This window comes from Lagenorhynchus albirostris, unplaced genomic scaffold (assembly GCF_949774975.1).
Source record: "Lagenorhynchus albirostris unplaced genomic scaffold, mLagAlb1.1 scaffold_137, whole genome shotgun sequence".
NCBI lineage: Eukaryota > Metazoa > Chordata > Mammalia > Artiodactyla > Delphinidae > Lagenorhynchus > Lagenorhynchus albirostris.
In genome coordinates, this window is record NW_026783360.1 from 46,876 (window position 1) to 191,054 (window position 144,179).

At 42.6% G+C, this 144,179-nt stretch overlaps 1 protein-coding gene and 2 pseudogenes across 17 annotated transcripts; all 3 read left to right on the forward strand.

Annotated features, from left to right (window-relative positions):
* The first annotated feature begins 24,122 nt into the window (after positions 1 to 24,122).
* LOC132514302 (uncharacterized) lies at positions 24,123 to 77,318 on the forward strand. 17 transcript variants are annotated; one of them, XR_009538733.1, is made up of 5 exons: positions 24,146 to 24,370; positions 44,448 to 44,584; positions 50,745 to 51,202; positions 52,792 to 55,036; positions 64,495 to 65,431. XR_009538733.1 is itself a non-coding variant. In XM_060138912.1 (3 exons), exons 1-3 carry the CDS (start codon positions 24,215 to 24,217, stop codon positions 64,521 to 64,523), a joined length of 375 nt encoding a protein of 124 aa, XP_059994895.1. In that variant the 5' UTR covers positions 24,152 to 24,214; the 3' UTR covers positions 64,524 to 64,993. The 17 variants fall into 17 exon arrangements, 4 of the variants coding, with proteins under 4 accessions (XP_059994895.1, XP_059994894.1, XP_059994899.1 ...); XR_009538732.1 differs by having other exon boundaries at positions 50,745 to 51,219; positions 52,767 to 55,036; positions 64,495 to 65,430; XR_009538730.1 differs by lacking the exons at positions 44,448 to 44,584; positions 50,745 to 51,202; positions 52,792 to 55,036; positions 64,495 to 65,431 and adding exons at positions 73,631 to 73,717; positions 73,980 to 74,114; positions 74,326 to 74,573 and having other exon boundaries at positions 24,152 to 24,370.
* LOC132514299 (NOP protein chaperone 1-like) lies at positions 46,982 to 49,049 on the forward strand (annotated as a pseudogene).
* Positions 77,319 to 85,121: 7,803 nt separating the features above from the next.
* LOC132514296 (malignant T-cell-amplified sequence 1-like) lies at positions 85,122 to 86,747 on the forward strand (annotated as a pseudogene).
* Positions 86,748 to 144,179: the final 57,432 nt, after the last annotated feature.

The window sequence follows — 144,179 nt, forward strand, 5'->3', positions numbered from 1 at the left end:
TCACCTCCCTAAGAAACTCTACTACCAGGACACCTCCAACCCTCCATTAGGTGCTGAGCTGTCAATATTTCCAGCCCAGAAAGACCACAGCCTGTGCTTTGCAACAGGGAAAACGCTCCCCTCTACCTCCAGTCCATCCAAGTGCCCCCACCGTTCCTCAGCTCGCACAGCCCACAGACGGTTTCTGAGTCTGTACAGCAGGTGAAGTCCCATAGGTGTCAGGTCCTGAGTCTCTTCCAGCTACCTACCATGTTCCACCGAAACCTACATGACGAGTCCACGGTCCTCTGGGAGTGCAGGGGCCCCTCCCATGTGCCTCTTCTGGCACTGTTGCTGGATCTCCTTCCTCCTTAAACCAGGGCAAGAAGCTTGGTTTCTCTGGGCCTGTGAGTGGGGAAGGGTAGGAGGAGACGAGCGGCCTAGAGTCCAGTCTATTCTGCATCCCGTGGGCCCATGACTCTGGTGGGTGGAAGCAAAGGGGTTAATGGGACAGCGAGGTTCTTGGCCTGCTTAGTGGCTCGGGATTTAGGGCATATTCAAGTGCAGGCTGAACCTAGTGGAGAATGTTGGTCAACAAACAATTTCTGCATGTGTAGGAACTGAACCAGTTCACCAAACTCTTTCAAAACTAATAAACATTCTTACTTCTGGCAACAGGGGAAGGGCAGACGATGTTCCAGGAAACTCCTCCCTACCCTCCTGGGAACATTCTGACAGGATCTTTGAATATGCAACAAATGTCTGCTTTGGTTAAGAAGACATTGGATGATTTGAAGGTACATTCTGGTAATGTAGAAAACAAAAGTACTTCAAAATTAAAATCCTATTTTATGATTTAGAATCTACTGTACTTAGATGACTGATAAATTGTTTAATGAAGGCATTGGTAAAAATAAAAGCTGAGAGCTAGAGTTCTTTTTTTTTTTTTTGCGGTACGCGGGCCTCTCACTGTTGTGGCCTCTCCCGTTGTGGAGCACAGGCTCCGGACGCACAGGCTCAGCGACCATGGCTCAGGGGCCTAGCCGCTCCACGGCATGTGGGATCTTCCCGGACCGGGGCACGAACCCGTATCCCCTGCATCGGTAGGCGGACTCTCAACCACTGCGCCACCAGAGAACCTGAGAGCCACAGAGTTTTAACATTACTTTCTTCTTTCATAAAATTTAAATTATAGTCTACAACTGTGGCATGCTTACCTATTTGTCCATCTATCTCTCCTTCTCCCTCTCTCTATAGTTTTAAGATGTTTGTCACTATTTTGAAGGTGCCAATTCTTCTGCAACACGCACACTTCATTGTGTAGGAGAAGTGGTAATGTTTGGAAATTTCTGTTGTCATTTCTGGGAAATTATAAAAAACACATAATTAGGTATAATATTTTAACTATCAGAACGCTTACTCTAAAATGAGAAATAATCTTAAATGTTGAACAATAAGAATTTTTGTGAAGCAAATCTAGTAACTTCTATATCAGGAAAATATTTAAAATGGAAAGGAAATGGAAAAAGAGAAATCCTCTCTTACAGGTAGATTTTTTGGGTTGTGAGTTACAGGTGAATTTAAATATCTCGTTTCGTGATTCTCAATATTTTTAAAGCTTGCTACAATAAATATAAAGGGTTTTGGTAATAAGAGAAATCTGTTACTAGAATTTGAAGACTACTTCAAAAGAAACACCAGTAAAATCACTGAGCTCTGAGTAGCACAGGAGGTGAACTTCCTGTGGTTGTGAGGGCCCAGGAATCACACTTGCCTGGAGTTAAATCTTGGTCACTCACTCATTCACTCTGTGATCCTGGACAAGTTACTAAAGCACCAAATTTCAGTTCTGTGTTCTCGAATATCAGGAGAATATTTGTGTTGCCTCAATGATTTGTTACGAGGATTAAATAAGATCCTGAAATTAAGGGTTCAGGTGGGCACAGAAGAAGGGTGCTTCCTGCCCACCCTCCAACCACATACAAGGGAAAGTGGAGTTTCCGCTGGAAGTCATTATGTCCGTGTGGATCAAGGGGGATGGAGAAGTAGAAACAAGTCAGGAGCAAGGAGAAGGGTCCAAAGCAGTGCCAGAATCCAACGCTAAGACTGACCACCATGTGGCCCATTTAGACAAGTAACATATTTATCTCAAATCATTCATAGAGCTTAATGGAGATTGCTACAAACCCTGAGATATGTGCTAATACACACATTACTTCATGTAATTCTCCACACAGCTATATGACGTGATAGTATTGTCATCACTGCTTTAGAAGTAAGGACAGTAAGGCATCGTCCCTGCTTCCATCTGGACGCCCGGTGCTCAGCTGCTGGTTAGGTGCAGATGCAGAGACCTCAGGAAAGCCTCTCCGCATCTCCCTCTCCCACTCAGAGGCCCTCAGACCTCCTCAGTTAGGTGCTGGTCACACAGCTGCTCCCCTTGGTGCCCTGAGGCTACCCTGGCCATTATCCGCTCTTTCCTCGCAGGAGAGGGGCTCTGAAATGATTTTCTTGAGGACACATTATCAGTGTCACCCCTCCTCATTCAAACCGGAAATACAAGGAAATTTCACTAACCAGTGTTATAATAAACCTGCTTAAAAAAAAAAAAGATACACTTCCCTACCTGTATTTGTTTCTTATTGCTGATATAACAAATTACACAAGTACCTTCTCTTACAGTCCTGGAATCAGATGTCCAAAATGGATGTCACTGTGCGGACATCAGGTTTGAACGGCGCTGTGTTCCTTCTGGAGGCTCTGGGGGAATGTCTGTTCCTTCACCAGCTTCTAGAAGCCGCCACATTCCTTGCATGTGGCCCCAGCACCCACTTCACTCCCGCCTCGGTCACGTCCTCCCATCTCCTCCGTCTGTGACCCTCTTAACTCTCTCTTTCACTTCCGGGGACCTATGTGATCACAGTGCACCGAAACAAATAACCCAGGAGGGTCTCCACAGCTCAAGATGCTTAACTTAACCACCCTACACAAGTCCCTTTTGCCAGGTGACTTTACATCTTCATACTGGGGATTAGGGCCTGGGCAACTTGAGAGGCCATGTTTCTGTTGGTCACAATACCCTTCTTCATCACTTGAAAGGACATAATTTTACATAATTGAAAATTTTCTTCACAACACTTTAGAATACAACTAAGTACTAAAATATGAGTTACAGATAATTAAACAATGGGGGTAATCAGCGTGGGTCATAATAGATGGATACAGAATAATGCTTTGTTAGTTTATCACCAGCAAGAAGCAAGGCATGCACACTATATGGTGACAGCCTGTCAGGACATCTTCGTGGAGGACGAGGTGGTGGAGGCCAGGTGGGGTGTGCACAGCCAGGGATGAGCCAGGAGTGGACCCCGGGAAACACAGGTACAGAATCCAATGCACAGCTAGGCCTGCTGGGGAGTTTAGGCAGGAGGAACCCAAGACATTGGGGTGGCGGCTGGGTGGGCAGGGTGCAGCTGTGTGTGTGGGTGCCCCTGAGATGCTGACGCTGCTCACTTCAGTTATTTGCGCAAGTAACCCGCCCTCTTTAAAACCTAGTCTCACCCTGGTGTCCCGATGTAGAGTCCATTCAACACAAAACACAACGCAGCAGAGTGTTTGGACCACAGAGTGACTTCCCGACCATTGAGATCAAGGAGAAGTACAGGAAAAAACAAAGGCCTTGAGTGAAGGTGAACCCTACTTTGATTTGAGGGCACACAGAGTGGAACAAGGGCAGAGAGCAGGGACGCACTCCTGACAGGTGCCCATGGCCTGGAGCATGTGTCCCCAGGTGGCCTCCACTTCTCAGACCAGAACTCACCCAGACCCTCCAGAGCTCACGTCTCTGCCCCAGCGGGTGGCGGAGAGCACGGGAGGCCTCCTTCCAAAAGCATCTCAGGACCCGAGCACGGGGTCGGGTGGGGTACCTGGAACGGGAGTCCGTGCTCCCCGAGTTTGGGGAAGGAAGGAAGGACGAGAGGGAGAGCTACACGCTCTGGGGCCACGGGGCGGGCAGTTTGACTGCTTCCTGGGACGGAGAAACAGTCAGTGTCGCGCGGGGTCCCTTCAACGCCCCAGCAGCTCCGACCCAGAGGGGTCGGTGCCGGGCTGCGCTATCCCCACATGTCCAGGTGCGGGGGCGTCTGGGGACCCTGGGGCGCAGCCGCCAGTCTGGAAGCCCCGGGACCTGCCCTTCGGAGACTCCGCGGACACCTGACACCGGGAGCCTTGGAGCTGCCTCCCCGGGTCCCCTGCGCGGAGGACAGCGAGGCCAGCGAATCACATCCGAGGTCCCGAACCCACGATAGGTCGACGTCCCGGGAAGGCGCGGCCTCAGCCGTGTCAGAAGGAGCTGCTTCCCGAGCTCTTACCGCGCTCCTTCCATGACCTGCCGGCCCAGCGACAGCACGAGCCTTTGATCCTGTCCTCCCGTCTAAGTCTGGGGGCGCAGGGACGATGCCACTTCCCGCTCCACCTGCCTGCGGACCTGTCGCCCAGGGAGCAGGAGGATGGGACGCTCCGGCCCCTCCGCTGTCTGCGTGCTGCGCGCGGGGCCGTTGCTGGGACACCAAGTCCACACCGCATCCCGCATGTCCCTTCTCTGACCTTTGTCTCTGGTGTGAACGGGCCCAGGTTTCCATCCTGGTAATAACGGTTATATAAAATTATTTTGTAGAAGGCGTTCGGTCCCCTGCCAAAACAAGGCGGTTCATGAATAGAAATGCCAGTCATCCTTAAGCTTTGGCTGTGAGTCTCAAGAGCTGGTCACAGCCTCAACCACCTTTGGGTGCACAGAGCGCAAAACAGCTGCCATGCTCCGCTGGCCATTAGCCGTCAGAGAAGCAGGACTCAGTGGCCGGACTCCACGTCCAGGGATGGGGCGGGAAAGGCAGCTTTATGTCCCTCTGGGAGACACTGTACGTACTGGTGACTTGACGGATGAGGAACTGTACCCAGCAAGTAGCTGCTGCTCGGAACTATTGGGGGCTCTGCACGCAGCAGGCCATGGGGCACAGGGACAGGAGAGTTTCACTCACTGCCGGTGGCTGGGTATGCCGAGATGAGGAGGCCGTGCATGGGGGGGCTGGGGCATCTTTGGGAGGATTCGATGGGGAGCCTTTGGTAATTTGGTATTTTTTTTGTTTTAATATTTTTTGGCCTGTGTCACATGCAGTCAGTTTATTTTGGAATGCTGACCTCTAAAAAGTGTCAGTTCCACTGTGGCTCTATAGATCAGGTCATGGCATCCTGCATCCCGTTCGCCAAATTCTGCCCAAGCCTGTGCTGATAGGACCTGCAAGTTAAGAAAGGTTTTTATAACTTAAATGTTAAGATATCAAAACACAAAACTGTGAGACATGAGAATTATATGACCGTCAAATTTCAGTTTCTATAAATAAATAAAGTTTTATTGGAGCACAGTCACGCTCACTCATTTACCTTATATCTGTGACTGCTTTCCTGCTGCAATAACAGAATTGAGTAGATGCAACACAGGTCATATGACAAAGCCTAAAAGATTTACTATCTGCCCTTTAGAACATTGTGCCAGACCTGGGTTAGGAAAGTAGTATTTTTTAACACTACATGTTGGAGTTTTACCTAAAGAGCCCATAAACGTAGGAAATTTTGCCATGTGAAATAAACCTTTTTTTTTGTAAACATAAAACTGGTGACATTACTCTGAGTAATCTTGGTTAGAATAAACACTAAGACACAAAACGTACAATTTTTACTGCTCTGTGGAGGGAATCCACTTGCTTTCCCTGATCCAAGAAAAAAATCACAAACCCCTTTTACTGAAATAGAGCTTCCATCTGGATGAGCTTCAACTATAAAAACTACCAGGTATTTTCTGAGTATCAAAAACGGGGCGTCAAAACCAACAAATCTATTTAGTTTGAACTTTAGTTTGGAGACATCTCTTTGGACTGTGGCAGCGTTTGCCAGAGCTCATTGAATATGTACATATTTTAAAAGAATAAGGGGGAGGATTCAAGATGGCAGTGTGGGAAGATACAGAGTTAGCGTTTCCCCACAATTAGGGCGCCTTCCAGTCGCTGGTGGGGAACTCAGACTCCCAAGGAGACGGGAGGAAACCCAGAGTGAACTGGTAGGACATACAGGAACTTAAGGGGGAGGAGAAGTGTAAGCCAGATAAGATCGGTGCCCCTGAGGATGGGGAGATCAGGAGAGGCAGGTGGGAGGGACTCTCCAGGAAGAGCAGGAGAGGAGTGGAGAGCGATCGCCTGACCCACTTGGGCAAGAGAGCTTGCTGAGCTCCTAAGCCTGTTCCTCCCCTTCCAAAGCCCCATCCAGGCCGTATGGGTCCTGGGGGCATAGGAGGGAGGCCAGGGTTATCAGGAGAGGTAGGCCGTAGGTGCCCTCTAAGAATGGAGGAGGAGAGGCGAGGAGAGGAGGGCGTTTGCCCTACCCGATCGAGCACTGGAAGCCTGATGGACCACCAGGTGAGGTCCCCTGACCTCTGAGAGTAGGGATGGGAAGCACGTGTGGGTCCCTTCCATTCCTTCAGTGTAAGCCCCAGCCCCCAGAGTCCCCAGAGCCCTTTCCAGCCCTGTGGGTCCTGAGCATTGGCCCCACCCACCTCCAACCTCACCATTGCTTATGTCTCGCTCTCCACAGCCAAGTTCTCCCCCTCCACTCCGCCCTTTTTTTTTCTTTTTCTCACTCCTCTTTTTTACTATTGTGGTACTGTTGTGCCTTTGACTTGTTGATTCATCTATATATTTATTTTTATATTCTTTCTAACATATCTGTTATTTTCCTAGTCTAATTTTATTTTTTAATTTATTATAGTACTTTTCTCATTTTTTTTCTTTTTGGCTGCCCTATGTGGCTTGCAGGATCTTGATTCTCTAGCCTGGGGTTGTGCAGAAACTCCTGCAGTGGGAGAACCAAGTCCGAACTGCTGGACTAACAGAGAACCTCAGGGCCCAGAGAATATTCATCAGAGTGAGGTCTCATAGAGTTCCTCATCTCAGCAGCAAGACCCAGCTCTAGCCAAGAGGCTACAGACTCCAGGGTTGGAAGGCTCAGGCCAAACAACCAGTATAACAGGAACACAATCCCAATCATAAAAAAGAAAAAAAAAGACACAGCAAAAAACTATGTCACAGTTTAAGGAGGACAGTAAAAATCTACAAGACCAAATAAATGAAGAGGAAATAGGAAACGTACCTGAAAAATAATTTAGAGTAAAGACGATCCAGAATCTTGGAAACAGAATGGAAGCACGGATTGAGAAAATACAAAAAAAGTTTAAGAAAGATCTAGAAGAACTAAAGAACAAACAAACAGAGATGAGCAACACAATAACTGAAATTAAAAATACACTAGAAAGAATCAATAACAGAGGCAGAAGAAAGAATAAGTGAGGTGGAAGAAAAAATGTTAGAAATAACTGCTGAGGAGCAGAATAAAGAAAATAGTGTGAAAAGACTTGAAGACAATCTGGGAGACCTCTGGGCCATCACTAATGCACAAACATTCAATTAATAGAGGTTCCAAAACAAGAAGAGAAAAAGAAAGTGTATGAGAAAATATTTGAAGAGATTACCATGGAAAACTTCCCTAACATGGCAAAGTAAATAATCACCCAAGTGCAGGAAGCACAGACAGTTTCACATAGGATAAACCCAAGGAAAAACACACCAAGACACGTATTAATCAAACTAACAAAAATTAAATTCAAAGAAAAATATTAAAAGCAGCAAGGGAAAAACAAAAGTAACATATAAAGTAATCCCCATAAAGTTATCAGCTGATTTTTCAGTGGAAACATGGCAGGCCAGAAGGGAGTGGCAGGTTATACTTAAAGTGATGAAAGAGAAAAACCTACAACCAAGATTACTCTACCCAGCAAGGATCTCATTCAGATTCGATGGAGAAGTCAAAAACTTTTCAGACAAATAAAAGCTAATGGAATTCAGCACCACAATACCAGCTTTACAACAAATGCTAAAGAAACTTCTCTAAGCGGGGAAACACAACAGAAGAAAAAGACCCACAAAAACAAACCCAAAACACTTAAGAAAATGGTAATAGGAACATGCATATCAATAATAACCTTGAATGTAAATGGATTAAATGCCCCAACTAAAAGATATAGACTGGCTGAATGGATACAAAAACAAGACCTATATATATGCTGTTTACAAGAGATCCACTTCAGACCTAGGGACACATACAGACTGAAAGTGAAGGGATGGAATAAGGTGTTCCATGCAAATAGAAATCAAAAGAAACCTGGAGTGACAATACTTGTATCAGATAAAGTAGACTTTAAAATAAAGACTATTACAAGAGATAAGGAGGGACACCATATAATGAACAAAGGATCAATCCAAGAAGAAGATATAACAATTATAAATGTTTATGCACCCAACATAGGAGCACCTCCATACATAAAGCAAATGCTAACAACCATGAAAGGAGAAATCAACAATAACACAATAATAGTAGGGACTGTGACATCCCACTTACACCAATGGACAGATCATCCAAACAGAAGATAAATAAGGAAACACAAGCTTTAAATGACTCAATAGACCAGATAGACCTAGTTGATATTTGTAGAACATGCCACGCCAAAGTGGCAGAATACACTTTCTTCTCAAGTGCACACAGAACATTCTCCAGGATTCATCATATCTTGGGTCACAAATCAAACCTCGGAAAATTTACAAAAATTGAAATCATATCATGCATCTTTTCTGACCACAACGCTATGAGATTGGAATTCAATTATAAGAATAAAACTGTAAGAAACACACATACATAGAGGCTAAACAGTGCACTACTAAATAACCAAGGTATCACTGAAGAAATCAAACAAGAAATTAAAAAACATAGAAAAAATGACAATGAAATCACACTGACCCAAAACCTATGGGACGCAGCAAAACCAGTGCTAAGAGGGAAATTTATACCCATTCAATCTCACCTCAAGACACAAGAAAAATCTCCAATAAACAAGCTAACCCCACACATAAAACAACTAGAGAAAAAGAACTAAGAAAACCCAAAGTCAGTAGAAGGAAAGAAATCATAAATTATCCGAGCAGAAATAAATGAAATAGAAATGAAGAAAACAAAGCAAAGATCAATAAAACTAATAGCTGGTTCTTTGAGAAGATAAACAAAATTGATAAACCCTTAGGCAGACTCATCAAAAAAAAAAGGGAGAGGACACAAATCAATAAAATTAGAAAAGAAAAGTAGAAATCACAAATGACACTGCAGAAATACAAAGGATTATAAGAGATTACTACAAACAACTATATGCCAATAACATGGACAGCCATGAAGAAATGGACAAATTCCTGGAAAGGTACAATTTTCCAAGAAGAATTAGAAAATTCCAATTTTCTAATTCTTCCAATTTTCCAGGAAGAATTAGAAAATATAAAGAGATGTATAACAAGTAATGAAATTGAAACAGTAATTAAAAATCTTCCAACAAGCAGGGCTTCCCTGGTGGTGCAGTGCTTAAGGATCCGCCTGTCAATGCAGGGGACATGGGTTCGAGCCCTGGTCTGGGAGGATCCCACATACCGTGGAGCAACTATGCCCGTGCGTCACAACTACTGAGCCTGTGCTCTACAGCCCGCGAGCAACAACTACGGAAGCCCGTCTGCCACAACTGCTGAAGCCCACAGGCCTAGAGCCTGTGCTCCACAACAAGAGAAGCCACCACAATGAGGAGCCTGCGGACCACAACAAAGAGTAGCCCCCGCTCACCACAACTAGAGAAAGCCCTCGTGCAGCAGTGAAGACCCAATGCAGCCAAAAATTAAATGAATGAATGAATAAATAAATTTATATTAAAAAAATCTTCCAACAAGCAAAAGTCAAGGACCAGCTGGCTTCACAGGGGAATTCTATCAAATTCTATTCTATTCTATTGAATTCTGTCAAATACTATTTAGAGGAAAGCTAACACTGATCTTTCTCAAACTCTTCCCAAAAGTTGCAGAGAGAGAAACACTCCCAAATTCACTGTATGAAGCCACCATCACCCTGATACCAAACAAAACCAGAAAAGATATCACAAAGAAAGAAAATACAGGGCAATATCACTGATGAACATAGATGCAAAAATCCTCAACAAAATACTAACATACAGAATCCAACAGCACGTTAAAAGGATCAGACACCATGATCAAGTGGGATTTGTCCCAGGGATTCTTCAATATACGCAAATAAAACAATCTGATACACCACATTAAGAAATTAAGAAATAAAAACCATACAATCATCTCAATCGATGCAGAAAAAGCTTTTGAAAAAATTCAACACTGATTTATGATAAAAACTCTCCAGGAAATGAGCATAGAGGGAAGCTACCTCACCATAATAAAGGCCATATATGACAAACCCACCACAAGCCTCATACTCAATGGTGAAATACTGAAAGCATTTCTACCAGAATCAGGAACAAGACAAGGATGTCCACTCTCACCACTTTTATTCAACATAGTTTTGGGAGTCCTAACTACGGCAATGAGAGAAGAAAAAGAAATAAAATGAATCCAAATAGGAAAATAAGAAGTAAAATTTTCACTATTTGCCTATAACATGATACTACACATAGAAAATCCTAAAGATGTCACCAGAAAACTACTAGAACTAATCATTGTATTTGGTATGGTTGCAGGATACAAAATTAATGCACAGAAATCTCTGGCAATCCTATACACCAACAACAAAAAATCAGAAATAAAAATTCAGGAAACACTCCCATTTACCATTGCAACAAAAAGAATAAAATACCTAGGAATAAACCTGCCTAAGAAGGTGAAAGGCTTGTACTCAGAAAACTATAAAACACTGATGAAAGAAATCAAGGGTGACACAAACAGATGGAGAAATATACCATATTCTTGGATTGGAAGAATCAATACTGTGAAAATGAGTATACTACCCAAAGCAATGTACAGATTCAATGCAATCCTTATCAAAGTACCAATGGCATTCTTCACAGAATTAGAACAAAAAAAAAATTGCAATTCGTATAGAAAGAAAAAAGACCCCGAATAGCCAAAGCAATCTTGAGAAAGAAAAACGGAGCTGGAGGAATCATGCTCCCTGACTTCAAACTATACCACAAAGCTACAATAATCAAGACAGTATGGTATTTGCACAAAAACAGAAATATAGATCCATGGTACAGGATGGTACAGATACCCACAAACATATGGGCACCTAATTTATGACAAAGGAGGCAAGAACATACAATGGGGAAAAGACAGCCTCTTCAATAATTGCTGCTGGGAAAACTAGACAGGCATATGTAAAAGAATGAAATTAGAATACTCCCTAACAACATACACAAAAATAAACTCCAAATGGTTTAAAGACTTAAAAATGTAAGACCAGACACTATAAAACACTTAGAGGAAAATGTAGGAAAAACACTCTTTGACATAAACCACAGCAACATCTTTTTTGACCCACCTACTAGAGTAACATAAATAAAAACAAAAATAAACAAATCGGATTTAATTAAACTTAAAACTTTTGCACAGCAAACGAAACCATAAACAAGACAAAAAGATAATCTGCAGAATGGGAGAAAATATTTGCAAATGAAGCAACAGACAAAGGGTTAGTCTCCAAAATATACAAACAGCTCATGAAGCTCAATATCAAAAAAAGCAAACAATGCAATTAAAAAATGGGCAGAAGACCTAAATAGACATTTCACCAAGGAAGACATACAGATGGCCAAGAGGCAAATGAAAAGATGTTCAACATCACGAATTATTAGAGAAATGCAAATCAAAACTACAATGAGGTATCACCTCACGCCAATCAGAATGGCCATTATCAAAAAAGCTAGAAACAATAAATTCTGGAAAGGGTGTGGTGAAAAGGGAACCCTCCCACACTGTTGGTGGGAATGTAAATTGATACAACCACTATGGAAAACAGTATGGAGGTTCCTTGACAAAATAAAAAGAGAACTACCATATGACCCAGCAATCCCACTACTGGACATATACCCTGAGAAAACCATAATTCAAAAAGAGACATGCACCACAATGTTCATTGCAGCAATATTTACAATAGCCAGGACATGGAAGCAATCTAAATGTCCATCGACAGATGAACGGATAAGGAAGATGTGGCACATATATACAATGGAATATTACTCAGCCATAAAAAGAAACGAAATTGAGTTATTTGTAGTGAGGTGGATGGACATAATCTGTCATATAGACTGAAGTAAGTCAGAGAGAGGAAAAATACCGTATGCTAACGCATATATATGGAATCTAAAAAAACAAAAAAGGTACTGATGAACATAGTTGCAGGGCATGAATAAATAGGTAGATATAGAGAATGGACTTGATGACACAGGGTGGGGGGCAAAGTGAAAGTAGCATCGACGTATTTACACTACCGAATGTAAAACAGTTGGCTGGTGGGATGCAGCAGCATAGAACACGGAGATTGGCTAGATGTTTGTGAGGACCTAGAGCGGAGGGATAGGGAGGATGGGAGGGAGCCTCAAGAGGGAGGGGAAATGGGGATATGTGTATGCATATGGCTGACTCGCTTTGTTGTGCAACAGAAACTAGCACAGTATTGCGAAGTAAGTATACTCTAATAAAGATGTATTTTTTAAAAAAAGATATGACTTTAAGAGTGATCACAGATTTAATTTTCCAGGTATACTGAAAAAAACCAGAGTAGTGAAATTTCACTAAGGATGACAATAGCAACCAACTTCATTTTTATTTTATCTGCACATTGCACAAGAACTTTTAACCGTGTACATCACTGCTTTTTAGAAGACAAATTTCTTTCATTATAGGATCCCTTTTTTTAATAAATAAATTTATTTATTTTATTCATATTTTTAAGAAAAGAATAATTTATTGATAGAAAACTATCAGGAGTTAATGATTTCTAATTTACACTTGGGAGTAAAGCAAACTCTAAAAATGGTCACATTGATGAAATAATAAATACATAATTTAATATGCTACTGAAAACTTAAGAAAAATAACCAAAGTCTAGAACTACATAATTTTCGGTTATTAAATACAAAAGCATTTTCATGCAACTTCCAGAGATTCTTGCATGTCATATAACATTTCTTTCTTAAAAGTGCATTCTTGCATAATAATAACAGAAAAAATACATTTTGTTTTTTCATTATGTATTTATCAATACATTTCATTTCAAATTTATCAATAATGTATATAGCTTATAGCACATTTCAGGAAATGTCTATATGACAATACTGTGTTATTTGGGAGTTTTGGATTCTCTAAAATTAAGCTAAGAGAAAATTAGGAGCCCAAAATAATGATTTAAATAGAGATCCTCTTGTACAGTATTCTTGAAAATGATGCCCCATGGATGTTCAAATAAAATGGCAGATAAATGAATTTTAAGGCACATGTGCAGCAGAGTTTCTATTCTAATAAAAGCCATTATTGATTTTCAAAACTTTATTTTCGAATCCAAACAATTAATTTAAAAAAATACTTATTTCATGATCCAGTAAACAGGAAACCTGGCTCTTAGGAAAAGAAATCTAGCTTTACTCTTTCTAAATCTTGCAGTGCAACTTTACAGAAGTTCAGAATATTAGACAGTATTTTTAATAACCCAGCCTTTCTGAAAATATACAGCCTAGTCAAGGATCCAGAACTGACAATGTTTTAAATGTCAACTTTACTTTGTAAAGTGCCAACTTTTCTTTGTAAACTAGTAGCAAAATTTTGGAATTATACAATGGGTAAACCCTTATTTACATTTAATTTTTAATATCAGTAGTTTTATTTTGCAGGGTAATTTAATTTACTGTATTAAGAAGAAGTGTATGAAAGTAAGGCCATAGTATTATTTACCTTTCAATCCTCATACCAGTTCAAATTCTGAAATATTGGAGGGTCTCAGAAAATAGTTGTTAATAAATGAAAATTTGATTAAGGAATGAATAAGGTGATTTAGATGATCTTTCTCCTGAATGACACATTTATGTGGTTGATTCCAGAGTCATATTTTCCCATAGGATCAGATGGATGCTATAGTCTCTCCTGTGTGTTTGTGTGTGTATGCTTTAATTTTTATTTTTAGCACCAGTGGAAGTCCTACAACTTGCTATTTCCATTGAACAGTCCATCATCGACATCTTTCCAAGTCAACATCTTTACACCTATAGATTTACTTCATGTAAAAATATCAAAAACTAAATACAAATTAGTAATATTGCATTGTGTAGACATACTAGAATTTCCTTACCTGATCCCTCTTAATGGCTATGTTTACTGAATGTTCCGTTTTTATATTAAATAATTCTGATATCAGTAATCTTATTACACATGTATTTGCACAAATGTTGCTCACACACCGGTTTCTTATCATTGGACTTTGCTTGTGGAATATGTAAAGATGAATTTGTGGTCAAGTTTATCATTCATTTCTTGGATGATTTTTGGACTTCTAAAAAACATGCAAAAAAAATGCTTTACAAGGACTCCATTTTGAAACCACAGAATAAAAATCATTCATACATATTTTCTACGTGTACTTTCATGGTTTCAGTTTTAGAGTCCACGCAGCCCAAGTCCCCGCAAAATCCCTAAGTGCTCCCAGGAGCAGGGACCCGCCCTAGCGCTGTGGGCCACTAGTACGCCAGCCCGGCCGGGAATCGCGTGGGGAGCTCTTCTCCGCGGCAGCCTCCCGGCGACCTCTTCCCAGTCCCCCGCCCTCTTCTTCTGTGGCCGGGGTCGCTTCCCGCGGTACTGATACAGGAGCTAGCGCCGAGACGGACGCCCCGGGACGAACTCGGGCATTTGGGCGGCCTGCGCTGTACCCTCGCCGTCCGGCAATCGGGCTACATGCCTCAGACTTTCCCGCCGCTTGTCGGGCGCCAAGTGGCGGCCACTTTGAGACCGTCCCTTCCATCCGGAGCTTCAGTGCCCATTGCGAGGGCTGGGACTCAGCCGCCGTGCCCGAGGCAGAGTTCCGGGAGTCCGGCGACGCTGGCGGCGACTGTTCCGGTGGCGCCGGGACGTGGGCGGTTCATGTTGTCGCCGGAGATTGGTCTAGCAGGTCTATAGCTTCTGAGGCTGGCGCTGAGCTGTAGGGAGGTTTGGGTATACTGGATGGGTCGACCAGCACGCCGTGGTTCCCCTCGGGTAACGGGGACCACGGGGCTGTTTTGTGTGACCAGGAGAGTGTGTCTGTGCCTGGCGTCCTCCTCCGTGTGTCCCGTTGGTCGTACATTCTCATATTTTCCAACTCGCCTGGAGGTTGGGAGCAACACGGATGTACGTAGACATCACCAACACTAACCCTAACCCTAACCCTAACCCTAACCCTCACCCTCCCTTTTTGACCTTCAATGAGCCTTTCTGCATGTGTGTATTTGGGAAGGTTTCCTTGACTTCGAGAATGAGGAATATGTGCTCTTTTATCTCTTATCTGGGCAGGGCCCAGCCTCCTCTCTCCTGTTATTTTGGAGTATCTGTCCACAGGGGAGAAACTCCAACTGTTCACCCTGGGACCCATCTATCCCCTCCCTCATAGGGATGGTGCAGGGGTTTAGACCACAGACTTCAATCCTGAAATCTGTTACATTGGAAGTGGCAGTTCCAGGACTCTGGAGAGGTACTCTGCTGGACCTCCAATGGCAGACCCTGGTCACTTTCATACAGTGCTACACCACCCAGGCCCTCTCTTGGGCCATCATGCCCAGGTCTCTGAGGCAGGTGGTGATGACGCACTTGGCCACACTGTTGAACTGGGTGACAGTGGCATGGATGGTTGGTGCCATGTGCTCATTTCCAAATGTGTTTTCTGGGACCAGATGGAGCCCAGGCACTGAGCGGGAGCCACCTTCTTGAACACGTCCTGGGGAGCAGGGGGAACGTCACATGGGTCTGACACACCCCGTCTTTGCATGCCCGGCAGGGGCATCACTGACAGTGGGAGTTCAGAAGTGGAGAATGTAGCCAAGCCTTCCCATCTCCACTAACTGCCAGCTCCACAAGGCAGCTCAATTCTGCTCAACCCAAGGGATCATCTTCCACCCACCCCGGTCACCCTTCTGCTCTAATTCCTTGTTCAAATGCACATTCCTCTGTGCAGCTACAACCAGGGGCTTTGTCTGTTTCTGTCCCTTGAGGTTAAGTGCACTTCAGATGTGTAATAGGTGCTGAGGCTGCTGAGTCTCTGGGCAGATTGGGGGGTGACCCGGTTACCTGGCTGTACACAGTGATCTCTCCTCCCACAAGCAATGAACCAGGCTCTGCCTGATGTTCTCTCTGTTCTACCTCTTTTAATCTGCACAGCCACTGTGTGGGAAGTCCTCTCATTGTCCATCTCTACTGATCTCAGGTGGACAGTGAACTTGCCCAGGTTATGTGGTTGATAAGTGGTGGAGCTGGGGATCTGCACCCTGATCATAGGAGTCCAGGCCATGGAAAGGCAGGTGTGGGGCCCCAGGCCCACCATGAGGGCCCACATACTCTGCACGCCCATCGGAAACAACGGTCCTGGTGCAGCTGTCTCTAGCACTGCGTTGACCCTTCTTCTGACCCTTCAGCAAGCAAGAACATTGGAGCTCGCACTAGAGCAGGATAAAGAGAAAGGTTCACCCACATAACTGACTTTCCCTGTGCCTTCCCCCAAACAGAAACATCTACTGTCTTTAAAAGGAATACCCACCCCCTAAACCCTAATGCAGAGGATCTTCCCTGCCTGCAGTCCCGCTTACCCTCTGGCTTTGCCTCAGTGGACTCTAAAATCTCCTTCTGGACCAGGAAAATGGGGCATGGTGTTTCATGTCTGAGGCAGGCAAATTGACCTGCATGTATGCCAACTTTAGCCTAAAAAAGGGGCAGAGCAGGGGCTGCCAGGTAAGCTGCAGGTACTAACACAACCAGGTGCCTAGGATGAGAGACAGAGCGTGGGGGGAGTCACGTGTATAACAGAGCTGGATGCCTGGCCTCACTCAATGCTGTGCACCCGAAGCACCCTCCTTTGGCTCTTGGACCCAGATGATGGCCTCAGCCCACTTCCAACCCCACTGTGGTTATCCTTGTACTGGAAGGCCTGAGCCCAACAGAGATTGTGTGAGTCTGGTCTTCTTACTGACACTCTTCTCTCCAAGGTCATGGACACAGCATACTCCATCATCCATGCACATGAGCAACAGGACTGAGCTTGAGACAGCTTTGTGAACATGTTGCTCGCCTCACCTCCTCTTCTGGTCCCCAGTTATGGGTGCCAGAGGAGGTAGATGTAGGGAGGGCAGGTGGAGTGAGATGGGGCTATGGAGGGGATGAGTATCTCAGGGACTAACCCAACCCCTCTGATTCCAGGGAGGCTGGGACCCTATCCACAGCTTTCTGACTCATTTGCTTCTTCGGGGGAAACCCCCAGACATAAGCGTTCCCATGGGAACTGAAAGGTGTGTGGGCTCCAGTGTTCTGCCTGTCCTTGCCCAGCACAGCCTCCAGACTCCCACTCTGTGCTGAGGCCTAGCACAGTGGTATTTGAGTCGACAGAGGAGCCTGTGAGCCCAAGACCACTCAGAGTTTTAGTTGGTCCTGTGGTTCATATTTGTGTTGTAATATGGGAGGAGCACCCGTATCCAGAGGCAGCCATGAGGGCATCACTTCTCATGCACTCTGGACATGACTACTTAAGATGTCTAGAGAGATGATCTGAAACTCAGTTTATAATTTAGCCCCAGGGATTGTGTCTGTTTTATTCTTTAAATTTAGTGTCTAGGAAAATGCCTGCATGTACTGGGTACTTTATATTGCTGAATGAGTGAATGTCAACCATAACCATCCCAGGTATCTGGGTGGACCTTGAGCTCCTCTGCCTGCTCCCAGAAATTCCTAATCTGTCCACACCAAGGACTAGGTCCAGAACAAGCTGGATGCAAACACAAAGCTTCTTTGCAAATAGGAAATCAGAGTGATTTTCATATGCTTTTCCAAACTCACAAAGACCACAGACCGGTGCTGGATGAGGCAGAGAGTTTCTTCACTGGGGAGAGAGAAATATATATGTGAAGACACACAGCATGGCCAGCAGCCTTCTCTTCAGAGCCAGCCACCAGGCAAGCATCTACCGTGACTTGCTACAGTAACACTAGGAGGTTCATACTTTTATCCACCTACTTGTGAGAAGAGCAAAGTGAATCTCAGAGAGGTGCGGTGACATTCCAAAGACACACAGATAAATGTGGGGCACTCCCCACCATGCTGTGGCTGGGCCAGCCCTCGCCTATGAAACTGATCATGTAGGACCTGCTGGGCAGTAGTGAAGGCCTGATCGGAGCACAGGAACAGCGTGGTGTAGGTGATGTTTCTACCTGGGAAAGCTGGTACCAGGGACTCTCTCTGATTCTTCCTTGTGCCTGTTTTGAGGGGCAGCATTATTCAGGCATCATCTGGGGACAGGGTTGTCTCTTTTCACACCGTGTAGACAAGGAAGGACATATACACAATGGCAACACCATAAATCACCAGTAGGATAAGGATCTGGAGTTTAGACCAGAAACTCCTAGTATCTCAGGAACTGGTGCAAGAGGAGGAGCTGAGTGCCCACCCCGAAAAAGGTTCTATGTTTAAAAGTACAATTTAAGTGGAGGTGGGTAATAGACCGTTGACGCCTTCAAGGCATTCTATTATCTGAGGAACACCAGCACCTCCCTGTTTTAACTGCATCATCCCAGTTAGTCATCAGTAAACACCATTGTAGACTTGAGAAAATAGAGGGTTAGGAATTACAAACAAGTACTCAAGATCATGCAGGTCAAACAGGGAACTGCCCAAAGCACGGGCTGCATGACATTCCCTCTAAGGTGCCTGAGGCTTGGTCTGCTCTTGATGTGGAACTGAAGGCCCTGGAAAACCACATTCCTCAGAGGACCCCAGGCACTTGCCAGATTCATGTTTGGGTTCTAGGCCAACTCTGATCACCTGTAAGTCTTGGGATTTGAGACTCCTCTGCACCTGTTCTCACTGAAGACCAGAATTTGATGTTGTTGGCGGCCTGCCCCTTGCCTCGAAACGTGGAAGAGTTGAACCCATTGACAAGCTCCACAAAGATCTCTGGGTGGAACTCTGCAAAGAACTGTCTGGTAGGTGGGCCAGGATTGATCAGGAGCCTACCTGAACATTGCCACAGGGAGAGTCCCCATGAGAATTTCTGTTCCTCAGTTCAGGAACAGAGAGGCATCTGTCAAGTCCCCCAGCCAGGGGGGAGAGCAGATGAAAGCTCTACGGATCAGGTTTAACATGTGCGCAGATGATCTTGGTCTCGAGCTCTCACCTCTCATCCTGCCAGCCACGAACTGGGGTTTGGGCATGACAGACACCCCAGGCTTCCGACACTTGACAACACGCTCCTGCCCAGGAAGGACGTACCCCTCATCCCCTGGCCCCACCACCCCCTTCACACACAAACAATGCTGGGCTGCCCTCTGTTACCTTTTGGTGCCTCCTGCCAAATGGCCAGAGGTATCGGTGATGAGGGCTGAGCAATGTCCACAGCAACCAAAAAGTCCCTCAGCCCAGAGCCTCTGAAAAGTGGGGAACAACAGGAGAATAGATTGTTCTCTTGAGAGTGTCCAGTCGAGTGAGCTCTTGGGGGGCTCTCCCTATAATGTGGTTTCCTTGTTACCAGTGTTTAAGTTCTGTTGGGGCCACTCACCAAGGAAGTGAGGTCACTTATTCAAGATTTTATTACCTGGGATCCTCCCTTCAGTCAAATCTACCCAAATCCGCTTCTATGCTGTTAACTGCTCCACCCCCCCATGTCATCCTCTTTTTTGTACACGATGAGGTGACACAACCCTGGCCACAGCTGTCTGGAAATGTAACTAGGGTCCTAACTTTCAGGAGATAGAGCTGAAATCACTCCCTTTTCTCACCAGTTCTGTGTCCTGGAAAACACCCTGCTCCTCTCTGCTGTTCCTCAGTCTTCCAACCTGCACAGTGGAGATCAGGCTAGAATGTCCTTTCTAGGAGCATCACCATGTGCATTGAGATAATATCTATAACAGCTGTGGCTAGTGTCACGTGTGTCTAAGGCACAAAGGAGAGACTGGAAAATTACAAGAAGGGGTGGGACACAGCATAAAATAACTCAAAAGACATCTGAGTTTCAGGAAGGTGATATTGGAACTGTCACTTCCTCTCTTGGCCTCATTTTTAGGTCAGCGGCATGAGGGGGTTGAAATTAATGGAAATTCACACGTTGTCACCCTTTGGAGTAAAACTGTTCAGTTGTTTCCTGTTGTAATTTGAATGAGACCCAAGTGACTCAAATTGGCCTGTGTGGTGGACAGGCTCCACATGGCACCCAGTGACCCCACCTTTCCTATACATAGCCCTGTGTAACTACTAAGCGGTTAGCAAATACCCCAATCAGTAGATTTTAGCCGAAGTGATGGAATGTCATGTGTACGCTTTAATTTCAAAAATCGCTCACCTTCCTTTTATTCACTCTTTAATTTTCCACTTCCCTTTCTCTTATCCCTGAATTGAGGAATCAAACACAGATGTTTTGAGCTGTCATATAAAGAGCCCCACAAAGGAGAGAATCGAGGCATTGCCCAAGTCAACACACAGAAAGAAACTCAAACTCCAAATCCAACCTGCATCCTGAACCCTGTGAGTAAAGTTGGGACCAAATTCTCTGTCACTTGAGTCTCAGTTGAGGCTGCAATCCCAGCCTGTGAGACACCTTGATGCAGAGGAGTCCATTAAGCTCTGCCCGTATTTATTACCCACAAAAATTGCGAGCTATTAAATATATGTAATTTTAAATGCAAGGTTTGGAGTAAATGTTGTTAGAAAGAAACAGATACCTAACAGTCTAGCAGACCCCAGGATATGGCCCTGACTTCCTGACTCCCCCTAACCCCCACAGTTTTTTCTCCAGTTCTACTCATCACTTTCTAACATCTCTGACCCACTCATCTCTGCACACAGGTGCCTGCAACAGTGGTGACTTCTCCCTGACATGTTGCTCCCAGATGTGTGAGGGTTGGTTCGCTGTTGTCATTCTGGTCCCCGTAACTGTCACTCCAGTGAGGCCTCTGAGACCCTCCTACCCAGGCACTCCCCAAACCTCCCTCAGAGCACAGTCTTTATTTCCAGTCTCACACTTGCTCTTTTCTTTCATATGTCTTGCTCTTGTACTTTTGGCCATCTCTGCTCCAGGCTGTGAGCTCCTGGAAACTAGGGAACTCTTGGTCATTTTGTGCCCCACACAAGGGCACCTGGCAGAGAAGGAGTGCATGGTGCATAGTTGCTGAAGGAATATGTGTGACTGTCATGGCGCCCTCCTCCCTTTTAAGCAGCTGGACTGTGGAGGTGAATGCTACTGACAAGAGTTTAAAGTTGTATGTGTAACAGGGGGGACCACAAAGCCCTCTATGTGGCCCTCAGTGGGCATCAGTGATGCAAAAGCCTGTCTGCTCCTAGGTGACCAGCACTACAACTGTGGTCCTGGGCCTGCATACCCCTCAAAAACTGGTACCTTTATTTGGGTGTCCTCAACACAGAAGCTCTTCAGAGTCACAGGGGCATAGAGTAGAACATACAGGCTCCAGGGCAGCGCAGTGAAAGTGGCCCCAGAAGCTTCCTTTTCCCCACCGTTTTGTCCATCACTGTGGTGTCTCTTTGCTTGTGAGGGATGACCTCAGCCAAAACAATGATATCCCCACTTCCAAATGAGGACAACGAGGTCCCAACTAAGACTGGTCTTCTTCCTAGAACCCTGTCTCTGGGTCTGAGGCTCTGCCCGCTTGTGCTCACAAAGCCTCGTTTCCCCAGCTAATCCCTCCTCTGCGGGACCTCCGTGAAGTGGAAAGCATTTTGCCAAACTCTCAGAACACAGTGGTCAGTGGTGGAGAACCAAGCTTCTCAGCAGTCTTTCCAAGCATGCAGAACACTTGCAATCTGCCACGGCACTCACACAATTTGTAGGGAAAGAAAGCCCTTCTCCCCTGCAGCACTGTCTACACTGGGGCATGGAGTGTGTGCTCAGCCTGGGTCTAGAAGATCAGAATGGTAAGACCCGAGGCCCTGTCCGCTGGAGAACACTACGGAGATGGCCCACGCCCAGGCAGGACTATGGGAACTTGGAGAATCCCCCTCATTCTTTCGACCTCTGGACACACTGCCAGGGAGGTGGACGCCCTTGCTCCATGGCAGAGCTGTCTCCAACATTTTCTTGCTCTCCTCAACACTTACATATTGTTTTCTCTTCCTTAACCAACTTTGCATCATCCCCAGCTGTTAACCCTATTTCTATTTGTACATACATGTGTCTGCATGGAGATGCGGAGAGAGTAATGGCCCAAACTGCGCCGGTTTGGCAGGAATTCACCAGGATCTTAAGGACTCTTATTTCAAAACCAAACATGATGGGAGGAACTGAGTACTGGCTTAGGGAGCTGGATTCCTCACTTTTATTCTGACCTCTGCTCACATATGGTGTCCTAGACAAGTCCCTGCCTCTTTCTGGGCGTCAGTTTTCAAATTATATAAAGAGGGCTTCGATGCAGAGATGCATAGGCATGTGCACAGCCAGAAAGGTTCTCAGGCTCCAGCAACAGTAGATGGGTTGTTGGCGTGAGTGAGCTCAGGCAGGCACAGGTACACAGGCCTCCTAACTTGGGCAGATGCAGGCGGACATGTAGCAGGACTGACCAGGATACGTGTCGATGTCCTAGCACAAGCAAGAGACAGGGCGCCTGTACCCCACTTCCCTGCACCAACATGACCACTGGAAGAAGGGCTCTCCTCAAAGGTGAGCTCTGTCTGATGCCCCCACCTGCTTTGTCTAAAAGGTCCACATTCTCTGGAGCCGTAAGGACGAAGATCATTCACAGTGGAGTGGTTCCCAGCAAGTAAATTGGGGATGGAAGTGATATTTTCTTTGTAGAGGCTCTGGCCCTGGAAACACGCTCCCTGATTTGCCATACATTTTCCCTTTACAACTGAGTGGAATAAACCCAAGGAACATACCCGTAGTTGAAAGCACATGTTGTTGTTGAACAATCCACAAATCGAAGGTTGCTGGGTCCCTGAATCTCTTACTGGAAGAAAATCAACAAGCAGAATCATTTGCTATTTCAAAGCCTTTGTTGAGCTGTTATATGATGTGAGTGTAAGTTTATGAAAGGTTCAAACAACTGATATTTTCATGTATGTCTGCTAAGCAGCTAACTTTAAAGTCTGTAACAAAAGTATGTTCTGAAGACATTTTTTCAAGAAAAATTACATTCCAAAGTCTGAAAACAGAAAATCTCACATGAAGTTCTGAAAGGATAAGTTTTAAAATGTAATTCATGAGTTTGTTTATTTAAGAAACTGATTATGAATTTTGTAAATAATTTTGGATATTAGAAATGTGTATCTTAAATACATTATCATTTTTTTCCCTGATATTTTATATTTAACGTATTTTACATTACTTTCTTGTGCATAAAAATATAATTGAATAAAGGTGGTCATAAGTAGAATGTTTTTTCTTGTTTCCTTAATTTTTGAGAGGATTTGCTAAATGAGGGAAAACACAGTTTGATTCCCTCCCTGACAAGCTCCAAGGTATGTCAGCTGTATTCCACTGCTTCAGATAGCTAACGATTTCTTGGAATTAACTGTGGACTCCTATTCTCAAATGAGGAAAAGTCCATAGATTTTCTACTCTCATCTTCTGTTTCAGTTATTTGTGTTTGTGATCAACTCTGTATATTACTATAGAGAATTTTATTCCAAGCAGAGCAGCTGTCCTCTGTGTCTAACAGGTTGAAGATCCAGTGGAGAATCTGATGGTGGAAATTGGTGGCTCTTTTCTAGGGACCTGAAATAGATACTGTCATTGTGGCATAGAATAGAGGTTATTATCATTTTTGGGGGGATGACCTAAAAACCAGATGGCATGGCTCCAAAGAGTGGGGCACACCCCAGGCAAGAGAGCGGGCATGGCTGGATCAGAGCATCACCAGTGCCATCAGCACAGAGGCTGGGGCACTGAGATTTTGAGTAACTTAGCATCCTGGCTGGGAGGGGCCCCATGTTCTCCAGTGAGTTCGAGCATCCTACACTTCCCCCAAGGGTCTGCAGGGGGGGCACGAAGCCACTATGTCACAGGCGATAGGGCGCATGCGCAACTGCAACCGCACTTGATGGGCGGTCTTCCCTGAGGACGGAGTGGAGGCGCCATGGCGGTTGCGGGCCAGCGTGTGGGGCTGGCTGGTCTGCGGGAGGAAGACGTTTCCCGCCCGCGCCCCGGCCGGTGCAAAGGGGCTGTGCTCTCTCCTCGAGGTTCCGCGTCTTCCTTTCCGGCCGCCCCGCACGGTGTATCCCCACCTTCTCAGGTAACGTTCGATGTCGCTTGTTGTCCCTCGGATCCGGTCTCCGAGGGGCCGGCGGCGTGGAGGCTGTTCCCGGCGGGGCGTCTGTTCCGGACGCGGGGCGGTTGGCGGGAGGAGCTCCGCCCGAGTCGGAGCGCGGGAAGCGCGTGTCCTCGTGGGAGGCGCGGCTGGGCCCCAGACCCTCGGGCCGCGGGGAAGGAGCTGGGGCGCGGCCGACCGGGAGAGTTCACCGTCGCGGAGTGACTCTGCTGCGTTTCCTCAGACGCTCCCGGAAGGTTGTAAAAATGTCCCTTTTTTTTAGTGGCCAAGAGAAATGTTTCCGCCCCTTGTCCTCAACCGCACGGAATTATCCACTTATTCCTTTGTTCAAAGACCTTAACTAACAGACTATACACGGATGATGTGCAGGTAACGTGGATCTAGTTGAAAACGTATTGAAAGACTAAAAAAACAGGGCTTCTCTGGTGGCGCAGTGGTTGAGACTCTGCCTGCCGATGCAGGGGACACGTGTTCGTGCCCCGGTCCGGGAAGATCCCACGTGCCGCGGAGCGGCTGGGCCCGTGAGCCATGGCCCTGAGCCTGCGCGTCCGGAGCCTGTGCTCCGCAAATGGAGAGGCCACAAACGTGAGAGGCCCGCATAGCGCAAAAAAAAAAAAAAAAAAGTAAAAAAGAACAGTGTAGTAAAACACACTATGTTAAGTTTTATAGTTTAAACATGTCAGAATCAGAATTTATTGTACTTTTACTTTTCCGTCTTAAAGGAATAAAATTATTTGGAGCGTATTGTCAGCTATGGATCGGCACTTGCTGTCTACCTCGACAAGGATTAAATCAGGTGCTGGTGCAGCTGCTGCAGCCGCTGACCTTCAACACCCCCTGAACGGAGTTCAGGGTGGAGAGCGGAAATGACGTGCTCTGTGCTCGGGGGAATCTGGCAGGACAGCTCTTCAGAGAGTTAGATACTTTCAGGAGCTGATTTTATGAGCCCAGTTCTTGTATCTCCTCGTGTCTAGAGAAGCATTGAAATCCTTCATGGTGACGTCAGTAGCCGGAGCCTGCATGAGACGAGCAGAAACCTTCTGCAAAAATTATATATGCTCGATTGCGTGTACTCCCCCTTCACCAAAATTACATATACACTGACCTTCCCCATGCTTCTTTGGAACAGTTTCTTGGAGCTATCTGAGATTCTGTCTCCCAGGATATAGTCTTTATTTTTCCCCCAATAAAACTTAACTCACAACTTTCATGTTGTGCTATTTTCTTTACGTCACCAATATTTATTATTTATTTATTTTTACCAATAATTCTTTTTTAAATTTATTTAATTTATTTGATTTTTGACTTCATTGGGTCTTCGTTGTTGCATGGGCTTTCTCTAGTTGTGGCGAGCGGGGGCTACTCTTTGTTGTGGCGTGCGGCTTCTCATTGCGGTGGCTTCTCTTGTTGCAGAGCACGGACTCTAGGTGCGTGGGCTTCAGTAGTTGTGACTCGCAGGCTGTAGAGCGCAGGCTCAGTAGTTGTGGCTCACAGGCATAGTTGTTCCGCTGTATGTGGGATCTACCCGGACCCGGGCTCAAACCCGTGTCCTCTGCATTGGGGGGTGGGTTCTTAACCACTGCACCACCAGGGAAGCCCCACAATGAGCAATATTTAAGATGTAGTTCTTAGCTTTTTTCTCATTTTCAAGTCAAAATATTGCTGTGTTTGAAATTTTCTCATAATACAGTGACAGTCTTAAATATTTATACACATAAGCTCATTGAAAAATCTTCTGCAATATTCCAATGTGACTCATATTATTAAAAATCATAATATTCATGTCAATACCAAAGTTTTATAAGAATGTAATTTAAAAAATCGTGAATCACTTTTAGAAGTTCCAGGCACAGTGACGATTTTAAAATACCAACCATTGCATACTTCATAAGACCATTTAAGATGAAATATATTAAAACTTAAAACTTCAACAGAATACTTAAAAGGTAAGACAAGGGCTGCTTTTTGTAAATTAAATAGATTCATAGCAAAAAATTTTCTGCTAATAGAGAATATGAAGGTTTTTAGCTTAATGTATAGCTCCATTCAAAAGGTGAAATTAGGATATCTATAATCTCCTTATTACTTATTTTAAGCCTCTTTCCCATAAGAATTGATATTTCTATCTGTAGAATCTTCGTAGCTTATTCATTTTGGTTTATTTTCTACAACAGAAAGAGTATTCCTATGTCTTGTTAAAGTTTTTATTCTCCTAACCTAGTTCAAGGTTACTTTCTAACATTGGTTGTAAACAAGGAGAGAGACCTTATAATAAGCATGCGATTTTTCCTATAGTCAAGATGTTTTTCTTGGACGACTTTCTTTACAATCTCCACTTTGGTCACAATATTATCCCATTGTGACAACTGCATAAAAATTTGTAATCTATTTATACCTAGATGCTTCTTATTTCACCACAGTGCATTTGTTAATATGATTTTACATTAAATATTAATATAACATAGTTGATTTTATTCATACATGCTAACATGTTTTATATAGGTGCACACATGTATGAATATTTGCTACATGCCATTCATTTGCATAGAATGATAGCTGATTGTATCTGATCTTTCTGACTGACAATTGGATAGACTTATGTGTGTTTAAAGTACTACTTAGAACAGACATTAAAATATCACATCGCCTCATTATACAGTATTTTAAAGGTCATATTTTAAATTGTGGGAGCAGAAATTTTGTCCATTATGGTTAAGAAATGATCAGGTCACAATTTTGGCATCGTCACGCTCAGTGGAGGAACATGGCTTCTACGTCTTCGTACATGTGCCACAGTTACACCTGTATAATATCTGTGAGCATGAGCAATTTTATGTCAGCATTACCTTTTCCCAATATACTCATAATTACCTGAGGTATATCATATCTAGTTTCTCCTTTTACTTCAGTACAATCAATAAAGCTTTCTTTTGCAGTGATGGCATTTTTTCTTTTTTCACATGAAGGTACCTTGTCATCTGACATATTTGTACATGATGAGCTACTGCTCTTGTACAAAGCAAAGAACTTTCATTTCATATTTTCATCTGTATTCCAGATCTAACCTGATTTCTTAGGAGCATTATATACTTTTTTAAACTGTACTAAACACATAAGAACAGATCACTTTTTATCTTTACCTACCTCATGAGCTAAATGGATATAGACATTATAATAACATGTAAGTCTGACAAGATTGGGAAGCATTCCAGGCTTTGAGCTTCAAGTAATGTTATGGAATCTTCTAAGAGGTGATTTATTTCTGGCACATTGTATGGCAACATCTACAATCACTTGCAATTTGTGTGCCATTTGGGCTTTCTGATACTGTCACTTTCAGCTATCCCCTAGGAAGGGAGTTTCAATTTTTTTTTTTCTTTTTGCGGTACGCGGGCCTCTCACGTTTGTGGCCTCTCCCGTTGCGGAGTACAGCCTCCGGAAGAGCATGCTCAGCGGCCATGGCTCTCGGGTCCAGCCGCTCCGTGGCATGTGGGATCCTCCCGGACCGGGGCACGAACACGTGTCCCCTGCATCGGCAGGCAGACTCTCAACCACTGCGCCACCAGGGAAGCCCTGAATATTTTAAAAAACACTTCTGATTAGAAAATATCAGGATGAAACATTGAATTTTTGTGGTCACAACTCAGTTCTCATTATTCTAATGTAATATTTGAGTTGGCACATAATTTGATTTTGTTCCATTAGTAGGAAATGTAAGCATGGAAACAAAATTTTTTAAAAGCATTCTTGGAATAAATGAACCAGTCACAATGAATTATTAGTTATTTTCTTTTTATTTTATAAATGGGCTGTTTGAATATGTTCAGCCATGAAGTGACATGTAGACTCACTTCTGAGTCCTGACAGACATCTCTGGTGAGTGACTTCTTAGAAAGTGACTCAGGATAGAGCCATACCAGTAAAATGACTGCAGCCAAAAGAAAAAAAAACAAAAACTCCCAAATAACATAATATATAATAAATGATTATACACATATGCATTCTTAATTTAACATAAAATATGTAAAATTGGTGTTATTGGAAATTTTCTACTATCATGGGTAATTTACTTCTCTCTGTTATAAATTCTATTTAACAAGATGAAACAGTACAACTAGGTGACAGGGGAAATTAATAGTAATTACTGGTAGGACAATTTAAAAATAATATGTGTTAGAAAAAAATAAAAATTTGTTTAATACATTTTCATTTTAAAATTTTTTCAGATTTATAGAAAATTTGCAAGAATAGTGCAGGATTTCACAAGTAGCCCAGACTCAGTTTCCTCTCTTATTACAGTTTCATGTCATTAGGGTACATTTTTACAGTTAATGAACTAGTGTTGACACCTGATTATTAACTATAACCCACACTTTTTTCAAATTTTCTTAGACTTACCTTTTTCTCTTCTAGGATTGCATTCAGGATATCTCATCCTCATTCCATTTAGCTGCCATTTCTCTTTAGGACACTGTTAGTTGTTATAGTTTCTGAGACATTTCTTGTTTTTGATGACCTTGACAGTCTCGAATTGGGATTTACCTGCTGTTTCCCTCGTGATTAGCCTGGGGTTATGTGTTTCACTTCGTATCAAGGGCACATGCTCTGCAGATGACTTACTACTGTTGATGTTGCCCTTGATCACCTGGCTGAGGTGGAGTTTGTCAAGTTCCTCACTGTAACATCAAACTTTTCTCCCTTCCATTCAGTGTGTACCGTTTAGAAGGATGTCACTGCGTGCAGGACACATTTAGGGAGTTGGGAAGTTATGCTCCACCTTTCTGATAATTAAACATCTGTATCTATTATTTGGGATTTTGCCTGAGCGATTCCTACACTCCCATATTTATGTATCTGTTTTTTCCAGAAAAAATAACCAGTAAGTTTATGAAATGATGCTCCATCTCAGAAGGATCAGAGAGATGCTGGGTCCAAACATCTGTGCCTTGAATACTGTCCAGCACATAGTCTTGCTCAGTAAATACCTGTGAATAAGACTTAAAAGATATGAGGGAGGGCATACATAGTGTGCATAGGTGGCAAAAGCAGATTCCAGGCAGAGGGGAGAGCAAGGTAAAATGCTGTAAAGAAGGAACATGGCTGGCATGTTTGAGGAAAGTTGGGAATGCTGGGTGGTTGAAGTTAAGTGAGCAAGGGATAGAGCCCTTGGTGTTGTCAACAGATTGTCGGCCATTTAAAGGACATTGGCTTTTACTCTGTGTGAAATAAAGGACCAGTGATTGGTTGTAAGCAGAGGAGGGCTATCATCTGACTTACTCTGGCTGCTGTCCTACCAAATGACTGAAGGGGCAAAAGCAGAATTGGGGCGCCAATTAGGAGACTGCTGTAGTAACCAAGGTGGGAGCTCAGGCACGTTGTTAGCCCTGGTGATGGGGACCAGTGGTCAGATTTTCCTTGTGGTTTTGCAGGTAGAACTGGGGCCAGCTACATGGATATGACACAAGGTTCTTCACTCAGAAACGCTCATGCTTGGTTTCATGCTCTTGTGTCCATCTTGAAATTCTTATTTTTTTTTCTCCTCTAGACTTATTGAGACATAATTGATATACAGCACTGTGTAAGTTTAAGATGTACAGTGTGGTGATTTGATACAGATATATAATGTGAAATGATTACCGCAATAAGGATTCTTCCATAAACTCACATCATTAACTTTTTTGTGTGGTAAAATTTTTGAGATCTACTCCCTTAGTAACTTTCAAATATATAATACAGCGTTGTTAGCTATGGCCACCATAATGTATGTTAAAGTTCCCAGAACTTACTCATCTTAAAACTGAAAGTTTATACTCTTTGATGCAACGTATGATTTGTAGATATTGTCTCCTAATCTGTATGTAGACTATATATATATATGTATGTATATATATATATATATATATATATATATATATAAAGCTTTTTAGTTTGATATAATCCCATCTGTTGGTTTTTACTTTTCTGGCTTATGCTTTTGGGATCATATCCTCAAATTATTGCCCAAACCAGTGTTAAGTAGATTCTTCTTTATGTTTTCTTTTGGAGTTTTATAGTATCTGGTCTTATGTTTCAGTCTTCAAATTAATATTTGTGAGTGGTAGAAGATAGGTGTCCAGTTTCATTTTTCTGTATGTGGTTTTCCAGTTTTGCCAACAGAATTTGGTGAAGACACTATCCTTTCCCCATTCAAAATTGCATTAAAATGAATAAATATTTAGAAATAAACTTAACGAAGGAAATGAAAAATTTGTCCTTTGAAAACTACAAGACTTTGATCAAAACAAATTGAAGAAGACAAAACAAATGGAAAGATATACAGTACTGTGTTCTGTGATCAGAAGAATTATTGTTGTTAAAATGTCCGTACTACCCAAAGGCATCTATAGGTTCAATGCAATCTCTATCAGAATTCCAACAGCATCGTTTACAGATATAGAGAAATCAATTTTAAAATTTTGTACGTGACCACAGGAGACCGCAAATAACCAGAGCAATCCTGAGAAGAAAAAATTGGGAGTCATCACACTTCCTGATTTAAAATTATATTACAGGGTCTTCCCTGGTGGTGCAGTGGTTAGGAATCCGCCTGCCAATACAGGGGACACAATTTCAAGCCCTGGTCTGGGAGGATCCCACATACCACGGAGCAACTAAGCCAGTGCACCACAATTACTGAGACTGTGCTCTAGACACCACGAACCACAACTACTTAACCCACGTGCCACAACTACTGAAGCCCGCGTGCCTAGACCCCATGCTCTGCAACAAGAGAAGCCACCACAATGAGAAGCCCGTACACCACACTGAAGAGTAGTCCCCACTCGCTGAAACTAGAGAAAGCCTGCGCGAAACAGCAAAGGCCCAGCACAACCAAAAATAAGTGAATAAATAAATAAATTTATTTTAAACAAAAAGAAACAATATTAAAATCCTGTAGTTACACGACACTATGATATTGGCACTAAAATACACACATAGACTAAAGGAACAGAATAGAGAGCCCAGAAGTAAACCCCAGTGTATAAGTAACTAATATTTGAGATGGGAATAAATCACACTCACTGGGCAGGATAGTCTCTTCAACAAATGGTACTGGAACAACTGGATACTACTTATAATTTTGGGGGTAACCTCCATACTCTTTTTCATAGTGGCTGTATTAATTTACATCTCTAGCAACAATGCACAAGGATTTTCTTTTCTCCATGTTCTTTCAAACACTTGTAATCTCTTGTGTTTTGGCTGTAGCCATTCTAACAGGAGTGAGATGATCTCGTGATTTTGATTTTCATTTCCCTGATGATTAAAGACATTGAACACTTTTTCATATATCTGTTGGACATTTGTATGTCTTCTTTGGAAAATACATCTATTCAGATCCTTTCTACATTTTTAACCAGTTGTTTTTTGTTTTGTTTTGCTTTTGTGTGTGGTTTTATTTTTTTCTATACAGAAGGTTTTTTAGGTTTTCTTAGTCCCAGTTTATTTTTGCTTTTGCTTTGTTGCCTGTCCTTTGGGGTCATAACCAGAAAATCACTATTCCCAAGACCAAGGTCAAGGAGATTTTCCCCAGGATTTTTTTAGGTGTTTTATGGTTTCAAGTCATACATGTTTGTCTTTAATCTCTTTTGAGTTAATTTTTGTGAGTAGTGTGAGATAGGGGTCCAATTGAATTCTTTTACATTCATTAGACTGTACCAGTTTACATTTCCACCAAATATGCACACAAGTTGCGTTTTCTTCACATTCTCACAAACATTTGTTTTTTCTTCTCATTTTTAGAATAGCCATTCTAACAGGTGTGAGCTGATGTATCATTGTGGTTTTGATGATTATTGATGTTGAGCATCTGTTCATGTACCTGTTGGCCATCTGTATGTCTTTTTTGGGGAAAAATGTCTTTCAAGTCCTTTAGCCCATTTTTTATTTAATTTTTGACTGCTATTATTTTATGTTACTTCTTTATATTTTGAATATTAGCCCCTTATCAAAAAAATGGTTTGCACATATGTTCTCCAGTTCTATAGATGCTTTTTAGTTTGCTGATTGTTCATTTTGCTATGCAAAGATTTTCGTTTGTTTGCTGTTCCACTTTTTTTTCTTTTTTTTTTTTTTTTTTTTTTTTTGCTTTTGTGGCTCTCACATTTGGTATTATATCCGAAAAATATTTGCCAAAACTATATTGAGGAACTTGTTCTTTATGCTTTCTTCAAGTAGTTTTACAGCTTTAGGTCTTATATTTAAGCCTTCAGTCCACTTTGAGTTAATTTTTGTGAGTGGTACAAGAAAGGGATCCAATTGTATTCTTCTGTAGGTTGTTATCCAGTTTTTTTCCAGCACCATTTATCGAAGAGACTGTATTTCCCCTACTGCATCTCCTTGGCTCCCTTGTCAAATATTTGTTAACAGTAAATGACTAGTTTTATTTCAGTGCTCTTGATTCTGTTTCATTGGATTAAGTCTCTATTTTTTGCCAGAATCTATTGTTTTGATTACTATAGCTTTGTAATAAAGTTTGAAGTTAGGAATTGTGATGCCATTAGATTTGTTCTTCTTTGACCAGGTTGATTTGGCTATTAGTGGTGTTTTGTGGTTCCATACAAATTTTAGGGTTGTTTTCTCTTTCTGTGAAAAAATCATTGGAATATTGACAGAGATTGCACTGAATTTATAGACAGCTTTGGGTAGTATAGATATTTTTACAATATTCTTCTGTTTCATAACCATGGAAATGTTCTTCATTTATTTGTAGCTTCAGTTTTTTCATCAGTGTTTTGTCATTTTCAGTGTATGGATATTTTATCTACTTGCTTTAATTTATTCCTAAATGTTTTATTTATTTCTGATGCCATTTTAAATATGATTGCTTTTTACATTTCTTTTTCAAATTGTTGTTAGTATATAGAAGTACAATTGCTCTTCACATGTTGATTTTGTATCTTGCAACTTGACTGAATTTGTCTATAATTAGTAATACATTTGTTTGGAATCTTTGGGATTTTCTCTATATAAGATTATATTAAATGCAAACAGAAATAGCTTTACTTCATCCTTTTCAATTTGTATTTCTTTTATTTATTTTTCTTGCCTAATTGCTCTGGCTATGAATTCCAGTATTATGCCAAAAAGGAGTGGTGAGAGTGCACAAAACTTATTTTGTTTATATTTTTAGCAGAAAACCTTTCAAACTTTCACCATTGATTTTAATGTCTGCTGTGAATTTGTTCAATATGACTTTTATTGTGCTGAGGTACATTCTACGTATAGCAATTTGTTGAGTATTTTTTATCATGGAAGGTTCTTTAATTATTTCACATTCTCTTTCTGTATCTATTGAGATAACCATATGATTTTCATATTTCATTCTCTTAATGTGGTGCATCACATGTTTGAATTACATAGGTTGAATTACCCCTGCATTCTAGGGATAAATTCCACTTGATCATGGTGTATGATCCTTTCAATATACTGTTGAATTTTGTTTGCTAGTATTTCACTGAGAATTTTTGCATCTATATTAGTAATACTTGACAATTGTTTTTTTTTTTTCTTGTAATGTTCTTATCTAGCTTTGGTATCAGGATAATGCTGGACTCATCAAATGAGTTTGGGAATGTACCTCAAAGTTTTTTTAGAAAACTTTGACATGGAGTTGTTTTAATTCGATTTAAATGTTTGGTTGAATTTCCCAATGGAAATTGGAAATTTTCCATCTGGTCCTAGCTTGGTTTTTTTTTGTTTTTTGTTTTTTTTTTTTTTTGTAAATCTTTTATTACTGATACAATCTTTTCACTCATCATTGGTCTGTTTGGTTTGTCTATTTCCTCATGATTCAGTTTTGGTAGTTTTTATGTTGCTAGGAATTCATTTCTTCTAGGGTATCAAACTTGATGGTATATATGTGTTGATGGTCACCTCTCATGAGCTGTTGTATTTTTGTTGCATCAGTTGTAATGTCTCCTTTTTCATTTCTGATTTTATTTGAGTATTCTCTTTTATTCTTCATTAGTATAGCTAAAAGGTTAATTTTGTTTTCATTTCAAAAACCACCTCTTGCATTGATGTTTTCTATTGTTTGCATGGTCTCTGTTTTATTTCTGTTCTCATATCTCTTATTTCATTGCTCTGCTACTTGTGAGCTTAGTGGTTTTTCCTTTGTCTGCTAGTCCCGTGAGAAGTAAGGTTGTTTACTTGTGATCTTTCTTTTTTCTTATTGTAGGCATTTGTTTCAATAAACTCTCTTATCACTGTTTTTCTTGCAGCCCATAAGTTTTAGCAAGTTGTGTTTCAATTTCCTTTTAAGATTCTTTTTAAATTTCAAAGACATTATTGTAAAGCTGTTGTAATTTTCCCTCCAGTTTTATTGAGATATAATTGAACACAGTACTATTTAAGTTGAAAATGCACATTATAATGATATCACTTCCATATATTGTGAAATTGTTATTGCAGTAAGATTAGTTAACATACGTCGTCTCATATAGATGCAAGAAAAGAAAAATAAGGAAAATATATTTTCCTGTGATGAGAACTCTTAAGATCTACTTGCTTAACAATGTTCAAATATACCATATGGCAGTGTTAACTCTATTCATCATGTTGTATATAATATTCTCAATACTTATTTATCTTATAACTGCAAGTTGGTACTTTTGAACTTCATCAAATTCTGCCTCTTCTCACCTCCCTCCTCTGGTAACCAAAAATCTGACCTTTTTCTATGAGTTTTGTGTGTGTGTGTGTGTGTGTGTGTGTGTGTGTGTCACATATAAGCTTGGTCTGACTTCTCTCACTTAGTATAACGCCCTCAAGGTCCATCCATATTGTCACCAATGGCGGGATTTCCTTCTTTCTTATGGCTGAATATTACTCCTTTTTCTAAATATATCACAAGGTTTATATCCACTCATCTGTTGATAGACACACGTTTTTTCCATGTCTTGGCTATTGTAAACACTGCTGCTATGAACATGGAGGTGCAGATATCTCTTCAACATAGTGTTTGTAATTCTTTTAATATATTCCCATAGTTTAAAATGCTGGACCATATGGTAGCCCTATTAAATTTTGAGGGTCTTCTCTAGTGTTTTCCATAGAGGCTGAACCAATTTATAAGACAACCAAAAGCACACAAATCATCCATTTTCTCCACATCTTTGCTAGCATTTGCTAGCAGATCTCTTGTCTCTTTGATGAATTCCATTCTAACAGTCCTGAGGTGATATCTCATTGTGGTTTTGATTTAATTTCCCTGATGTGTAGTGACGTTGAACACATTTTCATGTATTTGTTGTACATTCACATATCTTCTTTGGAAAAATGTCTGTTGGGGTCTTTGGCACAGGTTTTAATTGGCTTAATTATTTTGTGCTACTGAGTTCTATGATGTATTTTGGATATCAACTCCTTATTTGTTGTAAGGTTTGCAAATATTATTTTTGATTACATAGGCTCTTTTCATCTTGTTGATTATTTATTTTGCTGTGTAGCAGACTTTTAGTTTGATATAGTTCCACTTGTTAATTTTTTAAATTGTTGCTTGTGCTTAAGGTATCATCAAAAATAATATTAAAGACCTGTGTTAAAAAGATTTTTACTGTTTTCCTCCAGGAAGAAAAGCCTCCCATCTTACAGTTGTCTTTACCTTATCTTATTTCTATTAAATTGTCATGAGTGGTGTTAGACAGGAGTCTAGATTTATTCTTTTGCATATAACTATGCAGTTTTCCAAGCACTGTTTAATGAATAGATTTTCTCTCCACCGAGTGTTCCTGACTGTCTTATCAAATATTAGTTGAACTTATATGCATGGGTTTATATCTGGATTCTCAGTTCTATTCCATTGTTGTGTATGCCTTTCTACATGACAATACCATACTATTTACATTACTATAGCTTTATAATACAGTTTGATATCATGCAATGTGATACCTCCAGGTTTGCTGTTCTTTCTCATAGTCGCATTTCATATACAAGTTCTTTTGTGATTCCTCATACATTTCTCTGTTGATTTTTTCTACTTTAAAAAATGCCATTGGGTTTTGATAGGAATTGCATTATATCCATAGATGGCTTTGGGTGGTATGGACATTTTTAAAATATTAATTCTTCCAATCATGAACAAGGGATAACTTTACGTTTATTTCTGTCTTCTCTAATTTTTTTCATCAGTGTATTGTAGCTTGTATTGTAGATACCTTTCATCTCCTTAGATAAATTTACTCATTATTTTATTAGTTTGGATGCTCTTATAAATAGAATGGTTTTCTTTTTTCAGATCATTGTTCGTATATAGAAATATGACTGATTTTTGAATTTTACGTTTTTATTCTGCAACTTTACTCATTATGTTGATTAGTTTTAACAGGATTTTGGTGAAGTTTTTCAGAGTTTCTATATATAAAATCATGTTATCTTAAAATAGACACATTTTTACCTCTTAATTTCCAGTTCTGATGCCTTTATTTCTCTTCCTTGACTGATTGCCCTGGCTAGGACTTCCATTTCTATGCTGAATGAGTGGTGAGAGTGGACTCCCTTGTTTTGTTTCTGATATTAGAGAAAAAGTTTCACACTTTCACTCTTGAGTGTGCTTTGAACTGTGACTTGTCATATTTGGCCTTTTAAAAATATTATTTACTTTTGGTTACATTGGGTCTTTGTTGCTGCATGCGGGCTTTCTCTAATTGCAGTAGGTGGGGGCTACTCTTCGTTGTGGTGCGTGGGCTTCTCATTGCAGTGGCTTCTCTTGTTGCAGAGCATGCACTCTAGGCATATGGGCTTCAGTAGTTGTGGCACACAGGCTCAGTATTTGTGGCTCATGGGCTCTAGAGCACAGGCTTAGTAGTTGTGGTGCACAGGCTTAGTTCTCCTTGGCATGTGGGATCTCCCTGGACCAGGGCTTGAACCCATGTCCCCTGCATTTCCTGGCAGATTCTTAACCACTGCGCCACCAGGGAAGTCCCAATATTTAGCCTTTATTATGTTGAGTTACATTCATTTTATACCTAAGTTATTAAATGCTTTTTCTGTGCCTATTGATATTATATTTTCCTTTTGTTCTATTAATATGATGCATCCCATTTATTTGATTTGCTAGTATTTATTCAGAATTTTTAAACCTATATTCATCAGTGTTATTGGCCTGTAATTGGCAGTGTCCATTTCAGATTATTATATCAAAGTAATGCTGGCCTTTTAAAATGAGTTTGGGAGATACTCCTCCTCATTCATTTTTTCTCTTTCTTTTTTGAAGACTTTTCGGATTGGCATTAATGCATTAAATATTTGGTAAAATTTACCAATGAAGCCATTTGATCTTAAGTTTTTCTTCATTTGAAGAGTTTTGATTACTGATTTAATTTCCATACTACTAATTGCTTCATTTAGATTTTCTCTTTCTTCCTAATTCACTTTTGGTAGGTTGTATGTTTCTAAGAATTTTTTCCATTTATCTAGGTTGCCCAGCTTGTTAGCATGTAGTTGTTCAAAGTAACATGTTATCCTTCTTATTGCTGCAGTAGAGTTGTAATGTTTTCTCTTTTATTTATAATTTTGTTGATTTGGGTCTTCTCTCCTTTTCCTTGGTTAGTCTAGCAAAAGGTTCGAAATTTTATCTTTTAATGAACCAACTCTTAGTATCACTAATCTTTTCTGTTGTTTTCCTCTTCTCTATGACATTGATTTCTGCTGTAATCTTTAAAATTTTCTTGCTTTGCTAATTTTGGGCTCAGTTTGTTCTTTTTCCAGGTCCTTGAACAGAAGAGTTAGGTGTTTTATTCGAGATATTTCTTAACTCGTAAGGTAGGCATTTGTTGCAATAAACCTTTCTCTTAACGCTCCTTTTGCTGCATCCCATAGCCTTTAGTATACTGTGTTTCCATTTCACTTTGTCTCAAAATACTGTCTTGTTTCTTCTTAAATTTATTCTTTGATAAATTAGTTGGTCAGGAGAGTGTTGATTAATTTTTTGTATTCATTAGTGTTCCAGTTTTCATCCTGTTATTGATTTCTAGTTTAATAATATGCTCAGACAATATACTTGGTATAATTTAAGTCTTCCTGAGTTTTCTAAGATTTGATATGTGGTCTATCATGTGGTCTTTTCTAGAAAATATTTTTTCTGCACTTGAGAAGACTGTGTATTCAGCATATGTTGGATAGAATGCTCTCTATATGACTCTTAGGATCATTTGGCCTTTAGTGTTGTTCACATCAACTGATTTTTTTTAATTGAAATATAGTTGAGTTACAATGTTGTATTAATTTTTGCTGTATAGCAAAGTGTCTCAGTTATACACATATATACATCTGTTTTATATTCTTGTCCATTATGGTTGATCTCAGGATATTGAATATCCTGTTCCCTGTGCTATACAGTAGGACATTGTTTTTTATCCATTCTATATGCAATAGTTTGCAGCTACTATCCCCAAACTCTCAGTCCATCCTTCCCCAACCCCCTCCCGCTTGGTAACCACAAGTCTGTTCTCCATCTCTGTGAGTCTGTTTTGTTTCGTAGATAGGTTCATTTGTGTCATATTTTAGATTTCACATATAAGTAATACCATATAGCATTTGTCTTTCTCTTTATGGCTTACTTCACTTACTATGCTAATCTCTAGTTGCATCCATGTTGCTGCAAATGGCATTATTTCATTCTGTTTTATGGCTGAGTAATATTCCATTGTATATATGTACCACATCTTCTGTATCCATTCATCTGTTGATGGACATTTATGTTGCTTCTATGTCTTAGCTATTATAAATAGTGCTACTACGAACATTGGGGTGCATGTATCTTTTCGAATTATGGTTCTCTCTGGATATAAGCCCAGGAGTGGGATTGCAGGATCATATGACAACTCTATTTTTAGCAACCTCCATACTGTTCTCCATAGTGGCTGTGTCAATTTATATTCCCACCAACAGTGTAGGAGGGTTCCCTTTTCTCCACACCCCCTCCTGCATTTGTTATTTGCCGACTTTTGATGATGGCCATTCTGACTGGTGTGAGGTGGTACCTCATTGTAGTTTTAATTTGCATTTCTCTAATAATTAATGATGATGGGCAACCTTTCGTGTGCCTATTGGCCATCTGTATGTCTTCTTGGGAGAAATGTCTGTTTCAGTCTTCTGCCCATTTTTTGATTGGTTTGTTCGGTTTTTTGTTATTGAGTTGTATGAGCTGTTTGTATATTTTGGAAATTAAGCCCTTGTTGGTTGCATCATTTGGAAATATTTTCTCCTAGTCGGTATGTTGTCTTTTCATTTTGTTTATGGTTTCTTTTGCTGTGAGAAAACTTATAAGTTTGAGTGGGTCCCGTTTATTTATTTTTGCTTTTATTTCTATTGCCTTGGGAGACTGACCTAAGAAAACACTGGTACAGTTTATATCAGAGAATGTTTTGCCTATGTTCCCTTTTAGGAGTTTTATGGTGTTATGTGTTATATTTAAGCCATTTTGAGTTTATTTTTGTGTATGGTGGGAGAGTGTTCTAACTTTATTGATTTGCATGAACCAACTTTTCCACCACCTCTTGCTGAAGAGACCATCTTTTCCCCCATTCTCTATTCTTCATCAGAGATGAATTGACCATGGGTCTGTGGATTTATTTCTGGGCTCTCTATTCTGTTCCATTGACCCATATGTCTGTTTTTGTTCCAATACCAGGCTGTTTTGATTAGCATTGTAGCATCGTCTGAAGTCTGGGAGGGTTATGCCTCCTGCTTTGTGCTTTTTCCTCAGGATTGCTTTGGCAATTCTGGGTCTTTTATGGTTCCATATACATTTTAGGGTTATCTCTTCTACTTCTGTGAAAAAATGTCGTGTGTAATTTGATAGTGATCACATTAAACCTGTAGACTGCTTTGGGTAGTACGGACACTGTCACTTTAAACAACTGCAGCCTGTTCTCACTGTCAGTGGAACCAGCTCCCCTCTGGAAGCAGGTGTCCATGCAGGGCTCTTAGAAATAAGACAGACTACACCACCCACATGGACTCTTCATACACACCTCTGACCACTGTGCCTTTGCTTTCTAGAAGTAACCTCCTTAATCAAGTGGGTGGCATCTGGGGATGCGGCAGCTATCACCCTCCAGGAATAGTCGGTGCCCCTCCTACCACTGAGGAATGAGTGGTCCTGTGCCTCATTCACACCAAGGGTTCCAGTTTCAGGAGTTTGGGGAGCTTTTGTTTTGCTGCTTTAGTGGTTGAAAAATGACACATAACCCGTTGTCTTCTTTTCACTTCTCTTCTGATGATTGAGGCTGGACTTTTGTCACTTTCAGTTATTTCCAGAATGCAGCCACTTTTCCCAGTTCTGGGGGAGACCACTGAACATGCCTTCCTGGGTGTTCCCAGCCACAGACTGTGATCCACATGCAGAGAGGAAACGCCACTCTTTGTGTAAGTACTAAGTAGCTAGTGACTTGCTGCTGACCAACAGAATATAACAAATCAGGGGAGGTCAGTGTTAAGATTCATTGACAGAACCTCTGTCACTTACATCTCACTTGCTGCATCCTGTGTTCTCTCTCTGTTTCTGTCTGTCTCTCTCTTTTATCCCTGGACCTGGGGAAGCCTGCATGGCTGTTACTATCTGCCATATGGAGAGGCCCACATAGGAGAGAACACAGGGAGGTCCCAGGCCTCCAGACAGAGGCACTAGGCTCTCGGCTCAGACTGCATTCTGCCAGTACCCATCTGAGTGAGTCTGGGAGAAAATCCTCCCCTGTGGCGCGACAGCTGAGACCTCAGCCTCAGCTTCATAGAGACCTTGAGTCGAGGGCACCCAGCTAAGTGCTGTGGGAGCTCAGGAGTAACTAGGTGTATGTATTTTGTATGTTGGGAAACCCTCCATAATGATCTGCAGTAAATCAGACAATCTTTAGCATAGAGCAGGTCTACTCAATGTTACGTAAAAACAACCACAAAGACAATGCATATTAATAAAGGTAATAAAATGGACTAAAAAGAATAATAGTGAGAATTATGATGATATTACCATTACTACTGTTAAAGAGAAAAATAAACATAGAAAGATGGCAGATTTGCGTACAGACTCCTCTAAGTAAATTTCAGGATACCTATATCAGATGTCCTCTGGGATATTTTAGAGTCAGAATGCTAGGTTTGTACAAAGAAATGTGTTCTGAGAGGAGAAAACAAGCAGGTGATCCTGAGTCAGCAGGGAGGATGATATGTTGGCACAAAGAGTGCAGGGCCTTCCTGGGGGACTTAGAAAAAGAAATGGTTACTTGAACAGGCACGTCACCATCTCTATGTCTGCCAGTGCTGCACCAGCTTTTCCTGGACCCCTGAGTGAATTTAAAACATGTCCCCACGTTCAGGCATGCCAAGGATACTCTCCTTACTTCTCACTTGTCACAATGTCAGCTCCTGGGCTGACTTTTCTCATTCGGAGGACTGGACTCCAGGAGCGACACCTTCTCCAGCCTTCCCAGGAGACATGATATTAGTTCCTGGCACAGAGTTGAGGTGGAAAATCCTGTGCTGAGTCTGGCAGGACAAGGGTGTCTTCCAGGGCTCTTGCACTGGCACCACTTTCTGGTCACTTAAGAGGACTTAAACATTGTTCTAGAGGCTCAATAATGTCGAGTGTCCTCCCTGGGGTTCACTTACCAGTAACAGCTGTCTCTTCCTCCACTGGGTAAGTCTGAATATCTCAGGAGGCTCTCTGACCCACAAGTACCCATAAGTACAGCAGGAACCAGGAAGCACCATGTGTATGTAAGTCTGTTGAAAACCCTCCACAATACTCTTCAGTAAATTGGATACATTCATGAGCAGAGAAACTTAATAAGAAATGCAATAACAGCAACAGTGATAAATAATAATATCAATAGTGATTACAATCATAAAGATATTAATTGTACTAGTACCAATCATAATACTAATAAACTTAAGGACTGAGGGATTATAGACTTTCCTAATTGAATGACAAGTTTCCTGGGGTATTTTGGAGTCAGAGTCCTAGGTTAGCAGCCAAAGTTGTAGGTTTGCATAGTGAAGGTATAAATAGAGCAAAACTAAATAGCAGCAGGTAACAGAAATCCATGGGAGGGCGTGGGCTGACTTAAGTCTCATATTCCAAGCCCAGAGGAGAGAACTATGTAGAAGAGCAAAGTTGATCCTGGGCTTTCCTGACACATGGAGCCAGCAAAGCTCATGAGTTCTGACGACTGGTGTCTGCGGCTCTAACCCGGGAAAGAAAAGCAGGACTCCAGATACACGTTCAATACGTGAAAAAAACACGTAAAATGTACATGGAGCTTCAGCTCTATCTCTACCCCCACTGCCTGACAATTGAAAAAGTGGCAGATCAGGGCTATTGATTGCCTTTTGATGCACCTACAGACTTACTTGGAATTGGGAGGAGAATATTACTTATGAATTTGCATGTAAAATTTTTATAATAACCTATCTGGAAGTTGAATTACCACTTTCTTGGGAAATTGATAGGTTATTTTACACAACACCTCATATGTTTCCTTTAGTAACATTTCTTCACAGTATATATTTTTCTGAATATGTATGAACGGCACATGCCATATCAGCCCAGAGGAGCCATTGACAGGGCTTTAGAGATCAGTGACCTTTGAGAACGTGTTTGTAGAACTCACTCATAAAGAGTAGGAACTGCTGGACATATTGCAGACAAAGATGTACACAGATGTGGTGCTGGAGGACGCCCGTTGTTTCATCTTCTGGGTGCGTCTCTCAATACTTATTTACTTCCTTATGCATGTCTTCTTGAGATAGGCTCTGCAGCTTCCACATATGCTGCTGCACTCTTGTCCCTGACTCATGATCTGTAGCACTTAGAGCAACCTGGAACGAATGTGTTCCTTTACTTATCACAGCACATTTGTCCCTGCATGGAGATAAAATCTCCATTACCACAATCTCACGTATACATTACTAGTCTGCCACCAGCACGCAGAATAATACTGGACACAGATGAGGGCTATTTTATCTAACAGACAAGTGACTTTATGTTGCTAAGTAATTCTTCTGCTCGGGGGACTACTATGAGGTTTGAACACAGCAAAAAACACATAACAGCTTGTATCGCCCTTTCTACATGAACTCCAAGTAATAATCTCATGGGTCCTATGTTTACTGGATTGTGTTAGGAAACAGTGTTAACCACATTATGAAAACGTTGCTTCCTTCCTGGCTGAGACGTCTAGGCAGCCTGCATCCTGTCTTTCCTCTTGGGCAAGAAGAGCAGCAACCAGAGATTTTACTGTCTTTGAGTGAAGTGTCGGGTGACAACCTTCAGTGTTTCCCCCCTTCAGTGTGCTCGAACTTGGGCTGCCATTGATGCCCGCACACTTGAACCTTGGCATGTTGTCCTGCACTTGCATTGCATGCACTGTTCTCAGCACAGAACTTTAAATCCATCTAGCATTTCCCACACGTACCAGGGCATCCGCCCTGCAAACCAGATGTAATTTCCCAGTTGGAGCAAGAAGAGTAGGTGTGGAGGGAAGAGGAGGGTTTCCCCAGGCTGGGGTCCAAGTCAGCTCCAGACACATGTGCTCTGTGTGGGGAGGGAGCAGGACACTTGGAATGTCAACTGGAGGTTGGCTCGACTAATGGATATTTTTAGAAATGTATGTGAAGCCATTGAGTCAAATTATCCAGATTCTGTCATTATGCATCACACATCAATTTCTCTTCACGTTTCCCCCTGTACTTTTCACCTCAGAGAAGCAAAATTCCTGTCCACGTGGGAGTTAAAATTTCATGCTTTTGTCTTTGCCACCATCTCTTTAATAATTTTTCCTCTTATATTCCCTGTAGCGTCTGAATTTATTTTATTTTTCTTTTACCTAAACACTGAACATCTTATTAACATTTTTCTAAACCATGTTTCTATTCACTGGTGTATTCCTCAAATTCATGTTCTTTCCCCTGTAATGTACTTTTCAACAATTTAATCCCCCAATGTCACATGTGTCATTTCTTATTTATTTATTTAATTTAATTATTATTTTTGTCTTATTTCAAGCAAAAACTGTGACCATTAAAAGCAAGAAATGATATCCAGGCAAGTTATTTTCCTGGTGGAACAATGTAGCTGTAAGAAAATAGTAAATTTCTTCAGGTGTGAACCCTGGTCATCCACATGTGAAACCTGGGAATGAGGTAAGTTAGGAATTCAGCAGACTCATAGAACTCAGTTACAGTGCAGTGTAAACACCACACCAGCATAAAGTGTTCACTTTATGGACTAAATTAGACTGAATTTTGATGATAGCTACTAGAAATGCTACAAAGGGGGGATGTCCATGCAGAAGATTTACATACTATGTGTATGTAACTGACATGGAGATCATTTTAACTGGAGAATATCATTCAATAGACTTACATACACATGAGTTTTCACAGCATAGAAAACACTTTTACTGTAATGAATGAAGGAGAGCCCTGAGGGATTTTTAATTCCTTAGTCAACATTGAATTCTCACACTGGATCTATCAATGCTAAAATCAACCTGAAAAGCCGGAGTTCATATCAAAATTCTCAGACATGGAAAAACTCTTATCAAGAATGTTTTACCACACATTTCAGCTATGAATTCATAATTTTGGCTAATAACCTCTTATTTTATAAATAAGTAGAATAAAAATATAGATTTGTTAAGTAATCTTAGAATGATAAATACAAAATTTTGAAACAATAAGTACTTTTGTAAATAGGTTAGCATTAAGAAATATATATAAACAAAGTTATATGTGACAATTATTATGACCCACTTAATTGTGATTGTCAGTAAGATTATCAGTTGCTTTCTCATCAGAAATTTTGCAGGCCAGAAGAGAGTGAAATGGTATGCTTAAAGCATGGCGGGAACTACCTACCAACAATTCTATATCTTACAATATTATTCTTCAAAAATGAGGAACATGAGAGACAGTCTCAGACAAAAGCTGAAGGAGTTCAGTACCATAATATCTATCCTTCAAGAAATGCTAAAGGGAGTACTTCAAGTTCAAATGAAAGGACACCAGTAACTTGAGGCCATATGAAAATATATATGTCTCTGATAAAGGAAAATAAATGGACAAATAGAGAAAACACTATAATTTTGACTTTTGGCTATACCTTTTATTATTCTAGGATATTTTTTAAACCAAAATATTAAAATAATTATAAATTTATTGCTATTGCGTGATTTTTTCCCCCAAAATTCATATGTTAAAAATACAACCTCCAAATGTGTTGGTATTAGGATGTAGGGTCTTTGGGGGGTGCTTAGGTTATGAGGACAGAGCCACCATGAATATAATGTGTGTGCTTCTATTTATTTTAAAATATGTATGTATTTACTTATCTGGCTACATTCACTCTTAGTTGCAGCACGTGGGATCTTTGTTGTGATGCACAGGCTTCATATCTAGCTGTGATATGGGGGCTTGGTAAGTGCAGCACACAGGCTCTCTAGTTGTGGCAGACAGGCTGTAGAGCCAGCATACAGGCTCAATAGTTGTGGTGCATGGGCTTAGTTGCCCTTTGGCATGTGTGATCTTAGTTCTCTGACCAAAGATCGAACTCATGTCCCCTGCATTGGAAGACGGATTCTTAACCACTGGCCTACCAGGGAAGTCTCTTGTGTGCTTTTAAAAGAGACCTCAGAGAACTCTCTAGCCCCTTCCTCCAGGTGATGATATAATGAAAAGTCTATGACTCAGAAAAAGACCTTTACCTAACCACCTTGATCTCACACTTCAGCCTCCAGAACCATGAGAAATAAACTTCTGTTTATAAGCTACCCAAGCTGTGGCATTTTGTTATAGCATCCCCAAATAACGAATTCTTACATCTACATTAACAGAAAACAATGTATACATATGTGACTTGTGACATTAATAACGTAATTAATGTGTAAATATGTGATTTGTGACATTAATAACATGTAATTAATGTGTGATGTAATTGGAGATGTAATAGAGATTTTGCGTGTGATTAAAATTATGTTGATATCAGTTTAAGCTAGTTTGATAGGATTTTATATGTAACCTCCATGGTATCCACAAATTCATTATCTATAGAATATACACAGAAGGAAATTAAAAGTAAGTCAAGTCAGGGGACTTCCCTGGTGGTCCAGTGGCGAAGACTCCACGCTCTCAATGCAGAGGGCCTGGGCTCAATCCCTGGTCAGGGAACTAGATCCCACATGCCACAACTAAGAGTTCGCATGCTGCAAAGAAGGTCAAAGGCCCCCCATGCCACAACTAAGACCTGGCACAGCCAAAGAAATTAATTTTGAAAATGAGTACAAAAAGTAAGAACAAAGGGCGTCAGTATGTGAGAAAATGTGGGACAGAAAAGCTATATGACATTACAGAAAACAAATTGGCAATTAAATATCATTCCATATCAGTAATTTATATATATATATATATATATATAATATATATATATATATATATATATGGTTTAAACTCATCAGTTAAAAAACAAAGATGTCCCCAGCCTTTTTCCGGCATCTGGGCCTGGAGGGGCTGCTCTGAAAACGGGCGAGCAGCAGGGAGGCCCATGGCAAATCCCAGCCCAATGCGAGCTGTTCGTCATTTTCCCGGGAGAGCTCCAGGGTCTTGGTGTCCAGAGAGCTGCTGATGGAGGGCAGGGGCGGCCGCGGAGGTATATGGGACAGGTTGCTCATCAACTCCAAGCGTAATTCCAGAAAGAATTCCACTCTTCAAACAGGATAGAGAGGAGTCCCCTATTGGACCAAGTACAGAGCTTTCTCCCACAGATGGCTCAGGCAGACGAAAAGCTAAGGAAAGAAATGGCAGCTGCACCACCTGGTCATTTCAATATTGAAAATATTGACACTCTCGGAAAAGTTATGCAAATGGATATGACCTTGTTTGAGATGAATCAGTCTGATTCAAAAGAAGATGACAGTTCACAAGAGAATTCACAAGACAGTTCAGAGGACAGTTCAGAATTTGAGGATGAAGATGATAGCACCTCTTTTGAAGGTGAAGTCACCATCGATACAATTAAGCTTCCTCATTCAGAAGATGGAAAAGGCAAAATAGAGGTTCTGGACCGTCCTGCCAGTGAAAAAAAAGAAAACAGGGACATAAACAATCTGAGAAACAGGTGATAGTTCCCATTAATTCTGTGAAAAAGAATGTGGCTTGCTGGTTATTTTGCATTTCAGATACCTATAGTGTTTGTTTGCAAAAATGAATGTCTTTTGCTTCTTGGAGAAACAGAAGCTAGCTTTTAAAGAGTTGGAAGAGATAGCATTTGGGGAATCTTCTAAGAGCAGACTGTTTTTGATCTCATGCTAAAGAGATTTAGTTTAGAAAGCTTAACTTTATGTACGGAGATGAGTGAATTTGTTGGCATCCTCTTTCATCAGCATAGACTTCAGAAATCTCAAACTTATTTTAAAGTAAAAATACAAGTTACCCGTTTGTTTTTGTTTTAAATTGGCCTCTTGGGGCTTCCCTGGTGGTGCAGTGGTTGAGAGTCCGCCTGCCAATGCAGGGAACAGGGGTTCATTCCCCGGTCCAGGAGGATCCCATATGCACGGAGCGGCTGGGCCCGTGAGCCATGGCCGCTGAGCCTGCGCATCCGGAGCCTGTGCTCCGCAACGGGAGAGGCCACAGCAGTGAGAGACCCGCATACTGACAAAACAAAACAAACAAAAACTTAGGTTGGCTTTTTTTTTAGGTTATTATAAAGTCATATTTATTTGTTACCATCAAAATGGGTTCATTGAGGGAGAACTTTTTTTTTAAAACACCTTTTTTGGAGTATACTTTCTTCACAATGTGTTGGTTTCTGGTCTGTAACAGAGTGAATCAGCTATATGTATACATGTGTGCCCATGTCCCCTCCCTCTTGCGTCTCCCTTCCACCCTCCCTATCCGACCCCGAGGGAGAAATTTTTTACAAAGAATTACTTATATTTAGATGTCCTCAGACATATCTACTTTAATTTAAAAACAAATCCTTTCCAGTTTGAGCTGGAAAACTGGTGCTCTGTGGTTTAATCACTGTCAGTGACTCTGTAGCCTCTCAATGCATGTAAAATTTGCTGGTTGGAAAATTTTGTGTTTTTTTGGTTTTCATTTTTCTTTTTCTCATAAAGGAATTTTTTGTTTGTTTCAGCTATTAAAATTATTCCTTCCAGTTGCCCACAGTTTTGAAACCTATTAATTGTAGAGAATAGGGACACCCCAGGAAAACAGGTCACAGTACATAAAATGGTAGTAACAGGTTTTCCCTTTCAAAAGGCAAAATGATCCTGCATTGGAGTTGCCTTTCTGCCACATTCTTGATCTTATTTAACTTGTTTGGGACCTCATCTGCCATGGGCCTGGCTTTGCTCAGGATATAGACCTGAGAATTTAAAGGACTGTCTCCAAGTGCATTGAGCTGATGGGATTTTGTTGCCTAATACTTTAGGGGTTTGTTTTAATTATTTTTTCCTACTCCTCTCATTAGCTTATAACATCTTGTAAATACTCTGAAGATAATTCTCCAAGTTCCTTCTGGTATTTTTCATTGGGAATTGGAAATCGGCTGTGCACTCAAAGTATGCAGAAGTGAACAGATCTGGAAACGAGACTTCTCAGCTGCAAAGGGTATACTTTGTAGCACCAAACACAGCTGTGATGGATTATTGGTGTGAATATTTAAGGATTGTCTTCTACCAGATAATATTCATGCCACATTGTGGGAAGAGTTGTATTTTTCTGGTTCACTCCTTAGCTTGGTGCATGGTACACAGTAGGCACCGAATGATGTCGATAAATGAATTTACAGGTATATTGAGGATGTATGGGGCATTTTAAGCCATGGTATCCATGCGGATATGAAAGTGTAACTTCACTGGAAATACAAAGCCAAGTAGAAATAGTCTGATGGTCAGTGAGAGAGACTAGTCAGTCTAGAATACATACTAGTGTGTAGAATTAGAATTATATTTCTCTCCTGCTATGGCCTTCTCATATAATATGACTAGGTATCCTATACAGTTAAAGAAGTCAACTAAATTCAGTTCCTCTGGACATTCTTATGACATAGGAGGAAAAGGAAAAACAAAAATTTAATATGTGATAGGGATGTCGTTTTAAGTAAGTGTAAAATGGTTGAATTATTTAATATACAGAGTCAGGGGTGGCTGCTTTTAAACCAATTTGGATGCTAAGATAAATTATGTAGGTCTTAAAGATTTAAATATAAAGAAATAAAATTATGTTTCATACTAAAATATAGGTGAATATTTAATAACATTAAAAAAACAAAGATGGACAAGATAGACATAAAGGGTCCAACTATATGTTGTCTACAAGAGACTCACTCAGAAGTAAGGACATTCATATGCTGAAAGTGAAAATATTGGAAGAGATATTGCATGAGAACACTAAGCAAAGAGAAGAGGAGTGGCTCTTCTGCTTCTGCAGCTGAGGCTGTGGCCCCTACTTTTCAGGGAGTAAACAGAGGCAGGGGCTGGGGCACCCCTCCCACCCTCTGCACCCTGAGCCAGGGAAGTCAGAGGGACTTGGTCCCCCTCCCGAGTTCCATTCTTCCTCCAATGAGAATGGTGCTAATCAATGAGGACCAGGCTATAGAGCTGATTCACTTTGTTATAAAGCAGAAATTAACACACCAGTGTAAAGCAATTATACTCCAATAAAGATGTTAAAAATAAAGAAAAATAAAGACCTGGGGAAAAGAGACGGTCCTCGTGGAGAATGCCTATGTCCTAAGTTTATCTGCTGTCGGGTTGGCTTGAGAGAGGGCAGGAGCTACATGATGTGTTCTCTCCCTTCAAATCCATTAACTTTTTCTTTCTTGATGTATGCACACACCCACACACACAAAACGAGTATAAAGCCCATATATATAGAAGGCTAAAGGGTTGGTCTATGAGCTTGAAAAGAGGGAAATAGAACACTTGAGGCCGACTGCAGCAATGTGTTTGTGTCTGTGCATGTGCATTACTAGGTGGAGGGTCCACAGTATCCATCAGATACTTAAGGGAGAACATATCTCGCAAGTGTTCTGGATTTTGTAAATTATCATAGGACAAGACTCTTCAAGAAAAATCAGGTAGCTCTCTCCCACACCACACATTAAAGTAACAAATATTTATTGAGAGTCTCCAGGATTCCAGCATGTGGAATTTTCTGGAGACTAAGAGGTGAAACGTATAACATAGCCACCTTCACCAAGTTTATAGCTCAGTGGAGGCAATAAGAATTAATATCTCACAGTTTTTCTATTTAAGTAGGACTCAGGGTTTAAGGTAATTTTTCTGCATCATGTCCACAGTGTCCCAGGACTGACGCCTTCCTCAAGCTCAGCACCTAGAACATAGATCTGATTGAGCTAAACTGGTGATGCACCTGCTTCCCAGCAAGGTTGTGGCCTCTAATGGCTGTCTCCTGCTCCTGTGTCCGTGGCCTGCTCAGGATATGGGAGACACTTAGGCTGATTCCTCAGTGCCTTGTGTACTTCCAAGGCCGAGAACTTGCTGAGCAAAACATAACTTCTTTACTTTTGTGAACACCTGGCCTCCAAAAGGCAGAAATATTTAGTGACAATGTACTGAGGACATAATTCCTTAGTCATTCCCTGACCTCCACTCTCTGTCACAGAGACATGCGAAACCACGGTATCAGGCTTATGGGTCATGAATTGGCTGTGTCAAGAAGTTCTAGGCCATGTGGGAAGACTCCTCTCTCCTCTGAGATTTCTGCTTCAACCAACGGGGAGCGGCTTTCCTTCAGGTCTGAACTGAAACCCTGTAAGTTCATATATTGAAGTTCAGACCCTTCTACCTCAGAATGTGACTGTATTTGGGAATAGGGCCTTAGGAGAGATGATGAAGTTAAAGTGGGTCATATTGGTGAGCCCTAATCCAGAGCTATGCCCCTATGAGAAGATTAGGACACAGCCATGCACACTCAGCTCATACAGTTATGTCCATCTGAGGATGCAGCAAGAATGCAGCCACCTCCGATCAAGGGAGAGAGGCCTCAGAAGAAAATGAACCTGTAGACACCTTGATCTTGAACTCAAAGCCTCCAGAGCTGTGAGAAAATTAAGCCTCCCAGTCTACACTATCTTGGTCTGGCAACCGTAGCAAAACCCTAATACAGCTTTATTTCTCCTCTATCCTCTTTCTTGCAAATAAAACTTATGAAAATAGCACCAAAAAACACAGTGTATAAAGTATTTGAAAGAAAAACGCAGGGGAGCCACTGCAGGGGCTGATGAACTACACAACCGTTGATTCCCCTGGTTTTCTTTGTCTGCTACCAAAGTAAGGGAAAATAGTCAAAATCACCATGGAAGGCTTGAGTAGACATTTTAGAGAAGGCATAGCTCCATGGTGAAACAAACTTGACATGTACTCGGTAGAAATAGTAAATGAATTTTAATCCTTGGAGGTTTAAAAAATTCAATTTCTTGGATTTCTAGAGAGGTTGTAATACATGTACATGGTTGAAGGTCCTGAAAATTGCATTACATTGTGCCCTGCACCGCCTCCCCCCCCTTTGCTCAGGAGCCCCTGCCCTCCACAGGTAGCCATGTATCTGGTTTCCCACGGCAAACTTCCAGAGTGTCTTTATGTGCATACAAGCAAATATGAATATACATTTCTCCTTGGCACCCTAATTAAAAACACAAATAGTAGAACACTAGGCACGGTGCTGTTATAGCTTGCTTTTATTCATTTGACAGTATCTTGCAAATTATCCTCTATCAAGACATCGTTTCCTGCAGGACACTGCACTGAATGGATGACGTACTATAATGCACTTTGCCAATCCACGTTGGGATGCATGCTGATATTCAATAATCTGTTTATATTACAAACTGCAGCAATGCATAATTCTGCTGCTAGCAAATGTGTAGGGTATGTTTCTAAAGGATTTATAAACTGCAGTGTTAACAGAGCATTTGATAAGATACTCAGTTACTGAACCCTTTGTGGAGACTAGCAATGAGCCTTTCTCTTTCTGTAAACTGCAACTTACCAGATCTGTCCCCCCACATATCTTTAAGAATGCTTTCCAGCCTCTTGTACCATTCAGAAACCCTCCATAATCTGCTCAACACCTCTCTTTATTCTCACACCCGTCACAGCCTTACCTGGCACATACCTGCTGTCTCCACCTTGCCCTCTGCCCATTTAGCAGGATTTAGAAATACTGAAAACCCCCTTTTGATCATCCCCAATTAGTCAGCTACTGTGTGACTCAACCTTACTCAGTTTTATCACTAATTACAAACAATGGTAATTACAATGCTGTTGAGTAACGACAATAGTAATTTTCAATTCTGTAGATCTCAGAATTTCTCACTTCGCCAGTGTCTACACTAGTGGATCTCAGAACAAATTCTCAAGTCACTGAAATTGTTTCTTGCCACGACAACGCTGTATGGTCATCTAGTCGTCCTTGCAGCAGCGGACGCCAGGTAACAACCAAATGGAGGAAAAACCACCGGGACAGATCTGCATGGCACGGAAGAGAAGGTGCGCCTCCACCCGTCCGAACTCATGCCCTCTGGCCCACCGCAGGTACCACTTCTCTCCACGGGTTGTCTCCTCGTCCACACGCGCGTTCAGAGGCCATTCCGGTACGAGATTCTCACGAGGAGCCTCTGACAACCGCGCCCACCCAGGACCGCGCATCGCCTCGTGCCTTCTCACGACCATCACCAGACGCCCCAGGCAGCTCCCCATTTCCACATTTGTTAGGCTTCTCCGACCACCAAGCCACAAGCGGAACCGTGGCTGCGCCTGGAGCGCCCTCCCCTCTCGCCCGCGACTGTCCTTGCTGTCACCTGTGGTGAGAGACCTGGTCCACACAAGCGCTTCGCCGACGAAGCCAGCAGAAGTGGGGACGCCGGGCGCTCCCCCTTAGACGCACTTCGGCCTGCAGGGGAATACCGTCTGCGGAGCCGCATGACCGCTTTTCGCGGATTTCGGAGAAAGTAGCCGCATGGGAGGAGCTCCACCACGGCGACGGGAGCGGGACGCACCGTTTTCCCAAGGCGGCCAAGAAGCAGCACCGGGCGTCCTATTGGACGGGGCGTGGCGGTCCCGTGGGAAGGAGGACGTGAAGGCCGGGGTCGCACTTCCAGTGCCTCCTCGTTACGCCATTCGGGCCCTACCCACTGCGGAGAAAAACAAATTTGGGAATAAGGGCGAAGGGGATCGAGAGAGAAGACCGCCGGAAACTTGGCGGCGTCCACGTCCGTAGGAGACTTAGAACCTCTCAGGCGACACTTGGCAAGCGGAAGTACGACCACCGGGCCACACGGACGACTCCGGGGATGGATACCCCCTCTTAACCACGTGCTTCAATGTGGGCGTTTCACGCGCAAGGGACACAAGGGAGTGCCGGTCGAACCGCCCAGACCCACCACTCAACGACTTTAAGGGAGCGCAGCGCCGTCCTCACAATAGGCATGTCTGCCCGTCCAAACCCCCGAAAGAAGCATGCGCCCATGCCCCGGAGACCGGGACCCAAGCGCGCCAGACAACAAGCACATCGGGCCCTCCAGCGGCCTCAACGCCCGTGCCCGGTGCGTTCCCCACGTCCGGAGTGGGACGCTCGTGGACCGAAGTGGTAGAAAATGAACGCTCCTAAAGTGACTCAGAAGGACGGACCATCGAGCCTCAGGCGCTCCGGAGGGCTCGCAAGAACCTCTCCCTACACAACGCGGCGGGCGACCCAGGTAGGGTCGAGTCCGCTTAGTTCTCGTGGCTGGAGGAGAAGAGGCGGTTGCTGGTCGACCAAGCTAGGCAGCCCTCACATCTTACTGGGGAGCGAGGCAACGATCACAACCTCGTAAACCTACACACCCAATCTCCAGCGAACGCAGGAGGAGCCCATGCCCCGGGAACACCGGGACAGTCGCCACAGGCGTAGCCGGGCTCCCGGAACGCTGCCTCGCGCCCGGCGTCCGAATGTCAGCCCTCGCGAAGATCGCCGAAGCTCCGGAGACAAGGGACGATATAAAAGCGGCCGCCAGGTGGCGCCCGACCACCGGCTCGAACGTCCCTGGGCCGGATCCCGATCGCCGAAAGGCGAGGGTGCAGTGCCGGCCGCCCAAACGTCCGAGCTCGTCTCGGGGAGTCCGCCTCGGAGCTAGCGACCGGCTCGGCACGACACGGCGCGACCCCGGCAGCAGACGGGAGACGAGGAGCTGGGAGGATGGTGCCGGGAGGCTGCCGCGAAAGAGACGTGCTCTTCACGCAATTCCTGGGCCGCCGGCCGCTGTAAACAAGGAAAATTCTGCAGGGGGATGGACTGCGTGAACTGTAAGCTGAAACCATGAACGTACCAATAGAAAACACGGACGACATTTTATTCTGTAATTGCAGAGTGGAGATGTTACTAAAACATCAAAACCAGGGCCCAGAAGCCATAAAGGAAACGATTGATAACTTGACCACCTAATTGATCTTTACATATTTCACAAGCAAAGTCAAATGACAAGAAGTGGGTAGGTGGGAACATTTGTGCAAATACATGTGTACTAAGAACATTGATATCAGTATTACTTAAGAACAGAACATTTAGAAAACAGCCAATGAGAGGGACCAGGTAAGTAAATTTCAAGTACATTCAGACAATACAGTACTATCACTTTGTGCTTTGGTTTATTGATTTTTTTAAAAAAAAATGAGCTAGATGTATAGGTATTGACTTGGAAAAAATGTTGATGACAAGCTGTTTAATGAAAATAGCGAGTTTATATATATCTTTTGAAAAGAGTAAATGGAAAAGTAGAGGATTGGAATAGGTAAAGCAACTTTGCAAAACAAGAGTAAATTCCTCCTTACAGCCTGGGGTCAAGAACCAGAACGATGAGTGTGTCAGAAACAAACATGAGCCACACTTTCTGCTTTTCTGCCCCCTCCTTCTGCAGTCCTGGGACAGGCAGCTGGCATCTCAGTCCCTCAATGTCTCTCCTCCACCCACACCCAGAGCTACCTACAGGCAAGAAGAACTTTCACTCTGCAGGCCTGGCCTCCCTATGTCCTCAGCCTCTTTCCTCATATCAGGAACCCTTAGAAATTCACTTGGTTTGCCCAGTCGTCCATGCCGAAGGTTGCTGGCCCCAACCTACACCAGTGCAGCCTTTCTCTCCAAAAGCTTTGAGCTGATTTCCCAAGGGAAGAACATTCCCCTGACATAGCAGGTATGAGCCAAGAGGACAACTGGAAGTTCGCGCCTGGATCCATCATACAAATTTTGTGTGCACTCAACTCCCAAAGACACAAGAGCGACAGAGGGTCCACTGTATTGTTAGTGCAACATGGCTGTTGCTTTCTTAAAACACGCAGGCTCAATCAGCAAGTCCAGCTGTGGCATCAAGAAAAAAGAAACACACACGCACACACACATATCGGCAGGTAATCCGTACTCCTGCCAGGTCAGAGAGTGGTGGGAGCAGAAAAGAGATCATTGTTGCCACTTCTTGGGTCCCCTGTGCTGACAAACCCTGGTGGCTGTATTGATGTTACTGGCGGGGAGTGAGGGCTTCGAACTCCCTAATGTGTCATTTCCTGTCCAGTGCCCTACATTTCATTCTGTCTATCATACACTTTCTCCTCAATACACAGTTACAATTAAGAAAAGAATAATCTGCATATGTTACATTCAATTTTCAAGTTTGAACAAAGGTGAAGAACACATAGGGAGGGACTTCCCTGGTGGCGCAGTGGTTGAGAGTCCACCTGCCAATGCAGGAAACATGGGTTTGATCTCTGGTCTGGGAGGATCCCACGTGCCACGGAACGACCAAGCCCGTGAGCCACAACTACTGAGCATGCGCGCCTGGAGCCCGTGCTCAGCAATAAGAGAAGACACGGCAATGAGGAATCCGTGCCCCTCAACGAAGAGTAGCCCCCACTCGCAGCAAGTAGAGAAAGCCTGTGCTCAGAAACAAAGACCCAACACAGCCAAAAATAAATAATAAATAAATAAATAGGAAACTCTTTAAAAAGAAAAGTACACATAGGATAATTGAGTTATTGTGAAGGAAGGAAATTTTATTTATCTTCTTTTGTAGACTTAAAAATGTTCAAATATAGTCTATAAAAAGCTTAATATTTTAAAAATTAGAAATAGTAAACAATTCCTCATTACTCTTTATTGTCCAGCATCCACCTCCACCCCAGCACCTTTAATATCTGCTCCACCCCCCCACCCCCCCACCCCCACCCTGGGTCTACAAACTTGTTTCTCTCATTACTATCACCTGTGTTCACCACACACCTAAGGCTGTTGTAGTCATTCACATGGTAATTAGGGAATTTTTCTTTACTGAGGCTAAGGGCTGTATTTATTGTTTTTAGTGAAAATCTCTCCCATGTGTTCTGTGACGTCACAGCATTAATGGAGTCTGGAACAAGTGGGTGTGAATGACGGAAGGAGATTATTTCCACATCAGTCTCCCTAACAGGGTGGTGAACATAACTGGCATTTCATGGGTGTACTTAGAAGATCCAGGCCAAAAGGAGAAACCTGACCATTTGGCAAAAGACGGACCAATTCAAGAATAAAAATAAGTCTCTTCTCACCTGTTGTTTCATTGTAAGGAACTCAGCCAACACTTGTCCGCCTCTGCATACTTATGCAGGGCCAGATGAAAAACTGAGCAGGTAAAGATGAGGAAAGGGAAAGCAACCAAGAGAATCCAGGCATTTAAAGCATTGTTAGGCATTCCAGGCATGAATCCCCAGCCACTCACCTGGGAATGAGCTCTACCACCTAACCCCCGGGCATGTGTAGATATGGTGAACCCCCTCTCTCCAGGGTCAACAATAAGGCAGTGTAGGCTACTGCACATAATCAAGAGTGTAATATTTTCATTTACACATAAAACATGAAAATCCTTGGGTGTTGTACTTTTATTAGAGCTACTTTTTCAGAGTTATTTCATTAATGTTCAGTTCCTAGGAGTTACACCAAACTGCAGGAAACCCGCACAATGATCAGTTGGGGAATGTTGACTCCACAGAAAGAACACCACTCTCAAATGTTTCATGAAATAATTCTTGATCAAACGTACCAGGATTTTTTCTCCAACACCCGCCCCAGTGCTTCAGAGGCCCCACCCTCCCTGCTGTGCCCTCTCCCCACACCCCGGATGCCCTTGCCCTCAGTCACCTTGATTCCTCCCCATGTGGGAATCAAGCAACATGAGGGCCTCAACCCTATTGCTGCCCTCCATGGCCTTGGACCATGTGGCCAGGCCACTTTGGGTCTACTTCATAGTGGGGAAAACAATCCAGGGACTCATGTCTTGTTGGAAGGTCTTGTCACACAAATCAGGGCTAAAAACCCCTTGCACAGGAAAGCAGCAGGAGTACGTACATTATAAGCCCACTGTTGGGTACCACAATCCACACAGGGCAGACATGCTCATCAAATATAGAGTGAAGTTTAATTTGGAGTGAAATTTAGTCGACACCTTCAGATACATTAGTGAAAGAATAGGTGGAGTTCTGTCCTACTAAATGTCATGGGGAGAAACATTCTTCATCTCATAATTTTTCTATAGGAAAGTATGTGTCAACTGTCAAGTGCTACCTAAGTCAATGTTAATCATTAACTACTGCATAGACAAATACTGATAATGCGTCAGGAACAGGGGTGGATCACAACCCTGAGATCCTGAAAAGAGAAAACATTCCTTTTGAGACCCTGTGATTGAGATTTACCTACGTTTGCTCATTTATCTTTAGTACAACCCTGTTACTTATAGATTAGTTACCTTTTAACAAGTAACATAAGCTAGGTTCTGAAATTTTGCTTATGTGAGAAGATCATGCAGCTAGAAAATGACAGAGCTAGAATTCAAACGTAGCTCAGGCTGTTTCTGCATCTCAAATTCCTAAATATGCTGGTGTTGAGGTATGGATCCCAGATTCAAGTTTCACCTGGATATGTCACCTATCAAATCAGTGGTTGGAATCCTCCCCGTTATCATAACACTTCCCCTCCAGTCTGTTCACACAATGACTACCGTGCTTAGGTTCTCCCAACACAGGAATCCTCCAGTGCATTGACCCAGCCTCCCGATCCTTCCCATGTCTCCTGAGTTTTATGGAACAATTCTCAGGTCCCTCTGACCTCTCAGCACAGCTGATGATCAAGACCCCAATGAGAGATGACAAAAAGACTCCGCTTCCTATGGCTGCATCTATCATACGTATCTCCCAATGAGTTTTATAAATATCTGCATCCTACCAGGACGTGATCATAAACCATTCTCCCATGTTTTGCACACACTTCGAATGTTCCCCTTGTTTTTTTGAATCCCTGAAATTCTCACCTTCTCTCATTTTCAACAGTGTGCTCACCTCCTACCATGCAGATGAAGTAGAATATTCGAAGAAATGTGTCAGCTCACTGTCATGAAGTCAACACCTATTCCTGAATTTTCACCCATTGGCGATGCCGCTCCTGTTTAAACTGAAAGTCATTTCTACGCCTGGATAAGCCCATTTTTCTCAAATGTATCCCCTTCTCTCCTGCTCTCTGGAGGATATTTTATTATTGTAAACTGAAGCTCTTCTACCAGCGAACACCCATCTCTTCCCAGTCCATTCCCTTTCATCTTTTTCAGTTTCTTCATTCTTGAAACAAAATCTCTCAACCAATTTATCTCTAGTTCCTGCCCAATGAATTTCCTCCTTCCAAAGTAAACTGAAAGAGTAGTGCAGGATTAGTGACAATCTCTGGGCACCCCTCCCACAGTTTGATTTACTAGGGGTGATCTCCCTGTTACTGTTGACTTGCGTATACATAAACCTTTATAACATTATAGTTATCTCTCCGTGATTAAATCCAATGAATGTTTCTCGTATTTTACTTGGACCCAAGCAGACTTGGACTATGACCTCCGTCAGGAAATTTATATTTCCAAGGTCCTCTGACATCACAAACTCCCCACTGCCTTTAAACTAGTCAGTTCCTGCCAGTGTACTGTGCACAGTTCTCCTCAAACAATATTATTTCAACATCTCAAAACTCCATTGTAGCCCTCTTCTCTCTTTTTACTATATACACCATCTTCGAAAACTGTTATAATTATTCAGTCTTCTCCTGTTACCACTATGATAATAATGCGTAAAAACGAATGCTAGATTTCATTTCTGAGGTCTCATCCATAATTGCATGGGAAGCAGACACCTACAATGAAATGTATATCAGACAGAAGCCAGGAACTTCCTTCCCAAATAAAAACTACTACTCCTCTAGTCTGCAGTTTCAGATAGCAGCTTCACTAATTATTTGGGGCTCAGTCATTGACATAACGTCCCAGAACCACACAAACAGAACCAAGCATCGATTTTATCTCTACAATGAGCGCTCTCGTCTCTGTTCATCTCCTCCCTGATATACACATACATAGTTCCAGCTACACTTATACTGCTTCACTTTCAGGTTAAATGGCAGTGCCTCAGAGATTCCTTCTTTAAATTACTAGCTAAGTAACTCTCCTCTCTCTGTTGTCTTGAATAGAACCTACAGGCAACACCCGTAATATTTCACGATATCTCTACTCATCATTTTTTTTTCTTTTCTTTTTTTCCTGTTTTCCTCTCTGGACAAATTGCAGAAAAGGAAACGTACAGTCATAAAGCAAGTTTCTCTTGACTATTACATAAGAATTGTAAATGCACAGAAATTCCATGTACACAGTAACCTAATCTACTCTCAGATGTCCTGTGACCAATGTTCTTTGATCAAATTAAATATTTATCTTTAAATTAATAAGTCTTTGAATAATAAATGACTTTGATTCCTCCTGGGGAAAATTTTATTTAGTAATCACCAGAAACAAAATGTGTGGGAAAACTGTGTTTGTGTCTTTACTTAAGTATGCAACTACCACAACTACCTTAGTCTCTTTCTATAGAATCAGGCATAGAATTGTCTGTGGGTTCCTGTTAATAGATCTGATAACCTCATATATTGTATAATCATAAAGAAAGAAATCCTTTAATCTGGATGCCAATCAGGATAAATCTAATCAAGGAACAACTTCCCTAACACAAACTTTTCCTTCTCAACACGTTAACCACTTAGATACATGTAAGGAAAGTATAAGAGATTCCTTTAATTGGCTAATATTCTAAAAACCTCCAAAAGCAGTCTTGATGCCTTGGCCGGAGGTCTCACTGTTTTGTGAATTGTGGCCAGTTCTGGGAAGAGAATTGCAGCTGGAGGATTAGTCTTTATATAAATATGTTTAACCTACAAACAGTCCATCAGGCTGTGGGTTTTGTGTGGCTTTATATAAGGACTGGTGTTGTTTGATGATATCAAACATTCAAGGAAGATATTTTTAGGGTTTTATAGCATTTGTATTTTAATACCAAGGTAAATAATAATTAAATTATAATCAATTACATGAAGTTTCCAGGGAGGCAGGAGAGAAAAGAATACAATTGGAGAAATTGGGCTTGGCCAAGGAAGAGATGATTCTTCAATTCTTACTATGGGCTTGGGAATAAACCGTGAGCAATATTTGTAGATTTTGTGACAGTGAGCTGAAGAATTTCCTCAAATTATCTGATTAAGCTGTCTAGTAGAAGGTGGTCCCTTTTGTGGAAAGTGGCGAAAGTACTGAGAATGATTAAAAATCAAAAGATATGGAGAAGGTCTGAAATATTTGTGAGGCATAGAATAAGACTGAATCATCTAGATATAGTACAATGTCCAGGGATATTTGAAAGATGTTGGGAGATTTGCGAACCCCACCAGATTTAATATCCTAGTTAGATTCAGTCATGGAAGAAGCAGGTACTTGGAGTCCTCCAAGATTGGAATCTTGACCAGCAAATGTGATGAATTTGGAAGGAATATGGAAAGAGGAATATGGAAATTGTTGGTCTTCATAACTATATGTTGAAATTACTTGATTTGATTAATTTGGAATAAAAATGAAGACAGGTTGACACATATGTTAGGAGAGTGGGGTCAGTGCACTGGAGGTTCTCCTAGCATTTGGGGTGAGGGAGGAAACTGACTAATAACTTGGAATATCATGGGTTAATTACCTTTAAAAACTCTTTGATTTTTATTTCCTAATAAATAAATTTGGGAAACTAATATTTCCCTTATGAGAAGCAGTAGCCAAAGCCTTCTTAGTTTGACCGTGGGAAACAAGATTACTCCTCTTTTCTCATAGGCCAGTTCACATTTGCAGGTGGGGTGGTTGTTCACTCCCAGGTAAAGGCTTATGGCTTCATGACTGTTAGGTCTAAAAACTCTAGATAGGATTCAAGTCTCATGGCTTTCTTCTCTTTTCTTGGATTTTCCCGCTTAGAGTAAACAGTGTCTCTGCGAGAGAATACTAGCAGCTGAGTTCTTGGCAATGTGTCCCCAGGTGATTGGGGACTTGCTCTTTCTCCTGAAGTGGTAACTCTCTTTCCAGTGGATAGAAAGGTGTCACCACTTGGACTGAGTTCTCTAAGTGTATCCTCGTGCGGGTCAAGGCTCTGAGCACTAGTCCTGTCGTCTGGCATCTCTGTGACGATCATGGAGTACGGCAAGGGCTAATACAGCAACCGTCTCCTTTCCAACATTTATACTGACGTGCTCCAGACTCCATGAAGTCTGTGTTGGTAAAGAGGGCACATGAGAGGTTGTATTTCTCTCCGCTCAGTCATGGGTTTGACGGGGGTGTGACTCACTCCATAAGCGAGTCTGCAATGCAGTGAGCTCTGTCATGTGATGGACGCAAGTGGAGGGATGAGCAAGAGCAGAAGTTCAAGGTCTGGAAGGGGAGGAGGTGTGTGCACAGGTGAGATGAATACGTCCAGGGTCAGAGATGCTGGCTAGACGGCTATGCAGGGCTGAAGGGACAGGAGAAAGAGAAGAAGCCCTTCAGCAGGACTGGCCCAGAGAGGACAGTGGAGCAAATTTTGCTTTTTCTTTCTTTGTTTTTCCGATTTTTAATCTATTTTCTGAGAATACAATTGACTATTTTGAGAACTCTAAAAAGTCACAACAAAATATGCCCTTTCATTCTTGTTCCAAACCAGCCATTTCCCCCCTGTTTAGGTACCTTTGTTCAGAAACTGGAAGCACTTTACAGAAAGCATTTTTTCCTTAATTGGTACATTGAGTAGGATATAGTAGGTAGAAGAACACTTAGAAAACTGTGGCGATATGTGAAGCCCTGGAGAGGCCTGAACCATCGAGAGTCTCCGATTAGTCTCTGAACAGGGAAGACAGGAGGAAGCTACAGGAGAGACAATGATAGTCAAAGTGGTGAGGTCCCAGGAAACGAGGAGAGAAAGAGGGACCTCAACCCACAGGAAAGGTCAGTTGGGGATCATCTTAGAGTTTGACAACCCCGGGACCGCTGGCTTGTAAAGTTGAGCCTGTCTGTCCTCCTATCTGGTGATGAATGCATGCTCTGTGTTGAGGTTAGGTAGGCAGCAACTGCGGACCCCAAGTTGTATATACAGTCTGTTCACTCACACAAAATGGTGGACATTGCATCAATGCTCTCTGACTTTTTAGCGACTAATTCACCTATAGCTTTTATTTATTGGGTTTTGTTATGTTCAAACATGTCATGTCAGCTCATTTAATCACTCAACTCTCTTGAGAGGTTATTAAGGTATTTCCCACATGTGAACAGTGAAGTTTGAATTGGGGAATACTTTGCCTGTCATCACTGCTGATAAGTGGTGGAACATATATATTGCCTGTCTTGTGCTAAGTCTGTAGATTTAACTGAAAGTAGTGGGGAGCAGGGATATTTATGAATTCCCAAGTACACGTTTTTTAATTGCCAGTCAGCTCACAATTAACATTCTGTTGTGGACTGTACAGGTTATTTCACACCACCCCTCATGTGATGCTCCTTTACATGAAAGTCACTCTGTATTCAGGGTGTGCCTATCTCTGTGATGCACCTGAAAGGCATACGCCAAGTCAGCCCAGAGGAACATTGGACTTGACGTCAAACAGGTTTGAGCTTTTGAGACACACAGCTGACTTTTCTCAGTACTATCACCCTCGACCATCACCTCTGGACATTTGGGGAAAGTGGGCAGCCTGAACCAGAATGTCCTGCATGTTTTTAGGAATCAGTGACTTTCAAGACATGTGACTGTGAACTTCTTCCAGAACTGGTGTAATGTCAATTGCAGGTTTCTTTGAGTGAAATGTCTCTGCAATATTGTTGAAGTCAATGTAGAGAAGTCCCTCTGATAGTGTCACAATTCTGTGAACGTATCAATCTTATTAATCTAACCTTCTGCATATTCCTTGGCCTTAGAGGAAAGGATGGCTCTGTGGCTACTGGTGCTAAACGTCAACGCAGCACCCATTGTTTCAGTCCCTCCCTTTCGGTGCTTTTCCTAATCTTTATCTCACCAACATCCCACCCATTTTATTTTTCGTTTGTTTTACCCTTCAAGATATATTCTAATTGTCAATATCCTATAATATGTTTCCAATTTTTTATATATTGCTCCATTTCATACCTTTTCTCTGTGTTAAAGATCAGCATTTTAAAAATGTTCACAGACAATAGCTTCAGGAAGAAGCCATTTACCTGAAGGTCAATAGTAAGTTTATGGGGATAAACCCCACTGTCCTCATTAGAGACATGACCTTAGGGTAAGAGGAATTCAGCCCAACCATCTGACTGAAAGTGGACTTAAACGCTGGCCCGGCAGAGGCTTTTGAATAGTTTTCATTTGGAACCATTTTTCCCCAAAAACAAACTGTACCTTAAGTTTCAAAAGGGCAGTTGCTTAAATGTAGTTCATGTATATAGTGTTTGAAAAATAAAGAAGACTGAAAAGTTAATCAGAAACCGATGGCAGTGAGAGGCTACAAGTTAGAAAAATCTATATGAATTCAGCAAAGTGAGACTCTATGTGAATATAAGTAACATGGTGGTGTTGGTAGTTATTGGAGACCATCACTGAGGGAGCAGCCTAGAATTCACGTGTAGAGAACTAAAGAAATGAATTTTATGTGAGCAAACTTTTAACAGTCTTTCCTTTCTTTATCAATAGCAGAGACTTCACACTGGAGAAGAGCCCACTGAATGTAACAAATATGAGGAGATTTCACATAGACCACAACTATCACGCCACATGAGTGACCTCTCACAGGACAGAAACCCTATGCTTGCAATCAATTTGGAAGAGCCTTCAGCCTTTATTCATCATCGAATTAACATAAGATAATTTATACTGGAGTGAAACCATGCAGGTCTCATTAATGTGGGAAGGCTTGTAGACAAAGCTGTAACCTTAGATGACATGAGAAACTCACCCTGTAGTTAACCCCTATATATGTTATAAACATGGAGGATAGTTTAGCTGCAGCCTCATATTTAAATACACCAGAAACTCACACTGAAGAGAACCGTTAATGTAATAAATGGGGGACACACTTCAGCAGAGCCTTAACTTTTATGCACACTGATGAACTCACAAGGTGAGAATGCCTCTGTCTCAAAACACTGTAAAATCTGGTGCTTCAATCATTCTATTCCATTTATATTTTCTATTAATGTGTCTCTCGTGACGTAAAATTGAATTACAAATAAATTTAATTTTTCACAAGTGTCCTAGTCCTAGAGAATTTGTGGACGCGGCCATGAAAATTCCAAGAATTCAGTCAGGCAGGGGTTTATTCCTGCAACAGAATTTTTTATCCAAAATGTTTTTTCCCCCACCTAGAACAGATAGATATGTCAGAATCAAGAAGGTGGGAGATCATTCCAGAAACACAATATTGTAAAGAAACGATACCCCCAATAAATAAAATAAGGTAAGATAAAATAAAATAAATCATTGCAGACATGGAGAGTTCCATTTTCAGATTTGGAGAGGGTAGGGGCTTTCTGATAAGGTCGGGCTCCTCTTCAGATAAATTGCTTTTACTTTGTTGGCCTAAAAACATTTATTATAACTCTAAAGTCCACGGATGTCTAATGGGTGAAAGCATGGTATTGTAGGGGTCTATAAAGCATGGGATGTTGCCTGCAACATTTGTGTGTCTGTGCTCCTGTCTGTGTACATGCACACACACACACACACACAAACATGCAAGCAAGGGAGAGAGCATATAGCATCCATCTGATCCTAAAGAGAAAATGTGAGTCTGGAATCAATGGTATAAATGTGTCATCAGGAGAGAGAGCATCCAAGATACCTTAGTCACTAATTTATCAAATTTTCAATTATTAACAAATATTTACTGAAAGCTTCCAGGATTTCAGAACTTGGCTTGTTATGAGGACTAAATTGTAACTAATACAATGTTCCTATCTTCGTAGAACTCTACATTCTAACGCAGTCAATTCAAATACACTGCAATATAAAATTTCTGATATTGAAAATCAAACATACATAAGGGTTTACAAATTGTGTAACTACAAAATGTTTGCTCCTAATGTACAAAGAGAAGTTGCCACTTTATGAAATAAAATTGAGATTTATAACAGTGTCAAGATAGAGCTTTGGAAGGCCAAAAATTGTCAAAAAACTGGGCTTTAAAAAAATATTTTACAAAATTCTGAACCTTTGAAAAGCTATTTTGCAAGATTTGGTAAGAATAAAGATAGATTTCCATTTCTAACAGCCAAGATAATTGTTCAAAATATTATGAAATAAGTATTTAAATTAACTGTTCAATTACAAAATACACTTTTGAAAATCAATAATGTTTTTTATTAGAATACAAAAACTGCTACAAATGCCCAGTAAAATTCCATTTAGCATCCATTTTAATCGAGATTCAATGGGGCACCATTTTATTTATTCATTTATCTTCTTCCAGTTTTACTGAGGTATAACTGACATAGAGCACCGTGTAACTTTACAGTGTATAATGATTTGACTTACATATGTTATGAAATGATTATCACACTAAATTTAGTGAACATTCATCATCTCATATAGATAGAAAATTAGCGAAATAGAAAAATGTGTTTTTCTTGTGATGGGAACACTTATAATTTATTCTCTTAACCAGTTTTATGTGTAGGAGACAGAAGTATTTATTATCTTTATCATGTGCTATATTGCATCCCTGGTACTTCATCTCTCTTTCGGCTGGACGCTTGCAGTTTGGACCACCTTCATCCAGTCCCACCCTTTCCCACGCCCTGCCTCTGTGGACCACTAATTGGACTGTTATTGGATGAGTTTGTTTGCTTGTTGGTTGGCTGTTGAAATATAACTGATCTACAATACTATGTTACTTCTTGTTACACAACAGAGTAATTTGGAATTACTATACATTTCAAAATGAGCACCGGGTCCTCTGGGGAGGGGCCAGGGCACTGGCGCGTCTGAGGCCCTGGGCCCCGCCGCCAAGCTCAGGGACAGGCCCCTGTCTGCGGAGGACGAGGCAGCCTCCGGGTGCCAGAGGATATGCTGGGATCGCGCCCCTTCTCTCCGTCCTCCGACCCCAAGTTCCCTCGGCGACGGGAGAGACAGCGGGCTTGGATGTGCGCCTAGGGAGGGAAGCAGGTGCGGTTCCGGCCACGGGGGCCGATCTCGGCCGGTGAGAAGCCCTCTGCCGGGCCGAGGACCCGCTCTACCGCCCGTGGTGCTCCCATGACTGCCGCTTCCCCTGAGCGCAGAGGAGCGGGACAGTCTCCTGGGCCTGCAGGCCGCCACGCTCCTCTCCTCGCCGCCTCCAGGTCTCCCGCCACGCATCCAGCACCTGCGACGTCAGCGAGGGGGGCGGGAGCTCGTGCGGGGATGGACCCAGCCGCAATCGCCGCCCCAGCCCGGAGCCCTGTCGTGTGCTCCGCCCGACCCGCGGTCGCTCCTTCCCGGACATGCCGGCCGAGCTGACACTGACGCCAGAGGCGCCGTCGGGTTTTCCTGGCCGGTCCCGGGACACCGGGCCGCTTCCACTTCTGGCTACACGTGCTTCCAGGTCTGTAGCTTAAGAGCCAAAGGACGCAGCGCCGGGCCACTTCGCTGGCTGCACGTTGCGCACAGGGTCGGCACTGAAACAACAGCGCAGGGGTCAACTACACAGTGCACCCCGCATGCTACTCTTTGATCTTTTTCTCTGGTGTGAAAGGGCCCAGATTTCCCATCCTGGGCAACAGAAATGTTCTTTATAAATGTTTTGTAGAAGATGTTCTGTCCCCTACCAAAATAAGATATTTGGTGACTTGAAGTGTCAGAGTCATCCGCTGGTGTTGGCCGTGAGGTTGAAAAGCAGGTCACTGCCGCAACCACTTTTGGGTGCACAGAACACACAACAGCTGTCAGACTCTGGCCATTAGCCCTCAGAGAAGGTGGACCCGTAGCGGCTGGACTCCAAGCCATGGGTGGGGCTGCAAAGGCGGCTTTCTGTCCCTCTGGGAGCCACAGAAGTTAGTGGTGAATTGATGGATGAGGATCTCTGCCCAGCAAATAACTATTGCTCGGAACTCTTTGCTTCCATGCATGCGGCCGGACAGAGAGCACAGGGTCGGGACAGTCTCACTCACTGCTGGTGGATGGGGACGCCAACAGGAGGGGACCATACATGAGCGGGGGGGCACCCTAGGGGAGGAATAAGTCCCCTCCCATCTTGGGCAGATTTGGGTAACTTGTTTTTTGTTTTGATTGTAGTTTTCATATTTTCTGGCAGAGGGATAGTACAATCAATTCGTTTTGAAATGCTGGTCTCCAAGGAGGGATGTTTGCACTGTAATTCGAGAGAACAGGCCATGGCATCCTACATCCCATCGGCCAAATTCCACACCCAGCTTGTGCTGGTAGGAACTGCAAGCTAAGAGTGGTTTTTATATATTTAAATGGCTGAAAATAATTCATAAAAAGATTATTTGCAACCCTCGAAAATTATATAGCATTCAAATTTCCTTGTCAATAAATAATGTTTTATTGAAACACAGTTATACTCCTTTATTTACATTTTACTATAGCTGCTTTTTGGCTACAATGACTGAGCTGAGTAGAAATAACAGACATCCTATGACGAATCTCAAATATTTACTCTCTGGTCCTTTACACAAGTTTGCCAACCCCTGCTCCAGAAAAGCGGGAAAAAAATGTGTTTTGAAACTCATATGCTGGGATTTATACTTTTAAAACAGTTAAACTTTTAGCGAATTTTCTCCCTGGAAACAAACTTTAGGTAGATGTAAATATGTTAAATTACTCTCAGTAATCTCAGTTAGAATAAACACTAATTCACAATTATTCCTGCACTGAGGAAGGGAATCCACCTGCAGATAATTTTATTTTCATCTCAGAAATAATCACAAATTAGTGTAACTAAAACCTAGCACCCACACAAATTAGCATCAACTGCATAAACTGTTAGATATTTCTGAGCCTCAAAATAGAACATTGTAAGCCATAAAAGTATTTACTTTAAATTTTGGTTTGGCGACATCTCTTGCCTGTGGCAGTGTTTACCAAAGTTAATTGATCACGGAGAATTTCATCAAGAATCATTTTCTAATAGAAAACTATCAAGAGTAAATGCACTATAATTCACACTAGAGTAAAATAAACCAGAAAACAATCACATTGATGAAACAATGAATATGTAATTTACATAAGAATATAAAAATGTATAACAACAACAAAAATCACTTCTTACCTTATTTTCTGTTATTAAATATAAAAACATATTATGCAACTTCCAGGTATTCTTGCATCTGGGAAGCATTTCTTTCTTAAAATGGCATTATTGCATAATGAAACATATAGGTAAATGCATTTTTAGATTTTTATTTTGTATTTAGGAATACATTTAAGTTCAAATTTACCAATAGTGTATATAATCGCATTGGGGCTATATACACTACAGAACACACTGGGAAATTCTAGATTTTATGATAATAATGTGTTATTTTGGAGTGCTTTGGGTTATCAAAAAAATTAGAAAGAAATTAAGAGTCCAATATAAAGAGCAAGATAGCAATCCTCTTGTCTGTTATCCTTTAAAATGGTATCCGGTTGAATTTTGAATAAAATGGATAATGAAAGGAATTTTAACAGGCACATACCGTGAATTTTTATCCTTATAAAAATCGGTACTGATTTTCAAACGTATAGTTTTGAATTGTAACAATTTAAAAAATATTTATTTTGGAATATAGAGAAGAGCAAACCTGGATCTTAAGACAGGAAATCTAGCTTTGCTCTCCCCAATTCACGTAGAGAAGGTTTTCCAAAATTGAGAATTTTGTAAAATATTTTTACGGACCAGTCTTTCTAAAAATATATAACTTTTCAAAGTTCCAGAATTGAGACTGTTTTAAATGTCAATTTTATTTTATGAAGTGCCAACTTTTTATTGTAGACCAGTAGTGATATTTCGTAACTATACAATGTATGAATATGTCTTTTTTTAACGTCAGAAATTTCATTTGGCAAATGATTCTTATTACCTGCACTAGAATATAGAGTTCTATGAAGAGAAAGGCCTTCTGCTATTTACAGTTTAATCATCATAACAATCCAGGTTCTGAAATGTTGGAAGTTCTCTTTAAATATTTAATAATTGAAAAGTTTATAAATGAACGAACAGGGTGATTTATCTTATTTTTCTCCTGCATGAATCCTTTATGCTAATAATTCCTGAATCGCATTTTCCCTTTTGATCAGATGGTTGTTACAGTGTCACTCCCTTGCATGGGTGTGTGTGTGTGCACTCAGATGCACGTACACACAGTAATGTTGCAGCTAACACCATGGGTGTTTTAAAGGAATTTTTTTTATGTTTTCTTTCAAGTGGACCATTTTTAAAGATTTTTATACAATTTGTTACAATATTGTTACTGTTTTATGTTTTCGCTTTTTGGCTGCGAGGCATGTGAGATCTTAGCTCCCCGACCAGGGATCGAACCCACACTCCCTGCATTGCAAGGTGAAGTCTTAACCTCTGGAATGCGAGGAAAGTCCCCATGATGGGCTTTATAGGCCCTAGAATACCATTTCTCAACCCAATAGACTTCAATGGACCTCAGGGCTATAACGAATGTTTTGGCCAACAAAGAAAAAGAAATTGAACTGAAAAAGGTCCAGAACTCATCATGCAGCTTGTACACTCTCCCTAGCTAGCCTTCTTGGAGGTTTAATTGAAAAAATATACATTGTCTTTATGGTGATTTTTCTCCCGGAACATTTTTAGTACCATTTTTCTACATCAAAGAGTAAAGCTTTAAATGTAGACTTACCAATGGCTCTCTGAGGGATCTCCATTGTGTTTACATGATTTAGTATATGCACCCCTCAATGTTCTAATACATTCTTAAAGTAGAACTCTTTTTATGTCTGCAAAGATCTTTCACCTTCTCAGTCCTGAAGATATCTATCTGTTCTTCTTGGACAAAACAAACAAAGAAACCCTTGGCTACAAAATGCTATGTAGGGATTAAACCACCATCTGACTCTGAATTCTTGAGTTCTTCCTGTCCATGTACCCACGATTATTCACCTTTCTTTAAATATAATTAATGTATACATTTTTTAAAGTCATACGAGAAATAGCAAATGAACGTTAAGTAATAGAATTAATTGAAGCAGCAGAGGTTAATCACAAAGTATGTGTGTATTTATTCTTGAAGCCATTCAACCGGAATGCGGATACAGATATTTGGACCCTAATGTACGAGTTAATACACATCATACTCTGTTTCACATTTTCAGTTAACATTCATCGTTGTTTCCTGACTGATCCCAGTCTTTGTAATTATGATTATAATTTTATAAAGTCAGAAAGTGTCTAACTGATCAACAGTGACAGAGTATTAACAGAAAATGGATTCATTCTTACTTATCACAATATTTCATGATTTTGAATGACACATACCCACTCAGTAGCGCTTATGTATTTGCAAATCCTGATCTACTGAAGCAGGTTTGCTTCGTTTCTTCTTACTTGATACTGAATATTGCTTTCAGCACTTCTCAAAACCCTTCACCATCTACATCTTTATACTGTATATTTAATAATAAGACAATTGCTGAAGAACTTAATTATTGGCTCAATTGCATGCTAACACATTCTTTATAGACTATTTTCCCAGTATGAGTTTTCTGATGTGAATAGCAAGTGAAAGATTTTCCACATTGTCTTTAGAATTGGCATCTCCTCAGTGTGAGCACTTTCTTGTTCAGTCAGGAATGAGGAATCACTGAATAATGTCCTTCCTTCATTACACTGAGACTATTTTTTCAGTGTGAACCCTCTCATGTCTAATGACTCCATGACTAATGGCACTCTAGCATTCATTTCATCGGATTTCTTCTACAGCAGTGATTAGATGGTTTACCCCAAGAGGGCTCTCCTCGTAGTAAACCTTGGGATATCTTCTCTACTGTGTCAGGGATTCAGCCCACTCTGAGTTCTCTGTGTATTCTGAGGCTGGAGCTCCAACTGAAGGCTCTTCCACCATGATTACAGGGTCAGGGTTTCTCTCCACATAACTTTCTTGTGGTTTAAAAGGGATAATTTCTGGCTGAAGGCTCAATATACTTGATTACAGACACAGGGTTTCTACTCGGTATGAATTCTCTGGTGTTTATAAAAGTGGGAGTTCTGGGTAAAGGCTGCACCCCATGGATTCCAGACATACGGTGGCTCTCCTGTGAGTTTTCTAGTGCGTATAAGCGTGAGAGCTGCGTTTAATGGCTTTTCCACATTCATTGCATTTGTAGGCTTTCTCAGTGTGAATTCTCCCCCATGACTAAGGTTATGGCTTTGACTAAGTGTTTTCTCACATAAATGATATTCCTTGTGGTTTCTTTTCTGTGTGAATGTGCTTATGTTATTGAAGCGTTGGAGGGTCACTGAAAGCTCTTCCACAGTCATTCCGAACATAGGGCTTCTCTCCCGTGTGAGTTTATTGGTGTGAATAAAAGTCAGCTCTCTCGCTGCATTACCTTTATAAGGTTCGTCTTCTCCAGTGTGAGCTGTTGGTGTATAAATGCGAGGCTTCAGCTGAATTACTTCCCACATTCAGGACATTTGCAAGAGTCACTCCAGGGTGCACTCTCTCATGTTGTCTAAGGTTGGAGGGTGACTAAAAACCTTCCACATTCTGAGATCTGCATGGTTTCCCTCTAGTATAATTAGCTTATGTCAATTCAGTGATGAATAACGGCTGAAGTCTCTCCCATTCGGGCTGAAAGTGTAACACAAGTGGAGTTAAGGTTGTTGTATGTGACATGTCCTCATATTCATTGCATTCAGTGGGCTCTTCTCCAGCATGAAATCCCTGCTATTGACAAGGAAAGAGAGGCGTTAAAAATTGCTCACATAAAAATCATTCAGTCATTTCTCTACATGTGACTTCTAGGCGGCTTCCTCAGTGATGGTCTTCACTGAAAATCTCCACATGTTAGTTACATTCACAGGTAATGTTACTTGTCTGAATTCACACAGATTTTCTATCTGGTAAACCCTCACTGGTCATAGCTTTCTGATTAAGGTTTAGGTCTTCTTTATGTTTCAAACACTATATCCATGAGCTATGTTTAATCAATTACCTTTTCATTGAAGCCCAGGTTAGTGTTTGACATGTAATGTCAAAAGACATGGGACCTCAGATTGTTCCATCCTCCATTAAATTGATAGAAAATCTCCTGGCCACATGGCCAAGGACATGGAGGGCAGAGCTAGGGTTGAGTCTCTGATGTTACTGATTCCCACATGGGGAGGAACCAAGTGACTAAGGGCAAGGGCATCTGGGGTGGCGGTGGGTTCAACAGGGGTGCTAAAGGCCTGTAATTGGTGTTGGAGAACAAATGATGGTGCCTTTCACCAAGAATTTTTAAATAAGAATTTTGCGAGAGGTGTCCTTGCTGTGGAGACAGGACTCTCCAGGAGACCATGATAAGGGTTACCTGGGAATTAGTGTTAATTCTAGGAACTGAATATTAATAAACTAATAACTCTGAACAGTAAGTCGAATCAAAGTATAACACCCCATAACTTGTATTGTTTTCTGCAAAATGGGGATATTATATTCTCCCTACATGCCGAGTAGCCAATGCAGCCTTGTTCTTGACCATGGGAAGGAAAAGCGTTCCTTCTGTCTGTGCATGTCTGTGGGTAAGGTGGCAGGGGTCACTCCCAGGTGAGTGGTTGGGGATTGATGCCTGATGTATCTAACAATACTCTGAAAGGCTGGGTTCTCATGGCTGTTTTCTCTTTCCTCAGATTTATCTGCTTGATTTCCGGATTGTCCCTGCATAAGGATGCAGAGGAGGTCAGGTAGTGTCAGAGTTCCTGATAATGAAACAACAGGTGAGAAAAAAAATATTTTGATTCCTGTATTGATCCATCTTTTGCCAAATGGTCAGGTTTCTACTTTGGGTCCAGATCTTCTAAGTGCACCCAGGAAATATTAACACCAGTTATGTTCACCACCCTTTTAGGGATATGGCAGGTCAGGGACCAATGTAGAAACACTCTCTTTCCCAACATTTACTTTCACTTGCTCCAGCCTCCATTAAGGCTGTGACCTCACAGAAGACGGGAGAGATTTTTACCTTCTCTTTTTTGAAAGGTCATCCCTTGGGCTCAGTGGCCTCCTTCATCATGTTACTGGCTGCAGTGGACTTAGGAATGCGGTGAACACAGGGGATAGAGAATGACTCAGAACAGAAATCTCTATGTCAGTGGGGAGCAGGCGTTTCATCAGGTGAGTCCTGTGTTATAGGTGCTGGGGTGAATGGAGGCTTGGTGAGAGATAGCAATAAAGAATCAATTATTTTTCCTAATTTTAAAATGTTTAACTTTCTACAGACTACTCATAAACATTTTGATAGTTTTATAAAGATAAATGTAAGTTCCTTAGCAAAGTTATTCACATAACTCTCTTCCTTTGTGTTGTTAACCTTCATTCAAATTAGAAAGTTGAATGCAATGTCTGCAGATTCTTATTTTCTTAATTGTGACTGTGTATGGAGGAGAAGGGGCATAGTACATAGAACAAAGTGTAGAGCACTGGACAGCAAATGATAGTCTGGGGAGCTCCAAGACCTCACTCCCACACAGATACATCAGTAAAACAACCAGGATCTGCCTGAATGAGCTGGGATTCTAGCCCAGGGAACCCCAGAGGTGGGAACAATGGGCTTTCTGCTCCCACCATTCCCAGCCCTGATAAGTGTTCCTGTTAGACCCGGGGATGTGTGTGTGTGTGTGTGTGTGTGTGTGCTTGTGTGTGTGCGTGTGTGTGTTTGTTTCTTCTTCCTGACACCCCTGGACTTGCCGAGTGTGCATCACTGTTTCATGAAAACTATGCTCATGTGGTGCTAAAGGTATAAGACCCTCTCAGTCTTGTATCTTCCTGTGTTGGATACATAAAATTTATGTAATAGGTCCAGCTGCAAATGTTCAGTTTTCTCCTTGGCTCCTACCTGCAATGGCATGGGGATGTCTTCTTTGGGAAAGCAGCTCTAGACTCATGGAGAGAAGAGCTGCACAGGTGTAGGGTGGGCAGAGATAATTGGAGCAACCAAGTGAATTGCTAAGGTCTCCTGATAAGGAGGTAAGAGGCTGGGCACTAAGGGAAACCAAGTCTTCTGAGTCAGGCTTCTGACTGCAGAATTCTCCACATTAGCGTGAGGAGCGCATCTCCTTCGCGGCAGCCTCCTGCCCAAATCTTCCCAGCCCCGCCCGCTGCTGGGGTCGCGTCGTGCAGGCCGAGCCTAACCGACAGGGAGCTCCTAGGCGGACGGCCCGAGACGATCTCGAGCGTTTGGGCGGTCGGAGCTGATCCCTCGCCGGCCAGCGATCAGAATCCATCACGCTGACGTACGAGCCCCTTGTCGGGAGCCACCTGGCGGCCGCTTTTATATTGTCCCTTCCCTCCTGAGCTTTGGCGACCTTCGCGAGGGATGTGACTCGCCCGCCAGGCGCAGGCCAGAGTTCCGGGAGGCCGGCGACGCAGGCGGCGACCATCCCGGGGGTGCGGAGTGGTGGGCGCGTCCTGTCTTACAGAGATTGAATGTGGAGAGGAGTGTGCTGTGGGGCCGACACTGAGCTCCCTCAGAACTTTGCGGGGAGGTCTGCGCCGGTCGACCAGCACTCCCTGATGCCCCTTGGCCCGCGGGGACCTCCTACTCTTCTACGCGCAACCAGGAGAGGATGTCCGTGCCCGACGTCGTACTCCGTGTGGAACGATCCGTCGCTGCGTCCTCGCCGCCTTGGGGGCCCGGGCACAGCCTTGTGCTGTCGAGGCGGTGGAGCTGCTCAACGCGTCCACTTCACTTTCTCCGGGCCCCAGGAGAGCCGGTCACGGGGGCGGTTCTTGCAACGAGGAAGGGGCACGGGATGCGTGTCAACAGACGGGAGCCACCCGCCAGATTGAACCGACGTCTACGCAGGGACCTCCCGTCCCCACTCCTTGGTCGCCTCGCCAGCGTGGCGCTTGCCTTTCCAACCTGTTCAGGTACCCTCACCGCCGACTGTCGAGGGCAAGCGTGTAGGGCGCTCATGGAGGGGCGGCAGGTCCTCCTAGGCTTCGGTGGTCGGAAGTCGTAATCACTTCTATTTGGGAAACAGGGACTGCCCGGGGCATCCGTGATGCTCGTGAGGAGACACGAGCCTGGCCGCGGTCCTCGGTGGGCATTGTTGTCGGGAGCTTCTCTGAAGAAGCTCTGCAGACAGTGAACGGCCTACAGACGCGCGGGCAGAGGGGAGGACCCCCCAGGGCAACAAATGGGACCGATGGTGTCCTGGGTCGAGAACGGGTGTCATCGGTGTGGCGGTGCGCCTTCGCCCGTGTGCGATCTGGATACTTCCTGTTGAGGTTCACACCAGTTGCACGTCACTTGGCGTCTGCAGCGGCAAGGTCGACCAGATGGCCAGATTTCGGTATTGGGGCAAGAAAAAAATTCAATGAATTGAAGCTCTTTTTGTTGTGACATTCACTACAATGTGAACATTAGTAAAATAAGAAATACTAAGATTTACAGTAAATTCACATTACTGTAATAATTACTATCGTTTGCAGTGTTTTTTCACAAAATGTTTATCTATGAACTTTAAAATATATTTAGTACAATTTTTTGTGATACAAGTCTGCTAATGAGAAAAATGGAATTCTTTGGCAAGGGGGATGCCATTTAGCTTATTACAGGTTCCTATCATCAAAATTTCAGTTGTTAATGCTGACTTATAAGGAGATTTTGCCTGGTTTACATATTTCATATTTGAAAATTCTTTTCACACAAATATGTACTACCAAATACTGAAGTTCAGGAATGTGTGATTTTAATTGAACATATTCATTTCTTGGAAGGAATTTATAAAATTTATTTGATTCTTCTATTGATATTTGCCTTTTAGTATGTCATTATATTGTACATTAGTCATTTTCAATTCTGTTTGCAGTTAATTTTAAAAACATTGATTCAAGTTTCTCTATCCACAGAGTATCTGATTGCTTGAAGATGATGAAGGAGGGTTTTGGGATGCAGAATTTTCTAAATCCACCTGGAAGCCTGGGAAACTCTCCCTCCAGCCACAAGGCCCTGCCCCACACCCTGCAGCAACCAATCTGGAAAACCAGACTCCAACCTCTGCAGCAATAGGCCCGAAGGGTCAGGACTTGGTCAGTGACTCACAGCTTCGAAATTTTCAGTCCTTTCCATGTAGAACCAAATGTGGGTAAGGCCAAATATGTTCCCCTAAGTAATCACGTAAGACGCCCCTCTTCCTATCAGCTTCTCTCAAGCCTCCCTGCATCACAAGCTCTCGGGAGGACATGGCTTCCTTTCTTTGCCTCCAGAAAGTGTCCCCACTCTTATATGTGCCCTGAGTCTCAGCCTGATGTGAGTGGTGGTGGTTGATTCCCATGCTCTATAGACAAGTTCTGAGTAAATAGTGCTTGTTCTCATTTGGGGGTGTGTGTGTGTGTGTGTGTGTCTTTTTTTATATCTACAGAGCTTAGGATGGCAGGAAGCAAATAAAACTCATGATAATGTTTCCCATGTTATTTTAAAAATCACATTTATTAATCACCATTTTTTAAGTTGAGACATAATTCACATACCATAAAATTCACCCTTTGAAAAGTGTAGAATTAAGTGATTTATAATCTATTCACAAAATTGTGCAACCATCGGCACTAATACCAGAACATTTAATCACCTCAAAAAGAAACCCCATCCCCATTAGTCTCTTCTATTCCACCTATGCTCAGGCCGTGGCCACCACAAATGTGCTTTCTGTCTCCACGGATATGCCTATTCTCAATATTTCATGTGACTGGAATCATACAATATGTGCCCTTTATGTCTGGCTTCTTATACTGAATATCATGCTTTTGAGGCTCATGCTTTAGAATGTATCAGTAATGTACTCCTTCGTTTGGCCTAAGAATTTTTCTTTTTAAGCCATAAGATTTTACGTACATTCACATGCCACCAGGGTTTTTGGAGGTTTTTATTTTTTTGTAAAATATATATTTTCAATTTTAACCATTTAAAGTCTACAGTTGACTAACATTAAGTACTGCTTCCCTGCCTGGCCCCAACATACCCCCACTACCTGGAGCTTCCAGTAGGCCCAGAGGACACAAGCCCAGCCATGCTGCCCTTCCTTGGAAACACCAACGTCATCCATCATGACCATGATCCCACTATTAGTGTCCCTCATTGTAGCAAAAAGAACCCCGGACATAGATAGACTCTAGTGAAGAGGGCAGCTGCCACCAGGCAAGTTCTTGTGCTTGGGACAAGGAAGCAGTGCCCTGGGACCTGCAGTCACCCTGGGGTCACATGAGGTACAGTGCTGGTCTCCTGAGGGCATATTCTGTTGAGGTCCCTGCCAGGCCCCTATGGAGGAGAACCAGTGAACACTTAGGGACATCTCTTGTCATTCTTTTCTTCCTTCCTTCCTTTCTTTCTCTTTTCCTCTTTCCACCCGGAAGAGGTAAATATTGACAAGAAAAAAGTAAATGACTTTCTAGACCGTCCATATTTCAGGGCTGCCTCATGGACCTGTCCTTATTTTCTCAATAAAAACCCTTTAAGGAACTAAGATGTGCTACATGTTCCATGCACGCTCACCTGTGTGCCTGCCCCGCACAGTCCTCCATCTTCCCTTCCCTCTTCCAACACTTCACTCCACTGTGGGGGTTTATTCAAGGGCAAAGATTGCTGTGAGTTCCAGCATAGTGTCTGCCTCACCCCCTTCATGACTGTCTTGCTGACACAATAGCCTGTGTTCTGGTTGCTCGGGAACCCTCGTCTGTCCTCTGCTCAGGGACACTGCTCATCGTTAGCAACACCCAACTGTATTCCCCACTGTTCAGGCCCTGGGAAATTGGCTGTTCTGACCTGGGATAGCTTTAAATATAAGAAATTGCTACCTTCCACCTCTGGTGTCAGAAGACTGGATGTGTGGCCCAAGGCTCTCGGAGGTGTTTTGCATCCTCCCAGAATCTCCTCTCACCTCCCTAAGAAACTCTACTACAAGGACACCTCCAACCAACACCCTCCATTAGGTGCTGAGCTGTCAATATTTCCAGCCCAGAAAGACCACAGCCTGTGCTTTGCAACAGGGAAAACCCTCCCCTCTACCTCCAGTCCATCCAAGTGTCCCCACCGTTCCTCAGCTTGCACAGCCCACAGACGGTTTCTGAGTCTGTACCGCAGGTAAAGTCCCATAGGTGTCAGGTCCTGAGTCTCTTCCAGCTACCATGTTCCACCGAAACCTACATGACGAGTCCACGGTCCTCTGGGAGTGCAGGGGCCCCTCCCATGTGCCTCTTCTGGCACTGTTGCTGGATCTCCTTCCTCCTTAAACCAGGGCAAGAAGCTTGGTTTCTCTGGGCCTGTGAGTGGGGAAGGGTAGGAGGAGACGAGCGGCCTAGAGTCCAGTCTATTCTGCATCCTGTGGGCCCATGACTCTGGTGGGTGGAAGCAGAGGGGTTAATGGGACAGCGAGGCTCTTGGCCTGCTTAGTGGCTCGGGATTTAGGGCACATTCAAGTGGAGGCTGAACCTAGTGGAGAATGTTGGTCAACAAACAATTTCTGCATGTGTAGGAACTGAACCAGTTCACCAAACTCTCTTAAAACTAATAAACACTCTTACTTCTGGCAACAGGGGAAGGGCAGACGATGTTCCAGGAAACTCCTCTTTAACCTCCTGGGAACATTCTGACAGGGTGTTTGAATATACAACAAATGTCTGCTTTGGCTAAGAAGACATTGGGTGATTTGAAGGTACATTCTGGTAATGTAGAAAACTACAGTACTTCAAAATTAAAATCCTATTTTATGATTTAGAATCTACTGTACTTAGATGACTGACTGATAAATTGTTTAATGAAGGCATTGGTAAAAATAAAAGCTGAGAGCTACAGAGTATTTTTTGTTTGTTTTTGGGTTTTTTTTGCATTACCTGGGCCTCTCACTTTTGGGGCCTCTCCGGTTGCGGAGCACAGGATACGGAGGCGCAGGCTTAGCGGCCATGGCTCACGGGCCCAGCCGCTCTGCGGCATGTGGGATCTTCCGGACCGGAGCACAAACCCGTATCCCCTGCATCGGCAGGCAGACTCTCAACCACTGCGTCCCCAGGGAAGCATGAGAGCTAAAGAGTTTTAACATTACTTTCTATTTTCATAAATTTTACATTATAGTCTAAAACTGTGGCATGCTTACCTATTTGTCCATCTATCTCTCCTTCTCCCTCTCTCCGTAGTGTTAAGATGTTCGTCACTATTTGGTAGGTGCCAATTCTTCTGCAACACGCACACTTCATTGTGTAGGAGAAGTGGTAACGTTTGTTCACAGGAGTGTAAGTGAGGAGGTGATGCGCGGGTGGGCTGGGCCACTGCAATGTGGTGAAAGAAGGACAGGCATTGTCCACGGGGGCTGGCCCCTGGACCCTAGGCTCCTGCTTTTATCCAGACATCTGGGGCACCCTGATTCACTCTTGACCCAGTAAACAAGGAGCCTAGAATATCTCTGTGAGCAGCCCTGGCCAGGAGCCCTTCACATACTTCTCTCCATTTACATCGTGGACATGGAGTTCTCTCAAAGATCTTCAAAGTTCTCAGTTCTTCTGATTTCTATAGTCTTTGCTTTTCTTCTTGCCAAGGATGTCACTAACTAAATTAGCCTATGTATGATTAATATGAACATATAGTGTTGATATATTAAAATAATATTAGTATATCATATTTAACATTTTATTTACATTATATGTACATTTACTTATATAGTACTATTTTATTATAATAAATTAAATTAATAAATATAAATAAGCTATTAATATGAATATATATTACACCTGTGACTCAGGATTTGCCTCCTGGGTGCTCAGCTCTACCCACTGAGCCAGACTGTTTGCCTGAAAAAATGAAGACTTCAGGGCAAAGTGAAATGTGAGGGGGAGGTGGGCAGAGAAGACCCAACCTGTAGTCACAGTGAAGAATGAGGTGTGTTCTCAAGACCAGCTTGAAGCGCACATTCTTAGTGAGGGGAGTGGATGCAAACACTGTCGCCCGCCCCCTGCGCCCCATCTGGAGTGGAGATGGGAGGAAGCCTCCTCCAGGTATTTCTTCACCGGCTCCTCCCACCGGACCCCCTCTCCTCCCCAGTCTCTGCTGTGACATTTGTTTTTTGACACCTGGAGGTGAATTTAACCCTCCCCCACTGTTCTCCTCCCTCCTGTCTCTCTTTTCTTTCCCTTCATTGAGGCTCTCAGGCCTGCTATCAGGTTGGCTGGGGGCCACAGCCAGTCGTAGGCGCCTTCCCTGCAGCCAGTGAGCTGGCCTTGCCCAATCTTCCTCCTTTTAGAGCTGTGATAACTGGGTACCTGCTGTCACTGGAGACTTTCCCTGCTGTTATTCTCCCCTCGCCAGGTGGTCGGATGTGCAGGACAACTAAAGGCGACTCTGACTTTCCCCGGGTGTGCATGGTCGCACCTATTGTAGTTTGCTAAGGCTAGCCACCTAAGCACAGGCTGTGCGTTGTTTTAAGATATAGCCCAAAAATAAAATAAGAAAAAAACTCCCCTGATAAAATTGGCGTGACTAAATATATTCAGAACTTCATTGAGCCTATTCTTATACACTCAATTTACTACAGCTTTAGAGGTTTCTAATTTCTACTCAGATTTGCAAAGATTGGTTGCTGGGAAATTTATTAGCTGTCATTGTATTCCAGATGGCAGACTAAACAGGGACTAAAGGTAGAAACACCTGCAAAATACCTAATATGTTCCAAATTGTCCGACTACTTTTAAAATGTTATTGATTAACCATCCAGACAAATGAGAAATGCCAGAGAAAAGTCAAATAGAGACATGTATTCATTCAGCCAAAAAGATGAACGAAGTGAGAGGTGAGGTGAGGAAGCTGGCCCAGTGTGGGCGGTGGGACCAGGCAGCTGTGGCGGCAGCTCTACCACGTCCTTCACGGGGCTGCTCTCTCAGCCCCCCAGACGGGCAGCTTTTCTTGGTAAACTCAGTGTAAGGATATCAGCCATTCATCAGGCACTTCTTTGGCTTCACACATGAGCAGGACCCTTGTAGCTGCAAGGTTTACAAATTAGAGCCTCTGCAGTGGCTAGTCTGTGTTCTGTGCTCTCCTCAACTGAGGCTGCTTCTGGTGTCTATCACAGAACCTATAACACGTCCTGAGTGTCCAGGCTTACAGCGGTGCTGCTTGAGACTGGGCTGTGACATTTCCGTGTCTGGCATGTAGCAGGCGTTGAATGAATATTTATTGGGGACAAGGAGGCTAAACTGCACAAGCATCTACTCCTAAGCTGCTTCACACAGCTTGTGACTGCAGCTGAGCTCCAGAGACCTCACTGCCTGTGGTGGGGCTAAAGCTCTCACAGCTTGTTTCATCTGCATGTTGCTTTCCCCCTGATAATATGATCCTTTTAGCTTCTCCTCCTAGAGTTTTGCAGAGACCGAGTGAGAAAGACCAAAGTTGTTCCAGTCTTGTGTCAGGCTTTTAAAGCTCAACTACACTGAAAGCTCATGAGAGGTACAGTATCACGTGGGGGTGACTTTCAACAAGAGTTGTCACAGTGGCACTAACCTCAACAAGTCTATTCACTTTTTGTATAGAGGTTTTAGTCCAATACTCTGCTCAAAAAGTTCAGAAGGCACATTTTGTGATATTTAAGCCCTTTGCTCTTGCTCTAGGGAAAGATTTCTCAACCTGGGGATTAACGACATTCTGAGCTGGATAACTTTTCGCTGTGGGAGCTGTCCCGTGAGCTCTGTGATGTTCAGCAGCAGCCCTGGCCTCTACCCACTAGCATCTCCTCAGGCGTGACAACCCAGAATGTCTCCGGTTACATCCACTAGTCCTCTGGGGATAGGGGATTGAGGAAAAATTCCTCCAGCTGAAAATTTTTTCTCAAGTGGCACCAGTAGATTGCAAGGAGAACCAAAACGACAACAACAAAAGACTCACCAAGACTTGCCCAGTGATGGAATTATGACAAACTAAAGAATAGGCTTTCCTTGTGTAGTATCTTCAGGCTATGTTTGGATACTTCTGTGCAGAGCTGACTCGAAGTCCTCCATCCCTTAGTGGTATTTGGCCCAAGGCCCCAATGTCTTTACCTGAAGTGTGTTTAATGTCAGTTTGTTTAATATATTCCCCCAGATGTGCCCCTCTGTGTGCCTGCATCAGCAGCGTGTATCTACTCAGATTACACAATGTGAGAAAATAGGATCCTCATTATTTCAATAGCCTCCAGGGTAACAACGCACAATGAACCTAAACTAATCTTACTGATAATAGTGAGACTTTGCTACCAGAATATGTAGTAAATATTAGGAAACAATCTATTTTACAGTAATAATTCAAAATGAAGTTAAAGAAATTTAATCATCATGACTGTTTACCACCAGAATCAGGTAGTGTAGCATGTTAGGTGGTGCAGCAGGGTGAAGATGACAAGACAAATATCTCTAACGTGTTCCCCACTTACTCATCTCTAATATATGGGGCACCAGTCAGGGTGCACACAGATGTGCCACCCACACCTCTGGCCCAGAAAACACTCACTGCCCAGCTGCTGGAGTGCCATCAACAGGCAACTTCCAGCCAAGATCCCCTCAGGCAGCCTCACCCATGCATGGGACCCTCTCAGGGCTGCCACACCCAATGGTCAAGTGCAGAGGGGCACTTACAACACCTGTGATGGCCACATATGCTTCAGAGGCCCCATGGGCTGAGCCAAGGCTTCCTCGGGGCCGGACACCTGCTCAACTATGCCATCTGGCCAATCCTGCTCCCTCTCTGCCCTGTCACAGAGGTTGACACCTAAGTTGCACTCTGCTTGCCAAAATCCATGTTAACATTCCCTTCCAGAGAAACTGACTTGTGACGGAGGGAAAGCAGTGATGAGGAGGAATTGGGAGCTAGACTGCTCCACAGTTGGAAGTAGCAAGGACCCCTCCACGGGCTAGGTGGGGCACCCATAGTGTCTGGAATAGGCGATGGTCAGGTGTGCAAACTCTCACAGGTGACAGGGTAGTAATTGCTAGTCACCATCGAAACAAGAAGAGGAGCTTCCGGGTAGAAAGAAAACAGAAAAAGCTGAACCCCCCACTCAGACCCAGGATTTTGACAAAGATATTTTCACATATTGAGGTATGGGGACGTCGTCTGGCTTATACAGGAGTTAACTTGAGTGTTATGCATACTAGAATAGCCTGCGTGTGGCCTATCAAACATACATTGTGCTTCTGCTTTAATTATTAAAGAAAAGAGTGCATTGACCAGAAGTAAAGAATGTCCATGTTAAAAATAAAGATGAAATGCCTCCCTTCCTGGGACGCCAATGCTGAAGCTCCTTCAATAATAAGCCTCATTTCCCAAGTGCCAAGGCCATGCTGACTCTCTGTGTATGAGCTGATCTGTTTTTTGTTTGTTTGTTTTGTTTTTGTTTTTTCCCTGAAACCTTAAAGGAAAGTATCCCTGACTTGTTTAATGTTCTTTGTTCTGACAATATATAAAAGTTTGCTGAAAACCATGCTTACCTGAGACAGGTCATCAGAGCTATCTTAGGGGTTGTCTTCCAGGCTATAGTCCACAGTTTGGCTCAAATCAGATGCTTTTCTATTCCTATTATAGATTGTTTATTGATTATTTTCATCAACAATTTATTAGTTAAAGTAGCCAGGCTCCAAGTCCCAGACGAGGTTAGTCAGCCACTCACCAGAGGTCTGCTAGTCCGTGGGACGTTAGCGCCGTGAGAGGGACCCTAACTTGGTAGTGGAATTCAGGAGGATGCCCCTGAGCGTTGAAGCCCACACTCTTCTGATCCCTGTGAGCCTGCAGAAATGGCCAACCGTCCCTGTGTAGACCAGGCGCCGCCCCTCCATCCTGTTCTTGCAATGAGAATGAGTGCTTCGTCCCTTCTTACTGCTCAACTTCCACCCTTTCAGCTACCAGCCCTAGGGAGAAAGTGGTAACCCCAAAGAACACCCCAAATTGCCTCAGTGCTCATATGAATAGTCGGAGGAAGTAGTTGAAGGAGCAGAAGGAGTGAGATTTCCCCAGAGCTGGAAAATTGCGTCCCGATGCGTCACCTGTGAGTAACGACCCCAGCTGCCACCATCCCTTTTGCCTTCCAGGTGTAGGGGGTCTGCGGGATCCTTGCTAAGTCTATTTTTCGTCATTCCCGGCCCTTCCCTATCATCACCCCTTCACCTTGAAACATGTTCAAGATATTTGATTAAAAAGAAAATGTGTTCAGCTACATCCAGTGGAAAACCTGCTATTACGGGTATTAAGAACAAGTAGAACCATTCCCAGGCATTGAACCATGGCTTCATCCAATCGTGCCTAAGAAGGAACCAGTTAAAAGAGTGGAATGCTATGAACAGAAAGAAATCTTTACAGTGACTGGAGAGTTATTCTATTTAGAAAAAGAGAGGGTCTTTTTATCCAACCCCAAGGTTATTCCACACAGAAAGAGATAAAGGGGGGGTGGGGGGAGCGGGGGGAAAAAAAAAGAAAGAGATAAAAAAAGACCCCTTTTCCACACCAACAGGTGGATAAAGGAGCCATCAAATTTGTACTCAAAGGAGTTGATATCACGTGTCTACGCTTAGCTTCTCGAGGAGCTAAGCTTTGCTCCGCTGCAGCAGATAGGATTGTTGCAATCGAGGCAGAAGGAAAACAGCTTGCTCTGGGTGCTGCAGTCGTGAAGATGTCTGCAGATGATGCTGAGAAAGTCAACACAGCAACTGGCATTGAAACATGTATTATATAAAAGGTGGGCTGTGGCACGTAAAAGCATATAAGTAAGTCTCAGATGGAATGCACTTGGGCTCCACATGGATGTGGTGCAATATCTGTGTTTGTGTGTGTGTGTGACAGCATGACTACAACGTCCCTGTGATTATGCTGAATAAATTCTACACATGCAGAAAAGAGAACCCAACAAATAAACAACTGTTGCCGCCTTGCTCGGAAAGAGTGCAGACCAGCTGCCCCTGTGTCCTCTCCTGGCCATCAGGCTATAACTCTCCCAAAAGAGCTTCATGACCCAGCCAGTGTGCTGGTGGGACTGCGAGAAGACAAATGGGACTGAATTCTCAGTGTGTCACCTGAGATGCCCTCATGTGAGCGTCTGGACAGGACCGAGCATGGAAGAGTCAAGTGTAGGGGCACTGAACTGGCTGGAGGGTTTTCCTCTCGACATCCCTGCAGAGTCAGAGCCGTCTCAGCCTTTCATGGTGGAGAAGGGAGACGATGAGACGCCTCAGCCCCTACACATGGACAAGCAGCTCCCGGCTCTTGCGGACTTCCAAAGCCTCATGCTTAGAACTGACTTGTAATAACTTTGTTTTTGTCATTAATGTACTAGATATTTTTAGTAGCATTAATCTGAAAACGGGTTATTACCACCGATGTCAGTAATGGAATTAGCTGCGCTAGAGATAACCTACAGTTTAACCTAAAGTTTACAATGAAGTTTTCGCCTCAAAGTTTTAAGGAATTCAAGACGAGACTAGAATAAGACAAGACACCACAGAAACTGCTTGGTGACTGGGCTTTATATTCACTTTAAAGAAAATTATCTCTAAAAACTTAGAAACGTTTAATTATGCATATTGTTATTAGCATGAAGGTGAGAGATAGAAATGAAATATGAACCTAGATATGCTTATAGCAGTGTTATGTGGTTCTGTGGAAAGCTTTCTGCAGTGTTCTCAAATAGCAGTGGAAAACCCCAAAGCAGGAAATCGTGACACCTCAAAATCATGCTGTTACCCGACAAAAGCAAGCTGCAAGTCAACACACAGTATTTAAGACAAGTAAAAATGAAACTTTATTATCTGTGAGTAAATAAAAGTATATTTGAAAAAAATTTTTTTAAGTTGTCAGAATATATACAAATGAACCATGGATACCTTGATACGTGTGAACGAGAAATTGTACTTTTACTCTGAAGTATTCAGGGTTTTTTTTGTGTGTACTTGGAACTCAGGATGAACTTGAACAAGAGTGTACACTGTTTGTATTTTAAAACACGCGCACACATGCACAATTTTACATGTGATAACAGAAATATCTTGTCATACAGCCTAGAGTCAAGTCAAATAGTAAGTTACGTGGAAGAGAATGGGTTTTTATTTAAGGATTAGAGACAGAACACACTCGAAGCACAAATAATAAAACCCTCACTGCACAGTAGTCACTAGAACATTCCTTGAGCACTCGCTGGGTTTAAGCCAGCTTGGAAATCAGTTATTTGTCTAAACTAAGTGAGAATTTATGCCTGGTTCCTAGAAAGCATATGTTTTAATTAACTTGGCTGCCAGTATTTCTCCAGGGAAGAAAATATACATTTTATTTTCAAAAGTCCTCTGGGCCTGTTCTATCATGGATTGGTCCATTAAAAACAAAACACCCAAATCAATATTTTAAAATACTATTTTTGCTTACCTGAAATCTTCCTCCTTTTTAGAGCTTTTTCTTTTCTGTCATCTGTTCAACACAGTGTAAAGTAAATACAGTCGAGTCCACAGCAGGGGCCGCTACTCAGGGGGCTCGGGGCTTCGGACATCACTAGGAGTTGAAATGGCAAAGAGCATGTATGATGCAGAACCCTAAAGGCATTTTGGTACTGGATAATCTACATCTACAGAAAGCACATGATAGCCTGATACTGTTTCCTACATCTGCCACAATTTAAAATAATTTTCTAATGTTTTATTTTCTGTAACCTGAGATTGGGAATGTTGGGGAGAGGGTATAAATATAACTATTTATGTAACTCATTCTAAATAGAGTATAATTAGAAAGTATAATTAGACTTGAGTCTAATTCCCCTTCATATCCTAGTTTCTGTGGCTCTCAGTAGATAAGGCTCAGGTTCCAGTCCCAGCTCATTTCTACAGGCTGGACAGTAGGTGGCACCATCAGCCAGTTTAAAAAACAGTTCACTGGTTTGGTTTGTTGTTAACCAGTTTACCACACTTGAGCAGGAACCTAAATAGTTTTGTGCATAAGTGCATTAAGTCCTGGCCATTGTCACGGGAGAATAATCCTAGAAGAGCACAAAGCCATTTAAATAGATCTGTATGAAGTATTTACAAATAACCACAGGAAGAGACTTTGCCTCTCTGTAGATCGAGATTATCCAATAATTAAATGCGTTTAGGGTTTGTGTCATAAATACTCTTTGCCACTTTAATTTCCGGTAATGAGAAAAGTCTGCCTGTGACCATCCCTAAACTAGTTTGTCCTTTGACCCTGGCCAGACACATAGACTTTATATATTTAGGTTTTCTTGTCTGGGGGAACAAAAAAACTTGACCTAGCTGCTCACAAGTGGAAAACAAAGTATTAGACCTTAAAATGTTCCAGTAGAGTGCAGATCAAACACTCCCGATTCTAGATACTTCATAGAATGTTTTTAAACCTTTTCAGCCACCACTCGCTCTTGACTCAGAAAGCTTACTTTACTAGGTACTGTTCACAATGGAAATGTGTTGAAATCACTGCAGCTATGTTCTACTCCAGTGCACAAGGATCTCTACAGACTAGGAACAGTGTTAAATATTCTGAAAGGGTAAATCCAGGGCATTTAATTTTATTTGAATAAAAACCTGTGCACAAACACATTTTATACATGACTTCAGGGAGGCCACAGGCTCCCTGGGCTCCCTAAGCCCCTCAGATTAAGATCTCCTGACCTGGGAGTGAAAGAAAACAAACACACCCCTACCACCTTCCCCATTCAGACCTCTGGTCCAACCCCAGCCACACCCGTGGGAAGGCAGGTCGACACTCAGCACACATACTGTCCCAGCTGCAAGGCGGTCAGACGTGTTATATGAAACAGATCCGCCACAGAGCACCTCTGCTTCCTACATCCTCCTGGCCCAGAAGGAGATTTAGAAAAAGCACAGAGGAGAACATCAACTCAGCAGAGCAGTCTCGAAGCACAAGGGAGCGCAGAAACAGGAAGCACAAATAAGCCCAGGGAATGACTGACTTCTGACGTTTTTTTGATAACAGATCTGAGTGAAGTTTTCCTCTCCCTGCTGATGGCATCTCTGTATCTGCAGGCACTTTCTCTTTGCCTCGCAGTGAAATGCAACTGCTTGTCAGAAGGCCGATCTCTTCTGTCATCCAGAGGTCGCCTTCTCGGGGCTGTCATCCCTGTAACCCTGGACTGTATGCTGATTGTTCCATTGGTTGTTAACACTTCTATAAACGGAGATCTAACTGCCAAGAGTTCAAAATCCCAGTGGTCTGTCACGTCCCACCACCAATTCACTCCCCAGAGTCATCTCTGAAGTGGGTAAAAATGCCACAAACTCAAGACTGAAGATACTACTGTGGGAACATGAAATACATTTAGAACCTTAGAAAGTCTAAATGTAAAGGTACTTGTTTTCCTTTAAAGTCTGATAAGAAAATGACCCTCTTGCTTATCTTGTCTAAAGAATAAAGATGGACAGGTACTTATCTGAAGATAAGCTACAAAATTTGAGACTGAAGAATGGAATTAAAAGAGAATTGTCTCATGCAGAATAACTACTCGGGTTTGAGAATTTGAGAGCAAAAAGAAAAGGATTCAAGAAAAGGTCTTATTATTAGAGCTGAGACCATATGCGATTTAGTCAAATTTCTTTTTCTGAAGACCAGATGGCCTTGTACAGACTTGTACAGACACAAGGCTGCAACTTTCTTCTCTACTGATCTACAGAGGGGTCCACAGCCACCACTCCAGACCACCGCATTGTGCAGCACTCAAGATGCGCAGGACTCTCTCCTGTGTATCCCTGGGAGTGACTCCAAAATGATCCATCCACTGGGCCTAGCTCTACATGCTTTTAAACACCCTTTAAACCTCTGAAGAGAGCTCTCCTCTCTTCCACATGAAATATCCCCTCACATCTCCTCACTGTTAACATGGCTGCTGGTTTTACAATCAGGCTTAAGATATGGTCTCCTGACTAATGTTTCTTATTATAATAAAGTCAACGGTTTTATACAATATCTTACTGGCATTATTAATATGTCAGATGCAGAGAAAGAATTCAAGTATTAAGGCAAATAATTGTCCTCCTAGCCTTATGAATTATCTAAATATTGTTTCAACTGATAATGAATGTACAGAGCCTTTTCATAGGGAAAAATGGGGAAAAAGGTAAGAAAATTAGATCAAGCTTAACTCCTAAAATTAGCAGCGGTAGATGTTCTTTGAAAGGAAGAACACAAAGGATTATGAATCAGAAAACTGCTTCCAAAGTGAAAGAAAAGAAGCAAAAGCCACCAGAAAATTCTCATGAGTAGACATTTTAGGGAAGCCAGATAATCTTTCTGGAAAAACAAATTGGACTTTCATTCAGTTGGTAGAAATCGTGCTATAACTTTTAATCTTTAGAGATTTAAAAAGAATTTAATGTCCACATTTATGAGAAGTTGATAATATGTGTAGAAGGTTCAAGAACCTATAAATATTAAATACTTTATGTTGTATTCTGCCACCCGCCCTTGCCCAGGACCCCTGTCTTCAAAGTCAGCCACTGTGGTTGATTTTCCAGGTATCATTCCAGAGTGTCATTTTATGGGTATACAAGAAAATGTGAATATATATTTTCCTTCACTCCACATTTTAATACATAAGTAGTTGTATAATGTTTCATTACATCTTCCTTATATTCAGTTGAAAAATATCTGGGGAAAAAAACTTCTATCAGGACGTTGTTTCCTACAAAGCAGTCCACTGAGTGGATGATGTACTATAATGCATGTTGCCAGTCCATATTGGGATAAACACTAATAGTCAACCATCTTTTGACATTACAAACAATGCTGCAATGCATAACTTTGGTCTATGTTATTCTACTGCTAAAATCTGTATAGGATAGTTTCTAAAGGATTTGTAGCCTAAAGTATTTCTAACTGAAATAACATTTGATAAGATGTTACCAGTAAGATAGCAGGTACTGAGTTTTTCTGAGGAACCTAGAAGTGGTCATTTCTCTGTATTTTATTATAAATTCAACCTCTCCTCTACCAGATTTCTCCCCGATCTGTATTTGAAAACATTTTCCAACCTCTTCTACCCTTGTGACTTCTCTATAATCTGTTCCTCTTCTTAGCAGTGTCATTCATTCTCATGCCCACCACAGCCTGACATGGTTTCTAACTGCTGTCTGCTCGTCTCTCTTTGTCCATCATTGCTCAACCCACTCCACTGGAGAAACACTCAACATGGTCAGACATCTTGTTGAGTATGAAAAAATGGATCATGGATGATTCTGACTCACTGAGCCTGGATGAGAGGAGACATCCAGAGGGGAGTTTAAAGTAGCTGGGGAAGGAGAAGAGGATTTAGGTTTCATCCATGGTCATCATTCAGGGGAAGATGCTACTGAGACTTTACATAGGAGCAGGAGAAGACAGAGTTAGATGCAAGTACTTTCAGTGGCCCAGAAATTACAGGTGAACTGAGAGGAAGGGACTCCAAGGGAAGAGCAAGGGAGAGAACGCAGTGAGTTGGGAGGTCCAGGGGGCGATAATTTGTGTGGCAGGGCATCCGAAAGGAAGGAGCTACCCAGAGAGAGAACTCCACCACTGCCTGATTATCCCTCTGAGTCTCTGTCGAGTACTAATCTGAGCACACACAGGTGAAATTTCACAAGGCTGGGAAGGAACAATTTCTGCAGAAAGAACAATTACTGGAGAACTGTACATTAAATAATTTCCAAAGTTCATGTATGGCTGAGAATCCTCACCAGCCAGAGTGAAGTAACCTCCTTGAATACATGGGGCATTCAATTAAGACACCAGAAATTGTGCATATTAGAAGTGGAACTAATCACAAGCCCTAGAATAAAGGATACTCTAGGATACTCTAGAACTGCACTAACAAACCTTAAAAATGAGACTTTAAAGGGGCTAAGTGATATGCAAGTAATCGTTTCCTACCAGAAAAAAAAAATTAAATTAACACTTTAAAAAACATAGAAAAAAGCCCCACTTCTATCACCCAGGAAACTCCAAGGGATTTAGAGACATTGTGTGAGACCCCAGGTCAGATACACACACACACACACACACACACACACACACATATATATATACTGCAACTACATTAGAATATTCAAGAAATTGACTACTTTCTGGAAAAATATGAATTCTCAAGAGCAATATTTAAAACAACTAAAACGAAAGAAAAATAAGCTAGAAAGCACATAAAATTTTTCAACAATTACTTCTGAAAATCGTGTATGGGTTATACAAGTAAAAAAAACAAAAAAACAGCTGACTACAAAAGTAACAAATAGTTTCAGAGAATCAAGAATAGAAGAATAGAGGAAATCTGTATTTTGTGAAAATAATTTAACCCTGATATCAGACATAAATGGTGCAAAACAAAACCACACACCAATTTTATGTGTTGGTGGGAATGTACATTGATACAGGCACTATGAAAAACAATATGGCCATTCCTTAAAAATCTAAAAATAGAACTATCATATGACCCAGAAATCCCACTACTGGGCGTACACCCTGAGAAAACCATAATTCAAAAAGACACATGCACCCCAATGTTCATTGCAGCACTATTTACTATAGAAAGGGCATGGAAGCAACCTAAGTCTCCATCAACAGATGAATGGATAAAGAAGATGTAGTACATATATAAATGGAATATTATTCAGCCAGTAAAAGGAATGAAATTTGTAGAGACGTGGATGTACCTAGAGACTGTCATACAGAGTGAAGTAAGTTAGGAAGAGAAAAAGAAATATCGTATATTAACGGATATATGTGGAATCTATAAAAATGGTACAGATGAACCTATTTCCAAAGCAGAAGTAGAGACACAGACATAGAGAACAGATGTATGGACACCAAGGGGGGAAAAGGGAGGTGGGATGAATCGGGAGATTGGGATTGACATATATACACTACTATGTATAAAATAGATAACTAATGAGAACCTGCTGTATAGCACAGGGAACTCTATTCAATGCACTGTGGAGACCTAAATGAAAAGGAAATCCAAAAAAGAGGGGATATATGCATACATATAGCTGATTCACTTTGCAGTACAGCAGAAACTAACACAACATTGTAAAGCAACTATACCCCAATTTTTAAAATCCTATCTTATTAAAATACTAATTAATAATATATGAATTGTTGAATGCTAAAGGACATTTTCAGAAATTATGAGATTTCCCAATAGTTAATGAAACGGCACTGAAAATCCTTAAAAATATAACAGTTCAATGGACAAGAATCATAAAGAGTGCGCAAAACAGCTGACTTTCTACTTTTAAGATATAGAAAACATATGTATAAATCTCTTTCATAAAAAAGCAACTAAAATTTAAAATAAACGTATTTTAAAGGAATATAGAGAATGAATAAGTAGAAAAAAATCAAATTTACAAAATACCATTTAAAAAGCCCCCCCCAAAAAAGAGAAAATACCATGATTCTGTAGAGCACCAAATATTATAGAGAGATCTACCTTTCTCGATTTTAATTCTAATAAACTTCCAATCAAAATCCTAGTATGTTGTTAAGAAAGTGATTAAGGTTTAGTTGAAAGTCAAGCTAGAATTTTTTTTTGAAGAGAATGAGTGAAATATGCCTTACTAATTATATATATAAAGCTAAATTAAGAGAGTGGTTCTAATACAGAAAATGGTAAACTACTGTCGACTTTAAAAAAAATGCACAACGTGAGAGTTGCAAGTTAAGATTTATTTGGGGCAAAATGAGGAGTATAGCCCAGGAGACTGCATTTCAGAGAGCTCTGAGAAACTACTCCAAAGAGGCAGGGGGGAAGATCAGTATATATGTGATTTTGGTGAATGGGGAGTATATGCAATCGAGAACATATATTTTTTGCAGAATGTTTCTGTTAGTCTCACGAAGGTTGCTGCTAGTCTTGAGAGCAGACCTCACCATGAAAGATCTTAGTGTTTTTCTAGATATGAGGGGATACAAGAATTGGGCTCATAAAATCTTCTCCTGAAAGTATGTAAGTCTCTGAAGAGTTGTCCTGCCAGTTTCCCCCGAGCACAGAGTGCCTCATTTCTGCTCTCCACCCGGAACTCCTTTCAGGGAGTGTTGAAGGTCAGCGGCTGCAGCAGCTGCACCAGCACATGATTTAATCCTTGTCGAGGTAGATGACAAGTGCCAATTCGTAGCTGAGACTAGCGTTACCCTAAATGTAGATTCTAGGATGAGAGCCTATATGATAAATGTATTACAGTTAATAGAAGCCATTATGGAGCATACAATAAGTGGTGATGAAAAACTGCGTAGTTAGTTTTCTTTAAAAAGTATTTACATCTTCACTCAAAACATAAAAAATAAATTTGATATACATTCAAACAGGGTTTTATTTTTTAAAAATATATAGATGTATATGGTTTCTAGATGGGAAAATCTCAAACATAAAAAGGATAGAAGAAAAATTACATAAAAATGGGAAACTTCAAGAGGTTAATATTTGTATAAGTTAATATTTTTAAACTATTTTTTAAATAAACTATTAGTTTTAAAATATTAAAACATTAATGCAAATTGATTTAAACCGAAAGAATAAAGCAGATCTAAAACACACACACGAATGATGTGCACAGAAAATTCCTTTGATTAAATAAAAATACCAACATAAAACGTTGATCTCACAAGTGAATAATAATACAATCTTTTCTACCTTTAGGAAAACTTTCAAAACATGGCACAATTAAATCAAAAGTGGTGAACGGCCACATACATAAATTGGTACATTTCTAGAAAGCAGTTTTTAAAGAGGTGATAATAAACCTCTTGTAATTCCATCCTTAGAATTCTACTACTAACGGGGGAAAAATGATATGGCAACGTGTTTGTACATAGAAAAGGTATTCAAATAGTTTACTTTTAAGATGGAAAAATTGTGAAGAGCCCTAAATCTAGACTCTAACTAGCAAGGAAATGGTTAAACTATATTGCCCAAGTTCCTGACATAACATTATTCAGGCATTATCATAATGTCTATGAAGATACTTAAATACAGGTCAATAAATGTATCACAGCAGCTACTATTTACATTATGTGTTACATATGTTGAACGCTTAACTTTGGGAATCTAATTTAAATCCTTAGAGCAGGCCTGGAAGATGGGTTGTGTCATCTGCAAATCAGATGCCCCATCTTGCATTCTTTCAATGCATTGCTCCAAAAATTATATATTACATTACATTATATATATATGGAGAGAGGGGGAAATCAACAATATTTACATGTGAGTTTATGAGGAGTGTAAATATATAAAACTCTTACTAGCTCTTTCTTTGCGATAGAGATGTGCATAATTCTTATTTTCTTGGTACTTTATAAATTTTGACCACACATTACTCACATAATCATGGTAAAAACCAATTTAAAAATGCTGAAGCATCCAAAATATAGATGAAAATTTCTGGGATATTATTTTTAATTAGGTAAAGATTTACTGATATTTCTTGAAGTGCATTTAGTTTAGAGTTGTTTAATCAATGTAAGTTGAAGATGTTGTTAAGACAGTGTGGGGCCCCACCACAAGAAAAGTTGAAAAACTGGCTTTAACCATCTCAGATAGTCAGGGTCATTATTTTTCTAAATCTAAAGTTAGACAGCACAGACTATGGTGCCTATGGAAATACTAACCTTGCTTTATGGATTTTCATATTTCAAAATGTTGTTCTCCACACCAATTGAAGCTCATACTACATTAGCATTATATTATAATATTCTATATTTAACTATACAAAAGCCTAAAGATTTTTGGTTGCATAATCTGAGAACTGAATTCATTAAGAGAAAATGACTCAACGGAACATGGAAGCCAAGGTAAGCTTTAAACCTTAGTACTCCTTTTTTCCATAATGTATTACATTAATTATTTAAAAATAATTGTTTAAATCCCGTTTCTTCAATTCCTTCAACCTGCAGCTCGTGATCCTTAGGGAGCCCCAGATTAAAGGTCATATATGCTGTTTCATAGCCATCTTGGAGAAAGATATTAATACATTGTCAGAGTTGCAATAAGTGTTGCTCTAACATGCCTGACATACAGGGAACAATTTGAACATATTCTGAATCTCACTTGTGTTCACATGTAATTTTGTCCAGAGAAACAGTTGGTGAATGAATGCACAGCTGCACCCAGAGGAACCTAGCCAGGTGGAAAAACACAAAACACACACTTGCACACACCTCCAACAGCTACCCCACTCACATCAGATGTTACAGCTTTTTATGGGATTTCAAATCACCCTTCTCTCACTGCTTCACAATCACCCACAAGCTGCAACCCTTCTACCACCCAGATTAACCAGCAAACTGCAGGCCCTTTTCAAGTTAAAGTGCCATATTTGTTGTGGGTGAATATTTAACCATTTAGCACATATAATTACACAACCATTTTTAATAGGATTTGTCTTAGTTTGGGCTGCTGTAACAAATATACCACAGACTGTGTGGTTTTGACACAAAGATTTATTTCTCACAGTTCTGGAGGCTGGGGAGTCCAAGATCAAGGTGGCAGCACTTGTCTGGTGAGAGCTGTTTCCTGGAGAGGTATTCTCTGGGTGAAAAGAAGAGAAAGCAAGCTCTCGGGTGTCTTTTTATAAGGGCACTAATCCCATTGATGACAGCTCCACTCTCCTGACTCAATTACTTCCTGAACTAACATCACGGAACTTCCAAATAACATCACATTGGGAATTGGTCTTCAAAATAGTAATTTTCAAGGGACAGAAATATTCAGTCCCTAGCAGGCCCTTATTTTTTAATGTACCAATGACAGTTTTTGAGTATTGGACCCTAAACCCATTTCCCCACAAGCCCTGTGGTTTTGGGTTTTTTTGTTGTTGTTTTTCATTTTACAATAGATTTTTTTCAGCTTTATTGTGGTATAATCAAGAAACCTTCATACTCTTTTCCAGAGTGGCTGCACCAATTTACATCCCACCTACAAGTGCACGAGGATTTCTTTTCTCCACATCTTAGCTAACACTCATTCTTTTGTGCTTTTTTTTTTTCCAGTACGCAGCCCTCTCACTTTTGTGGCCTCTCCTGTTGCGGAGCACAGGCTCTGGACGCGCAGGCTCAGCGGCCATGGCTCACGGGTCCAGCTGCTCCGCGGCATGTGGGATCTTCCCGGACCGGGACACGAACCCGTCTCCCCTGCATCGGCAGACGGGCTCTCAACCACTGCGCCACCAGGGAAGCCCTCTTTTGTGCTTTTGAGGGCAGCCATCCTAACGGGTGTGAGGTGATATCTCACTGTGGCTTTGATTTTTATTTTCCTGATGATTAATGACGTTGAACATCTTTTCATGTATTGTTGCCCATTTGCATGTCTTCTTTGGAAAAATATCTATCCAGTTCTTCTGCTCATTTTTTAACTAAATTGTTTTTGTTATTGTTGTTTTGCTATTGACTTGTGTGGGTTTTTATACAATCGGTATATTAACCCCTTATTAGATATTTGCAAATACTTTCTCCCATTACATAGTGTGCCTTTTCACTTTGTTGATGGTTTCCCTTGCAGTGTAGAAACCTTTTAATTTTATGTACTCCCACCTGTTTATTTTGGCTTTTGTTTTCTTTGCTTTTGGTGTCAAATCCAAAAAAAAAAAAATTGCAAAGACCGGTGTGAAGGAGCCGGTCCCCTATATATTCTTGTAGGAGTTTTATGGTTTCAGATGTTAAATGTTTCTTTAATGCACTTTCAGTTGATTTTTATAAGTGGGACAACATGCACATCCAGTTTTATACATTTGCATGTGGCTGCCAGTTTTTCAAACACAATTTATTGAAGAGACTATCCTTTCTCCATTGAGTATTCTTGGCCCTGTTGTCAGACATTAGTTGACTGTACATGCAGGGATTTATTTTAGAGCTCCCCATTCTGTTCCTTTGGTCTGTGTGTCTATGTTGATGCAAGTATTATACTGTTTTGATGACTGTAGCTTTGCATTGTAATTTGAAAGCAAGAAGTGTGATTCCTCCAACTTTGTTCTTCTTTCCCAGGATTGCTTTAGCTATTCAGAGTCCTCTGTGGTTCCACACAAATCTTAAGATTGTTTTTTCTATTTTTGTGAATAATGTCATTGGAAATTTGATACATTACATTAATTATTTTTATTACATTAAATCTGTGTGTAGATTGCCTTGGGGAGAATGGAAATGTTGCCAACATTAATTCTTCCAATGTATGAACATGGAATATCTTTCCAGTTATTTGGTAAACACTTGTACCTAAATCTTTGTCAGCATCTCTGATTATTATCTTTATATAAATTCGCAGAAGTAAAATTACTAGCTCAAACACCATAAATATTTTACAATTTTTAATGCATATTACCAAATGATGCTCCAGAAAAAAGTGGTACCATCAACATTTTTCCAATCCAGCATCTAAGAGTGCTGGTCTCACTGCATCCTCACCACGTTTACATTTGCATTTTTTTCTGACACCTTGCTAGTTAGATATACAAAAAAAAAAAAAAAAACAGTTACTTTCACATCTGGATCAAGTGTTTATGGAGATTCTGACTAATGAAAATTCTAAGGGAAATTCTAAGGAGGATAATTTTAAGTGTTTAGATATGATTTTACTTAATTGTAGCTGTTTCTTCCCTACAAAATTATTTTGAGGGTTGAATACAGGAGTGTGTCTGTGTTTATTTTCCTCCTGGTGTTTGAAGCCTCTGCCTGTCACCCTGTTGCTCCCACTTTGTACTTTACTATTGTTCTGCCACTACCCTGCCCTGTCGCCTCCCCTAGCCAGAGACAATGTTAGTAACGGAGTTCCACCAGCAATTTGCCAGTGAGCCTAATGAAAAGCACCCACAGGCTGATGATTTTCAGCTGGGTCCTGAGCTATGATTTAATGTGATCTGTCTGGAAAAACTCTCATAAAACTCGAACTCTGTTAGGGAAGGGGTGGGTGATGAGAGAAAACATTGAAACCTGTGGGGGTGGGGGGCAGAGACAACCATTTGGCTCCCAACACCCTGGCCCACTTCTCTCTTAGAGCAACTGAACATTCGATATTTAACTAAGTGCAGGGCTGCCCGAGACTACAGACGTTCCCGGCCTCCTGTGCAGCTGGGTTGTTTGTGAGACTAAGCTCTCCCTCCAAGATGGAAGGAAAGAAATTTGTACAACTTCTAGGATATTTCCTACATAGGACAGGCAGGCCTTACTTTCTCCTTCTCCCTCTGTCCTACTTCACACTGAAACTGTAGCTCCATCCTGCCCCACGTCCACCCCGGAGGAGGCCAACTCCCCTAGGATGATAGAGCAACAGGGATGACAGAGAAGCTTCCTGAAATAGCCTTGCGAGAGCAGCACAGGACTGCCTGCCTCCAGATCAGAATGTGAGAGAGATGCAAACTTCTATTTGGCATAATTACGTGGGGGGGGGGGGTCGGTGTGTTGCAGCAACTGAACTCTAACCAATACAGGAATCGTGGAAGGGGTTCCTCTCTGCACTTGCCATGGGTCAGGCTGCTCCAAGGAATACAGCTGTCTGATACTTTCAGCTCTCTGTTTCATGGAGTAAGGGTGGGGGGGAAGACAAGCTCAGCAACAATCCAGTATCCTTTCCCGGTGCTTCTCTGGAAATCTAATGGGTGAAGATGGATGCTCCCAACAAAAGGAATCTGGAGCTAATATTTTCTGGGGATACGGTCTTGTTCTTTCCACCACAGCGTGAACCCCAGCTCTCTCCTAAACACGTAGCTTGTTTTGAAATGTGCTGTGCTGTTTCCCTGATGATACGTGCAGATTCTAAATAAATAACTCAGGGCACAGACCATCTTACGTCTGTTGTCACTTGAATGTTGCTGGAAAGATGAGTTTAGAACTAACTCCTCTGTTAAACCAATACATTTAAAAGCTTAATTTGGAAAAACAAAAATTTCCAATTGCGTCATCCACCCACAAAGCGGAACTCAACTCAAGCGTTGGCCTGAGCTCCCCATTCAAGTGCAGGTGTATGGGAATTCCCAGGTGTCTTGTCTTGTCCATGTAACTTCTCATGTACTCTCCAGCCTTATGGACCCACAATTTTATGTTGAAAAGACAGCTTAATATATAATAAAATATTAAAGTTATTGAGAACATTATAACAAGTTCCATAGTTCATTTGTTCTTTATTTGTTCATGCTTAATTATGTACAGAGTGTCTTTTCTTTCGGGACTGGTTTAAAATATAGTTTATTAATAGGGAATATGAGGTAAGGTAAGGTCAATGGATCACTAGACGACTGTCTCTAAAAAGATGGTTGGTTACTTGCAGCTCCCAAGAGGAGGGGACAGGCCGCACATTGGTCAGCAGGCAGAGGGAGGGAGGGGAATTCGTGACAAGTGCTATTTCTGTGATTCCCCAGGAAGGAACCGGGAGGATGGCGAGTAGATTCAGGACTGAGTAGGCTGTAGGATGTCAGGGGCTGTCCCTGGTGTCTGGGTGTTGAGGGAAGGGAGACAGTGGCCCCCAGTGTGAGAGCCACAGAGGAGGTGGATGGTGAGGGCTCTGGATGGATCGGTTTGTATTTGAAAAGCAGGCCTGGGAGCAGTTCTGAATCCAGGGAGGCGGGAGAGTAGGGACCCAGGGGCCGAGGAAAGGGGACCCGGGCTTGGCACTGGCTTGTCTAGAACAAGGCGAGCCCAGCATGTGCATGTGAGGAGATGTTAAAGCGTCAGATTTACAGAACATAGATACTTGGTCCCCACTAGGGAGCAGCTTAAACGTCCCGTCCTCAGAGACACGTCCCCTGCCTGTGCATCTGCAGTGTCAGCCTCCCCCGCCCATGTGTCCCAGTCATCACCCACCTCATTGCTGCGCAGCACCCAGGGCCGGCCCTGTCAGCACCCACTGTGGCTGCCTCACCCGGAGGAACTCTCCTCACGGGGTCCCAGTCCTACGAGCTCCTCTGCCACCGCTGTCCCCTTTCCCTGCCACCCCAGCCCCTCCCCCGCCCTGCTCTCCTGCTTCCCCTGAGGCCTGCTCTTCCCTGCACAGCGCCAACCCTTCTACACGCTGTTCTGCTTACTGTCTGTCCCCCTCCGCAGCGTCAGCTCCATGGGAGCAGCAGCAGGGTTGTTTCTTTTTAAATTGTTCTTGTTTTTGTATATTTTATTCTCTGCGTGGCCTACAGCCCAGATCAGTGTGGAGCCCGAGGTAGAGACTCCATAAGCACTGAATGAGCAGCTGGTATCATGGCCCGGAACGCGCCTTTTTGTGATTTCCTTGTTGAGAGAGTCTCTGTCTTCTCGGGACTGGGAATCCCTTCCCCCAGCACAGGCCTGGCACACAGCAGATGTTGGATCAGCATTCTGACGAATGAATATGCCGCTCACTGTGCTTAACACAAGGACTCAACAATGATAAACCTTGCTGCTGTCCTCAGGGGACAGTTAAAATCAAGACAACAGCCCCAAAGGGGTTGCTTAGTAAGAACAATGTCATCAAACTGCGACTTAAATGCAGTTTCGGCTCCTCCAGAAATGGAACCGTAATCCAGAGGGTCAGGAATCCTGTGATCAGCACTAGCTAAGCCATCTGCCTGGGAGACCGCTGCCATCCGCTAATGCAAAGAAACCTTGCAATAACCCACACGAAGCTTTGCCCAGAACAGCTTCCTTGTTTCAGCTCCCTTCTGCCTATAAGCGTCTTTCATTTTGTGCAACTCCTCAGAGCTTCTTTCTATCTGCTAAATTGGATCCTGCCTGATTCATAAATCTTCAAATGAAGCCAGTGATTTTAAAATTTTACTCAGTAGAATTTTATTTTACTTTTTTTTTTAATGGAACTTATAGTTGATTTTCAGGTTATATTTTGCTTCAAGGGATTGTCCTAGAAATAGTCGGGTTTATTACTGCCATGTAACAAACTATTACAAAACTTAGTGGTTTGAAATATAATTTATTATTATCACTGCTAGTTCTGTGGGCTGTCTGTGTTTAATTGCATGCTTCTTGCTTAGAGCTCCTCGTGCTGCTGCAGTTGGAGGGCAGATGGGGCGGCGTCACTGAGAGGCTCCAGCAGGCCCCTCACAGGGCTGGCTGGGGGTCACCTGTGCTGGGGCCCAGAGTGTGCACGTGACCTCCGCACGTGGCTTGGTTTCCTCGCAGCAGAGCCTGTGTTTCCATGGACCACATTGTATGAGCAGCAGTCTGATTAAAGAAAGGGTCAGTGGTCAGATCTCTTATAAGGCCGGTTAAGGACTGGCCCAAAGTCACCTCTGCAACTCTCTACAGGTCAAAGCATTCACAGGCCAGGTCAGATGTAGGAGTTTGGAGAAACAGACCGCTTGTCTCCTCGGGGTGGGGTGCCTTGTTTTGTATAAGGAAGGAAGGAATTGAAGGTGGCTGCCTTTTTAGATAAACCACCACGAAGATTCTGTGGTGAATGCTACAACTGAGCAACAGATGTCAGGACCCAATGCAGTCTCACTGCGCTCTCGGAGTCCAGAAGGTGAAGCACATGAAAAAAGATAATTCCAGAACCTTCCATGAAGGAGGAAATTGTGTGGGAGTTGTCCTCAATATAAACAATTAGAAACTGTGCAAAACACATAAAACAACTTTTTTTGGTCATTGGACAATAGCAAGCAGAGGAGAATGACGCTGCTAGGGACCAACCAGGGACAAGATTGCTGCTTCCTTGGTGCTGTATTCCTAAGGGCCTTGCGAGTCTAAGCAGGATCTGAGCTTTGTCTAATACACTAGAGCATCTCTGTGACGTTCAGAGTGAGGGGACGGGTGGGTAGGAGTTAGCACAATCAGGGCTCAGCTTTGCAGCGTTCATAATCTGAGAGCACAGAAAGATAGGAGGCTCCTAGCAGTCCCAGAAGACGCCCACAGGTTTCTATCCACACACAAGGACCATTTACTCGTCACATGAGGTTTGGGTCCTTGGATGAGCCCCAGCCCCTAACATCTAGTGGGGTCTCATTTGCTGAATGAAGATGGAGAAACTCTCTTGAGATGCAGCATGTGAGGAATGGGTGGGGCTTGGATGGACTCAGGTTGGAGGAAACAGCTTTTTAAGTTTTACAGAGGGGAATGAGGTCTTTCGGGTTGGAAATCCTGCTACCACAGCCCAGCCTCCATCAAGTGGAAGGTATTGGTCACAGGTGTACTGAACACGGCATTTCTTACATCAATGAGAGGAGAGATAGGGAGGAGGTGAAATGCCCCTGAGACGCTTGGACCTGACACCCACCCATGTGACCTCAGCTCTGGGAAGTAGCAGCATAGCATATCTAGGGCTGTCCCCAAATCAGGACAGCAGCGGCTTTCCCTGGGTCTAATTTTGCATCTTTACAATAACCATGGGAAATTTCCAGAAGAACAAGATACCAAGACCTTCAGCAGATTGTCCTTCTGAACACTTCATTCTCAATCAAGGGCAATTCTCTATGACCCGCAGCTATCCCCGCTATACATTCAGTGTTCACTCACCCAGCACATGGCACACATTCACTGAGGCCCTACTGTGTGCTGACCTGGTCCAGACACCAGACGACAGCAGTGGGTGAAACAGGTGGAGGGATATCCCAATTCACATGCAGGTGACAGGCTCATGGGGAAAACAGATTAAGAAATAGAGGTACACAATATCAGGAGGTGATATGTACCATAAAGAAAAGGGAAGTAAACTTTTGAAAATTCCTGAAGAAGTTTAGGGAGCAAACATGCAGAGTACACAGTGTTCTAGACTGTGAGAATAGGAAGTGCAAAGGCCCTGAAGTCACCATGGGCTGCATGTTTGAGAGACTTAGCTTTTAGCTGGAATACTTGTCTTGTGCTCAGTCTGTTTTGCTTTCATTTGTAAGCCTTGATTTCATTTTCCTAGCTCATTAGCTTGAGTTTGATCACACCAACTGTAAATTCAATTCCAGTGATCAGCAAATTCTACTCCAGAGTTTCAAAATGGAAACATGTGAACTTGGGCCCAGCACTCTGTTAGCAGCTAGCAGGCTGTGGACTGAACCCCCATGATGACTGCAGTTAACAAACTTCCCCAGTGTCCTCAGGCCCCTTCCGTTCCACTTCCTCCCCATCTCATCTGGGTCAAAGCTCTGATCCTGCCTCTCTGCCACACCTTCATTTTCTATGTGTAGCTCACCTGTCATCCCCGCCCGAAATTCCCACAGGCTTCTCAAAGCCCTAGGTCCCAAACTGAGTTCATCCCTTGTCTCCTCTTGTGGAATCACTATCAGTGAGGGAACCCCTTGATGGCCCCACCCTCAAGCTCTAAGACACGACCTCTGCCCCCTCCCCCACTCCCTTGCATCCCACCCCATGATCCCATTGACGCAAGACTCCCTGTCATTTTCTCCTTCTACCTTTCTATCTTGAGCTGCCCACCACCCTCTCACTCGTCAATAGATCCCTTTGAAATGAGCACAATTACACATGGAATCACTGATGACACACAGGAAGGTGTTGCTGGGAATTACAGGCAGTATCCCATAACAGAGGACAGACAAGGGCTCCCTAAGAAGGCAGAACACAGGTCATCGGTGTGTCAAGACACCCATAAAGAGAGTGAGGCAGGCATCACACTGTAGCCCCTCCCCACTGATCACCCCGTGTTCCCTGTTTCTAAGCTTTGCAACTCCTCAGTGGGCCAGGCCTCCTTGTCTGTGCTAGAGGGATGGCATGAATTAGTGTATCTATCCACTCATTTATTTATCTTGTACTTGGGTCCTGCTCAATGCCAGTCTTTGGCTAGATGAGAACTCATTCTTGAAGAGCCTCTTCCGATGTCACCTTCTCCACGAAGCCCTTCTTGATCTACACACCTTCTCCTGCTTGCGTCTGGCCTCATCTGGGACCCCACCGCCCCCAGTGGTGTGATCATTCTTTGAGAAACTCTCCAGCCTGTGAGCTCTGTGAACACACTGGGCCAGAGAGAGAAACATCTTGAAAAACTGTGATGACTAAGTAACTGAATAGATAAAAGGATTAAACACAGGCCATGTGTAGAGTAAGTTCACCAAAGTTTAATTCTTTCTTCCTCCTCCTTCCCTCCTTCCAGGACTAGGAGCTCAATGGAACTTATTTCACCCTTACCTCATGTAGAACTTCAATGGCCTGGAAGATTTTCATATTTTGTGTACTTTAACACTTTGAAAACATTTCATGGCTGTACTAATCAAAATTGAGAAAATTATACCTTGAGGGGCAGGCATCCTCCTGTGGTGTCTGAGTCAAAACAGGACGCTATAATAATACAGGATATTGAGGAGGACTTGGCTTGGGCCCCCCGGGCAGCAGCAAGTAGGGAAACAGAAGCAGAGGGGGGAAGTTTCCACCCCGTTCTCACCATGACACACCTGTCCCTCTTTGTACTGAACTAGACTGATTGTGATTACCTGTAGGTGGACGTGTCTCCTGGCAGATGGCGTCACCTTAGGGGACAGCATTCGAAGTCACTAGGCTTCAGTTCTAAGCTCTCACCCTGACCTACGACAAGTCTTCGGTGCCTTGGATCCCTTGTTTTTAATATTAAGGAATGTGATAGCGAGGCTATGTACATGAGCGTCCAGAGATGGTGGAGGCCGGGTGCCTTGCGTTGGTCACTGGGGGATGCTGCCACCCTGTTAGTGCTTCCCCTGGCATCCCAGCCTGGAATATGGCAGTGTGGGTGGAATATCCAGAGGGAGCCATGAAGGCATCAAAGAGACACTGCCAGTCAGTGTCAGGGCAGCATTGAATTACAGAAGACTGGGCTTTCCTCCAGTCACTTCCAGCTGCCCAGACCCTCTTACCACTGGCCACATACCCTGACTGAAAACAATCTCCTGGGAACTCAGAGTCACAGCCTGGTGGCCTGGCCACCAGATGGCTGAGGGTGTGTCAGGAGCAGTTTGCCACAGAGGTCTGGGGCCACAGGGCTCTGACACGGGCTGGGGAGTGGAGGTGGCATGGCAGGGCTGCACAACATGGGGCATTGGGTGCCTGGTCTGGGCTGCCATCATCCAGGTCCGCATCACCATGAAGTCGACTGCCAGCTTCTGAGCTCAGAATCTGAGCAGGGTTGAGGCTGGTTAGTACTTGGTGGTGAGACCGACTGAGATGCCCGGTGCTGTAGGCTTTGCCACTTGTCTCTCCTTTCATCTCTCTCTCCCTTTGCCACTGCTGCCCCCCTCCCCTTGCACAGTTGGTCACCTCTTTGGCCGCTGGGTGGTGGCACAAACTGGTGGAGTCTTGGAAAGGGTGTGTGCAGAGTTCTGAGAAAGGGCAGCACGGCTGGGCTGGTGTCCTGTGTGCTTGCTGGCAGCTCTGGGTTGGTGGGGCAATTTTGGGCCCTGGAACTGTCTGCATAAAATGGTTACAATAACAATTTTTGTACTCTATTTTCCACATTAAAAAAAATGGTAACACGTGTGTGTGTGTATATATATATTTTTTCTTTTTGCTGCACTGCGCAGCTTATAGGATTTTAGTTCCCCCACCAGGGATCGAACCTGGGTACTTGAAAGAGAGAGGGTGGTGGAGTCCTAACCACTGGACCGCCAGGGAATTTCCTGTGTGTGTATCTTAAGGACTTACAAAGGAAAGTTCTGGGCCAAAGAGAGGAATTAATCACATGATAAAACATGGATGAGCCTCAAATACATGACACTGTATAAGAAGCCAGACATAAAGGCCACAGTTGTATAAATCCATGTACTTGAAATATACAGAAAAAACAAGTCCACAGGGATGAAAAGCACACAGTTAGTTGCCTACGGCTGTGGGGCAGGGAAATAGGAAGTGACTGTTTAAGGGGTCCTAGGTGTCTTTGTAGGGAGATAAAATATTCTGGATCAGATATGATGATGGTTGCACAACTTTGTAAACAGACAATAAATCACTAAACTCTAGAGTGTTCAAAGGGCATTTTATGGTATATGATTTCTATCTCAACTTAAAAACCGGTGAGTAATAAATAATACGTTTTTGAAAAATAATTGGAAACACATATTATCCTCATTGCTTGATTTGGTTCCCACTCTAAGCTTTGTACAAATGAACAAAGACCCCCCCCCCCCACACTCCCAAAATGAGACAAGCCCTATTTACTCAGAATTCGTCTATAGAGCACAGGAGTCAGCCACCACCAGTCACATTCGGCTGAGACTCAGGGAAGGCATAGGGATGGGGATGGCTTCTGAGGGAAAAAAAGGGAGGCATGTCCTGATCACAGCTTGTCAAGTGGGGAAGTTGGAGGTGGACTCATAGGAGAATGGGCGTCCCACATGTTTAATCAGGGGACCATATTGATATATTTCTTTCCCCCATTTGGTTCTAAATGGAAAGGATGAAAAATGAGGAAGCTGTGAGTCACTGACGAAACACTGACCCTTGAGGCCTATTGTTGCCGAGGTTGAGGTCTGGTTTTCCACGTTGGTTGTTGCAGGGTGTGGCATAGGGCCTTGTGGCTCGAGGGAGAGGTTCCCCGACTTCCAGGAAGATTTAGAAAATTCTGCATTCCAAAATCCCTCTTTCATCATCTTCAGTCACATACTCTGTGCATACAGAAACTTGAATCACTGTTTTCAAAATTAACTGCAAACAAGGGTAATAATTACTGTAATTTTGAGTAACACTGACAATGGTAATTTTCATTACTATAAATCTCAGGATTTCTCATTTAACTAATGTCCACATTATAGTGAATCGAGTTTGTAACAGAAAAACATCATTAATTTTTTTTTTATGCCCAATATCGCCGTCGGGCCGTCTGGTCGACCTCACCTTAGCAGCCACCTGGCGAAGCGTCAGTAGTGCTAATCTCATCCAGAGGGATCCTTGAGGCACACCGACGAAAGCGCACCTTGACACTCCGGCTCCACCCAGTCCACCATCCGTACCATTTCTCAACACAGGGCAAATAGAAAAGGGGAGGCCAGGCCCTCCGCGCGTACACGCAGCTCGAACTGCGGGAAATCTGGTGTGCGGAGCCCCGTGGCCGCTTCGCGTGGAACCTGGAGAAATGAAAGTGGCCACCGGGGAACAGCCCCATCTCCGCGACGGCACTGGGACGGACCCGGACCCCAAGGAGGAGAGGACGTACCGCCGGGCGGCCTCTGGGACGGAGCGTCGCGACTCCGTGGAAAGGAGGACGGGGAGCCCCGGGGTCGCCCTCTCAGTGTCTCCTCCTTTCGGCCACCAGGGTCGATCCCTACTAGGGGGAGAAACGTAAACATTTGGGGGTTAAGGCGATCGGGATCCACGGTGAGGCCGTTGAAAACTGGGCGATGTCTGCGTACATCCGTGTTGTTTCCAACCTCCAGGCGAGTTGGAAAATATGAGAAAGTACGACCACCGGGACACACGGAGGACGACGCCGGACACGGACACCCTCTCCTGGTCACACACAACTGTCTGGGCTGTCTCCGCGGCCCGAGGGGCACCACGGCGTGCTGGTCGACCCATCCAGTATGACCAACACTCTACAAACCTTAGCGCCAGCCTTAGAAGCTATAGACCTGCTCGGCCAATCTCTGGCGGCAACATAAACCGCTCACGTCCCGGTGCCACCGGAACAGGCGCCGCAAGCGTCGCCGGCCTCCCGGAACTCTGCCTCGTGCCCGGCGGCTGAGTCTCAGCCCTCGCGAAGGTCACTGAAGCTCCGGATGGAAGGGACGGTCTCCAAGCGGCCGCCAGTTGGCGCCCGACAAGCGGTGGGAAACCCCGAGGGACGGATCCCGATTGCCGGCCGGAGAGGGTACAGCGCGGGCCGCCCAAACGCCCGAGTTCGTCCCGCGTCTTCCGCCCCGGAGCTAGCTCCTGTATCACTACCGCGGGAAGCGACCACAGCAACAGAAAGAGGGCGGGGGACTGGGAAGACGTCGCCGGGAGGCTGCCACGGAGAAGCGCTCCCCACGCGATTCCCGGCGGGGCGGGCGTACTAGCGGCCCACAGCGCTCGGGCGGGTCCCTGCTCCTGGGAGCACTTAGGGATTTTGCGGGGACTTGGGTTCCGTGGACTGTAAAACTGAAACCATAAAAGTACACGTAGAAAACTTGTATGAATGATTTTTATTCTGTGGGATAAAAAATGGAGTCCTTGTAAAGAATCTTTTTTTTAAAGTCCAGAAACCATCAAAGAAATGAAAGATAAACTTGACCACAAATTCATCTTTATATATTCATTTTTACGTATTCCACAAGCAAAGTCCAATGATAAGAAACAAGTGTGTGAGGAACATTTGTGAAAATACATGTGTAATAAGATTACTGATATCAGAATTACTTAATATAAAAACAGAACATTCAGAAAACTTAGTCATTAAGGGGGAAAATTAAAAAATGTTTCTACTAGTTTACAAAGAAAATTTGGCACTTTATAAAATAATGTTGAAATTTAAAACATCGTCAATTCCGGATCCTTGATTAGGCTGTGTGTTTTAAGAAAGGCTGGATTGGGCTTCCCTGGTGGCGCAGTGGTTGAGAGTCCACCTGCCGATGCAGGGGACACGGGTTCGTGCCCTGATCCCGGAAGATCCCACATGCTGCGGAGCAGCTGGGCCCGTGAGCCATGGCCGCTGAGCCTGTGCGTCCGGAGCCTGTGCTCCGCAACGGGAGAGGCCACAACAGTAAGAGGCCCGCGGAACGCAAAAAAAAAAAAAAAAAAAAAAGGAGAAAGGCTGGATTATTAAAAATACTGTCTAAAATTCTGAACTTTTGTAAAATTGTTCGGCAAGATTTAGGAAGAGTAAAGCAAGATTTATTTTCCTAAGAGCCAGGTTTCCTGTTTACTGTATCATGAAATAAGTATTTTTAAAATTAATTGTTTGGGTTCAAAAGTAAACTTTTGAAAATCAATAATGGTTTTTATTAGAATAGAAAATCTGCTGCACATGTGTCTTAACATTCCATTTTTCTGCCATTTTATTTGAACATCCATGGGGTATGATTTTCAAGAACACTGTACAAGAGGATCTCTATTTTAATCATTATTTTGGGCTCCTAATTTTCTCTTAACTTAATTTTAGATAAGCCAAAACACCCCAAATAACACACTCTTGCCATATAGACATTTCCTGAAATGTGCTAGAAGCTATATACATTATTGATAAATTTGAAATGAAATGTACTGATAAATACATAAGAAAAAAACAAAATGTATTTTGTTTGTTTTATTATTATGCAAGAATGCACTTTTAAGAAAGAAATGTTGTACCAGATGCAAGAATCTCTGGAAGTTGCATGAAAATATTTTGTATTTAATAACCGAAAATTGTGTACTTCTAGACGTTGGTTATTTTTGTTAAGTTTTCAGAAGCATATTAAATTATGTATTCATTATTTCATCATTGTGACCATTTTTAGAGTTTGCTTCACTCCCAAGTGTAAATTAGAACTCATTAACTCCTGATAGTTTTCTATCAATAAATTATTCTTTTTCTAAAAATAAATAAATTTATTTATTTTTTAAAAAAGGATCCTATAATGAAAGAAGCTTCTCTTTTAAAAGGCAGTGATGGACAGGGGTAAGAGTTCTTGTGCAATGTGCAGATAAAATAAAAATGAAGTTGGTTGCTATCGTCATCCTTAGTGCAATTTCACTACTCTGTTTTTCTCAGTATACCTGGAAAATTAAATCTGTGATCACTCTTAAAGTCATATCATTTTTTAAAATACATCTTTATTAGAGTATACTTACTTCACATTACTGTGCTAGTTTCTGTTGCACAAAAAAGCGAATCAGCCATATGCATACACATATCCCCATAACCCCTCCATCTTAAGCCTTCCTCCCACCCTCTCTATCCCACCCCTCTGGGTCAGCACAAAGCATCGAGCTTTACATTCGGTAGTGTAAATACATCAATGCTACGTTCTCTTCGCTCTCCCACCCCGTGTCATCAAGTCCATTCTCTATGTCTACTTATTTATTCCTGCCCTGCAACTATGTTCATCAGTACCTTTTTGGTTTTTTCAGATTCCATATATATGTGTTAGCATATAGTATTTTTATTTCCTCTTTCTGACTTACTTTAGTCTGTATGACAGACTCTATATCCATCCACTTCATTACAAGTAACTCAATTTCGTTTCTTTTTATGGCTGAGTAATATTCCATTGTATATATGTGCCACATCTGCCATATCCACTCATCTGTCGATGGACATTTAGGTTGCTTCCATGTCCTGGCTATTGTAAATAGTGCTGCAATGAACATTGTGGTGCATGTCTCTTTTTGAATTATGGTTTTCTCAGGGTATATGTCCAGTAGTGGGATTGCTGGGTCATATGGTAGTTCTATTTTTATTTTTTTAAGGAACCTCTATACTGTTTTCCATAGTGGTTGTATCAATTTACATTCCCACCAACAGTGTGGGAGGGTTCCCTTTTCACCACACCCTTTCCAGAATTTAATGATTCTAGCTTTTTTGATAATGGCCATTCTGATTGGCGTGAGGTGATACTTCATTGTAGTTTTGATTTGCATTTCTCGAATACTTAATGATGTTGAACATCTTTTCACGTGTCTCTTGGCCATCTGCATGTCTTCCTTGGTGAAATGTCTATTTAGGAGTTCCACCCATTTTTTAATAGCATTGTTTGTTTTTTTGATATTGAGCTCCATGAGCTCTTTGTATATTTTGGAGATTAATCCTTTGTCTGTGTCTTCATTTGCAAATATTTTCTCCCATTCTGCGGATTGTCTTTTTGTCTTGTTTATGGTTTCGTTTGCTGTGCAAAAGTTTTAAGTTTAATTAAGTCGTATTTGTTTATTTTTCCTTTCATTTCTGTTACTCTAGGAGGTGGGTCAAAAAAGATTTTGCTGTGGATTATGTCAAAGAGTGTTTTCCTCTAAAAGTTTTGTACTGTGTGGTCTTACATTTAAGTCTTTAAACCATTTGGAGTTTATTTTTGTGTATGTTGTTAGGGAGTGTTCTAATTTCATTCCTTTACATGTCGCTGTCCCTTTTCCCCAGCATCAATTATTGAAGAGGCTGTCTTTTCCCCATTGTATGTTCTTGCCTCCTTTGTCGTAAATTAGGTGCCCATATGTGTGTGGGTACCTGTACCATCCTGTACCATTGATCTATATTTCTGTTTTTGTGCAAGTACCATAGTGTCTTGATTATTGTAGCTTGTGGTATAGTTTGAGGTTAGGGAGCATGATTCCTCCAGCTCCGTTTTTCTTTCTCAAGATTGCTTTGGATATTCGGGGTCTTTTGTGTTTCTATAAGAATTGCAAGATTTTTTGTCCTAATTCTGTGAAGGACGCCATGGTAGTTTGATAGGGACTGCATTGAATCTGTACATTGCTTTCGGTAGTATAGTCATTTTCACAATATTGATTCTTCCAATCCAAGAATATGGTATATATCTCCATCTGCTTATGTCATTTTGATATCTTTCATCAGTGTTTTATAGTTTTCTGAGTACAAGTCTTTCACCTTCTTAGGCAGGTTCATTCCTAGGTAATTTATTCTTTTTGTTGCAATAGTAAATGGGAGAGTTTCCTTAATTTCTCTTTCTGATTTTTCATTTTTGGTGTATAGGAATGCCAGTGATTTCTGTGCATTACTTTTGTATCCTGCAACCTTACCAAATACAATGATTAGTTCTAAAAGTTTTCTGGTGACATCTTTAGGATTTTCTATGTATAGTATCATGTCATAGGCAAATAGTGACAATTTTTCTTCTTATTTTCCTATGTGGATTCATTTTATTTCTTTTTCTTCTCTGATTGCCATGGCTAGGACTTCCAAAACTATGTTGAATAAGAGTGGTGGGAGTGGACATCCTTGTCTTGTTCCTAATCCTAGTGGAAATGCTTTCAGTTTTTCACCACTGAGTATGAGGCATGTGGTGCGTTTGTCATATAGTGCCTTTATTATGTTGAGGTAGGTGCCCTCTATACTCATTTTCTGGAGAGGTTTTATCATAAATCAGTGTTGAATTTTGTGAAAACCTTTTTCTGCATCGATTGAGAAGATCATATGGTTTTTATTCCTGAATTTTTTAATGTGGTGTATCCCTTTGATCGATTTGCATATATTGAAGAATCCTTGCATCCCTGGGACAAATCCCACTTGATCATGGTGTATGATCCTTTTAATGTGCTGTTGGATTCTGTTTGCTAGTAGTTTGTTGAGGATTTTTGCATCTATGTTCATCAGTGATATTGCCCTGTAGTTTTCTTTCTTTGTGATATCTTTTTCTGGTTTTGTTTGGTATCAGGGTGATTGTGGCTTCATAGAATGAATTTGGGAGTGTTTCTCCCTCTGAAGTTTTTTGGAAGCGCTTGAGAATTATCGGTGTTAGCTCTTCCCTAATGTTTGATAGAATTCGCCTGTGAAGCTAGCTGGTCCTGGACTTTTGTTTGTTGGAAGATTTTATATTACGGTTTCAATTTCATTACTTGTGATACATCTGTTTATATTTTCTAATTCTTCCTGGTTCAGGCTTCGAAAATTGTACCTTTACAAGAATTTGTCCATTTCTTCATGGTTTCCCATGTTATTGGCATATACTTGTTTGTAGTAGTCTGTTATAATCCTTTATATTTCTTTTTTTAATTACTTACTTAATTAATTTATTTATTTTGGCTGTGTTGGGTCTTCATTTCTGTGTGAGGTCTTTCTCTAGTTGTGGGGAGCGGGGGCCACTCTTCATCGTGGTGCGTGGGCCACTCACTGTCATGGCCTCTCTTGTTGCAGAGCACAGGCTCCAGACGTGCAGGCTCAGTAGCTGTGGCTCTCATGTCCAGTTGCTCTGGGGCATGTGGGATCTTCCCAGACCAGCGCGAGAACTCGTGTCCCCTGCATTGGCAGCCAGATTCTCAACCACTGTGCCACCAGGCAAGCCCAATCCTTTCTATTTCTGCAGTGTCAGTTGTGATTTCTCCTTTTTCATTTCGAATTTTATGATTTGCATCCTCTCCCTGTTTTTCTTGATGAGTCTGTCTAAGGGTTTATGAATTTTTTTATCTTCTTAAAGAAGCAGCTATTAGTTTTATTGATCTTTGCTATTGTTTTCTTCATTTCTATTTCATTTATTTCTGCTCTGATATTTATGATTTCTTTCCTTCTACTGATTTTGGGTTTTCTTTGTTCTGTATTCTCTAGCTGTTTTAAGTGTACAGTTAGCTTGTTTATTTGAGATTTTTCTTATTTCTTGTGGTGAGATTCAATGGCTATAAATTTCCCTCATAGAACAGATTTTGCTACGTCCCATAGGTTTTGGGTAAGTGTGTTTTCACTGTCATGTTTTTCTCTGTATTTTATAATTTCTTGTTTGATTTCTTCAGTGATCTCTTGGTTATTTAGTAGTGCACTGTTTAGCCTCCATGTACGTGTGTTTCTTACAGTATTTTTCTTGTAGTTGAATTCCAATCTCATAGCAGAGTGGTCAGAAAAGATGCTTGATATGATTTCAATTTTTGTAAATTTTCCGAGGCTTGATTTGTGACCCAAGATGTGATGTATCCTGGAGAATGTTCTGTGTGCACTTGAGAAGAAAGTGTATTCTGACACTTTTGGGTGGCATGTGCTATCAATATCAATTAGGTCTATCTGGTCTATTGTGTCATTTAAAGCTTGTATTTCATTATTTATCTTCTGTTTGGATGATCTGTCCATTGGTGTAATTGTGGTGTTACAGTCCCCTACTATTATCGTGTTACTGTCGATTTCTCCTTTCATGGTTGTTAGCATTTGCTTTATGTATTGAGGTACTCCTATGTTGGGTGCATAAACATTTGTAATTGTTATATCTTCTTCTTGGATTGCTGTTTTGGTCATTGTATGGTGTCCTTCCTTATCTCTTGTAATAGTCTTCATTTTTAAGTGTATTTTATCTGATACAGGTATTGCTACTCGAGGTTTTTTTTTTTAAATTCGATTTGCATGAAATATCTTTTTCCATCCCTTCACTTTCAGTCTGTATGTGTCCCTAGGTCTGAAGTGGATTTCTTGTAGACAGCATATATATGGGTCTTGTTTGTGTATCCATTCATCCAGTCTGTGTCTTTTGGTTGGGGCATTTAAGCCATTTACATTCAAGGTTATTATTGATATGCATGTTCCTATTACAATTTTCTTAATTGTTTTGAGTTTGTTTTTGTAGGTCTTTTTCTTCTCTTGTGTTCCCAGCTTAGAGAAATTTCTTTAGCATTTGTTGTAAAGCTGGTTTGGTGGTGCTGAATTCCGTTAGCTTTTATTTGTCTGAAAAGTTTTTGACTTCTCCATCAAATCTGAATGAGATCCTTTCTGGGTAGAGCAATTTTGGTTGTAGGTTTTTCTCTTTCATCACTTTAACTATAACATGCCACTGCCTTCTGGCCTGCTGAGTTTCCACTGAAAAATCAGCTGATAACCTTATGGGGATTCCTTTGTATGTTACTTTTGTTTTTCCCTTGCTGCTTTTAATATTTTTTCTTTGAATTTAATTTTTGTTAGTTTGATTAATATGTGTCTTTGTTTGTTTTTCCTTGGGTTTATCCTATATGGAACTGTCTGTGCTTCCTGCACTTGGGTGACTATTTCCCTTGCCATATGAGGAAGTTTTCCACTATAATCTCTTCAAATATTTCCTCAGACACTGTCTTTTTCTCTTCTTCTTCTGAGAGGCCTATTACATGAATGTTGATGAATTAGTGATGTCCCAGAAGTCTCTGAGATTGTCCTCAATTCTTTTGACTCTTTCTTCTTTATTCTGCTCCTGAGCAGTTATTTCAAACATTTTGTCTTCCACCTCACTTATTCTTTCTTCTGATTCTGTTATTCTGTTATTGATTCTTTCTAGTGTATTTTTTATTTCAGTTATTGTGTTGCTCATCTCTCTTTGTTTGTTCTTTAGTTCTTCTAGATCTTTGTTAAACATTTTTTGTATTTTCTCAATCCATGTCTCCATTCTATTTCCAATATTCTGGATCATCCTTACTATCATCACTCTGAATTATTTTTCAGGTAGGTTGCCTATTTCCTCTTCATTTATTTGGCCTTGTAGGTCTTTATGTTCCTCCTTCAACTATGACATAGCTTTTTGCTGTGTCATTTTTTTTCTTTTTCTATGATTCGGATTGTGTTCCTGTTATACTGGTTGTTTGGCCTGAGGCTTCCATCCCTGGGGTCTGTAGGCTCTTGGCTAGAGCTCTGTCTTGCTGCTGAGACGAGGAGCTCTATGAGACCTCACTCTGATGAATATTCTCTGGGGTGTATGTTCTCTGTTAGTCTAGTGCTTTGGACTTGGATCTCCCAGTGCAGGATTTTCCACCCAAACCCAGGGTCGAGAATCAAAATCCTGCAAGACACGTGGGGCAGAAAAAAAAAAAGAGAGAGAGAGAAAACAACTATAACAAAGTAAAATTAAAATTAGACTAGGAAATTAACAGATATGTTAGAAAGAATATAAAGTTAAACATATAGATGAATCAACAACTGGAAGGTACAACAGTACCGCAATAGTGAAAAAAGAAGGGGGAAGCCAAAAAATAAGGGCGGGGTGGAGGGGGAGGACTTTGCTGTGGAGAGCAGGAGCTAAGCAATGGTGAGGTTTGGGCAGTGGGTGGCGCCAATGCTCAGGACCCACAGGGCTGGAAAGGGTCCTGGGGGCTGTGGGGGGTGGGGCTTAGGCTCAAAAAACAGAAAGGGCCCACGTGTGCCCCCATCCCTGGTCTCAGAGGGCAGGGGACATCACCTGGGAGCCCTTCAGGCTTCCTGGTTCCAGTGGGTAGAGCAAACACCCTCCTCTCCTTGCCTCTCCTCGTCCCTTAGGGCTCTTTCCACCTATCTCTCCTAATCACCCTGGCCTCCTTCCTATGTCCCCAGGGCCCATCTGGCCTGCATGGGGCTTTGGAAGGGGGGAAGAGGCTTAGGAGCTCAGCAAGCCCTCTGGCCTAAGTGGGTCAGGTTCTCCTCTCCTCTCCTACTCTTCCTGGAGAGTCCCTCCCATCTGCCTCTGCTGGCCTCCCTCGCCTCAGGGACGCCGATCTTGTCTGGTTTACACTTCTCCTCCCTCTTCAGTCCCCGTATGTCCTACCAGTTCACTCTGGGGTTCCTCCCGTCTCCTTGGGGTTCAGAGTTCCCCACCAGCGGCCGGCATGTGCCCTAGTTGTGGGGACACACTAACTCCACATCTTCCCACACTGCCATCTTGAATCCTCCCCCTATTCTTTAAAAAACTTTACATATTCAATGAACTCTGGCAAACACTTTCACAGTCAAAAGAGTTGTCTCCAAACCAAAGTTCAAACTAAATAGTTTTATGGTTTATGATGCCCCGTTTTGATACTCAGAAAATACCTGGTACTTTTTATAGTTGAAACTCATGCAGATGGGAGCTGTATTTCAGTAACAGGAAATTGTGAATTTTTTCTTAGATGAGAGAAGGCAGCAGGTGGATTCCCTCCCCAGAGCAGTAACAATTGTACCTTTTGTGTCTTAGTGTTTATTCTAACCAAGATTACTGAGAGTAATGTAACCAGTTTTATATTTACCAAAGAAAGCATTATTTCACATGGCAAAATTTCCTAAGTTTACGTGTTCTTTAGGTAAAACTCCAACATGTATTAAAAAATAATACTTTCCTAACCCATGTCTGGCATAATGTTCTAAAGGGCAGATAGTAAATCTTTTAGGCTTTGTCACATGACCTGTGTTGCATCTACTCAACACTGTTATTGTATCAGGAAAGCAGCTGCAGATAAAAGTAAAATGAATGAGCATGGCTGTGCTCCAATAAAACTTTATTTATAGAAACTGAAATTTGACAGTCATAGAATTCTCACGTCTCACAATTTTTTTTTAATATCTTAACAATTAAATTTATAAAAACCATTTTTAACTTGCAGGTCCTACCAGCACAGGTTTGGGCAGAATTTGGTGCATGGGATGCAGGATGCCATGACCTGATCTATAGAGCCACAGTGGAGCCGACACTTTTTAGAGATCAACATTCCAATATAAACTGATTGCATTACACACATGCCAGAAAATATTAAAACAAAACAAATACCAAATTACCAAATGGTCCCCATCAAGTCCTCCCCCAAGATGCCCCAGGTCCCCATGCACGGCCTCCTCATCTTGGCATCCCCCGCCACCGGCAGTGAGTGAAACCTGTCCTTTCCCTGTGCCCCATGTCCTGCCGCGTGCAGGGCCCCCATTAGTTCTGAGTAGCAGCTACTTGCTGGGTACATATCCACATCTGTCAAGTCACCAGTACCTACAGGGCCTCCCAGAGGGTCATAAAGCTGCCTTTCCAACCCCACCCCTGGACGTGGAGTGCGGCCACTGAGTCCTGCTTCTCTGACGGCTAATGGCCAGCGGAGCGTGGCAGCTGTTTTGCGCTCTGTGCACCCAAAGGTGGTTGAGGCTGTGACCAGCTCTTGAGACTCACAGCCAAAGCTTAAGGATGACTGCCATTTCGATTCATGAACCGTCTTGTTTTGGTAGGGGACAGAATGCCTTCTACAAAATACTTTTATAGAACCGTTATTACCAGGATGGAAACCTGGGACCCTTCACACCAGAGACAAGGATCAAGGAAGGGACGCGCGGGGTACGGCGTGGACTTGGTGCCGCAGCAGCGACCCTGCGCGCAGCACGCAGACAGCGGAGGGGCCAGAGCGTCCCATCCGCCTGCTCCCTGGGCGCCAGGTCCGCAGGCAGGCGGAGCAGGAAGTGGCATCTTCCCTGCGCCCCCAGACTTAGACGGGAGGCCGGGCGCAAATGCTTGGGCTGCCGCTGGGCCGGCATATCCTGGGAAGGAGCGCTGGAGGAGCAGGGGAAGCAGGGGACCTACAGCGGGTTCGGGACCTCGCACGTGCTTCGCCGGCCTCGCCGCCCTCCGCGAAGGGGACACGGGGAGGCAGCTCCAGGGCGTGTGGTGTCAGGTGTCTGCGGAGTTTCCGAAGGGCAGATCCCTGCTCTTCCAGACTCGCGGCTGTGCTCCCAGGGTCCCCTGATGCCCCCGACCCTGGACATGCGAGTACAACACAGCCCGGCTCCGACTCCTCTGTGTCTGAGCTGCTTGGTCGTTGAAGGTACCCCGCGCCACGCTGGCTGTTTCTCCGCCCAAAGAAGCAGTCAAGCTGCCCGCCCCGTGGCCCTGGAGCGCGGAGTCCTCCCTCTCGTCCTTCTTTCCTTCCCCAACCTTGGGGCAACCGGACTCCCGTCCTAGGAAACCGACCGGACCCAGTGCGCGGGCCCTGAGACACTTCTGAAAGCAGGCGGCCCGCGCTGTCCGCCACCCGCAGGGGCGGCGACGTGACCGCCGGAGGGTCTGGGCAAGTTCTGGGCTGAGAAGTGGAGGCCACCTGGGGACACCTGCTCCAGGCCATGGGCACCTGCCAGGAGTTCGTCCTTGCTCTCTGTCCTTGTTCCACCCTGTGTGCCCTCAAATCAAATTGGGGTTCACCTTTCTTCACTCAAGGCCTTTGCTTTACCCTGTGCTTCTCCTTGACCTCAATGGTCGGGAAGTCACTGTGTGGTCCGAACACTGTGCTGCGTTGTGTTTTGTGTTGAATGGACTCTACATCAGGACACCAGGGTGAGACTAGTTGTTAAGGTGGGAGGGGTAGTTGCGCAAATAACTGAAGTGAGCAGTGTCAGCATCTCAGGGGCACCCACACCCACAGCTGCACCCTGCCCACCCAGCCGCCACCTTAATGTCTTGGGCTCCTCCTGCCTACACCCCGCAGCAGGCCTAGCTGTGTATTGCATTCTGTGCCTGTGTTTCCGGGGGACCCTCCTGGCTCATCCCTGGCTGTGCACACACCACCTGGCCTCCCCACCTCGTCCTCCACGAAGCTGCCCTGACAGGCTGTCACCCATATAGTGTGCACGCCTTGCTTCTTGCTGGTGATAAACTAACAAAGCATTATTCTGTATCCATCTATTATGACCCACACTGATTACCCCCATTTTTTGATTATCTGTAACTCATATTTTAGTACTTAGTTGTATTGTAAAGTGTTGTGAAGAAAATTTTCAATTATGTAAAATAATGTCCTTTCAAATGACGCAGAAGGGAGAGTGGCCAGCAGAACCATGGATCCTCAAGTTGTCCAGACCCCAATCCCCAGTATGAAGATGTAAAGTCATCTGGCAAAAGGGACTTGCGTAGGGTGATTAAGTTAAGCATCTTGAGTTGGGGAGAGCATTCTGGGTTATTTGCGGTGGTGCACTGAGATCACATAAATCCTTGGAAGTGAAAGAGAGAGTTAAGAGGGTCACAGGTGCAGGAGATGGGAGGACGTGACCGAGGCAGGAGTGCAGTGCATCCTGGGGCCACAAGCAAGGAGTGTGGCGGCTTCTAGAAGCTGGTGAAGGAACAGACCTTCCCCCAGAGCCTCTAGAAGGAACAGAGCGCCGTTCACACCTGATGTCCGCACAGTGAGACCCATTTTGGACTTCTGACTCCAGGACTGTAAGAGAAGGAACCTGTGTTATTTGTTATATCAGCAATAGGAAAAAATACAGGGAAATGTATCTTTTTGGTTTTTTTAAGTAGGTTTATTATAACACTGGTAAGTGAAATTACCTTGTATCACGAGTTAGAATGAAGAGGAGTGACACAAAATGTTTCCTCAAAAAAATCATTTCAGAACCCCTCTCCTGTGAAGAAAGAGCGGATCAGGAGCAGGGGAGACTCAGGGCACCAAGGGGAGCATCTGTGTGCCCAGCACCTGACTGAGGAGGTCTGAGGGCCTCTGAGTGGGACAGGGAGGTGCTGAGAGGCTTTCCTGAGGTCTCTGCATCTGCACCTAACCAGCAGCTGAGCACCGGGCGTTCATGTGGAAGCAGGGACGATGCCTCACTGTCCTTACTTCTAAAGCAGAGATGACAATACTATCACGTCATAGAGTTGTGTGGAGAATTACATGAAGTAATGTGTGTATTAGCACATATCTCAGGGCACGGAGCAATCCCCGGTAAACCATATGAATGACTTCAGATAATTATGTGCTACTTGTCTAAATGGGCCACAGGGTGGTCAGTCTTTGCGTTGGATTCTGGCACTGCTTTGGACCCTTCTCCTCGCTCCTGACTTGTTTCTACTTCTCCATCCCCCTTGATCCACACGGACATAATGACTTCCAGCTGAAACTCCACTTTCCCTTGTATGTGGTTGGAGGGTGGGCAGGAAGCAGCCTTCTTCTGTGCCCACCTGAGCCCTTAATTTCAGGATCTTATTTAATCCTCGTAACAAATCACTGAGGCAACACAAATATTCTCCTGATATTCGAGAACACAGAACTGAAATTTGGTGCTTTAGTAACTTGGCCAAGATCTCAGAGTGAATGAGTGAGTGACCAAGATTTAAATCCATGCAAGTCTGATTCCTGGGCCCTCACAACCACAGGAAGTTCATCTCCTGTGCTACTCAGAGCTCAGTTACTGTACTGGTGTTTCTTTGGAAGTAGTCTTCAAATTCTGGTCATGGGTTTCTCTTATTACCAAAACCCTTTATATTTATTGTAGCAAGCTTTAAAAATATTGAGAATCATGAAACGAGATATTTAAATTCACCTGTAACTCACAACCCAAAATATCTACCTGTAAGAGAGGATCTCTCTTTTTCCATTTCCTTTCCATTTTAAATATTTTCCTGATATAGAAGTTACTAGATTTGTTTCACCAAAATTCTTATTGTTGAACATTTAAGATTATTTCTCATTTTAGAGTAAGTGTTCTGATAGTTAAAATATTATACCTAATTATGTATCTGATATAATTTCCCACAAATTACAACAGAAATTTCTACGTCAAACAGAATCCATTTTAAAGGCTTTTGATTTGCATATACTGCAAAAGGGCCAAGCAGAAAAAAGTTGAAGAGATGCAGATCTTAATGGATGAAAGCTAGAGTCTTTGTTAGTGGGTAAGATATTATATAAACAGATTTTTCTCTTCAGAGAAAGGAAAATATTTCAGTCTAAATTTATACAGATAGGTTGTTTTCCTTTCCTGTTTTCTAGTAACACTTTGTATTTCTTCATTTGAATTTTCCCACTTATATATCCTGACAATTTTTCTGCTACAATGTTTATACTATTATATATTTGTAGGAATTATTTATCAGGAATATCAGACTTCTGTGAAACATGTTATAAATAACATTTTGACTCTGTAGTTCAAAGTCAAAGTTTGTAGTTCAAACAAACTTTGTTAGTTTGGTTTGTTTTGGTATTCTTAGTGATAAGAACGGTCAGTCCTCAGTAAATATTGAGTAATGAACAAATGAGTGCAAAGGGGTGATGGCCACAATTTCTTCTGACCTCACCTTGGCCCGGTAGGAAGCCAGTGTAGTAAGTTTAGAGCTGCTGCTAAACAGCCTCTAGAAATGGCTACTTCTGCTTTTCGCCATGACGAAGGTTTTGGGGAATGAATCTCAGGCCACAACCTCCTGCCGTGTTCCCTTAGTGAGAATTGGTGACTTGCAGCCCTCTCTCTGTCTCTGCTTCCCCAGCAGGTGCTGATGGCTACAGGTGTGGTGGGCTGTGACCTCCTGCCAGGTTCGGCTCTCCTGTGTCCCTGGCTGGCTGTACCGGATTCACAGGAGCCCACCTGCTGGAGGGGACAAAGATCTGAAACCGTTACCTGCTGGGGGTTCAAATTCGGGACGCTGGTTGATTTGCATTTGATTCAGTCAACAAGGGTGTCAACCTGTCCCTGAACAGAGGGCTGGCCAGGCTACGCTGTCACCTTTCTCTCTCAGTCAGCCACCTGTCATTCCACCTTGACTCTGCCTGTTCCCTTGCCTTATGGAGACGTCCTACATGTCACAGCCACTGCTGTTCCTTGGCCGATATCAGGAAGTTGATAAGTTCTTCCTGCACTGAACATCCCTGAGGACGTGAGTTATGTGTCCAGCCCTGACCTCAAGGCCACAGTGATGAACAGTGACCTGGTCAACATGGCCGTATTGTCAGGGTGGGCACAAGGGGCAAAAGTCCTTGTGACCAGGGAAGTCACACAGAACACGACCTGAGGATGAGGATGGAGTGAGGTTCCCTAGAGGCCAAGGATGCACAGAGTAGACCAGACCCCAGGAGAAGCAGAGCCTTCAAAGAAGATGGAGAGAAAATGTGAAAACTGGGTCATGAATGGGAACCAAAAGCAGCGACGGCACCGCAAGAGGAAAGCGAGTTGAGAAAGAGAAGAGACATGCAGAAAAGGCGGAGTACAGAGCACCTGGGGGGGGGGGGAAGGTGGAAGGATTCACATCAGAACAGAAGAGAAGTGGAGGGGATGGGAGAGGGGCCCCCGGACAGCAGAGGTCAGGCCAGGGTCCTGCAGATGACTCCGCAGCCGCAGCCCACCTGTCGCCCGCCAGTCACGGAGGGGAAAGCACTTGTGCAGCAGGACATCGTATAACTTAGTAATACTACAGCCCTGGTTAATGAAATCCTCAACTAATGCCATTGTTTCAAATATCTCACATAAATACTTACTTTTACTTTTGTTTTGGATTTTTTTTTTTTTTTTTTTGTATAAAGACCTGAGCTTTTACTGAACTCCTGCTCCACATGATAACTCAGCTTATAATTACAGACAGACTTGGGGTGCCCCTCAGCTCTGCCTTGTGGGAGCTGTGACTCCGGGCATGTCCCTCACACCCCACCCCACCCCCAAGCCTCAGTGCCCTTATGGGTAAAATGGACATGATAAGATTGTGTCAATGATTAAATAAAAAATTTCCTGTAAAATTCCACAGTGTCTTGGCCATGATAGGCATACAGTGTCATCTTATTATGAATTTTATATTTCCAGTGTGAAATTAGAGACACTTTACAAAGGGCATCCTGATGACTGGACTGGGTAGAGAGATGGATATTCTTTACCTCAAGGGATGAAGCCCTACAACAGTTAGCTTCATTGGGTCTTCATTCTTCTCCATCTTGGTCTGCACTCTTGGTCCTGCTTAGTTCCCCTCTCCTTCCCTCTTTCAGATGTTGTCTATGTTGGTATCTCTCCATTGTTGAGTATTGTCTCCAGTTGTGGCCAGAGTGAAATGGCAGTCATCCACCAGGGGAACACCTGACGAAGATGAACACAGATGGGTGCTAGCTGTCTTGCAAACAGGGAGGTTTCAGAGCTCATTTGTGGTTGATGACATGTCTAAGACCATTTCAAAACCAAAATGGAGTAACTATGCTTCAGGCATCCCTATAGAGTCGAGTGGCCATTGTCGATGTGGCTTTACATACATCCCTGCATCACTGAGAACTTGAATTTTGGGGGCTGTATCAAACTCAAGGACACCACTAGCCATTTTCCAAACAATGTCTGCCAGCAGATGCCAGTTGCACCATGGAATTTCAACATCACCCTCCTTCAAAACTATACATTTATTTTGAACCCAAACCAATCCTTGCTTAACAAGCCTCTTATTTCCTACCAACTTCAATCCTACTTCTTGTCAAACAATTTATGTAACACTGCAATTTTTTGGCTTTATACACTTTCCCCATTTTGTAGTCTGTGAGAACACAGTTCAAGTGCTTCTTGGATGTGTGTCTTCTGGGCTGCAGTCCTAGCAAACCCCAAATAAAAGCCTTTGTTTCAAACATGGCACTGTTCTGGGAATTTGTTGCCAACACAGGGTTGCTTTACTCTCTGCTTCCTGTGTCTTTGTCATCATTCTCCGCGAGACCAAAGTTCACACTCCGTTTCTTCCCAGGACCTGTGCTGACCCTTCATTGATGAAAAAGTGCCTCAGCTGATCAATTTACCTTTAACATGTATCTATTTTACAGATCTTTTCTTACACATATTGATACTTATGTAACTTGACGCTCTATATACTGGCAAATCAGTAGACAATTTTTCAAAGTGTGAAAAAACAAAATTCAACTGAGGAAATGTTAAACATCCTATTGGCTTTATTCAGTGATTCTTGAATCTGGCGCCATCCGGTCTAGCAGACAGAAATGAGCTCCAAGAGCTAAAGAAGGCAAGAGGTTTTACAGGTGGAAGGGAGCAGAGGCAAGAGAGTTACGATAGGCAGCAGGCTCCTTGCTAATTGCAAGGTTCCTTTCCTTTAGGGGATGGGAGGGGCCTTGCGGGCAGATAACCTAAGTAGTCCTGATCAGGAGATTCCTAATTGGATGGTTCAAGATTCCATTTCTGGGAGATAAAAAATCTCTTCCTGGTTGACCTATAAGTCACGTAATTGATACACATACTCTCTCTCTCTTCTCATTGTAGAGCAGTGCCCCTGCTTCCATCCATAAGCTCTCTGAAATTGCTGATCTCTACCCATTCAGCAGCATGAGTGACATGCCTAGGTTGAGCCCACCTCTTGCACAACAGCCAGATATTTGGAGGAGGAATCATATTCTCACCGGAGAGAGCAGAATAAAAAGCTCATGCACTTACTGATGGTGAATGCTTCATCTCAAACAAAGCCATCCTTGGCTACAGCTGCTTACTATTGTTGATCTTGCACATTTGTGCTTCCTGGTTTAAAATGTTTTCTTCTGTGATGAATTGATTAAGTGTTCCATATACTTCACCGTGTGCAGGAATTTCACTTTGGTCTTGTCCTAATGACCAAGGGATGAGAAGATGAAACAAGCCTGCCTGATTTATTAAAGATTGATTCTATACAAGATATCCCATTAAATCTCAGCCACATAACTAAAAGTAAACACGGTGAAATAAAACTGCAGCTCTGGCATCACTGTTCTATGTAGTTCTATACTTTAAAAATATGGCTTCCCTGGAGGCGCAGTGGTTGAGAGTCCGCCTACCAATGCAGGGGATACGGGTTCATGTCCTGGTCCTCTGGGAAGATCCCACATGCCGCAGAGCGGCTGGGCCCATGAGCCATGGCCGCTGAGCCTGGGCGTCCGGAGCCTGTGCTCCACAACGGGAGAGGCCACAACAGTGAGAGACCCGCGTACATCAAAGAATAAATAAATAAGTAAATAATAAATCTTGTCAGCAGAGCTTCCTTTCATCCATAGTGGCCGTAATTGGCATGTTTATTACCATGGTGATGGGCTGCTTTTGCTGTTTATACCAGAAGGGTCATGGCTGGAGGCTAATCTTTTCCGGCACAGGCTCGAAAGAAGCCCATGTTATCCTCCAAAATTATATCCCATCTATCCCTAGAAATATCTAATTTCCATTGGTGACTAGTTTTACATACACCAGTTGTATGGCTTTGATTTAACATCAACCTTCTAACAATAAATAAATCCATTTTTGTGTGATGTCAAATTAGGTTGCTCTAAGTTGTGAAACTGATTAATCCCATGATGAATTCCCAAAGCAATGCTTTCCACACTGTAAGTCCTCTCGGGACATGACCTGATCCATTTTTGGTTGAGCCTGGTTTTACATAACATGGAAGATAACACACAATTGGAGGGATGACCTTGAGAAAGCAACTTTGTATTTGCTTACATCCCTCAGATATTACAGCCATGAGAAACTAAACTCATAGAAATAGAGAAAAGAATGGTGGTTTCCAGGTTGGGGTAAAGAGGGAGGGGTTGGGAAAAGGGAACAGGCATTCAACTATAAGATAGATAAGGTCTGAGGATCTAATGTAAACGATGGTGACTATGGTTGATAACGCTGTTTTTGTAACTGAAATTTGCTAAGAGGGTGAAACCTAAATGTTCTCTGACACACACACAATGATAAATATGTGAGGAGACGGATGTGTTAATTCACTAGGCGGTGGGCATCTTTTCACATTTATACATATTCTAGATCAACATGATGTACACTTTGAATATCTTACAATTTTATGTCAATTCTACCTAAATTTAAATCTGAAATTTTAAAACAGATATTGTTGCCGAACCAGGTTCACTTGTCTGATGCACAGCAAGCCAAACGCTGAGACGCCAAGTTTGCAGCAGGGAAGGGTTTATTCATGAAGCAGCCAAGTGAGGAGATAGGAGAACAAATCTCAGATCCACCTCCCGAAGGTGAGGGCTCAGGATATTTACAGGATAAAGAAGCAGGGCGACCTTAGGCATGAGGAAAGGTGATTGGCGGTGGGGGAAAGGTGAGGTTATCAGTGTTGTTCCCAGGTGTATCTGGATCACAGGCTTCTATGAGATGCATGTTCATAAATGGAGGCACTCAACATGTTCTGAGATTGGAGGTTTAGACCCTCTGACATCAAATGTTCATTCATCAGACCCCTGGGCAGACCCAGTTGTAGGGGTGGTGGGTCCGAGCCAGTCTTAGTTAGATGGAACTGATCAGGAACCAACTCGAAGTTCCTTTAAAACTACTTAAGCCTCCCTGTTACTATAGTGACCCATAGTCGGAGGCGTTATCTACAGGGATGGTTAAAGTGTTTTGTTTTATATTACCTAGGTTACCTAAAGATTGGAGTGTATGGAATTAAAGAGAGACAGGGAAAAAAAAACTAAAGTGAGTTCAATCAGCAGAGGCAGGTTTTCAACACGCTATTCCCTTGTCTGTTTCTCTGTAATGCAACCTCAAATATTTCTCTTAGTCCCTACTTTCTGTTAACCCAGGAAGAGACATGGTTTCAGTATTACATCCATGAAAAATGGAAGGTTGATAGTGTCTAGCTCCATAACACTTAGGATTATAGGAAATGAGTCAAACATCACACGATCCAAAAGGTCCCCCTGGCTGACAGTACCTGAGCAAGGCTTATTTATTACTCATTTCTGAATTACCATGTTTACCTGCCTCGGTGGCTTAGTGCATGATTTACAAAGAGCTGCACACTGGAAACTTTCTAGAGTGTTCGATCCTATTCTCCCAAAGTAAAATGCTGCATTTGGAGATTACCCTTCGTGGGGACTCCTGTGATTTTTTATATATTAGATTGTAATCACACATAGGGAGATATCATGGAATAATTTTGTATATATATATTTATGATTTTCTTCAATATGACCCTTTCTCTAGTTAGTAAGAGACATGTATGTTACTTCAAAAAGTATTAGGTTTTTATCACAAGAATGCAAAGAGAAAGAATGGTCCAATGTTCTGCTTTTATATTTTCAAAATAAACTGTTTAAGTCCAGACGGGAAATAGTTGTTTTCAAAGCTATCCCTTTCATTTGGAAGAGGTGAAATTCACTGAATGAAGACAAGGCCCTAGAAAATAAGAATGAGGACACTCTGATAGAAGAGCAGCACAGTGATAACCTGCCCAGCAATAGGAGGAAAGAGGAGGAGAATGACACAGACCACCCTGCCCAGGAGAGGAGACAAGATTCATTCTGTCTGAGAGAGGAGAAGAGGGTGGACAGAGGGTTGTTCTTGGAGGGTTTGCGGCTTCATGGATGAGGCGACGTGGCTAGGTTTACTGATGAGGGATGAGAATCATCGTGGAGAGAAATCATGCTTCATCAGCAGGGTGTGGGCCTCAGGAAACCTCACTGAGACCCGTAGACCCTCTTCAGCCAATGAGTGAGCACCGGCCACCACTGCTCAGGGGCACATTGGCTGTCCTGGTCTTTGAGGTTTCTGGTGGCCCTGGGTAACTGCTGTGCTCGTGTATCCTGGACCATCCAGCCGAAGCCCTGACCATTCTTTCCCTGATCCTCTTTGAACTCTAACTGAAAATTCTCCCTTTTCAGTGAGCTGGAGTGTTGGAAACATTCCAATAGTTTGCAAAGTCAGACACAAAATAGAAGAAGAAGGACAAAAAAGGGAATAAAGCATCATTACCAATTTTTTTGAACTCAAAAATTTTTAAAGAACAGAAACTGTTTTCTGAGGGGACGGGAAGCAAGCAGTGGTAGGTGAGGCCCAATGGCGGCTGGGGACTCAGCAGAAGGACTCTCTGAAGGAGGTCCTGGGATCCTATGAAGGCTGGAAAGAGAGGCCATGGCTGACGGTGGGAAGTGACAGCAAGAAATGAGAGCTGCTGGGACAGGATGGGGATCTGCTCCCCTGTGGGCACCTCTTCCCTTCCAGGCAGCTGCTGCGCACAGACTTCAGGCTTCAGGATAATGACTCTCGGGGGAGTGAGACTTGGCAGGAGGGGGAGACGGGGAAGGCGGCCACGGGTTTCTGCCCACATTAGTGGCAACTGCTCGTGACCTGGGGCTGCCGGGTAACCTGCGGTGCTTCTGCTGGAGGGACGTTCTGCTTGAACTGATGGCTGATGACTGAGCTCTCTTATGGAGACAGGGGAGAGGGCTGGTCTCTGCTGGGAAGAAGCAGACCCTTCTGGGAAACTAAGAAAATTTGGGGCAGGTGGGGCATGAAGGAAAGGTCCTATGCCACACACTTTAAGGGGGAAAGGGTCACCGAAAGGAGAGAATGCATTTGGATGGGCTAACAAGTTTATTCGGGAAGGATGTCATAGGAACAATTTTTATGTGTAGTCTGTAAACTAAACGGGGGCTTCTGGGTTATCGGGCCTGAGATGGAGCCCCAGATATGAGTCACGTGGAGTCCAGGTTTGTGCTTGAGATGCTGCTAAGCCGGTGGGGACAGCCCTGTGTGAACAACCCCTTATTAACCCGGCAGAACACCTGCAATGTGCCTGCAAACAGGCGGGGGACACTTGACCCTCAGGAGGCATCAGGTTATTGAAGGAAGAGACCCCGTTGCTTGCCTTTGGCTGAGAGAGGACAGTGGTGACACTCGTCCAAGGGCTGATGATGAAAACCTGCGACACTGGAAAGGATACATTTTCCTTTGGTGTCGCTTTACTGTGCTCAACTCTACCGTAACTGCTTGCTTTAGATTTCATACTTGTAAAAAAAATTATGGAGAATGAGAGAAAATCAGGGATAACTGGGGTGGGTACTCTTGGTGTTTGCTCCACTTCCTTTTTGAAAAAATAAAGTAGGCCAGTGCTTGAGATGACATATGGAATGCCTGATATAATCACCATTAAATATCTAGTTTCCATGCGCTGAAAGTGACTTCCACCCCATGTGTGCTCGGTAAGACAAGGGACCTGCTCCTGTGTGATGCAGGTAACGGCAGTGGGAAGGGCAGGAATGGAATCATGAGGGTGGATGAGCAGGTGGGATTTCTTATTTCAACTCCGTGAGCCTCTGAAGAATTTGTGGGTGGGTCACACTTAAAGTGTCTGTGCTGGCGTGAGAGATGGTGTGAACTGTACTTTATGGATGGGTAAGTGGAGATCTGAAAGACAAGTTTAAGATCAACCCTATGCAGAAGTATCATTTATCTACAGATCCAGGAAAGAAACCAGAGATTTTTGGCTTTTTCAGAAGGCTACATTAGCCACTCGGTACCTGATATGTTGGCACTGACCCCTGCACCTTAAACCCAGCCTCACCCACAAAATATCATGGCGCTTATAAATGAGGAGGTGGTGAGAGCATGTGGGTGGTGACTTGGATTCTTATTTAGAGGGCGCCCTAGATGGCTGCCATGGTTGTGTGCAGCTACACAGTACAGATTCTTTTTGTTCCTGATATGTCCTCTGATTCCTTTTACTATATCAGGTTCCACAAATCTCATCTTTAGCAGCATCCTGTGCTTCTATCACAAGCCCCCAAAGATCATCTCCTTTAAAGAGGCCGCCTGCTTCTCCATCATGCTGCTGGCATGGGATTTCCCACGGCCCCATAGCCCTTTCCAAGCCCTTTCTTTTTGACATTCTCATAGCTACGTCTCTGACAACAAATGTTACTTTTTCTCACTATTTCCCACTCATGTCAGCCTACAGCTTCTGGGTGTGGAACCCCATTATGGTGTCTGTCGATAACCACCACCAGGACCCAGTACACTGGCCTCCTTTCCTTCTGGTCTCTGCCTGACACTCAGCTCTGCTGGGGGCTCCCGGGCTGACTCTTACATGGATGTCGAGCAGGGCAGTGCACTGTTTGTGCATGGACTCTGGGAGGGTATGTGCTTCCTTTTTGGATTTTTAAAACTTGTAATATGGAGAGATTCTAACTGAACTTGCCACTATACATCTTCATTTACCGAATTCCAGACTTCTTCAATGTAAACCAACATCAGTGACCCAGCCTAATCCAACAGGGAAGTTAAGAGCCACCCCTGCTCCACTCCGCTCCCAGGTAAGCGGAGCTTTGATCAACATCAAGACAAGAAACATGGGTGCTCCTGTTACTGAACGAGGTTCTTGTGTCCTATGCAAAGAAAGCCGAAAACGTGAGACACTGAGGTGCGGCAAAGAAAGGCTTTATTCACAAGGCATCCAAGAGAGAAGAAAGGAGAACAAGTCTCAGATCCCCCTCCCCAAAGGCCAGGGGCTTGAGACATTTGAGAGATAAAGAAGCTGGGTGGCCTTAGGCCTGGGAAAAGGTGACTGGAAGTAGGAAAAGGTGAGCTAATTGGTGTTCTGCAGAGTCGTATGAGTAATGTGCTTCTTCGTGGGATGCAGGCTCAAAAGTGGAGGCACTTAGCATGTTCTGAGGGTGGAAATTCTGGCCCTCAGACCTGAAATGGTCATTCATGGGACAACTGCACACGCCCAGGTTTGGGGGCAGTGGTCCCAACAAGTCTTAGCCAGCTCAAGCTTGAATTAGACACAGCTGACTCCAGGTTCCCGAAAAGAACTTGGGTGAAATCCTATTGTTTAGTCAACACGACGCTTGGAGGACAAGCAACAAAACAATTAAAGTGAGCTTGCTCCCCGAAGGCAGGCTACAAGCAGTGAGGTGTTTAACGAGCCTTAAGACAAGCTCAAGAATTCCGTTAGTCACCAGTTTCTGTTAACCGCATGCGGCAGAGTTACACTCCTTTTCTAGCAAATGAAGCCAAACTCTAATAAGTTCATCATGGGTGTGATTCCCCTCACTTGGATTGCTTCCTTTTCAGTCTTTTGTTTTCCCTGGTCTTTGGTGACAATCAGGGCTGACATGCTTAGCACGGTCTTTGCACGAAAACATCCTGGCCAGATTGTTAGAGGGGCCAGAAGAGACATGTGATTGTGTGGACAGCCTAGGCCATCCCAGTGGCTCAGGGGAGACTGTGTTTCCTTCCCTAGCTTCATCTCTGTGCACTTTTTGCCTCAGAGCACTGGGACATACAGTGACACCATCTAAGGTGAGCATAAAGTAAAGGGGCTCAGGGACAGTTCACTTGACCTTTCATGCAGACCTTATGGCAGAGAGGAGACAGGAGCCTCGTAGCTTTTCTGCTCAGTTAGGCAGATTCTCCCAGGGCAGATATTTCCCTGGAATTCGTGGTAATGGCAAGTGTCCGAATAATGGATTTAGAATTTCAATTGTTCCCTTTCTTGAATACAGGTAATTGGTTGTAAGTAGGAGAATAAGAAAAAATATTTTATACATCCCTGGACGTCACACAGATCCCAAAATCAAAACTTATTGCTGAGCCTGAAAATGGACTGAAGCGAAACTAGACTCATTAACTGTGATCACCCTTTCCATTGCTCTGCCATAGTTTTCCTGCTTCAGGCTTCTCTCCTAGCAGGAGCAGTAGTGATATAATAATCTAAATGATGTAGTTTCACACACATGGATTTTTCTGCTCTAAAATAAACAATCATGTTTTAATCTATTCATAACCAAATTTGTTCTGAAGTGGAATTAACATGAGTCGGTTTTGTGTATATTTACACCTCTACTTATAAGCCTGTGTCTTAGTGTCAAGAGACACTAAGACTCTTGACTCTGCAATGTTAGCGGCTCAGGAGGGACGTGGCTCATGACCCCACCACACTGCAAGGTCTTTGCGGGCACATGGATATGTGTCATCTTGCATCTCTCATGGCATCTGGGTTGGGAGTTGACAATATACACAAACAGGGAGAGGAGGAGTTTCTAGGGCCAGTTCAGCTGAGAGTTCCCAAAAATGCACCAAGTCAAGGGGAGAACAAGCGCCAACAGTAGAGTTGAGGTCAAGAGCAAGAAATACTGGGTAAGGTACCAAACGGCATCTCCTTGATGAGGGTAAGTGGATTGTGAAGATGGCATAGAATTTAGAGAAATAGGGTCAGGAGAATTTAAAAAAAGGATTCAAGGAGACATCAGGAGGGTCCGTGAGCAAAATCCCATTTCTTGGCAAACTTTGCATGCTGTTGGAACATGTGATCTGCTGAAAGGGGCCATGAGAGACCACACGGAGCGCTGGTGAATTTCTGACCTCTAATGTATACTTTCTAGATGGATTAACAGGAGAATCAATAAACAGTGTCTACACTTGACATTTTGATAAATAGAGCTATAGTATTTGCTGAGGCGGCAGGTGTTACCATGGCAGAGATGTAAGTTATATAAGAATATCTTATTTCTTGGGGTGTTTTCACTGCACCTATATTATTAGTTACATAATAATCACAGCTCCCCTGGGTATTGTTCTGTGATAGGCGATCTGACCAAACCCAGTTCTGATACTCCTTTTCTCTGTGACACAGGATATATTAACTTAACTCCTCTAAGCCTGGATTTTCTCATTTGTAATACGTTGATGATAGCACCTAATCAACAGGGCTATACAAAAGGTTAGAGGAGAGCATAGATAGGAGATATTTAGCATATGGCCTAGAAGAGTAATTTCTCAATACATATGAACCACTATCACTGTAGACAAATCATTCGGAAGAGACAAATCCTGGAACTTTGGAGAGATAGTCTCAGACGTGGATTCTAGGACCACAGACAATGTTACGAATTCTACCTTCAAAATATCACTTAATTCCCTCATTCAGAGCTGCATTATTTTTTGTTAATATATTTATTTATTTATTTTTGGCTGTGTTGGGTCTTCAGTGCTGTGTGCGGGCTTTCTCTAGTTCCGGCGAGCAGAGACTACTCTTCGTTGTGGTGTGCACGCTTCTCATTGCAGTGACTTCTCTTGTTGCTGAGCACAGGCTCTACGTGCTTGCACTCAGCAGTTGTGGCACGTGGGCTCAGGAGTTGTGGCTCGCAGGCTCTAGAGTGCAGGCTCAGTCACTGTTGCACACGGGCTTAGTTGCTCCGCAGCATGTGGGATCTTCCCGGACCAGGGCTCGAACCCCTGTCCCCTGCATCTGCAGGCGGATTCTTAACCACTGCACCACCAGGGAAGTCCAGAGCTGCATTATTTTTCCCAATAATACTCCAATACATGCTCTCTTCCTCTCTATCCTGATTCAGTCTACCCCTCACACAGCTATGGACTTCAGTGTGTTTGTTTTTTTTTTTTTTCCCAATTATAAAATGACAATGTTGATTTACTTTCTCTTTGAAATTTAAAATTATCCTAAAATAAATAAAATCCCAAGCAATATAATTTATTAAATGACTTTAGTGTTTAAAAAACGAAAAGAGAAAATAAAATAACTCAAGCCAGCTACTCTTCATGTAGCAGGATGCTCTCTGGGTGCAGTGGCTTTCAGGTGGGGTTGGCCAGCGGCTGTGACTGAGGTGTTGCCAGCAGTCCCCACCCAAAATCCTAGACCTGTTTCCACAGTGAGGATTCATACTTCCCTTGTGTAATTGATGACTTTGCAGACAGAAAGTGAACAAAAGGTGAAGCATGGTTGGAGAATCTCAGAGAGTCCCCGTGGGAAATATGTGTGACCTCCTGAGACAGTCCCGGGAACAAGGCCAATAATCAGAGGGGTTCAGTTGTTCTAGACAAACCTGGTGGCTGTTACTTGACATGACCCCGCCCCAAACAATTGAAATGCCAAGTGGGAATAAAGCTATGAGTAATACCGGTGAAACGTCTAATAAATGCATATAGGGTAAGAGAATAATATTTTCAGTTCAGCAGGAAAAAGGAAGTCCTGGGAACTTTTCATTTTGTGAGGCACAATACAGCAGAACATCGTGGACCTAGTGACAATGTGGAAGTGAGCGTGACGTTCAAATAAGAACCGGGAAGAAACTTGGGAGCGATTTAGAGGCCGCGGTGGCCCGTGTGGTCAGTGCAGAAACTGGAGTTCCAGATATAGATGATGTCGGTGGTAAACGAAGCAGCAGGAGCTGAACCCGTAGCTCTGAGCAGCCTCCCTGTGTGACAGGTTCACCAGCCCCAGAGGCACGTGAGGCAGCAGGAGGAATTGCTGGGGAGGGTCCTGGAACAGCGTGACAGGAGCAGTGAGAAGCATGTCTGGAGGGGAGAGGGGCCTCACGTGTCAGGGCAGAGTTCAGCCCCCAGGCAGGGGCTCCCTGGAAGATTGCTCCGGACGGGAGCAGCATGGCTCTGGCCAAGGAGAAATGAACATCGACTAAGGATGGAGGGACAATCAAGTCATACTAGGTCGTGTGTAGACAATGAAAGCTGTTAAGGTGTTGTGTAACAGCCCATCTCCGAGAATCCCAAGGGATGCTGTCGAGGGTAAATCCCCATGGACCATGAGAGCTGAGAGCCTCTGCTGGGCATGGCCAGTGCACTTGAGAGCTGGTAGGATCAGTACAAACTTACTTTATTATTACTTTATTATTGCAGAGGTAAGGCCCAGACAACCTTCAGATTACATTCATAAACTAAAGTATTTCTGTGTAAAATTTGTATACATTTTACATATTTTTTTCTGGGTAAGTAAACAGTAATATATCAAGATTAACAATACTTATATGTTTGAGGGTTTGTTTTTCTTTTTTTTTTTTTTTGTCTGTTTGTTTGGTTTAGATTTTTTTTTCTAATTCAATTGGCACTAAAACACCCAAACTGTGTCTCTTAGTCTCCAAGGCGATTATTCAGTTGGTGACTCCAATTAGTAGTTTGAGACTCTTTTTGAAATTCTAAAAAAAAATAGGAATATCCCTGAAAAGTAATATTTAAAATTTTCATCAATTTAGACTTTCCTACTAAGTAGAGGCGAAGCCTGTGATCCTCAACTCTGGCTGCAATATAAAATACTCAGGTAAATGTTTAAATATCCTGCCATCCGGCTGCCCCACTCCTGCACACTCTGCCCTAATTGTTCTCGTGATGTGGAGTCCTCTGTGACAGAAGTTTTGAATCTCCCAGTGTGATTCTAACATGAATACAAAGATAATTATCAGTAAGCTAATGGGCAAGAAGTTAAGAAAAGTACAACGGATCTCAACTTTATAAAGTACATCTGTCATCTCTGCTCTGCCCCTTCTCTTCTCCAAAACATAAACACACAGGTGCACACACCTCCCCGGTCCCCACCGAGAATCCATCCTCCAGACTTTACTGTATTTGAGCGTCTGCATTCCAACAGCAATGCTAGATTCCGAGGGTTTTCTCTTACTTCTCTCTCCCCTCATCCTCTGCTAGGCTCCTCCCTTACTTCCCCCTCCCGATTTCTACCAGAGCCCAAGGCTGTGGCCACTCTACTCAGTATCCCACTCCGTGTCTAACATGGGACCTGCACAGACAAAATCTTAAACATTAGCTGAATTGAGGTAATGAAGTTTCTATTTGTGGTGTCTTACTAGCTGCTTTTTCTGCATGCTGGGACGGCAAGGTTTTGTTCTCATTTTCTGGGTCACTCTTTCACCAAAACCCCAGGTTTCACGCTCCGAGTGTTGTGCTCTCTCGTGCATACGTGCAGTTGTATCTTCCATATTCTTTTTCCTAATTGTGTTTCTCTCTCCCGCGCTCGCTTTTAGCCATAGAAAAGAAGCTTTCAAACAGACACATGAGGATAATATCATGAAAATGAGGGGGCGCATTATCCACAGATCCTTGATAACACCCCGCCCCCTGGGGATCCTGCCCATCTCTGCCGTCCCCCTTGTGACCCTTTCCCCATCACTCCCTGCATCTGATGATGCCAACCTCCTCTCAGACCCTAGAACACACCGGGCTCTTTCCAACCTCTGCTCCTGTCCTTTCTGCCTGGAATAGTCTTCATCTTGCTCATCACCTGCACATCCTACAAGTCTCACACTCATCTCATCCCCTCAAGGGGACCTTCCAGACACCTTCTCCTGGGGAAGGGAGGCTAATTACCTGAAGAGGAAGCTCAGAAATCCTCTCTGGCCTGTGAGGTGAGAGCTGTGCAGACCCTCCCTCCACCTCAGTGTCTGACAGCGGTTATTTATTGATATATATTTTTTCTGACAATGTTTAGATTATAAATTGATCTTAGTTGAAGGGATTAAAGAAAAGACATGTGGACATTGTGTGAGAATATTTGTGCCTACAGACACAGAGGCTATGAACACATGAACTGAGTAAAAGTGTAACTTTTAAATTTTTGTATTATCCTTAGACTTCTAAAAATCTCAAACATAAGGAGCTCTGTTACCCCTCAATATAATCTTCAGGTATATCAATAATTAAAGGGAATCAACCAAAGTAAATGTTGTCAATATTTATGACTGAAGTAAAAGCAATATTTTGAATGGAAAACAGAAGTTGGCCACTAATCGATGTTCTGTTCTTTCTTTATAATAATTGAAAATTCTCCTTGACAACATTGATTGACAAGATGAGGAAGTTCAATTTCATAAACTTCTTATAAAGTCCTGGGTTATCCTCATTTATAAATAATGACACTCAGAAGAGAATTCGGGTTTTTAATGTTAAAAGGTTAAATAATAATCACATTATGAATTAATTAATAAAATGGTTAATAAATCAGTTAATAAACTGGTTTATCTTTTTAATGTATTCATTCTACTTTAATGAGCATAATTTATACTTTATAATTGCCTGTGGCATCCTATAAGTGAATTTATATACTTTCAGTAAACATATTAGATGGAATAGAAAAGTGTATGGTGCACAAAACGGTTGAAAAAATGAAAATATATAATTAAAATCATCTTTGTTGTTATAGCATCTAGACCAGAGAAAGAAAACGAAATCAGTAAGTATATAGAAGATTTGAATGACACTATTCACCTTGAAGTAATGAACATTTATAGAGTTCTCCACCTATTCATTGCAGAATAAAATAATATTTTTTCTAGTAAACATGGAAAATTTACCAAGATATTCTGCCCAGAAAACAGGCTCATTAAATATGAAAATAATCAAAGTATTACAAATTATGTTAAGAGAATTAAACAAGATCTTGCATGTAAGGGCTCAGGTGGGCACAGAAGGCTGTTTCCCACCCACCACTCTAACCACAGACAAGGGAAAACAGAGTTTCAGCTGGAAGTCATTAGGCCATTGTGGATCGCGGGTGATGGAGAGGTAGAAACAGACCGTGAGAGATGAAAAGGGTCCAAAGCAGGACCAGAATCCAGCACTAAGAGTGACCACCCTGTGGCCTATTTAGACAATTGACACAATTATCTCCAATCATTCATTGGGATTACTGTGTTTGCTGCATGGTCTTAGATAAGTGCTAGTAAATACATCATCTCATGTAACTCTCCAAACAGCTCTATGACATAGTTGTATGGTCATCTCTGCTTTAGAAGTAAGGAAAGTGAGACTAGAGTTGGTTAGGTGGCCTGTCCAACATCACACAAATAGGAAGGGGTAGAGCTAGGATGGGAATGTTTGTGTAATTCAGGACCAGCTTGTGCATTTCCTAGCAGCATCCTCATGTCTAAATGGATGAGCCACAACTCACACAAGCACCTTTAATTCAGGATTGGGGAAGGAACTGTGAAAAGTCTCCCACATATTTTGCATAATCTTTTGAAAAATAAAAGGATATATAGGACTTCCCTGGTGGCTCAGTGGTTAAGAATCCGCCTGCCAATGCAGGGGACACGGGTTCCAACTCTGGTCTGGGAAGATTCCATGTGCTGCGGAGCAACTAAGCCCGTGGGCCACACCTACTGAGCCTGCAAGCCACAACTACTGGGCTCGCGAGCCACAACTGCTGAAGCACGAGAGCCTAGAGCCCTTGCTCTGCAACAAGAGAAGCCACCTCAATGAGAAGCCCGTGCACCACAACAAAGACTCAACGCAGCCAAAAATAAAATAAATAAGAAAATTAATAATAATAAAATATATATATATATAAGATTGTTAAAGCATTAAATAAAACACAGCTGTCACTTTCTATCAAGTGTAGTGAGGAAGAGAAAGAAACAAAACTGAAACATTTTAATAATTAATTAGGTAATTAACTAATTCCCATGGTTCACTTTTTTTTTTTTTTATAAATTTATTTATTTATTTATGGCTGTGTTGGGTCTTCGTTTCTGTGCAAGGGCTTTCTCTAGTTGCGGCGAGCGGGAGCCACTCTTCATCGCGGTGCGCGGGCCTCTCACTGTCGCGGCCTGTCTTGTTGCAGAGCACAGGCTCCAGACGCGCAGGCTCAGTAGCTGTGGTGCACGGGTTTAGTTGCTCCGTGGCATGTGGGATCTTCCCAGACCAGGGCTCGAACCCGTGTCCCCTGCATTGGCAGGCAGATTCTCAACCACTGCGCCACCAGGGAAGCCCGTGGTTCACTTTTTTGTTGTTGGCTTCCTTAGATCCTCGTGTGCCTCTCACCGCGGCGGCTTCTCCTGTTGCGGACCTGTGGCTCTAGGCGCGAGGGTCTCCGCAGCTGTGCCTCGCGGGCTCAGCTGCTCCTCAGCATGTGAGATCCTCCCAGGCCAGGGATCGAACCCACGTCCCCTGCACTGGCAGGTGGACTCCCAACCACCGGGCCACCAGGGAAGTCCTGGTTCACTTCTATTCTCCACCCCTCAACTTCTGGTGACTGTGCTCAGCTGCTGGTTAAGGTGCAAATGCCCAGACCTTAGGAAGGCCTCCTTCTTCAGCAGAGATGCCCGCAGAGGCTCTAAGAAAGGCCCATAGTCCCTCTCTGCTTGGCCCCCTCAACCTCCTCTCCTCACAACACCCCTGCCGTCAGGAGGATCCGCAGCATCTGCCCACATCTCCCAGTCCCTCTAGGAGAGTGGCTTCTACATTGATTTCCTGAGCAACATTATCAGCGGGACACTTCCTCCTTCTAACTCCCAAATACAAGGACATTCCACAAACAGTGTTATACTTTGCTTTTAAAAAGATCCACCTAGGGCTTCCCTCGTGGCACAATGGTTAATCATACACCTGCTAATGAAGGGGACATGAGTTTAAGCCCTGGTCTGAGAAGATCCCACATGCCAAAGAGCAACAAAGCCCACGCGCCACAACTACTGAAGCCCATGTGCTGATAACCCGAGCTCCATAACAAGAGAACCAACCCAATGAGAAACCCACCCACAGCAATGAAGAGCCGGCACATCATAAATAAATAAATTTATAAAAATAAAAATATACACTTAAATACCTGTATTAGTTTTCTGTTGTTGATGTAACAAATTACCAAAAGTTCCTTCTCTTACAGTTCTGGAGGTCAGAAATCCAAAATGGATCTGATTGTGCTAGCTTAAAGTGTCATCAGGTCTGTTCCTTCTGGAGGATCTGTTGCAGGTTCTGTTCCCTGCCTTCACCAGTCTGTAGAGGCCACATGATTTCCTCGCTTTCTGGCCCCGCCGGCAATCACATCACTCCCACCTCTGCCCCAGTCCTAACACCTCCCTCTCTGGCTGTGACTCTCTGTCCTTCCTCTTTCATAGCTGAAGACATTTGTGATTGCTTTGCACCCACAAAACTTATCCAGGAGAGCCTCCCCAAGTCAAGATTCTTAATTTAATCTCACCCACACAAGTTCCTTTAGCTACATGAGGTAATATATTTGTATGTTGGGGAATTAGACCATAGGCTTTCTGAAGAGCCATTATTCTGTTGACCAAACTACCCTTTCTGCACAACTTGAAAAAAATTTGCTTACACTGATGGAAGAAATTTTCACATATTAAGGTATGGGGAAGTCATTCTGGCTGACACATGACTTGAACTTTAGGCTATCCCAAAGAGCCTGTTTGTAGCCTATTCGACATGCACTGTACATCTGCTATTAAGCATTAAAGATAAAAATGCATTTAAAAGTAAAATGGAGCAACTATGGTTTAGGCTTTCGAAATGAACCGGGTGACCACTATAGACAAGGTTTCAAACACATTCTTTTATTAGTGAAAACTTGAGTTTTCTGACCTGTATTGTTAGCGAACACAAGTTCATGAGCCTGAAGCAGAGTGAGACCAAGGTTTATTGCAGAGCCATGCAAAGGAGAATGGGAGGCTCATGCTCAAAACATCCCAAACTCCCTGAAGGGTTTCACTTAAGCATGTGTAAGGGCAAGCTTAAGGAGGGGTGAGGTTGGTTGTTGGTGCAGGAATCCTTTGTCCACGAAGGGCAGGTCACGATGTTCCTGTAAACCTCCAACAAAAGAAATGTTATTCTCTGTTCTGCAACTTTTTATCTTTATACGATGGCAAAGTGTTATACTCTTAAATGTCAGAGCATTGAGAATGGGCTATCCTGTATATTTCATGCTATAGGCAACATTTTTAACTTGAAGCAAAAACAATAGGTTATATAGGTTAAAGTAAAAAACAAACAAAAAACAAACAGATCTAATATGAAGTCAGATTGTTCTTCCCAGTTACAGTATCAGATTCAAGGACACCAAGAGCCATACTCAAAACAGTATCAGCTGGCAGCTGCCACCTGCAACTTTAAGGTCTCCAGGTCTCCCCTTGTACCTATGCAACAATTTCAAACACCAACCAATCCTTTCTTAATAGGCACCCTTACCTCTTGCCAGCTCCAATTATAATTGTTTTCTTAAATTTTTATTTTATATTGGCTTATAGTTGATTAAAAATGTTGTATTAGTTTCAGATGGACAGCAAAGTGATTCTGTTATACATATACATGTATCTATTTTTTTCAAATCTCTTTCCCCATTTAGCTTATTACAGAATATTGGGCAGAGTTCCCTGTGCTATACAGTAGGTCTTTGTTGGTGATCTTTTTAAATATAGCAGTGTGTATGTGTCTATCCCAATTTCCCAATCTGTACCCCTCAACCCTTCCCCTCTGGTAACCATAAGTTTATTTTCTAAGTTTGTGAGTCTGTTTCTGTTTTGTAAATAAGTTTATTTGTATCATTTTTGGCTGTACCAATTTACATTCCCACCAACAGTGTAGGAGGATTCCCTTTTCTTCACACAGTCTCCAGTATTTATTGTTTGAACATATTGTGATGCTGGCCATTCTGACTGGTGTGAGGTGATGTCTGATTGCAGTTTTGATTTACATTTTGCTAATAATTAGCCATGTTGAGCATCTTTTCATGTGTCTCTTTGCCGTCTGTATGTCTTCTTTAGAGAAATGTCTATTTAGGTGTTATGCCCATCTTTTCATTGGGTGGTTTGTTTTTTTTGATATTGAGCCGTGTGAGCTGTTTATAAATTTTGGAGGCTAAACCCTAGTCAGTTGCATCATTTGCAAATATTTTCTACCATTCTGTGGGTTATCTTTTCATTTTGTTTATGGTTTTCTTTGCTGTTCAAAAGTTTTTCTGTTTAATTAGTTCCATTTTGTTTACTTTTGTTTTTATTTCCATTACACTAGGAGATGGATAGTAAAAGATATTGCTTTGATTTATGTCAAAGAGTGTTCTGTCTATATTTAGTGTATAGTGTATATAGTGTCCTCTAAGAGTTTTATAGTATCCAATCTTACATTTAGGTCTTTAATCCATTTTTAGTTTATTTTTGTGTATGGTGTTAAAGAACGTTCTAATTTCATATTTTTTTACATGTAGCTATTCAGTTCTCCCATATCAGTTTATTGAAGAAACTGTCTTTCCTTCATTGTATAGTCTTGTCTCCTTTGTCATAGATTAGTTGACCATAAGTGGGTGGGTTTATTTCTGGGCTTTCTATCCTGTTCCATTGATCTATATTTCTGTTTTTGTGCCAGTACCATACTGTTTTCATCACTGTAGCTTTGTAGTATAGAGTGAAGTCAAGGAGCCTGATTCCTTGAGCTCTGTTTTTCTTTCTCAAGATTGCTTTTGCTATTCAGGGTCTTTTCTATTTCCATACCAATTTTAAGATTTTTGTTCTAGTTCTGTGAAAAATGCCACTGATAACTTGATAGGGATTGTATTGAAGCTGTAGATTGCCTTGGGTAGTATAGTCATTTTAACAATGTTGATTCTTCAAATCCAAGAACATGGTATATCTTTCCATCTGTTTGTGTCACCTTCGATTTCTTTCATCACTGTCTTATAGTTTTTGGAGTACAGGACTTTTGTCTCCTTAGGTAGGTTTATTCCTAGAAAATCCTAAAGACACTACAAGAAAACTACTAGAGCTCATTAATAAATTGTGTAAATTTGCAGGATACAAAATTGAAACATGGAGATCTGTTGCGTTTCTATACACTAACAGTGAAAGGTCAGAAAGCGAAATGAAAGAAACAAATCCATTTACCATTACATCAAAATACGTATACATATAATTCTTGACAATCAACTTATGTCATTTTGAGGTTTTTGCCTTTATAAGTCTCCCCAATCTTGTAGTCTGGCTGAACACATTTCAGGTCCTTCTAGAATGTATCTCTCCTGAGCTATAGACCTCATTTTGGTTCAAGTAAAATTCTTTTCTATTCCTAATATAGATTGATTTAGAGAATATTTATATTGACGACACAATTAAAGAGTTTCTTTTTAACATTTCAGAATATAATGAACAGCTAAAATATGAGTTACAGATACTAAAGCCCACTTTAATTTAGTGCACTGAGGCTGCTACAAGGGAAGGGGACAGGCACATTCTCTGGGCCCAGCAAGGAGGGCCTCGACAGCTCTCTGCTCCTCCCAGGCGCTCCGAAGCCCACTGCGCCGCCCCTGGTGGGGGTGGGGACGGCAGCTCAGGCGGCATGGAGACCCTGGGGATATGAGTATGAGTTGGGAGGTCCCCGGACCTGCACCCTTCAGAGACCATCTCCGTCGATGACACTCCAAGCTCTGGAACTGTCAACCTGAGGTCCTCTTCTTATGGAGCAAGGGATCATGTGACTGAGGTGCAGAAAGCCCAACTAACAGCAGGTGTTTTAATCAAAGTAAGGGTTTATTTACAGATCTCCAAGCAAGGGAGTCGGAAACAAGCCACAGTTACACTCCAATTTGGCTTTTGAGTTAGCGGCTTTTTTAAAGGGAAGAAAAAAGAGGCTGCCATTAATCATCATCATTTGACATGTCTGTGACTCTTTCTTTTCCTTTTTTAACAAATCGAAATATAGTTGACTTATTGATACAATATTGTGTTACTTTCTGGTGTATACCAAAGTGATTCAGTTTTATATATATATATATATATATATATATATATAAAATTTTCCATTATAGGTTATTACAAGATATTGAATATAGTTTCCTGTGCTATGCAGTAAATCCTGGTTAATTACCTTTTTTATGAGCAGCATTTTGTAACTCTTAATCCCATACTATATGTGACATTTGTTCATCATAACTTCAGAAGTCAGGCTGTCTCTGGTTTATGATTCTCAGGCCAGGTGTTCCCCGGCTCAGGGGTCTTTCAGCTCATCTTGCCCTGGAGAAACAACCTGAATT

Coding starts and splice junctions, on each gene's coding strand:
- LOC132514302 (XM_060138911.1), top strand. CDS start 24,215: ATGGCGGTTGCGGGCCAGCGTGTGGGGCTGGCTGGTCTGCGGGAGGAA. Junction 24,371..52,766: donor GTGTATCCCCACCTTCTCAG/GTAACGTTCGAT, acceptor TCAATTCTGTAG/ATCTCAGAATTTCTCACTTC. Junction 52,957..58,794: donor TGCATGGCACGGAAGAGAAG/GTGCGCCTCCAC, acceptor CATTTTCAACAG/TGTGCTCACCTCCTACCATG.